This window comes from Aplidium turbinatum, chromosome 5, assembly GCF_918807975.1.
Source record: "Aplidium turbinatum chromosome 5, kaAplTurb1.1, whole genome shotgun sequence".
NCBI lineage: Eukaryota > Metazoa > Chordata > Ascidiacea > Aplousobranchia > Polyclinidae > Aplidium > Aplidium turbinatum.
Genome location: NC_137476.1, coordinates 7905213 through 8035043, shown reverse-complemented (window position 1 = coordinate 8035043; position 129831 = coordinate 7905213). Strand labels below are relative to the sequence as shown.

The window sequence follows — 129831 nt, the reverse complement described above, 5'->3', positions numbered from 1 at the left end:
TTGTTTTGTCTTTTTTGTGATTTTAAACAGGCTCTTTCAAAATGACCCAATTTTCCACATGCTCGGCAAGAAGCGTCCCGAGCAGGACATTCCATCCTTCCGCCCGGGTGCTGTTTTCCGGAGCAAAAGTAGCATTTCCTTAGTGGGATATTGGCATTTCTTGACGATGCAGCGACGGAAGATTGAAGAGTAGTTGAAAGACATCCGGATTGATTGTGCGCTTGTTCGAGTAATTCAGCCTTAGCTATAGCATCCTCAAGGGTGAGTGATTTTTCTTCTAGTAGTTTCTGCTTGATAGCTGAAGAAGAGATTCCAGTAATAAATGCATCTCGAGTTAATTCCCTTTTGAAATCTCCTGCGCTGACAGCTCGCCACTGGCAATCTCGGGCAAGTGCCTTGAGTGCTCTTGCGTACGATGTGATAGTTTCATCATGCTTCTGTTCCCTGGTGAGTAAAAGGTGACGGGCAAAAGTTTCGTTTTTCTCCTTTAAGTAGGCTTTATCGAGTACTTCCTTTGCTGCGTCGAAAGTAGAACAGTCCTCAACAAGGTCGTACACTTCAGGTGACAAATAGCAGTGCAGTAATGCTATTTTATCTACTGCTGAGAAATTCTGAGAGCTTTGGTCGCCTTCAGAGGGTTCACGGCTTGGCACAGAACGCTGAACTGCTTCAAGAAAGGCGTTAAACGTTTTCAGCCAATGTCTGTAGTGCTTAGCAGCAAGTGCGTCACTCGGGTCAAGGTCTAGCACTTTCGGTTTCAACAAACGTTCCATCACCAGATAAATAAGTTGATTAAATTGTTACGAAATAAACCAAACTAGAAACATAACTTGGCTTTAATCAACTTAAATTCGTGCTAAACAAACAAAACAAATATAAGGTTAACTAAATATATCTACGGTAGACATAGTTCTGCACAATTCTATTCTCCTCGTTCTGCCAGTACAACTGCAAGATGAATCAGTGGCAAGGCTAGAGTACAGAACTAGAAAGCGTACAATTACCTAGGGCACACATGATTATATAAGCGAGTAAACAAGGTGAACTACAGGCAAGCAATCATTACATGTAGTGACAGTTTAAGTGGTGTAGGCGTTGCACCCCCTCGTTTTCGGTAGCCGCGGGCTAATTTTACAGGAATACACTGTTTGAAAAGAAGTTCAAGTGTGTGTTTCTTCGGTCATTATATACAGACGAACGGATTCGGGAACTTTATGTTAAAATTTTCCCAAGAAGAGATTATGGTTTACCGCTGTGACCATAAAAAATAAAAGACGATTCTCTGTCTAGTGTTTGGCACAGAAGCACTTAGAAGCAAAAAATAAAAGACGATTCTCTGTCTAGTGTTTGGCACAGAAGCACTTAGAAGCAAAAAATAAAAGACGAAGTTTGTAGTTGGTAGGCTAAGAAGCACTTAGAAGCAAAGAAATAATAAAAGAAGATCTTATTGGTTGGTAGTCTAAAGAAGCAAAGAAAATTAAAGACATTTCTTCTCGGTAGGCAACTGAAGAACTTTAAGCTAAAAAGTAAAGACATTTCTTCTCAGTTTGGTACAGAAGAAAAATAACTTTGACATTTATTGGCAAGAAAGAAGATTAAAGGCAATCCATCTGTGCTTGAAGATTCAAGTGGAAGAATCCAAGCAAGTTTTGTGGACGTTTGGACTTCACATACTCGTACAGCTACGGTATCGTGCATTTAAATTCTTTTTTGTATTTTTACGGTCTTTGCAGTTAAGTTTTTTATAACTACTGTAATTTTGTGTGTTTGTGTAACTTAATTTTTTAATTGTTAAATTTAGCCCTAACATTTAATACGGTATGTCTACACTCGGTGGTGACAGGGACTCTACCGCCGTCGACTCGACTGAGTTTAAGCCTGATGATGTTCTTTGCGGTCGGGCAGGCCATTCTGGGGAGGGACCCATTAACGATGAGGCTAAGTCAGTTCGAGAGGCCCGGCATCTTAGACGGGATATTTTGACTCAAATTGGGAAACTTTCTGTGGCCCTAGGTTCTTTGAGTGATAAGCAGGAACTGTTAATTTTTCGATCTAACTTATCTACTTTAGAAGAGGAATTACGGCATTTCCATGCTCTCTTGAGTAAAATTTTTAACTCTGCAATCTTAGCAGAACTTCGTGATAGGGTAGATCCCGAATTTAACTCGTTAAAAAATAACTTCGAACAAAAAGAAAGTGAGTTCTCAGATAGGTTGGATGCTGACATACACCCTGAGGATAGCGCCTCAAATGTAAGCACTAGGATGTCTGAGAGCTCGTCACGGATAGTGGCACAAATTAACCTACAGCTAAGACGAGAGGAGCTCCAGATACAAGCCGAAGCCGAAGCGAGAGCTGCTGAGGCTGCCGTGAGAGCTGAGGCCATACGAACTGAGGCTGCCGCGAGAGCTGAAGCCATACGAGCTGAGGCTGCCGCGAGAGCTGAGGCCGAAGCGAGAGCTGCTGAGGCCGCCGCGAGAGCTGAGGCCGTACGAACTGAGGCTGCCGCGAAAGCCGAAGTGAGAGCTGCTGAGTTCGCACTCAAAGACGCTCAGTTGAGGGCTGAACAACGTAAGGAAGTGGCATTAGCTGAATATCGATCAGAGGTGGGCTCCCGGCATAGCTCTAAGAAGGGATCTTCTAGGCATTCCAGAAGTGAACATCAATCACAGTTTAATTTACATAACCTTTTCCAGACGCCTGTTCAATCTGTAAGTGGACCAGTACAATCCACATCTTTTCAAGCTGTTTCAGGAGGTCTCAGGGCCGCGGCTAAGGGTCTTCCGAAGGCTGTAGAGCCAAGGTCTGCAAATTACAACCGAAGTCCTCCCCCAGAGCGTACAGGTCACGGGGCCGCCATTAGCAGTAATGCTTTGCCCCCTTCAAAGTTTTCTGCGCCGCTAGTTGCTGATCGCCCAGCTACACGTAATTTGGGTGGTTGTGAGAGGCGTATCGTGTCTCCTGATTTTAACGTGTTTGAAGATCGTGATCGGGCTGTACATGTGACTGAGCCCACTCAGCCCCTTAAGGGATATAGCTTGTCTTCTCCCGCTAAATCGAGTTCTCAACAGCAGGATTGCTTTTTTGAATACCAAAATAGTAGGACGTTCTTCGATAAGGCGGCCTTGATTGGTTACGATGGTAATAATATGCCATTTGTCTTCTTTAAAAATCGTGTTACGGACTTGATGGCAGCTTCGCCCTTTAAGGGAACTCGTTTGACTTTGTTGCAAGCAGCTTGTGTTAGAACAGCTGCACAAACGATTGCTAATTTGGTTTCCGACACTCCTGGCTTGTCAGAGGAAGACAGGATAGAAATGTCGTTATAGCTCGCTTGTCCCAACGTTTTGGAGTTCGTGGAGGTCTTTTCGCAGAACCAGAAATTAGAAAGTATCGCTATGGTAGCAAATTGACTTCTATCTCTTCCAGTGATTTGAAAGAGTTTAAAGATGAATTGTCGCAGTGTTTGCTTTACGCGAAAGCTTATGGTCAGCGTGATAAATTAGAAAGACGTTTTGTTTTGGATTTGGCTAAGCGACTCCCGTTTGACGCTAAGCAGCGTTATCTTGACTTTTTAGGTGATCAGTATGGTAGCACTGAGGAACCTACTTTTCAGAGTTTGTTTGATTTTGTAGTACGGGAGGAAACGCGCAAGTCGACTGATTTTAGCATCATGCTAATGGGCGATTCTGGTGAGTCGCAGCATTTTAAAAAGTTTGGCAAAGGAAAATTGCCTTCATGTCCGGTTAGGCAGACGTCCGTAAAACCCCATGATAATGTCATGTCAGGAAGTTCGCAGTACTCGACTGCTGTTGGCGCACCGCGCGGTGGTGAGGCTAGACGAAAAGACCTGCCGGCATGTATTTGTTGTTCGTCACGTGGTCAAGTTGAATATCATTTTTTGTCTAATTGTAAAGAATTTTTGCGCTTGACACCTAAAGGTCGGAGAGATGTCATTGTGAAAGCTGGAAAATGCTTGAACTGTTTGCGCCAGCATATGGTTAGAGACTGTAATCATGCAAATAACTGTCGTAAGTGTGGACCTACCAACGATAGGAAACACTTTTTTCTTCTGCATGATTTTTATGTGACGTCACGTGATTCTCTGGATTCGGTCGGTAAAGATGAGGCTGGTGCCAGAGTTCCTGTGCGTAATGTTAAGATTGGAAATGTTAAAGCAGCCTTTAACCGCGTTACTGCTGCTCGTGTTTTGAATCCAATGACTGGCAAGTCGAAGTTGGTGTATTGTCAGCATGATCCTGGTTCGCAGTTGACCTTTGTTTCGAGTGACTTGGTGTGCGAACTTGGTTTTAAACCGTATGATAAAGCGTCGTTTAAAATGGATACTCTGGCTGGTCAAAAACCTACTTGTGCTGATCTTGTTAAACTCAACATCCAATCGTTAGAGACAGATGAACTGTTTTGTGTTATAACTTCGGTGGTTAACCCAGCTTGGGCTGACGATGTTAAAACTTTACCTCATAAACAATGTTTAAGTGGTTTCCGTCGTTTTCATGACGTGAATATGTTTCATTTGAATGATTGTAGTACTGTAGATGTACTGATTGGCAATGACAACGCTTATTTGATGTGGACAAAAGAAGAGCGTGTTGGTGACAATCGTAGTGAACCGCATGCTTTGCTCACTCCTGTCGGTTGGTTGGCTTGTGGTGGTAAGTCACCCTTAGTTGAAAGCGTTGCTAAAGTGTGCAGAGTGCAGACGTCTTCAGAGTCGGATGTCATCTCTGGCTTTCAGCGTAAAATTGAGTCTCGTGATATGGAAATAGCAGACCTGAATAAAGTCATTCAGGATTTGACTTTGCAAAATGAAACCTGTGAATTGTCTCGCAATGATATTTTGGCTAGAGAACTTGTCGAACCGAATATTGAGTTGAAAGATGGTCGATTTGAGATACCTGTTCCGTTGAAGGAAGATATTGATCTACCTAACAATTTTGTGTTGGCGTCAGATAGAGCTGCTGCTTTAAGAAAGAAAGCTTTAAAACAACCTGAACTTCGTGATTTCCTTACTGACACCATGAAAGATCTTAAATCTAATGGCTATATTGAGCGCGCTGGTGAAGCAGGAAATGTCAAGGGATTTGAATGGTATTTACCATACTTTGTGACGTCACAATTAAAAAAGCGCATTGTTTACGATGGCAAGTCTGAATTTCGAGGAACTTGTGTTAATGATGTAATGTTTTCGTGTCCTGACTTGTTAAACCCTCTAGCAGATGTCTTGGCTAGATTTCGGCTTGAAAGATTTGGTTTCGTGGCCGATATGACCAAATACTTTTTTCACATTTTGGACTCTTCAATACGTAAGCCCAATTTTATTGAACTGCTTACGTACACAGGCAGTGCCGTTCGGATCGTGAACGAACGCCCTTTGGTACCTTTGAGTGACGACCCTAGGGATTTTACTGTCATCATCCCTGCCTCACTTTTGACCCCATACTTAGACCCATACTGTGCTGTTGGGCAACCACATGATCGTGACCAATTAAGAAGGGATTATCGGTTCAATTTGTCACTTTCTCAGCAGTTTTGGAGTAAATGGATCGATTTTTACTTGCCAGGTCTTCAGGGCCGGAAAAAATGGCTAAAAATGGCCGAGAATCTGGAGCCTGCTCGACTTGTAGTGGTAGGTTCTCTCCAAGACATTGGTAAACGTGGGAAGTATCAACTTGGGAGGGTGCATGAGGTAGTTCCACAAATTAGGAAAGGGAAGCCTGTGGTTCGTAGAGCCAAAGTTGCCGTCTGCAACTATGATGAGAGTACGGGGAAAGTGAAAGTAGACTACGTGTTGAGGGATATTTCGTGCCTCGCCCCCGTAAAGAACACCTAGTGTTAGGGTTTGAGCCTGGTTTTGTCTGCGGTGGCCGACCCTTGTCTGAGCCCAGAACAGTCGGTTATTATCGCAACAATTGTATATAGCGTCATTTTAGCGTGTACCTATGGTACCAATTTCATGTATCGTCGTGTTTATTCTTATTGCTGTTCATTCTTTGCATGCCCTTTGTATTTGCGTATTAACTTAAACGTGAGTGATTCAAACAATTTGTGTATCGTGTGTTTTATTCATTGGCTCACGATTGTCCTTCAATTCTTTTTTAGTTATGCCATGTTAGACTGTCATAACTAGGAGCCGCTATGTTACGGCCAATCTCTGTACAAATCAAACGTCATATAAAACCGTTCAAGTCTACTGAATATTACGTCATGGAAGTTGCTAGAAAATGTGCCAAAATTGCACCAGCGTTCATAAGAATTGTGTCAAACCTGTTTGGGCCTGTTTGGGCCTGTTTAAACAGGAAATATTACATCAGCTTTAAACACCTGTTGGAATGACTTCATAATTGTCTTTCATTATTGCGTCACAGTACTGCATACGTGAATTTGAGATATTGCTATCTATTCTGGTCATTCGTAAAATGATTGTTTGAAAGTTGGCCGCACATTTAACTGTTGGCTTAGTGCTTGCTAGCTGGACAAAGGTTCCGTCTTTTATCCAAGTAATCTGTTGTGTAGTGACAGTTTAAGTGGTGTAGGCGTTGCACCCCCTCGTTTTCGGTAGCCGCGGGCTAATTTTACAGGAATACACTGTTTGAAAAGAAGTTCAAGTGTGTGTTTCTTCGATCATTATATACAGACGAACGGATTCGGGAACTTTATGTTAAAATTTTCCCAAGAAGAGATTATGGTTTACCGCTGTGACCACTAGTGGAAAAACACTAGGAGTGGCACCACTGGGCACAAGCACAAATGGAAAATCTCGAAAGTTATCAAAACTTAACAGAAAACAGCAACCAGTGTTGCCAGATTCCAGTTTGCTTACTACACTATTTCAACCTTCAAATTACACCACTTCACCTACCAACCAGGGATATCGAAAGAAGGGGATACGAAGGCTTATATTACGTCTGACAATAGAAGGGCTTTTGTTTATCGTAAATAAACTGCGTTTATTGTAAAATGACAATTGGCACCGATAGTAGTTTAATAGATCTTGTTATGATAACTTGCATTGCGCTATTAGCATCAGGCCTGGATATTCACAGCGTGCTCATGGTGGCATGTTAATACAACCACCAATATAGTTGCTTTACATCTAGCCTACTGCAAAGGCTTTGTTAAAAAACAGCTTACATGTAACTTTTCAACTGTCTTTCCAAACAGGTATTCTTTAAATATGCTCCACGTAACATTTGCTAACTGTCTTCTGTAGCTTAGGCCTACTGCATCAGCTGCACTGCAAAACTTTCAACGATTTAAAAAAACACATGTTTAAAGCACTACAAACTACCGCCCTGGTAATGTCATGAGAATAAGGCAATCGCTGCGAGCCTTCATATCCCCTTCTCTAGATATCCCTGCTACCAACGCACTAATTTTTCTACTAAAAATACAGAAATGTTACAAAAGTATTAGAAATAACAAAAATTTACATAGCGAAAAACAAAAATCATGTAGCTTGATCTTGAAGCTTCTTGTTGACGAAGTCACGCGCAAACCAACTGAGCTATCGGGGCGGACTGCTCAGTGCTCATGGTGTAGCATATACAATTAGCCGATAAACGTAGTTCAGCAATAAACAAAACCCTCAGAACTCAGCAGACAAGCAAGACTCAAAGCAGCCGGTCAATAGGTCAGCAAAGATTACGAATAAGGATTACGGACAAGCTTGCAGATTAAGAATACGGATTAAGATTACGGACAAACATTTTTATAAATGCAACACAACAATAAATATACATCATTACAACTAAGTAGCAAAAATTTTTAAAAATACACCAAATTACACCAATTCTGTGATGGTGTAAAAGAAGATTTTTTCAACACCAAGCCGTTTTAAATTACACCATTTTTTTCAAAATTGGTGTCGTAGAACACCATCTGGCAACGCTGACAACAACACTGAGTAGTGATGCAAGCCGCGCCGCGCCGCGCCGCGTACGCGGCCGCTTTTGACTTTTTCGCCGCGTGCCGCGCCGCGCCGCGTGGAAGGTTGAAATGACAAAGCCGCGCCGCGCCGCTTGCCGCGTAAACTTTCAAGAAATTAATTTTTCGTAAACGTAAACTTTCAAGAAATTAAACTTTCGTAAACGTAAACTTTCAACTTTTCAAGAATCAGCTATGAAACTTCAAATTTAAATTGGAAACACGGATCAGTTATTTTTCCCTTCGGAAACCCTAAGATGGAAAGCTATGCAAATGCAAATTGCAAATGGCTTGCAGTTGACAGGGTTTTAGGGCTTGCTTGTCAGGGAAGCTGTACGAATGTTTTTGGTTAGTAGCCTAGCTGATAAGCTCAGTTACCAGGCTATAGGCCTAGCGCAACTACCGCATTATTTACTATATCAGTTAGCCCAGTGAGTTCAGGCTATAAGTTTTACTCTTGTGTGTGTAGTTCATATAGCCACTGGCATTATAATTGCATTATTGCTTACAAAAAGTGTTCAAAAGTCCTGATACTGGATCCAGGAACATTCTATTTGTCTTAGTTTGTATTATGTCTTAGAACTTAGATGCATTGCTGATAAGAGAATATGATCTGGTTAGCCTGGCCAATTAGTGCACAACTGTATTGGTACTAGGTTACCAGTTATATGCCATGGATGCTTTTTCCTACAATTGACTTTCTAAACAATAACTCGTTAAAATATTTTTTTTTAATTTTGTAATTTGCGGTGTGCGGTGCGGTGCAGTGTCAAAGTTCCAGATAAATTGCGGTGTGCGGTGCGGTGCGCGGATAGATGAGTCAGTTGCGGTGCGGTGTGCGGATAAAAATTTTGGGTTCGCTGCATCTCTAACACTGAGTTCACTTCAAGCTGAATCAACTTCACAAAAGTTAAAACTCGAACATAGTCATAGATTTAACAATGACGAGAACAAGCAAAAGAATGTGTGTAGTTTACAAAGACGAGAGAGTAGAAAGAGAGATCAACATTTAAAAAAACTGGTATTTTTTATTTTCTCTTTTTTGTAAACCACACTCACTTTTTCATTGCTTCTTATGCTTTTCTTTGTGAAATCTAGAACAATGCTCAAGTTCTAACCTTACCAAAAACTTGCTCCAGCAACTGCAGCCTACCAGCTGCAGTCTCAAACCATTATCAACTTCCTTATTTGGCCAAATTGTGGCAGATTGTTCGGTGTTTAGATTGGCAAGATACGAAATTTGAGCTTGAAGCTTAGCAACCCAGATTTCAAACTAGAGTAACAATAAAGAGACAAATTTCTGAATACTAGCCTAAAACCAATCTAATACCTGGTTGTCGATGGAATAATTTATAAGCAATATCCATCAGTGGAAACTTTATTTCGTCGATCTCAAAAGCCGAGCTTGAATCAACAACTCAGCATCAGTGACTCAACAAAGCTTCTAGAACAGTATTTCTTAAGACCTGTTTCATCACCACCCAAAACTCACTTGTGATTAGCTAAAATGGCTTGCTCGATCCACTTGCAATCTCGTTTCGCACTTCGTAGGCTACAGAAAATAATTTAGACAATCTTGGCTACCGATAACCGGCCCTGTATGCAAAACTGTATAGGCTACAAGTATGCAAAACTACCAGGAATAACCTATCAAAGCTTTGTCAGTCCGAGATTAAAGATTCAAAAATAAACCAAAATGATACGGTAATGCTAACGCATATAGGCCAACGTAACGCACTGAGGGACTTCGCTGTATTCAGCTATAATTGTTTGCAAACGAAATTATGAAACGTCACATGCAACAGCATACAACAATCAATATTTGACTCATGTATAGGCCTAGTAGCCTACCGTGTGTGTTAACATAAGTTTATTTCGCTTCAAATTTCGAGTAAACTTCAGAACGCGCGCGGTTCAACGGTGGAAACAGCCAAATGGAGCTGATGCTGAATGTAGCTTCTGCTGGCGCTTCGTGCGTCGTTTCTACGTTTTCTAACGTCACCTAATTTTCCTTCCTGACAGACACATGGTCAAAATGATGATGGAATTCATCCACAACAGGAGTTTATCTTAACCACCGAAAACGAAAAAAATTATTAGACTACAGTGCCTCAAAAACGGTGCTCCACAGGGATCAGTCTTTACTCTTAGCACCCCTCCTTTTCAATGTCTATATAGCCTATGAACGATCGACCTACAGCCAAGACATCATGACTATATCAGGATACCTCCAGCAATAGAAACTGAAGCTCAGCGAAAGTAAAACAGTGACGGCAGCCTTCCATCTCAGCAACAGGGAGGCAAAAGGTGACCTGAAAGTGACCATCAACATCAATGGCAAGGTTCTGTCGTCTTGTCCAGAGCCTATAAACATACCTCGATGTAACACTCGACAGGCCACTCACATATACCCAGGGTTGGAAGTAACGACTAGTTGTCACTATTCGATAGCGTTATTCGTTGCTTTCTGAATATCGAATGCTTATACCAGTGCCGGTCTTAGGGTATTTCAGGCCCTGTGTGGAATGTGCTTTGCGGGCCCCAATGACAATGATCCAATTCAGTAGCGTAGCTAAGTATTTTGAAAGGGGAGGAGAGGTTTGACGGCTGGCGGGCAAAGCCTGACGGCGTGTTCGCCGAAAGCGACACCCAGCGGTGTGGGGTCTGGGGAGCCTCCCCCAGAAATTTTTGAAAAATTACTTTGAATTTGGTGCATTCTGAGCGCATGTTCAACAAAAATTTGGGTATGAATATTAACTGTAAAATGGTGCTGTCCGGTGGCATAGCAAAAGGATAAGATCATGTTTTCTCTGGCATTTTTCGGAAATAAAGCTGAGTCTTCATGTTTTCTTGTTGCTAATTCCTAAAGCCGCAATTGACTTCAAGGATAACAGTACTTGCTTGTGAATCGAATTGAATTTTTTCCATTGAAAATGACAAAAATTACTGCATTTCCTGAGTAAATAGACCTTTTGCACATTCAAAATCACCAGAGCGTGACGTTTGAGTTACGCGGAGTCTGAGGGTTGAGAATCGCTGGTTTACTACGGTTTATGAAGGCGTTTCTTGTTATTGCAAGCAAGTGTGAGGTAGGTGGCAGGTGAAAGTAAATTTTTTGTTTTTATGAATTGTTGTAGATTATCGGCACACTTCAATTCTTGTTCGTTTTAATCGGTTATAGGCGAATTCTTCGTAAACAATTCTTCGTAAAGCAATTCTTCGTAAGCAATTCTTCGTAAAACAATTGTTCGTAAACAGTTGTTGGTGAAATGAAATCCGTAAAAGAATTTTTCGTAAAGCATTTCTTCGTATACCGTACATCAAATCTCCATTGCATGCACGAATAAATGCTTTGGGAGAATTGTTTTACAAAGAATTAACTTTACGAAGAATTGTTTTACGAAAAATTGCTTACGAAGAATTGCTTTACGAAGAACTGTTTACGAAGAAAACGTCGGACACCGTTTTAATCATAGTGTTGGCTAACAGACTAGGAAAGGCAATTTAGGACGCCATTGTGAAGCGTGTGCATTTTGACCGGGAATTATGGACCACGATAGTGGCACCTTGTCTTGCAACATTTTATTTTCATTCTGCATAACATAATATGCAACGAACCAACCACATTTTATTGATGATACCAAGCATAGTCATTGGTATTTTCCTGTCGAAGATGTGAAATTAACTAATTTTTTTATGGTCCTCTCTACATGAATGCGATGGCGTGCAATACTTCGTTTATTCAACACTTTGTCCTCACTCATTTGAGGCCTTCTACCTAGGAACGATGAGATATTCACATGTAGACCAATACAATGTAGGCTAAGTCTTTTTCTATAAGAAACCCTTTATCGGCCATAACAGCATCATGAAGTGCAGTTCATTAGCAGCTATTTTCTGCTTCAAAAGGTGAAAAAATCCACTCCTCTGATATATTTCTTTGTCACTCACATTACCAGTGTACAACTGAAATACAAACATATTACCCCCATTTGGATCAACTCCCACTAATGACTAATGCCTTTGCAGTGTTTGTACTTTTATAGTTCGAGTACGTTTGCGACTGACGGTGAAGTGAGGACAGTATTTCGAGACGTAGGCCTACTTCAGTGCAGTCGATGATGATCATGGTGCTTGGGTAGTCCTTTTTGAAGTCTGGCTTCATGGTTGCTATGATAATGATTGATTGATTGAATTTTTATCCTCGGACTGGGAAAGCTTCTTGCAGAGCTTAATCCTGGCAGTTTTGCATACTTGTAGAGGCTTTGAATCACTGACGCAGGCCCGGTCACCGAGATTGACAGAGTGAAGTTTCCATATTGTTGAAGTCTTGTTGCCGGGGAACTATTCCATCCATTAGATGCCGCTGAATGGAGAGCAGTCCTTAACGTGCGTTGCTCAAGCGCATACCCCGAGAGTCGAACCAGCGCCGCTTGATCTTGAAGCTTCTTCGTTCCAGAAGTGACGCGCTAACCAATTGAGCTATCAGGGCGGCCTTCACGTCACGATGAGGGAATATGTTCAAACTAATCAACCTTAAATACATGAGGTGCATTCATGAATGAAAAATACGGTGTACAGTCAGGGCCGGATTTAGACCATGAGAGGCCCAAGGCTATTCCATTTGTGAGGCCCCTCTCTATTTTTGAGCTCAGAATTTCTTTCTAAACAACATCACATGTCATTGCTTCATGTTAAAAATATGAGTGCATTAAACTCTTCGTTCTTTTCATTTTCCACATTCATGGGTGCAATTTTTATTTAAAAGAATAAAAATTTAGTTAAGGCAGTTTTGCTTTTAATTTTAATTTCTTTGATCAAACAACCGTTACAATAATTGTAAAGTTTATTTACGAGGACATAAGAAATAGTTACAGCCATCAAATAGAGTAAGACTAAGCTACCAATTTTTTTTTCTAGTTTTCGTCAAAGCAAAACCATGCAAAAGTTTATCAAAATTTATCTGTTTAAGTTTGTCACTCTCAATCAGGGGCTCCGGACACTTCCTGAGAGTGGGGGGGTAATTTAAGCAAGGGCGGGAGCAATGTTTTGACATCGGCAGGAGTCTTATTAAATTATCGCATCACATACTTCTGGGAGGTCGCCCCCAGACCCTCCTTCTTATCACTGAAAGCTTCAGTTTCTAAAATAGCGTCTAAGGCGGCATGTTTCGCGCCGAAGGCGCAAAATTTTTGCCATACAACACGATCTAAAATCGAAAAATTATTTCAACGAATCTGAAATCGCGAGCAAAAGCTTTATAACATTTGCCACATTTTTTGAGGTTTTTAGATAATTTTGACTGGACTGGACGTACGCAAAAATTCCTCTGTATTCTTCCTTGGCTCAAGTCCTCCAATTTCGCACTTCAGACGCTAAATGGTTACATTTAAAAGTTCAAAAGCGTTAAGGTCAAAGCTTTCTATAGTTTAATTTTCAATTGCATGAATACAACACGATAACCTGTGCCATAACATCCGCAGTGAACGAAAAAGTTTCAGCATCTAGGGTCTACTCTAGGCCTACATTCAATTCAGAAAAAAATAAAATAAAAGCTAACATGCATTAACTTTTACAACAACCGAAAATATAAAGACATTGAAACAGTGCAACTGTAGTGGGTTTCGTTCGTGAGTGGTAAAAGCGAAATTAAACAGTTTGTAGCAGTGAGAACTATGACGTCACACATAGCGCATTGTGATGCGAAGATTTTTGATAGGATTCGTAGTTTGGCGTTGCCTTGCGAGTCGGCGTTTCCAAGCAAAAACCTCAAAAGTTGTGCAACAAAATAAAAACATGAAAATGAAACACAAAAGTAAAAAATATATTAAAAGTGAAAATTTTATCTCTACATTAGTGGGGGGTAATTTTGCATTAGTTACCCCCCACTCCGATTGGTGGGGTGGTAATCACCCCCTCGGCCCCCCTCTAACGTAGCCCATGCTCTCAATCCACAGAATGCTCAGCGCGGACAACCTTTCTTGAGACATTGTCGATCTCAGTTTATTTTTGATGCTTTTGAGCCTTGAGAGTGACAAACTTAAACAGTGACCATTAAGCGTAGAAACAGTCTTAATATTGCTTCCACATTAGGAAAGGCAGTGTTAATTTTTTCCTTGCACATAATTTCATAAAGGTCTCCATGAGACAAGGAAATAGATTGCTCTTCTGTATGGTAAGCCCTTGGTTTTGTGTTCGTCTCACGTACAAATGAAAATGTGGAAGTTCATCAGTAAGTTTCGGGTCAACATCTTCCGAATACGGGATATGCTTCCTTTACAGTTCTACTCCTCGTACAATTTCTATCTTAATTGCTTTCAGATTAGCAAAAAAATAGGAACATTTCTGCAATGTCACTGTACACATTAGCTCTTCTTAAATTGGCTTCAAGTGCGTCGAGCATAGGGATAAAGGAATTTATTTTAAACCTTTCCTTTGAAGAGAGTTCTCTTAAAGCGTCAGGTGCATTTCTTGTGCGTCAGGTGCATCTCTAGTGACAGCTCTGTAGTTAATATTCGGCAAGGTTGCTTTTGCTTGCTGATCAAACTCGTCAAACTCATCTCTAATTTCGATTAGAAAGTCTGTCAAACCAGATGTGTATAGAATTTTTTACTCTGAAAAGCTTGATATAGGCTATATATATACTTTAGGTAGGGTTTAAACTTGTCAAGTTTTTAAAAGAATTTCAAAATTCGAAACCGAATTTCGAGGCCCCTGGACGTTGAGGCCCTAGGTTTCAGCCTGCCTAGCCTATTGGTAAATCCGGCCCTGTGTACAGTACAGTACGAATGCAGAACTAATACCAAACCTTGTACTTTAAGTCTGTATAAAACAAACCCAGGCGAAGCTTCAACACCAGCAAAAATTCAATCTTCTACCGCTAATCTATGTAGATGCAGTGCTCCTGTAGCATTTTGAGGTATTTCGAAAGTAGCCTCGTCATTAAGTTCTGCATCAATATTTTGATTTGCATGCTTAGCTTTTAAAGCTGTATAATACAAGAAATTCTTCCTATCTTTGCCTGGCAAGATCGCTTCCAATACAGCAAAGAACTGGTCAAAGGTTTACACTTCTGTAGCCTAAGTTTACAACTTAAAAGAGTTTTATTTTCCGGCAAATTATACTGAAACACTGATACACGCCTGTAAAGACCACAAAACAACATCTCAAGCAAACGTTTAACAATTTATTCGCCTGCAAACTACGCCACTAACCCTATCGCACAGCATTGTGAACAGCGGCTAGTCGTTCACGACTCCAACGTCACGTTCTGTTGGTGTGTTATGCAAAAGGTCTATTGCGGGCCCCCTAACTTGCGGGCCCTGTGCGATCGCACGGTTTGCACACCCCAAAGACCGGCACTGCTTGTACCCATTCCTTTTAAAAATAAATATCGAATGTGCGTTATTCACTGCTTTTTTATGCAAGCAACGAAATCATTATTCGCTTTTCACTAATCGATATTTAGGAGAACTGCTGAATCATTTTTTGTTGTTCACTTACTTTGTCGTCAAAACGAATTTACGAGATTTGGTTTTCGGATTACTATCCGACCTAGTCCCCTTCCGGTTTTCGAACTTTAAAGGATTAAGGAAAATTTTTCGGCAACACAGTTCAGAAAAACCATGCCAGTGAGAGCCGTTAACAGTGTTGCAAACCTTGCAGTTTTCCCGCAAGTTTGGGATTGTTTTTTTTCGAGTTTTGGTACCTTTTTTTGAGTTTGCGGGTTGCTTGATTTTGGGCTTTTTTTGGCCAGTAAATTTTTAGTAATTGCTATTCGTTGCTTTTTTTAAGTATCGATAGCGGAAAGTCATTGCTTTTTTGGGCACTATCGAATAGTGAAATAGTCATTGCTTTTTGACCCACGACTTCCAACCCTGCATATAGGCTACAGTCACTATCCCCACCACTATCGTGTTCGGGATGGCGCTGTAGCCTACTAACTATAGCTCTGCATGGGCAGATTGCTACTAACTGTGCCGCTACACTGAACCTTTTTAAGCAAACTCAAAGTGAAAGGAATAGCCTAGTCTTCACACATTGGTTTCACATACGGTATGTGACATCGGAAAAGGCAAAAGCATTATTTTTTTCTGATGCCACAACTTCACTTTCTCGTTCAGTTCAGTTTATTGTTTTGCTGGCGATAAACAAACAAAGAGTAGCCTACATACAAATTGAGCAGTGGCGTAGCCAAAGAGGAGGTTTTGGGGGTTACAACCCCCCCATTTGGCACGCGTGTGACGTAACGATATTGAGAATGATGCTTTCAGTCTAAAAAAATTGCCTAATTTTAAACCAAATTGCATTAAAAGAGCAAGTTTTGCCAATACCAAACATCTCATCCAGGAATTAGCAACAAGAAAACATAGAGACTTAGCTTTATTTTCGAAAAATGCCGAAGAAAACATGCTCTTATCCTTTGCTATGCCACCAGACACCACCATTTTACAGGAATATTCGTAACCACATTTTTGTTGAAAATGCTCTCAGAATGCACCAAATTCAAAGTAATTTTTCAAAAATTTCTTGGGGAGGCCACCCAGACCCACCGCCGCTGGGTCCTCAAAACCCCCCCCTTTCAAAATTCCTTGGCTATGCTCCTGAAATTGAGTGTCTATCAGCACAACAGGATGGCAACGAAAGACCTATAAGGTCATCTATGTCAGCTGCCACCCTAGTTCTCTATCCACCATCGTTCTCTAGGCTACATGTTCGTGCTAGAAACGAAAAATAAAATTGAAAAAAAAAGCGTGACAAAAAGTAATGCAAAGGAATTTATTCTCACACGAGTCAGTTCAATCAAAAATAGCTAAAAATCGATTTCGATCAGCTGGTAGCTAGATCATCTTCAGTAAAGCTTATTCAAATAAAATAAATAAATTTCTATTTGAATATGCTTAACTGAAGATGATCTAGCTACTAGCTGATCGAAATCGATTTTTAGCTATTTATGATTGAAATGACTCGTGTGAGAATAAATTCCTTTGCATTACAAAACATGCAACCGAGTCGTTCATATCAAGCATTTTTGTGGGTTTGACACCTGTCAGAAGATATTTCATTTTCTTGACAAAAAGTAAGATTCTTTTCCGACCGGCAAAAAATGCGCAGACCGGAGGTTGGGAACCACTGCAAAATTTAACAGTATAATTTAAAGACTCCAAGCGGCCACATTTTGAATGTGCAAGTCACGTGATGTTAGGGTTAGCTTAGTCAATTTTCGCGAGGCATGATGTATTGATGTTACATGTTACTTTGTTTGATCATTGATGTATGTTTCACACTTCGCAAGTTAATGTGAAATTGCATTACGTCACACTTGCTGTGGTCTACTAAATTCGTTAGGCTACCTGTGTTTATGGATGAGTTACAGTTTTATTGGAAATACTGTGAGTTTGTTACAAAATTGTTTGAAACTTACAATGTTGTTATCCAAACAAGTTTTGATTTCAAAATATTGTGCAATTGTTACAAAATGTTAAAGAGTAAGTTAAATCTTTGTTGAATGTACACAATTAAGATTGGTTCTGTTTTTTCAGGCTAAGCCATGCCAAGAGAGGCAGAATTAGAGCATGGTATAAAAGTAGAGATGTAAGTACCGATACATTGGTATCAGTGATATCAGCCATTTTTTGAGTATCGGTATCGGCAAAATTTGGCCGATACTAAACATGTAAAAAAAAGGCATTTGCTGCAGATTTTTTACAGAAGCAAAGATATAGATTTTTTAAAGTTGTACGGTAACTAACGTCACATTGATGTAGAAAAATGGCAGTGACTATTTGACCGGCTCCGGTCTTTTAATCTGAAACACTACCGTGGTACCATATTTCGTGGTACCATATGTCATGACGTCACTATATAGGCACTTTTTTTCTTTTTCTCTTTTAAAGCAAAAGACGAGAAGTGCGAATATAAGTTCTAAATTCGACAACTTTATTCAACTGGGTCTGTAGCGCGTACAATATTTCACGGGCTTGTGCTCCAGAAGGAATGAGTTTGATACTACCTGGAAGCGTTCGTTTTTTTTAAACTAACTGTTGACCCGAAGTGACTCAATTGTTAGGCTGCTGCATTTTTATGGATGCAACCTAATTTGTACCATGAACAATTCGGGGTGCAACCTAGTTTGTACCCTGAACACTTCGGAACCTCAGTTCGTACCCTGAAAAGATCGAGAGAAAAAATTAAAAAAGCCGAAGTCGCTGATCGCAGTTTAATGGCACAAAGCCGAAGTCGCTGATCGGAGTTTCCACAAACAAACTCGAGGGTTAGGGTTAACGGAAAACGCGGTTAGCGGAAACTGCGGAAAAAATATTTGCAGAAACTGCGATCAGCGAGAGTTAGAGAGCATAGATTACTCGATGGTTAGAATTAGGGTTAGGGTAAGCCGAAACTGCAGTTAGCAAAAACTGCGAAAAAATGTTTGCGGAAACTGCGATCAGCGAGGGTTAGGGTTAGAGCATAGATTGCTTTATAGTTAGGGTTAGGGTAAAGGTTAGCGGAAACTGCGGAAAAATGTTTGGCGGAAACTTCGATCAGCGAGGGTTACAGTTAGAGCATAGATTACTTTATGGTTAGAGTTAGGGTAAAGGTTAGCGCAAACTGCGGTTAGCGGAAACTACGGATAAATGTTTGCGGAAACTGCGATCAGCGTGGGTTAGGGTTAGAGCATAGATTAGTCTATGGTTAGAGTTAGGGTTAGCGGAAACTGCGATCAGCGACTTCCGCTTTTTTTAATTTTTTCTCTCGATCTTTTCAGGGTACGAAGTGAGGGTCCGAACTGTTCAGGGTACGAACTAGGTTGCATCCAACAATTCGTACCGTCAGTTCGTACCTTGAAAAAAAAAAAAAATAGCCGAAGTCGCTGATCGCAGTTTCCGCAAACAAACAAAAACTCTTACAGGGGTCGACCTTAACTTTTTTTCGCACTGGCCAACCGGACCAGTGGCTCACCATTTGCACTGGTCCGCACGAGATCGCACTGGTCCGTCCCGTTTGCAATCATATGCCTGATCGCGTTTTTTTCTTATTTTGTGGGTCTTGCTTCGAGTCTACTCCCTCTTCGCACCTGGCTTCGGAACTGTTCTACCTGTAGTAGGCGTCAACCACCGCAACATTTTCTTCGTTCAGTAAAGCAAAATTTTGTAATAAAGAGAACTTTATTGAACAGAACGCGAATTCTTTAAGCAATCTTGCATAAACCTTGAGTACGGTATTCTTATTCAATAGTACCGTACCTAATTCAATAATAACAGTCAACAACAGTGGCGTAGCCAAAGGGGGTTTAGGGGGTTACAACCCCCCCCCCCTTTGGCACGCCTGTGACGTCACGATATTGAGAATGATGCTTTCAGTCTAAAAAAAATTGCCTAATTTTAAACCAAATTGCATTAAAAGAGCGAGTTTTGCCAATACCAAACATCTCAGCCAGGAATTAGCAACAAGAAAACATAGAGACTTAGCTTTATTTTCGAAAAATGCCAAAGAAAACATGATCTTATCCTTTTGCTATGCTACCGGACAGCATCATTTTACAGGAATATTCGTACCCACATTTTTGTTAAAAATGCTCTGAGAATGCACCAAATTCAAAGTAATTTTTCAAAAATTTCTGGGGGAGGCTCCCCAGACCCCCACCACTGGGTGGTCAAAACCCCCCCTTTCAAAATTCCTTGGCTACGCTACTGGTCAACAATCATTATTAATTTAACCTATTTATTAAGTTAATTTGATGCCTCATCAGTCATCACTCACATGCTCTCTAAACTCTAGCACAATCTTAACATTTTTATGCATCAAATCTCTTGAGAGTACTGTACTAGGCTACCAGAGCTCACGTGTTGTTGCGATTCCCCTTTTTCTTTCGATTTAACATCGTCACGTGATGTTGCGATTGCTTTTTTCTATTGATTTAACACGTGATGTTGCTGCTTTTTACTTACGGTTTAACACGCACGGATCACGTGTTTTTAATACAATGATATTTTCGCACTGGACAGTCGGACCAGTGCGAAACGATTCGTACTGGTCCGCGGGGAACTCACACTAGACATTGGCCAGAGGACCAGCGCTAAGATCGAACCCTGTCTTAGGATCATTACCAGAAATTTTAAAATGTTTGCGGAAATTCCGATCAGCCCTAAGCCCTTTTAAACTGTTTGTGGAAACTCCGATTAACCCTAACTCTTTTAAAATGTTTGCGGAAACTGCGATCAGCGACTTTGGCAAACTCTTAGGATCATTACTGGAAATTTTAAAATGTTTGCGGAAAAACGGAAACTGCAATCAGCAATGTTGCATTTTTTTCTCTCGACCTTTTTAGATTGTGTGTTTGCGAAAACCTTAACCCTTTTAAAATGTTTGCGGAAACTCCGATCTTCCCTAACCCTTTTAAAACGTTTGCGGAAACTGCGATCAGCGACTTCGGCAAACTCTTAGGATCATTACCGGAAATTTTAAAATGTTTGCAGAAACTGCGGAAATATGGAAACTGCGATCAGCGATGTTCTATTTTTTTTTTTCTCGATCTTTTTAGTTTGTTTGTTTGCGGATACTGATACCTAACCGATACTCCCATACCCTAACCCTTTTAAAATGTTTGCGAAAACTGCGATCAGCGACTTCGGTTTTTATTAATTTTTTCTCTCGATCTTTTCAAGGTACGAACTGACGGTACGAATTGTTCATGGTACGAATTAGGTTGCACCCCATTTTTATGATCAATTTTTAATTTGAGTATAGCCTACAGCCCAATTTTATATGTCTTTTCAAATATGAGTAATACCGTTTACAAATCAGTAAAAAAGCAACCAGATTTGGTAACTACAAATATTTCATTAGTAGAGCTTTTGCCGCCGTAAATGCATCTTCATCAGTACTCTTATTCAAATAGGAAAAAAATAATATATATTATATACAAGTAAATGAGTAATAAAGTTAGAGTTCTTTTTAATTTGCTGGAATTTGAAAATTTTTCCGGGTACCGGTACGGTAAGTTTCCGTTCACCATAAGAGGATGTGACCGTGTTTGCCGAACGACGCATCACATTTTTGCGATATATCGAATTTTCGATATGATATCTTTTAATTTCAATATTGTTCGATATTTTAACTTTTACAGCCCTAACTCGTAGCTGCAAACCCCTACAAAAACGTTGCCGAGGCCAAACGGCAAAAGTTGAAATTGTCTTTGCAATTGCTGTGAACGTTCATTACGAAAAAAAATTGTACCATAACATGTAAAACCAGAAGCGAAACATATACTAGAGTAGTCTATCCCGACCGCACTGTTTGATTTTTTGTGATGTGATAATACCAAAAGTAGCGATAAAGCGAGCAATGCGATACGCATGCTGTTACGGTAATTCACGTTGAATAACTCACGGGGAGGAAAAGTAAATTAATTTTGGGTTAATTCAACGTTTGAGTCAGCACAAATCGATTTAATTGTTCCTGCGGTTTATAATGCGTAACAACAATGCCCAATAAGAAATTTACGTTTGTTTTACATTAATTCGACATCCAGCGACGTTGAATTATCATAAAATAACGTTATATTGCTCAACCAAGTACCGGTAACAAATTAATAGCTCCCTGCGAGAAGATTGCCTCGATTTACGTATGCACTGACATAATTTCGGCACAATTGGGATACTGCGAGCAACACAAAGTCTGTTTGATGAAGAACTAGATGTCAGAATCGGAATCATCAGATGCTGTATCGGGGGATGAGGTTGTCGTGTCATCACTGGAATCGGACACCTCAAGAGGCTCATCGCTTGGCTGTAAATCTACACTGTTTTTGCCGTTCGCAATGAAGCGTCCACGTTTTGCCGCTTTTGTGTTTTGATACCCATTCACACGCCTCTTTCGCATAGCTCCATCAGGGTGTTGGCTAAGGAGCAAATCTATGGCTGTGGCATAACGACTGTGAGGAATGTCTAACCCTAACCTTACAAGCACTCGTGTAGCCTCTGCATTTTTATTGCCAACGCTAATGCGCCATTCATGCATATGCGTCGGCAGTTGCCGACACTAATTTCGAAGACTGAGAAACTCTTTTCTTAATTAGAACAAAAATATCGAAATATCAAGTATTTTTTCAAATATCGTATCATTTTGTTTTTTCAATATCGCTCAACACTATCATGACTCATGACCGAGCAAATATTGTTTCAGATTAAAAGACCTGAGCCGGTCAAATAGCCACTGCCATTAATAAACGATTGATTGATAGAAATAAGGTGGGGAATTAAAAAGTACTCGTTATGTATGAAACCGAATAAATATTTCTATTTAAAAAAAAACTAAAAAAACAAATCTTGAATCAGGCTGGAGTTGCGAGACCCATTGAAGGAAAACCTCATGAGTCATGACGGGAGAATGCCCCTCTTCTGGCTGAGCATTTCTTCATTTCCTGAATAGGAGCTTGAAAGCTTGATTATTGTAAAAATACATTTAACATCAATATACTGGACTTGTTTAAATTGTAGGCAATCATACCATAGATAGAAACAGATGCAATTTAATTTTGTAATTTTTTTAGTTTTTTTTTGTGTAATTTTGACATTTTTTACGGGGGCGCCACTTGAGTAAGCTACATAAGTAGAATTACTTTTGTTACTTTACACCTCTGGTCATGGCTAAGTGGAAAATTTGGGACATTTCTTACTGAAATACAGTCTTTAAAACTCGTGTTTTTTTCCGGCAGCCATCGTGGCCTAATGAGAGCTCCTTCTCGGCGGCCAAATCTGCGTGCTTGGAGGCCAAAATACAATAACGATAGCACAAGTAAATAGCATTAAACTTGCGACAATGTTAAAATGATCACTTAGCGTTGTTGAAGTCTGGGCGACGTCCTGCAATAGAATTGTTGTGCCACGCATTAAATGCTTTATCGGGATTGTATTCCGGTGTTGCGGGACCATTTAACGACCCTAAATTGTTTTAACTGCTCGCAGCTCGGTAAATTGTTTCAACTGCATACCGCCTTTCATAAAACCTGACCATTTATTCCGTTATGATGTCACCATTGAGGGTGTGAAGTCACTAACCCACAGCGTTCTCAACTATGAAGACACGTGTTTTACCCACGGATGTCAACTAACCTAGTTCTCCTTTTTAACAACGATTCAATATCTGACAACATTGAATCGATATAAAAATGGCAATATTGCAAGCCGATGTAAATTAGCACTTCGGATTAACACTTTGTTAAAATATACATCGGGAATTGCAAACAAGACTTACAGCGCTAGTGATCGCAGCTGGATATATTCAATACAACAGTAGTGACAAGATTGGACTAATTAGCCATTTAAGAACTCACCGTTAGCTTTTATTTTATCGCGAAGGCCATCATCCTTGAAGAAACGAGGGATAGCCATCATCATCAGTGACTATGATGCGGTGACCTCATTCTGCGTCACTCTTTGATATTACATATTTTCGACATTTAATCCACGATCATTCTATTGTGAAATTAAATAATTGGCTAGAAGAAGCCGGCAGCCAAACTTGGCGGACGGAGGAGGTAGCACAGGCGGTCATTCAAGCACTACTTAGCGGCCAAGGCCGCCGGCTGCTTTAAGGCTTGGAAATAGTGCGTTTCACTATCATATTGATTTTTCAAATTTTAGGGGGGCCAAGGCCCCCCCTCCTGCCAACGCCCTTGAATACATGCACTGTATTACTAAATAATATCAAACTCTCATAGTCCACAATTCACTAGTGAAATGCAGGCCTCGAAATTCCGGCGGCCATGGCGGACATGACCTCCGGAATGACCTCGAATGTCTGCCGAAGCCGACTCATTGGTCGGTCATAAATGACCGCCGCAAAATTCTTGACAAAAATAGAGCTAATGCAGCAAAAATATATTTTAAATTTGAATTGTTACAATTGTTTGTTTAACGCGAACAAATACGGAGCTGAAACAATAATAGTACAGGCAATTGCTTTAAAGATCACATTAGAGTGGCGTAGTTAACAAGCTGATAAGCAAAAGTAGCCATTTTTACATCATTTCAACGCCTTGCAATGTTGCCTTGAAATAAAGTTGTCTGAACTTTTCAGCAGGATATTTATTCTAATTTTAACAATGAGGATTATTGCGTAACATTGATCGTTTGTTAAAAAGAAACGTCACAGAGAAGCAAGTCTCAACTGGGTTCCGCACGTGCTTAGGCGAATGTGGCGACCTTATTCACGCTGATACTGATAGATTTGATAGAAATAGAATTTCTGCACGGAAGGGAGCATGTTAGACTAACACTATTGTGTTAGTTAGTTAATACTAACACTATTGAGGGCTAACACTATTGAGTCACTGATGCGCATTTGTCGGGACGGTCCTGAGCTGGAGATTTACGACCCCGCGCCGGCAGTAATCGCTTGGCACCTGGGTTTTTTTTTTTGCTGAGACTTTCGGTCATTTGTCCGAAATGGCTTGAAAAAATTCGGTCATTTTTTATTTATTTCGGTCATTTTTAGTCATTTTTGGTCATATTTTTTTTTTTTTACATTTTTTGGTCATTTTCACATTTTCTGGTCACATTTTTTCGGACATTTTAACCGAATTGACTATATTTTTTTCGGACATTTTGCTAAAAAATCGGTCAATGACCGATAAATGACCGAAAAAAAAAACCCAGCTTGGCACAACGATTCTATAACGCGAAAACCACGGAATAAGTGATCGTAGTTGCTTTTGTAATAAGGAAATTTGGATTGTTGTTTTCAATTGTGTTTATTGCGTCGTTACACGACTGTCATTAACGCACTGATTTATTTGCAAGCAATCTGCTCCAGTATACTTCAGGGTCGTTTAATTAAGCCATCAACTATTGCAGAGTTATTCTGTTGTAGAAAATCTTTTTGTACAAACACGACTACACAATACTGTAGTGTGATTTTGTGCAAAATCTACATGCAAAAAATATGTCCGGTTGAGATATTAAATGTCCGCTGAAAGGGCCAGTCCGGTAGGACATGCTTGACCGCCGGAAAAAAATACAAATTTTGAGGCCTGAAATGTATATTCTAAATATACAAAATATTACAAAAAAATCAAGTGTCCTACCGATATTAGAGACTGGTGGTCATGCAAGTAACATATCCTCCGATCGCTGTATCAATCTTTTTCAGTTTTTTGTCACTCATGTCATCATTGCTATCCTTGATTTTCTTTTCCTCCAAGCATTTCTTAACATTCCAATCAGTCTTTCATTTGGCATTTGGTTATTTTTGAAACTTTGCCATATTCCTCCGTCACCCAATGAAATACAAGGAGAACATTTACTGGTGATATCAGAGAAAGCTTTGAGGGGTCTAGCTGACCATACAAGTTTTCTTGTATCAACAGCTGGCACTGATATGTCTTTAATTTGATTTAAAGTGAGTGGTGGTTTTGTTGAATGGCAAGAGATGGCAACATTTTTAGGAGAAAGCCAAAGAACCGAATAGCAAATAAAGCAAGATTTCGCATATTTATCAATATCAGCATCTCATGCTCGCATTAAATCTCTTGCCAGAAGCACTAAGGCTGGTCCTTTAACCGCATGGGCCATGGGGTCTTTTAAAAATGGAACAAAACACTGGAGTGTAGACATCCGAAATGGCCCGTTTCGGTGAGTCCGATTCGGTGAGTCCGATCCCTATATTCGGTGATTTTTTTCAATTTTTTTTTTTATATTATTGAGTACCATAGCCTAATTATCATTGCCGTTTTAGGGTTAGGGGTTAGAAGTTAGGGTTAGAGGTTAGGAACTCACCGAATAGTAGCAGACCCGTAGACATCAACAATAAATTGGGAAATTTGGTTCAGAACATCATGTTGCGAGGAATTCAACTGAAATGGACAAAATGATAAAATGCGCAAATACCCATTTGCAGTTGTTAGCCATCTTGCATGTCCCACTGTCTCCTGCTTGTAAAATAAATATTTTTGTAAAGAACTTGTAACTTGTCTGAATGTGTTGCAAGTCAATGCTAGTAAAACTGCTTGATCATCTCGAATTGATTTCTTGCAAGCAGGTTTAGTGGACTCAGCATCCAAAAAGTCAGATAAAATCTGTTGACTTTTTGTAGTTGGTTTTAAATTAGGAGTGGTCAAATTATTGGCTAGAAGATGATGTTTTGAAATCTTCAAAATAAAGTTAAAAACCAATCCATGCTGCAATAACTTCGGTGATGTTGTATCGCCATCAAGAGCTTTAATAACATCTCCCAAAACCAATTCGACTATGTGAAATAAGCATTCCAATAACAGCACATCTTGCTCATACTCTTTATTAACATGCTGTGAAATTCTTGCACAAATTCCACACCTGTGTAAAGAGATGTTGTATCTGTCATAACACATAGAATTTTCTTGAAAAAGCTGGGTTGGATCAACTCCTTTATTGCCAAAAAGAAGCTTCCCTGGTAATGCTTTCATTTCTTCTAACAGTTGCGTCTGGTAGATCGCAAGCAGGTTTTTATGCGCCTGAATGCACTAAACGATCGCTCCACCTCGCAGGTGGTGGAAAGCAACGATAATCTTCCACCTCCCTGATCGTGCTAACGCCTTTTGGCAGTGGCACACTTTCGTTTCGTTCAGGCGTTTGGTCACTTTCATGCTGGCTAAAATCCTGACAAGACGCAACAAAAAATGACTCAATGGAGGGCTGCAATTTTGAACGTTTTTTCGGTGGCATCTTTAAGCTGAATAAAACTAGAATGTCAGTGAAAACTTTTACTGGACGACTTTTCGTAATTTTTTCTATGATGTAACAAGCAACTCTTATGTCAGACCAATAAATTCCCGCATCACAGTTTGTCACGCATTGACACGCAATATTACTGCATACAGTAGATAACAAAGTAGAAATTAAAGCATGAAGTAGATGACACTACACTCCAACTGAAATCGGAAAATAATTCAAAATGCAAAATCTTGAGTAATTGAAACAGGTTGCTTTTATTATTGGGAATACGCAGGGGTGTAGCTTTCCTCGAATAGAATCATGTAATTTACGTGTAAATTTGCAGAACGTTAAAACTGCTACTTTACTAAGTGCACTTTTTAAATAAAACTCAAAAAGTTTCAAACATTGCATTTTTTTTAAAATGAAATTTGAAAATAGATATTCATTTAGGGGCCTAGGGGGTGGAGCTATCAATCATCGAGATAATTTTATTTCCAAGTATTTTATAGCTGTCATAATTTATAGCGATATTATGAGCAGTTTAAAATTTTTCAAAAAAAGATTTTTGAGGAAGGCAATGGAAAGATCGTATTTTATTGATTAATAAATCCCATTGTAAACCTAACAAATGTAACAATGACTTATGACAAGTAACAAATAAACGATCGCAACAACAACAAGAAAAAAACTCGTAGCCACGTGTTGCGTAATCTTCACGTAGCTTGCTTGATGTTACGCGAGTATCATGCTTGTGACAAAAACAATCATTTTCTTCGCCATACTGTATTGGTTCACCTCTGGCTTTACGTTGACTTGAAGCGAAAACCAATGATCAAAAAAAAGGTTTAAACGTCTGTTCAAATTACATTTATTTGCAGTAAGTAATGTAATCTAAACGGGGTGGCTGCCACCCCACCACAGCGGTTATGGGGTGGTGTGGCCACCTTGTAACCCCGTAAGTCGGCGCCAGTGCAAGTACCCACTAGGTTTGTTACTGATCTACTTTAAGCTATAAAACATCTATTTTTGTTAGTTGCAGTGTTCAGGCTATTCAGTAAATTTATAGGAACATGCTCACGGTTTCCATGCTGTGTTGTCTCGTTGTACTCAACTTTTGCAATGAATTTCAATTCTTATTAAATTATCTTCAATTTGGATTTGGACCAGGGTGACAAGATTGTTGCTATTAAAGCAAAGGGTATGGGAATTTTTAATTTTTGCAGTGATTTGCTTTTTTGCAAAGGTCAAAATATTTCTGGTGGTCATGGTTTCATCAACCCAGATTATCAAATTGTACAAATATATACCTTATAAATACAGTATAATCAATTTGTGTGATTGCTCTTATGGGAAGTAAACGTATGGAGTTGTAACACTTTATAAACAGCATCTTTTCAGTCATAGTTTAGCAATTTTTTTGATGTCGTGCTCAAAAGCATAGACAGTTTAATTACAAGCCTCTCATTTTAACTCGTTTTGTTTTGCTACCATCATGACAAACATTAGTGCAGTCAATGTTTTATAAGTAAAAAAACTTATCCAATGCACTTGAAAGCAGCATATTTATGTTCTCAAAAAATTTGCTAATCATACAAATTTGAAATCCTTTTGTAAGAGTCCATGAGTTTTGTAAATTGTGTAAATTGCTATGGTTACTGAGAAATCAACACTCATATTTTTGTGGTAGTATGTTTATACATGTTTCAAGTTCAAATTCATGCATCTTCTGAGTAACTACAACCACTGCTTCAAGAAAAACAATCTAAAAATTAACAAATTCTCTGCAACATTGACAATTCAAGGTTGCGTTGTCTTCTAGTCTTATGTTGGCTCCCGAAATCCGACATTGCATTATATTTAAATGTTTCTATCATTTTCAGAAAGTTCATTGAATAATTTTCTTTGGCATCATCTCTCTGAAGTGGAAAGGTACAACTATGTGCTTTATGGAAAATATTCCCGTGTTTTGTCATTTTATACTGGTATATTATTAAAATGTCACTCAACTACTGTAGCTAGTTGAGTTCGTATTTTTGTAGAATTATATTACATTGCATAGAATGAAACATCGTTTAGAGTGGCGTCTGCAGTCTGCACTTTTGTGGTTTATTATTATGGTACATTATCATTATCATGAACTGTGAAAGAACTAGTAATTTGTAGTAGTAGTTTATTCGCTCAATGATTGCTTTATAAAGAAGCATCAGTTTAAATCAGTGTCTTTTCATTTTTTAATGAGGTTTTATTACAATTGTTAGTTTGATTGAAATGACTTATAGTGATGTTTGTTATAATATTTCACTCCAAAAAGACTATACTGCTTTAACAGCAGTTTAGAACTTCATTTTAGGTAGTATATACTTCTCAATCCCCAGTTTTGCTACAGCAAACGTCTACTTCCAAGCCAGAAGTAACTAAGACTTCTACCAATAAATGCTAGATAGCATATAACTAATATGTCTACTTCTACAAGTGTAGAGGATGTAACGTATGTCTGTGCCCTAAGCATTATCATTATGCAATTCAGAGCGACAGTTGATGGGTTACGAAGAACTGGGTAAATGCAAGCTACTGTTACTTATACAATTTAATGTATGAAAAAGATGTTTTGTGTTATGTTTTAACGTTGTGTAAATTGCAGAAGTGCTAAATGAAAGAGTTTCATTTGATGGCCTCTTCTTGAACTATTTCAAGGTATACAAGATTATCCAACTACAATATAACCCTTGTGATGGTGAAAGTAAATGTATATACTGTGAGAAATTAAGCACTCTATCAGTTTCATCTTGATTATAAAAATAAAAGTTTTACTTATTTCATCTAAGTAAACAAAGATAACAGAATAAATTAATAAAATTAAACAAAATTAAAAACCAACCGTTAGCTTGTTGCTCATCATTTGAATACTTCTGTAATGACTACATTGTTTGGTTAGACAGATACAGTACATATATACAAAATTTAGTTTTGTAGTAATAAAGGTTGAACAAATGTTTATGTATTATTTTTCATATGGTTTAGCAAACAGTAATCACAAATGTTTTGTGTTTGTGACTAGGATATAGATGGCACGAAGAACCACTATGCCTTGGTCAGTATATTTCTTCTCTTTCCGGGCGTGTCGTAAGTTGTAACTAACTCCTGTTTATTTCTTGTTCAATTTTTTAACTTATGAAAATTTTTCCTGCCAGTAAGGTGTAGAATTAGTGTAGTCAGTTAGCGATTTTTTTAAGCTGATTTTGATATCTGAAGATCATCTTGCTCATCAATATTTCTCTTTGAACTAGAACGTGTGTGGCCATCGGAATAGTCAAAATGGCTGACGATCTTGATGTTGAAGCTATGCTGGAAGCCCCATTTCAAACTGAGTCTAAACACCCTGAAGACCGAAGCAAAAGTGAAAAGAAATCTTCTCGAAGAAGAAGTCGAAGTCGTAGCAAAGGAAGACGTCATAGAAGGTCAAGATCTCGCAGTCGCGACAAGAGACGCCATAGAGACCGCAGACGAAGCCGTTCCGGTTCACGCAGCAGACGTCGTCGAAGATCACGAAGTCCGAAGAACATTCGTCGTGAACCACGAAAGCCTAAAACTCCCACCCCTCCCCCAAAACCTCGATCACCAAGTCCTCCAGATCGCGATGCGCGCACTGTGTTTTGCATGCAGCTGGCTCAGAGGATTCGGTCTCGCGATCTTGAGGAGTTCTTTTCTGCTGTTGGAAAAGTGAGAGAAGTGAAACTGATTCAAGACAAGCATTCCAAAAGGTCAAAGGGCATTGCTTATGTTGAATTCAAAGACCTAGAATCTATACCTTTGGCATTGGGCTTGGCTGGACAAAGGCTCCTTGGTGTGCCTATTGTTGTGCAGCCAACGCAGTCTGAAAAGAACAAAATTGCAGCTGCCCAAATGACTTTGCAGAGAGCGGCTCAAGGGTCTACGAAGCTCTACGTCGGTTCATTACATGAAAACATCACTGAAGATATGTTGAAAGGTATCTTCTCTCCCTTCGGTAGAGTGGAACAAGTTCAGATTATAAAAGATGCCGACACTGGTGTTTCGAAAGGGTATGCGTTTATTACGTTCAATGAAGCTGAGAGCGCTAAAAAGGCGCTTGACCAACTCAATGGGTTTGAAATTGCTGGAAAATCGATTAAACTGAACACTGTCGGGCCTGGTGGTGAGTTTGGGATGCTTTCAGGCTTTCCAGCTGCCCCATCTTTCCTGGATAATGAAGCGGTTGAAAGAGCAGGAATAGATCTTGGCTCAACAGGGCGACTACAGCTGATGGCAAAGCTGGCTGAAGGGACTGGCCTGGAAGTGCCAACTGCTGCCCAACAAGCTCTTGCTTTGGGTCAGTCGATGGGCCTTGGCCTTCCACAAAGTGCCTCCTCTGCCAGTGCAACTTCATCACCTCCAATTGCCACCACATGTTTCCAACTGTCAAACATGTTTGATCCCGCAAACGAAACTGGGTCGGCTTGGGATGTAGAAATTCGAGATGACGTCATCGAAGAATGCCAGCGTCACGGCAAAGTTCTGCACGTCTATGTTGATAAGCAATCGCAAGGAAACGTGTATGTTAAGTGTGACAGCCTTGGTGGGGCCGCTAATTCTGTTGCAGCATTGCATGGTCGCTACTTTGCTGGTAACATGATTACTGCGGCGTACGTTCCTGTTGTAAATTATCATTCGTTATTTCCTGATGCCGTCTACGCAACACAAGCGTTGAAACCCAGCAATCGTTAATCTCTACTTTCAAAAAGACTCACTGATCGCGAAATTTCACTGAACAGTTTAAAATGACATTCTTGAGAGATATCAATTCCCTTGTCGGGTGGTTGCTTATAGTCAACTTTTGCATATTGCATAAGCTTTGTTTTGTACATCCACAAGCGTTGCTTTGTCGTTGATGCCTGGCCGTTCACAAACTGCCCACTCTGTGCGTGAGGTTGCTGCTTTGGCGAAGCCAAATTTTGATGCGTCACTCTGTTTCAATCGTTTTGTTTTTTTAGTTGAAGTTATTTTTTTCCTAATTCATTGGAATCAGACGCGGCCAATTACGTTTTGTGTGTTTGCAATCTTGTTAATGGCCCAGAAATGCTCTGGGGCTCAGAAAATAAAATGCAAGGGCAGGGCTAATAAATATCCCTTTTGATCGTGAATGGGTTAAGGGGGTGTTCAAACAGCACCAAATTATTATTAGACATCATTTGTCGCCCACTGTGTATGTGATTTGTGAATTGATAATAGTGTGCCCAATCCAGGTAGTTACATTTTATTAGCCCCCCCTTGTGTTTTGGTCAAACTTTACCACGTTAGGTTTTAGTAGCTTGTGACTGCCCTTAAATGTTATGTTGGCAATGTGAGTGTCACATTTTCGTTGAAGAAGTCGTGTGATGGTTACAAACTATGTGGACCGTAGCGCTTGATCACTGCATTGTAAATAATTTTTATTTAAACTAAACACATTTTCACCTACATCAGTAAATATTAAAAAACTTTTAAACCACTTATTTGCGTCAGTTGACATGCAGTGTCGTTAAATTCACCATTTTTCTTTACTCCCTATATTTCTTAGTAAATTTTGGCTTTTGTCATGAAATTTTTGTGACGTCTGTTGTCTAAGATAACTTAATTTCTAATACTGTTATACTGGTGATATCATTGATGAAATTGGGCCATGTCATGTTCTGGCTATGTGTACCTTGCGTGAAACCTGACAGACATTTTGTAAAATTCAGTGAAATCTGGAACGTATTTACTTTCGATTTCAATTTATGTGTTGATGTTAAGCAGCAACCGAATAGTTTTCCATTATTTACAGCTATGTTTCATTGGAAAAGTCGTTAAATGGCCTCCGAAACTATCGCGCCGATACGCCATGTTTGATCGCCGACTTCCACAAGCCAACTTATCTTCACTCTTGGTATTTCAAACGATTTTTCTTCGAGATGCTTGGGCGCCCGAAAAATAAAAATTTAGAGGCCTGTCGTGATCAAGCTTCTGAAGATAGAAAACTAAAGTTCACATGAACATTTGTGATTTTGATACCGAGCTAAAATTAAAAAAACATTTAATTTTGTGAAAATGTTTCATAAGATATTTTGTTGAGGTTCTTTTTGTTTCTGGCTGTTTTGTTCGCATGCCGCAAAATAGGAACAAGCTGTTAATCTTGCTAAACTACCATAAATCGTAGTCTACAATTTGCCTACGTGTAGTCTATGTTGAAATAATATAGTTCTGTAAAAACAAGCCTTTATCAGATGTCAATTTCATGTGGCACTTTTTTAAGGGGGCTTCATTTTCTGATGGCGTAATCAGCCCACAGTGCCTTCCTCTTAGAAACTACAGTAGCCTGCATGTCGGTCATTTGTGACAAATAGGCAGAGGTGGGTACCCGCTACTTTTAAAGTAGCTAACCGCTACTCGGACCAAGGTAGCGCGCGCTACCGCTACTTTTGTCTAAAATAACACTAGAAAACACTCTTAAGTCCCCAGTGACGCAAAAATGACCTTGAAAACGAATGTTATCATTCGTTTACGCTGTCATTTTAACGTCGTTATAGAAAACACACAAATTACCAGGAATAACATATCGAGGCTTTTTCAGTCCGAGAATGAAGATTCAAAAACCAAACCAATGATTTTGAAGTACGGTGAAACAAATTTTTATAAGAAATCTTCGGCACAGTAACAATTAGAGACTTTAAGTATTAAGTAACAATACACAGAAACAGATTTAATGCCTGAGAAAAAAGATAAAATTTCATCATCAAAATTAAATTCTGACAGACCAATATAACGTCCTCGTTTTATCGCTTCTACCTTTTTCTAAACCTCTACTTTGGCACATTGTTTTTTTTGGTTGTGATGGTCAGAAACAAAACTGAACTATTTTTTACTTTACCGAAGACATTCGAGAATTATGACGTCATATTTTAAGTCCGCAACTTGGTGAGGGTGAGGTAATCGTCCGCAGAGTAGGGTGAAAGAAATGGTATTAACTAAACCAAGGAAACCGACTAAATCGTAGTCGTTGTTAGAGCAGGAAATTACTCATCTTGCAAAAAAAAATTGGCGTTTTATCATCACTAGGGTGGAGTGAAATTTTTTTTTCTGTCATATTAATGAAGAGGGCTGGTAAAAGGGTGTCCTAAGGTCTAATATTGACTTTAAAATTATTTTTTTACGTGGCACCCATAATCAAGCGTGCCACCCAGCCCCATGGGTCACGCAAAGGTCAAAATCCACGAAAACAGCGTAACTTTTTTTTATAATGCTCCTAGAAAGCTGGGAGTAGGCTTAAAAGTTGCAGAACAGCTATGTTTCTATAATTATGCTATAAAGAACATTTTGTTCTAAATGCATCTATTGGGCAGATATTCCCAAAAAAACGTTTTTTTTATTATTTTCGGGGTCAAATCTAGATGAAATTGCATTTATTTGATGCTTAGATACATTTTTTTACTACAGTTTGTTCAATTATTTTGGGTGTTATGGAGTCTCCACATTTGGACAGATGTGAACCTTGGCTGTTTTAATTGTCTAGATGTTTCGGCCCTAGGCTTGCGAGATGTTTCGGCCCTACAAGACATCGGCTACTTTGGTAGAAAGTGCAAGATTGAGAGTGGCAAAACACCGCAACCGAAAACAAGTTTTATTCGAAGTCGGCAAGGACCGAAACATCTTGGGCAGTGACTCGTAATGGTTTTGTTTCTGGCTTCCTGTCAAGCTGTTGCGGGCGATTTCAAGTGTAATTTACCTTGGAATTAACTTTAATAAGCGGGTGTGCCTGTTAACTGTGGGCTTGTGTAACCCCATAAAGCTGCTTTTCTTCTATGCAAGACAATCCTGCCCAGTGTACGATAGGCTACAATATTGTTGTATGAAAAACGATCGTGTTATTTTATTATTTCATACCCATTCCAGTGCAAGAAAGGTAACCTAGCTTGGAACCACGTCAAAAGAATTTTGCATGACCCACTGTAGGTTAAAAGTTTTTTTTTGAGTCACTAATATTTTTCTGTAAGAAACATAGTGGATGTTGCCAGGGAGGTCCTAATAGGTAAAGTAAGCCAATGTGACAAAATGGGGGATGACAAGCCAGTTTATTAGCTTGAGCAAAAAGTGACGCTTAGATGGTAAGATAGAAATCAATAGCTGGGTTAGTAAAGTTGACAACCATGCAGACTCTTGTAGCGTAAAGCGTGTGTAGGCTATTGATTTACAATAAACATGTCAAGCATGGCCTACTTGGGTGACACACATGCAAATTGCAAAATAAACTAGACTACGATACGTTCAAAAAAATAGCTAGCTAGGTCTAAGTCAAAAATATTTATTTCCGAAAGCTTGAAGTTTATAGCCTACGGTACTGTGATTCACAGATGTATTCAAATGCAATGCTTATTAATAACTTTTTTAATGCATCCTTTTATTAGTCTGTTTCATAATACAGTAATCGTTTGGCACTGGTTTGCAGATCTAAGTTACATTTGTCTACTGTTCAACAGTAAATGCTCGTAACCTACTCAGGGCCTCTGAGAGAAGTTTTCACTAAGGGTACGAGGAGTCATTCCGGGCCCCTTCGTCGGCAAAACACGTGATGTTTGCTTAGGCGTATTGCACACCATACAACATTTTACTGCAGAATTAGTAAAGACATGAGACATCTGTGCGAAATAATAGTATCAGGCTGCAATAAAACTATTATTTAATATGCACAATAATATTGAATATGAAGGATAAATATGTCACTTACCTCATATGATATAGGCCTACCCTGCCCTGCTGCCAGATAAGATAAGACTGAGCATCATAAAATACAAGTATATAAGAACAGAGAATAGGATTGGCCTATTCTAAATTAAATTGGAACAACAAGTCAAGCTCTCTACCAAGGCTCAAACATAACATCTGGTTAAAGCACAATCAAATTAATCATCTGACCAATAACCTTTCTTCATTAACTTTTGCATTCACCACATGCTTAGCAGAGGTGAATGAAGTCACTTTTTTTACTTCGGCTCCGCTCCTGCTCCAAAAGTTTTGACTCCGGCTCCTGCTACAACTCCTAAATTCATTTTGTAGTGAAATAAGCGTGAAACTACCGGTACCTTTTTCAAATAGTTTTTAAAAAACACAAAAAAGCCCGAAAACACCCGGGCTTTTTGAAAAAAAATCTGGTGGGTTAGGCAATCTCAACCCTGCTTTTGCTACACTATGCCCCCCGGACATGAGAACAACCTTTTATGATTTAATTTAGGGTGCTTTTGACAGAACATTTTTAATGTAAAGCATTAAATTACCACTTTGGGCCCCTAATTTGCGCGCAATGCACTTAGTTACCTTTCCGGGCCCTCTCCCCCCCAGGACTAAAGAATAACAACTTTTATGCTTGAATTTAGTCGTTTAGGATGGTTTTAAGTTAACCAAACATTTTTGCTCGTAAACTATAAAATCACTATTCCGGGCCCCCCAACAATCACAGGCCTGGGCCCTCAAGGGTACGCCGCACCCTCCGTACCCCCCTCTCATAGGCCCTGAACCTACTACAAAAAGTGCTCAATGCCAAGAAAGCGAATTACATCAAATACAATTACTATTCTCTAAAGAAAAACAAAGAATTTGTTTCCCATCAAATAGATGATAAATGGAGTCTGATTAACAACATCAGGCTCAGAAAATTGAGATACTTCGGACATATTGCAAGAAGCAACGCGTTGGAAAATTCAATGTTGACTGGGATGGTGCAAGGCAAACGAACAAAAGGACGACAAAAAATGAAATATTTGAAAGCTACTTGGCAAACAATCAACAATCTATTAGGTAAATCCCAGTCTAAGACTAACCATGGCATCAAAATAAATGATAGTACAGTCATTGACAGATTAACTATTGCAAATCACTTCAATGATCACTTTTCCTGTGCTGCCCATTCCCTTACAAAAAAAAATTCCCAAATCAAATACAATATTTTCAACATATCTCGATTCTCCATGCTCTGAGACAATTTATATTTATCAAACTACTTTGAATGAAATTAAAAATATTATTCATGCTATGCCAGCAAAAACTAGCAGTGGCATCGATGAAATACCATCCATAGTTGTAAAGTCAACCCCAAACAATATACTGCATGCTTTAACTCATATATTTAACTTATCCTTAACGAGTGGAAAATTCATAAATACATTTAAGTTGGGGAAGGTGATACCTATCTTTAAAAAGGGTAGCTGCAAAGATTCAAACAACTACAGACCAGTCAGCCTACTACCTGTGTTTTCAAAGATATTAGAAAGAATCATGTACAACAGATTATACTCGTTTTTAATTAGACATAAATTTTTCTATAACAATCAATTCGGTTTCAGAAAAAATCATTCCACAAGCCATGCTGCTTCAATGCTAATAGAAAGTATCACCAGTATACTAAACGACAACCATCTTGCATTAGGAATCTTTCTTGATTTATCTAAAGCATTTGACACCATCGACCATAAAATATTCCTAGCTAAATTATATCATTTCGGAATAAGAGGCGTGGCCTATGATTGGTTCATGAGTTACCTGAGTAATAGAAAACAAAGAGTTGTTTTCAATGGCACACTATCTTCTAACATTAACAACATATCTTTGGGTGTCCCACAAGGGTCTATCTTAGGCCCTCTTCTATTCCTGATTTATGTAAATGACTTTCCTAACTGCCTTCAACACGGAACTGCAATTATGTTTGCAGATGACACCACCATTATATATAAAAATAAAACCGTTTCTGCTGTATATGATATTGCAAATCAAGAGCTTGTATGCATAGATCAATGGCTATCAACAAATCGATTGTCTCTAAATGTCACCAAAACCAAACATATATTATTTTCAAGTCAAGGAAGCAAGACACTATCAAGCCACCCACCCTTAAATATTCGAAAAAACAACATAGAACAAGTTGCCTCAATAAAGTTTCTGGGAATAATTGTAAACGAGCATTTGTCATGGAAATCTCATATGGAAATCTTGCTTCAAAAAATAAGATCAACACTTTGCGTGACAAAAAAAATTAAGCCTTTCCTAAACAAACAAGCACTTCTCTCCATTTACCATTCTCTAGTTGAGAGTCAGATATTATATTGTATCTCAACATGGTGTCATGAAAACAAAACTACATTGCAAAAGCTACAACATACATGCAATAACTTTCTTCGTACTGTATTTAACATTGACCGCAGAGAAAGCGTAAAAGGTGCAATGGAACTCAACAATTTAAAATCAATTAACCACATGAAAACTACAGAGATTGCAACTTTCATGTTTAAATATTCAAAAAGGCTACTTCCCACAACATTCAATGATATAATTATGTGTAAACAATCAAGTAGCCTAACAACAAGAAGTAATTCTCCTTATATTCCGATATATTGTAGAATTAACACTTGCAAACAATCAATACGGTACATGGGGCCAACAGTTTGGAACAAGCTTCCCCCTACTATAAGAAATGAATGCAAAACTGTAAAAGGCTTTAAATTAAAAATGAACAAGCTAAATCTTTCTTAAAATGATCCTATCTAAGTATTACATGCACCAAACATACTAATATTATTTTTTTTGCCCAGAAATGATAGGCCAATGTGTGTAGATTCATTAGCAAAATAGTATGGTTGTAAGTACTCCTACTGGCCTTCTGGTTCTTGTGTTTTTTGTCCACAGAAGTTCTACAGAGTCTTCAGAAGTTTCTCCATCCTCTTCGACCAATCGCCATCTTTCGGTGAAGCGGTGGCCATGTGCTCCAACCAGTTGTTTTTTATATCAATATCTTGGACTGGATCGTCATGCTATTGTCTGATTATTTATCTATTTTTCTAACATGCCAAATTGGATTTCTTTATCACTTTTGTTATGGTTTAACGTGTAAAACATATACACGGTAACCCAAATTTATCATATTACTGTGACATGCCACTACTACTTCCCAGCTAGCGATGCCTGTCGTTTTTGCATTAATTCAACGTTTGCTAACGTTGGATCAGTGTGGAAGTGACGAGTTTAGCTGACTGGGGTTTAAAATTATCGCTTTATCAACGCAACTTTTATCAAAGCACGCTTGATATCTTCAAGACATAACTTCCCTGGGTATAATTGAATTTCCGAAAGATGATGATGTTGTTTTTGCTAGTTTGTTTTATTTGTTTTCGTCATTGTTTTCAGTGTCGTCAAGTTATAGCCTATCTATTTTATGAGTCGTGCAAGGCCTATGGTGCGTTGCGCTTGAAATGGCTTTGCCCGTGGTAGGATTTCTTTGTGGGGTTTTCTTTGCCTGCCTTGCTCTTCTTGCTATGAGCTAAACGCATCAAGACGTGTTCCCCTTAAGACCATCAGCACTCTTGATAACGCACCATGGCCGATCTTCATAGCAACTGTCCATACAAATCTTAAATATATCAGCTAAAGCTATGTGGGCTAATAAAGCTATAGCCTAAATTTATTTGTTTTTTTTTGTTTATTAACATTTTCTTTTTTTTATTTTCTTATATCTTAAATTTTTCTGAAGGTGTTGCGACCGTGCCAAAATTTTTTTTTCAACTCAATAACTTACTTCGGTCACAAGCACGTTTTTAACGTTCGCGTTTTGTCGCTTCTACCTTTTTCTCGACCTTTGCTATGTTGACGTGTATTGTTTTGATATGATGGTCAGAAATAAAAACAACTGAACTGAACTGAACTGATTTTGACAATATCAAGCAAATTACCGCAAAAAAAGCATGCTGGAAGTACTAATAAAAACAAAAGACAGAACAAATTGGAGGCAGTTCGTATGGGAGATCACAGCTGATCTAACATGATCAATCTGTTTGAAAAGATTCTCTAAAAACCTCTACAAACTGTTTCACCTTTATGTGGGATCACTGAAGGTCATGAAAAATATGCAAAAATAATAAATCGGTAATATACGGTAGTCTACTTGAAAAGGTATTAAACATTACAACCTTAAATCTGCCTACAAAAAAAAAACTCAGAGTTATTGAAGCACCACAACCAGCGTTTTTCGCACAAGACTCCGATAAAAAACGTGAACTGATGTTAAATACGAAAAGAGTTAAACATGAAAAATTGATGCAATGTTTGGCTGATAGGCCTATAGGTTTAAATGGAAAAGACCTGCGACTGATAGCTAATCTATATTGAACGCAAAAGGCATTTATTCAAATGGAAGATGGTTTATCTGGTGCAATGGACATAAAACATGGAGTTCACCAGGGATGTATACTATCTCCATGTCTATTCAACCTGTATACTGAAATGATTTTCAGACAGATTGATGGAATGGAGGGTATCAGCATAGGAGGTATGAACATACCAACCTACGATATGCAGACGATACTGTTTTATTGGCGGAATCAGCAGAAGCTCTCCAAACAATAATAGAAAAAGTGAACAATATTGGAAAGGAATATAACATGAAAATCAACACAAATAAGACGAAAACGATGATTATTACAAGAAAAGAAAATGTACCAAGTTTAAATATTTCTATTGACGGAATGCTGGTCGAGCAAGTCAAAAGCTTTACCTATCTGGGACACACAATAACTGAAAATGGCAGATGCGATACGGGAATATTGAGACGAATAGAAATAGCAAGAAACAACTTCGTAAAAATGAAAAAGACATTAACAACACGCAAAATTAACATCAACACTCGAAAACAAATTGCGAAATGCTATACATGGACTACGTTACTCTACAATGCAGAAACATGGGCACTGTCATCACAGATGGTTAAACGACTTGAGGCATTTGAAATGTGGATTTATAAAAGAATGCTTAAAATTTCATGGAAGGATAAAATCACACACAAAGATATACACACTAATCACACACTATCCAGAATACAAACCAAGAATATCAGTTTTATAAACCTCGCTTCGCTCGTTTTGCTAATTACTTCAAAGCGTTAACAACGGCGAAGTGTTTTCTCTTCTGTTTTTTATCGAAAGTCTTTATAGTCTTTTATCGAATACCATGCAGTGACGATCGGTGAGGGAAAGCAAGGAAAGCAGTGCTTACCTGAGCGAAAACTATGCAAAATATAATGACTGAATTCTAGGTTTAACTTCTTACTATTTTTATCAAGTCTATTTTAACTTGAAAATTACTGTGTTCGTGACTAGAATTACTCGTAACGCTTGTGAGTAGTCTAAGTCCTCACCAAACCGCATTTCTTGCCTATAAATGCCAATTAACGCAAACGCTTTTGTCAGAAACCATCACTGAAGCTCCAGGGAAATCAACTTTCAAAATTGCTTACCCTACATTGAAAAACGCCTTCGTTTTATCCAATCCTCAATCGTTTTGCAAAACGACACCAGCTGCTTAGCCAATCAGATGTGTTATCTGGTGTTATGGTTAAAGTTGCTTTCCCAGTGACGTCAATGCGTATCTCATAGCGGCTGCTTTTGGTTTCAGGCAAGACGGACTATATAGAGGCCATGACAACGTACAATGGGATTGTTAAAACTGGGGGCAGATAGTGACATCATAGTGCCATTGTCTTCAATTGAACGTTAGTATTTATAACACTGAAACGAAAGCTAAATTGCGATGGATCAGCCATGATAACACTGAGATATTTAAAACAAGTGGTAACATCACTAGCAAAAAGCATCTAAAAAAAAACAACAATGCACCAGCTACTCGTAGCCTAGACTCGCTTAGTTAAAAGATTAATTGTTAATGTGTAAAAAGTAAGGCATCATTCACTAAGCCTTGTAAACAAGTCAATATCGAGACAAGGCTGATACGCATCATCTTTAGTATATAATTTGACTAATATGCTAATCCGACTTATAGTAACTTAGTGTTAATGAGAACACTCAAGAAAAAAATTCATGAATATCCAAAAAAGCTCATAAACTAATTAACGTTAACTAGTCTATGATAATTAATTCCCAAGCTTGAGAATTGTAAGTCTTGTAAGTGTTCTAGTAGGCAACTGGGCAACTTGAAATCCCGTCTCAGTTGGTTGTATGAGCTTCTGGTCTGGACAAAAAAAAATATTCGAAGGACCTAACGATTGTTTCCACGGTGTAGGCTATTTCTTTTCTATAGCTGGCATAAAATTCATAGATTTCATCTGTTGCAAAAGAATGCTTTGTTGATGAGATAATTCCATATAATGCAAGAATCTCACAGCTTCTTGAATTTTTGACCATCTGGAACATTTATTTGCTGATAGAGACGTTATAGAGCATTTTATTCCAGAATGAAATGCTTCAAAGCTCAGATTGTCATCAATTCTTAACACAAACTTGGGTATGCCGGAATCTTGCATAAATTCCTTGCATTCAAAAATGAGCGTCTGATGAGCCTGAAATAGGCTACAACAACATCATCACCTGCTAAAAAAAGGAAATTGGACACTAAAAGCATTAGCCAGGAGATTTTCAAAGCTCACAATAATGTCACTTTTGTCAAACTTGGTAATTCATCAACAGGCTGATTGCGAGTTCCACTTAACGCCCTTTGAGTACTTCTGGAAGAAATGGTGGTGAAGGAACTAAATTCAAAGGGACACAGGTAAACACAGATGGTGGATACAAAGGTCTTACTTTTCCATACTTGATAGTGGTAGGATAGTTTTCTGGCCAATGGCGTTCACAAACGACGGTGTACTTTGAATCGGAAATATTATCCCTTGGGATAGAGGCAAGCCATCTATCACGTTCCGGTTGGCATTTACTTTAGGCAGTCTAAACACTGCAACTTTATTTTCTTTACTATAATTTCCATTGCAATTAAAGACACAGCACTTCTTAACCATATTTACAAGAGTACTAATATATCACAAACAATGCTTCACAACAACGTAAAACAAATCAAATACAAGATTGAATCAAATATAGACGTATTAGGACGTTAAATAGCCTATCCATCAAGGCTGTTCGAAACAAACATATTTCGAAATACGGGTAGGCTACTTACGGTGCATCCTGACTCATTACTAGTAAGGTAACCGAGTTGCTCAAGGGTAGACCCTCCGCCCTAATAGCTCAAATGACAACCAGCAATTCAATTAAGCTATGCTGTTTCGCATCAAATCATCCATGAACGTAAAAACAATCATTGTATTACAACCGGAAAAGCAGCTTATCATGCAATAGCACTGGGGATTGGAAAACTTTTTGACTGATGATTTTAATTTGTTTATTGCAAAAATTTCCGAAATATGGTTTAAGGGGAAGCAAAGAAAAGTATAATTTGCTTCAAATCAAAATGAAATGATGAAAAAAAAACACTCCGGAAAAGGCAAAAGTAAATTATTCGTTTTCTATCTAACAGAAACTGACAGGCCTATTTGAGATTCTCAAACTAGTAGCCTAGTCTAGTAGTTTTCTATGGCAGTTTCATACACTCAGCTGGTGATCTCAACAACTGCTGACTTGTAGGACACTCTCTCATTCATGTAGGCGTCAGACGTGTTGGGTCAAATTTAGTCCGGCAGCTTATTGGGCCTACGTTCTGAGATTCTCCAGTTTTTCACTATAGGCACAACCAAATGAAGAAATTGCTTGGATTTCAAAACGATTGAAAAAAACATATTTTGAAATACCAAAACAAATCAAAGTAGGCTATTTCTGTTTCCAATATCGATCTATTTCATCCTGATGCTGATATAGGACACCGATAAATCGCATTCCTACCAAGTTTAGAGTTCTAACTTAAGTAGGCTACTGTACCGGTATTCATTAAAGTAAGATAATTCCTGAACTAAACGCACTGCAAACCCTGAACTAAACGCACTGCAAAATGGAAGCATCTGTAGAGAAATTTCATTGAAGACAATGGCACTATGACGTCACTGTCTGCCCCCAGTTTTAACAATCCCATTGTACGTTGTCATGGCCTCTATGTAGTCCGTCTTGGTTTCAGGCGAAAGGAATACAGCCTCTACGCATGAGTGATTTTCGGGCTTGTAACTATAGGCTACTGAGTACGCTGAAAATAAAGCTGGTTCTCTTACCAAAAAAAACATAGATTCTACAATAAGACATGCAATTCCAAAGGGTACATTAACCAACCAGTACTGAAACAGCACAAGTGTTTTTCAAATTCTTTGGGTCAATAGACTGACATCACAAGTTCAGAGCAAACATACTAGTGTTCTTCAAGAATGGACTAGCTTAATTTATAGGCTAATTATTTGCTCTTTACTAGTGCACCAGTCCAATGCATGTCGTAAATGCTTACAGATGACATTGACAATAAGTTTTTGTGCTCAGTCTAAAAAAGCAGCCAACATTCTAGACTAGTCCCAGTTTGATTGATTGATTGAATCTTTATCCTCGGACTGGGAAAGTCCGAAGATTTTGTTTTGGAAATGCTCTCAGAGCGCACCAAATTGGAAGTGTTTTTTAAAATTTTCTGGGGGAGGCCCCCCAGACCCCCCGCTGGAAGTGTTGCCTTCGGCAACACGCCTTCGGGCTTCGCCCGACGGTTACGCCCCTCGTGTCTACTACCTTGCTGCACCATATTTCCAAGTTGCTTTCCCAATGGTTTAAGCCACCGAACGTCACTGCCATATAGCCTATACTCGAGTATAGGTCGAGATGTTCGCAAGTGATTTTCCCTTTGACAAAACAATGCGTTCTGCTGAATCACAGTGGAAAAATCTCGTTGAAAATAGCCTGTCTAATTTAGCTGGTTTACTTAATAATCCCATGGATAGTTACGTGATTATTCCAGCAGTGTAAGTTACTCTACGATCTACTTTGAAATTTCCATACCGTATGTCAATGCCAATACCTAGAATCCTAGATGAACCATCGAATCTTAGTGTCGGGAATAAGCTGTTCGACTTATACACGGGAGAAGGAAATATCATCGATTTTCAGCTCAAAAGTTAGGGTTTGACTTCTACACTAGATCGACCTATACTCGAGTAGCCTATATACGGTAGTGCAGGAGTGTAGGCTATATAGATGAGTGTATGTTGGTGAATGATGAGTGTATGAGATGTATAAATTTTTACAATACATCAACACAGTGCTTATTGAAGCAAAACACAAATGACAGTTTAGAAATTTAAATGATTTTTTTTCTTCAAGCTGTATTCACGTAATTGTTCGTTGTGTCGTAGTTTCAACTCGATAAAGTTTGCTAAAATCGTTTTCATGTTTGAAGTCACAAAAAATCTAACGGACGTTGGTAACTTGTGAAATGAGAATAAACATTCAACCTCGCATTTGCTTTTTTGCTACCACCTGTTTTGACTTTGAAGTTGCTCCTCACGCGCGGGAAGATAAACAGTGTGTGACTTTGAGCGTGCGTGCCGTGCGCATCTCAGTAGTAATTTACGTGCCAGAGAAAGCCATGTGATCAGCTGCTGTTTTAGCGGGCAAGAGCAACGTAGGCTTTTTCGCTTTCGGCATTCTTTAAGTCAGTTTAAATCAGTGGTTCTTAAACTTTTTTGTATGTTTTACCCTTTTAACAAAGATGCTTATCATACTTACCCCTAATATGTAAAATGGCGCTCATTGATTAAAAAGCAAAAAAAAAAAAATTTGCCTACATCAGTTATATTTAATGCGACAGATGCGCTTGCTTTTTGGAAACGAGTTGTTCAATGTTTGGTAAAGTAGTGCACAATGAATATCAGATTCAACATTAAGTTGGTTTCTTGCTTTAGATTTGATAGTAAGCAATGCAGAGAAGCCGCATTCGCATAGGTAAGTTGAAGAAAATGGAACCAGAAGATTCAGAGCTTGAATGCCTATCCTTGGATAGTAATGTTGCATTTTAAGCCAAAACTTCTCTAGGTTGCAAGAGTGAAACTCATCTTTTGCAAAAGGATCGTTTGTTAATTCTATAAATTCTTCTTGGATTATTGCTTCAGGAACTTGGGTTGCTTCAGCAAAAAACATTATTTTTTGCTCGTTGCTTTTTCTGTTCTGTTAACTGATGTGGATTTTGATTGGTAGCTCATTTACCCCCAGGGGCAAATTTACCCCAATTCAAGAAATGCTGGTTAAATGATCTAAATCTCTTGATCGCGAAGTATTTTATCTTTGAAACACCACTTGTAATAGCCATTTTTGTTGCCCCTCAACCATAAATTTATGGGGGGCATCGGCCCCCCGGAAGTCGGCGCGTATGAGTCAAACGTTTCACTAAGCTTTTTTCGTTAGATTTGTATTTGCGTGTCATGTGAGCAAAAGTGATGAAGAGCAAGTAGGTTCATTGTCTTCAGTCTCACTCATAGAATTTTCGGTTTTCTTACTGAATCGGCCATTTTGGTCATTGACGTCATCAGACGATGTGACGTTGCACAAAAAAGCGCAACTACTTTTGGGAAGAAGGAAAAGGGTGAAAAATCGCGGAATAAGTGATGAAGTGGAATGGATATGATATAGATTTTAAAACGTTCATAGTGCCTTCACCAAATGTGCTGCAGTTTTCTCATTTCTGATCAGATTTTAACAATTTTACTATCGCTGGAAAGCAGGATACTGCATCTACCCGATTATTGGTTGCAAGTTCAGGTTCCCTAGGCCTTTTCTTACTGTAATACCAAAACTTAGCCTACCGTACTCCTAATCTAATTTTGTAACCAACCTTGCCTTATCAATATTACTCAGAGATCAAAGCCAGTCATTGTGAGGTAAGACTTGTACTAAATTGCGTTGATTAGTGTAGGAGTAGGTACTGGTACTCCTATCCATTCTTAGCGAAGAATTCACCTTTGTTACGCTGTTAGCTAAGGGAACCTCTCAAGTACATGTAGGTCATGTCAAAAAAGTCACATCTTCTAATTGGCAGTAAAATTACGTTTCGCTGGAGTCTGAAATCAAAAATTAAATCAATTCTCATTGGCTTATTACATCACTCTCAGAAACCATTTTTTCAAGACAACTTTTCACTTTCATTTTACCACGCTGAAGAGATCGAAAGATCGAAACACTGGCCGCTGTCCGTAGTTATCTTTTAATAATGTCTTTTTAGACATTATTTTTAAACAAATAAAAAAAGAGTCAAAAGTCATGTAAATTTCACTCTGTGTGGAGCTACATGTACTTCAGAGGTTAACTGTTATTTCTTTATTCACTTATCCTACTTGTGTTTACTTTTAGCATGAATAAGTTTATTAGTGAAAGTGACGCTGAAGAAAAACGCAAAAAACGACAAGAAGAATGGGAACGTGTACGGAAACCTGAAGATCCAAAAGGTAAGATATCTTTTATTTTGTTAGCAAACATCAAGAAAAGTATAATGTTGTGTGAGATTATGTTGCTAGAAGGCCATTTGGATCAGAAATGGATTACATTTTGGTTATATGAGACTATTAATATAGGTAGGTAATTAGGTATAGTCCATGCGTGTATTTGCGACCATTTTTTTCAAGGACCTCAGAAAATTGGGCATCACTAAAAAGCAGAAATGCAGAAACTTCCCTGGCTTAAAATGGCGCATTGTCTGCAGAAGCAAAGAATTAATGCTGATGTATTAAAGGCTGAAATCCGATGTAGCCACTGTAAAAAAGGGAAAAATTCGGTCTTGGCATCTATATTGTACAACAATATCCGCCCCGATAGCTCAATTGGTTAGCGCGTCACTTCTGGAACGAAGAAGCTTCAAGATCAAGCGGCGCTGGTTCGACTCTCGGGGTGTGCGCTTGAGCAACGCACGTTAAGAACTGCTCTCCATTCAGCGGCATCTAATGGATGGAATAGTTCCCCGGCAACAAGACTTCAACAATCGGAAACTTCACTCTGTCAATCTCGGTGACCGGGCCTGCGTCAGTGATTCAAAGCCTCTACAAGTATGCGAAACTGCCAGGATTAAGCTCTGCAAGAAGCTTTCCCAGTCCGAGGATAAAGATTCAATCAATCAATCAACACAGCAATGAAATCATGTAAAAATAACTATAAACTGTTTTATGGCTTTATAGATTCATTTAGGCCAGGGGTGACGAACCTTTTTGCTGTCGCGGGCCACTTTGTCAATTACACATGAGTTATCGGGCCACACAACTTTTTAATCGTCAAAATTCCATGACGTCATAGATTGGAATCGATCAAAATTGGTGAATAGTGTTTTCACACCTTTACCTTATAGCTTTCCTATTTTCTAACTTTAAACCCTGAAAGTTAGTGTTTAGGGCAGTGGTTGCCAACATTTTTTATCCGGTGGACCCTTTTAGTCGATATTCAAATCTAAATCCCCTATAAATTTAGTTTGTTAAAAACTCGTTTACATTAATATTTTAATCTAAGTTTTGGAAGATAAACTAAATTTTCACTAGTAATAAGCTTTTTAGCTGGCAATATTCCTTTTCAAACTAAAATACTTTAATTAAAGAAGAACGTAGCTGAAAAGTATTTTATTCAAAGAATGGGCAATAGGCATTCAAAATTCTAAGAGTCAATGCATTTAACAGTCTGTGTGAATCTTGTGATTTTTTTTTTCGATAACTCATGAACGTCGTAGAAGAGTATTGGAAAGAGCACAACGATTATCATTCTACACGTCTAATCTGTTTCTTTGTTTTGTTTTCATTTGCAAGAGTTGAAACACCTGATTCGCATAGATAAGTTAAACGGAAGGATACTTCGAGTAGCTTTCTTTGCCACTTTGGGATAGGAATTAGACATCAATGGCCAAAATCCTGTGATTGATATCTTTCCTGAATAAGTCTCTTGCGCAAGAATCCGTTTTGAGTTCTAAAAATTCATCCTGCAATTTATCGGGAAGTTTTTCCATCAACAATGTGAATGAATTTTGTATTAAATCAACCTCATCGTCATAAATTTCAGGAAAATATCGAATGAATTCCAGTTCTAATTCTAATCCTGTGAGATGTTGCAAAATCAATTCTTTTTCCAACTCTGAAAGAACTTGTTCTTTGCCATCAACAACCAGCACCAATGATAATTCTTTAAATATGGGAACATGTTTAATTGTTCATTCTAACTTTTCTCTTTCAACTATTATCAAGCTTGCTGGTGAAAGCTTCCAAAAGCATTTTTAAGTGCTGAACGGTACTGGTATCTACTCCTGGAAGGGCCACCCAAACCAGGCTGGTCGAAATGTAGAGGCCAGACAAAACGTACTCCCCTCGAGAAGAAAACAGCAGAGCCTTCTAGTACCTTAAAACAATCTCCAAATGACGATGACATAAATCAATCACTCTCTTCCAACCTTCCTTGAACCATCATGGAAGCAGTAGCCTACAGTTTGTAAATTCCCATTGTATCAATATGTCAATGGCTCATCGATACAGATAACCCATGTTGATGAGCAATCTGCTTTAAACAGAGATGGCAATTGAATATATATATACCGTATATTGGCGTTTTTTCCTTGCATTTGTAGATTTAGTTTATTCAATGGACCAAACATATCAACCAAATAAGCAAAGAATCTAATCCATCTGTCATCATTCAGCAATGAAACAAATTTCAATTTTATTTAAAGGTCAAAAAATAATTTAAGCTCGTCTATGAGCTCAAACACTCGTTTGGTTACGTTTCCTCTTAAAAGCCATCTAGTATTTGCGTGAAACAGAAGTAGGCCTACTTGATGGATTGCACCCATGTCAGATTGTCAGTGCACAGTTGCTTAAATAATCGGGAGTTAATCTAATAATAATTTCCTCTTTAACGCTCTAATCTAAGCCAACTTACTAGGCTTAAAAGGTTTACAATCCTAAAACCAAATTCCCCCTGAAAATTGCCAAATTCCCCCCTAGTGGGGAATTCTCCCCCGATTGGGAACCACTGGACTTTAGGGCAAGAAAATAGCAAAGGAAAGGTGTACCACTGAAGGCATAAAACAGCTTTGAGATGTCTTTTGTCTTTAATGCATGAGCGAATGTCAAATTGTTTGCGGGCCGCACAAAATTCTTTGACGGGCCGCATGCGGGCCGCAGGTTCGTCACCTCTGATTTAGGCAATACTTTTCTATAGTTGTGCAATGTGCATTGTAGGCATAACCAGGATTTTATTTTCAAGACAATTCTTCATATTTTCTGATTGATTTTTTGCTTTGGTAAATTATCTTAAAGTGCCTGTTACTCCACTCGGTTTCATTGCTATATGTTGCACAATATGGCATGGACGCCAAGATTGGATTTCTACCTTTTTTACATCAGCAATAATTCTTTACTTCTGCGGACAATGTGCCCATTTACCCTGGAAAATTTCTGCTTGTTAGTAATGCCCCTGAAAATCGTATTATAATAATTTATTTGCATCAGACAAAGCTGTCCATATCCAAAACAAAACAACAAAATAATACACAAACTGCAAATGCACAAATAACGAACAACAACAACGAAATAACATCAAAAAATAACAAAATAATACACAATTATTATATTTGTTAACTTTAGTTAGGCTATATGAATATACTTTTCTTTTATTAGAGAGCTATTTTCTTACTCGCGTGTAATAATTTAGCGGTATTGTTGTGTGTATCAAAATTATAATAGCACATTTTGTGATTGCTCTTTTAATTCCACATTGTGTCCAAACAGGCAAACACCATTCTGGCAGAATAATTTCCGCCTAATAAAATGAACCGTAAAAAATAGTTGGTTAATAATGTGATGACAGTAACAACACGGTGACCCTGATAAAAGCACTTTTTGTTGAAATACTTATTTTAATGCCGCTTGAAAGTCAGGATGTCATTTGTTACTTTCAGAAACGATGGAGTTTTTCTAAAAACGTAATTGAGAACCAGAAAACAAGTCACATAGTTAACATGAAAAGATAAAACTTGTAACACAAGTTGTGTTAATTTTTTTTCCTTTAAATTGTTTTCAATTGCAAAATATTTGCAAATTTGTGAAGTTGAAGCAATTACATTGATGATCACAAATACAGTAATTATGCAGAAAGATCACTCTTAGCTGTTTTTATGCTGATATATGTATATGTTAAGTAGCCCACATCCCCTTCTAAGTGTGTTGTAGAATGTATTTTATAGGCTATTAATAATCCCAGACAATATTCTGATGCAAGAACTTTGTTGCAGTCTTAGAGTTTTGTTGTCTAGGCACATGCTGTTTAATTACATTGATATTGGCTCAGTGGTTGTGTTGTTTTTGCATGCTTTTGTAACAAGCCTTTTGTTATTTTGAATGCAGAAGCACCTGAGGAAGTTTATGATCCACGATCTTTGTATGAACGCTTGCAAGAACAAAAAGATAAAAAACAGTCTGAGTTTGAAGAAGCCCACAAATTCAGTATGCTATTTTTGAGTGTTGACATATATGACTACTAATAGTAATCTTTTCACGGTCTATCTACTACTATTTGGAGAATCCAATTCGGAGACAGCCTTTTTCGGACATTTCTAAAATCTCACAGCGCATCTGTATATTCAAAGGAATTAGCTTATAATAGTCTCGGCAAAAAAATAAAACATTTGTAAAATGGCGTTTCATCATTAGCAATAACAATAGTGGTTGATCAAATGAAGTCTCAGCGAAAATGTATCAACTAAAGTTGCTAGATATCGCTATATAGCTATACCTGCAAAATATCAGCTAATTTACATTTACCTCACTGAAACTTTCTCATTTGCATGGGTATGGGAAGGTAAACACAAAAACTGCCTACCCAAATAATCCCCACAAATTCTTTAAATAAACTGAAGCCGTCGCTGGATTTAAGAAAAAGTTTTTAGTTCAGTCGTGTGTTAATTGTTTTGAAAGTGTGTAGCCTTACAGCAATTCACATGTATTTTCGTCAAGTTTGAAGTCACTCATCATCACCATAGTTTGAAAAAACTGCTTTTTCCTTTTAGAAAATCAATTTCGTGGAGTGGATAAGGATGAGGTAAATTTTTTGGATGAAGTGGCAAAGCAATCCTCACAACTGGAACGGAAGAAAAATGATGAGATAAAGAAAGAATTAGCGGAATTTAAAATATCCTTTGATCGTTCTGACATAAAACTATCATAACAAAACTGTCGCTTTGATATACGATATATGACAAACAAAGTAATGTGAATAAAGTTATAAGAACTGTTATGTAGTTTTTTTTAATAAATTACAATTTGTTCCCTTCAAAGTAGTTCCCCTCCGATTCAATGCCCATTTGCATTCAACCCTGCCATCCCCGGAAACATTTAGCAAATTCATTCTCTTTAAGGTCATTCTGCTCCCCCATCACTGAGATCTTGATTTGTTCTGGAGATAACAAACGAGTTTTTTTGAGAAAAAATTTCAGTCTGACAAAAAGCAAAAAGTCGCACGGTTCCATATCTGGGAAATATGAAGGGCAGGAGAGATATATTCAGGCTACAACTTGTTTTGAACAAGAACTGCCTCACACTGATGGTGTTGTGGGCGAGTGCACTGTCATGGCTCAGAAGCCATGAGTTGTCACTCCATATTGCCTGCTGCGTCGAGCTCGGCGATGAAGGTGAATGAGAACCTGTAGAAAATTAGTAGAAATGTGAATTCACTACTTCACCCTGAGGCACTAATTCATGATGAACCGACTCTTATGGTCCGAAAAATTGGATCAACATGACCTTGCTCTTTAATTTTCACGTGCCTAGATTCCTAGAATCGTATTGGAAAACATATGTATTAATTTGTATTATACCACATATAGTAACTTAACTTATTAAATTTTGAAAGTTTTTTCTTAATGTTATTCTACAAAGCTGTGGCAGAGCGTAATCTTGGTGAACAAGTTAACCCAGAACTGAAGAAAGTACCCAAAACACAAAGCACTGTTTTTGGCAAACGGAAAACGAACCAGTCAGATTTGATAAAAGTGGCAGTTAAAAGAAAAAGGTAAGCTGTAAAGTTTCGATAGAAATAAAAAATTTTCAGAAGAAAAAAAATTGTAAACTTTTTTGTATAACAAATATATTTTGTATAACAAACTATAACAAATATTCCTGGTTCCAGTCATTCTTGCAGTTCGTTTCATATGTTTCTGTCTGCAACTGTATTTAAAATTTTCTTGGTTGTGGCATGAAGTTGATCTTTGACTGAAGCTATCGAAAAAGTGAAATGCTACTTTTTACGTGCACGTTCCCAATAATGTTGCCACAAAAAGCAGTGTGCATAATTTTTATTTCCTTATGACTTGGCCAAAGTATTTTTTTATGATGTGCTTTTTTATCATATAGGTGAGAATTCTGGTTTGATTTATCTTGACCAGCACATCTTCATTAGTTTTTGCCTGATAGAGGAAATTCGCTGGAAAAAGAGTCATGTCTCCGACCTTCTAAATTAAATTTGAAAACAGTGTTGCGTCTTTTACTGCACTTTGGCCTGTTCTGCTTCTGTGGTTAGAACTCATACAAATATGGTATAACACGCCTACCCAGACAGTAAATCAGTCGTTTTTTAGATTACATTACGTCTCCAGACGTTGAATCAATGTAAAAAAACGACTAATTTTCTGTCTGGGTGTCTTCAGGCGATTGTAAAGCGAGAATAAATCTTTGTACTATTAGTGTGTGACACTTACACTTAGCTACTACTAGAAAATAGTTTCTGCCATTTTGAAACAACAGTCCACTACATCGTTTGATGAGTTTTAGCAACTCTAATAGTGCATTTGTTTATTCTCACAACGAATCATGTTTTAAAATTAAATTATCATAAGGCAATAGTTGATGCAGGCCACACAAACATCAGTAATGGTACAAGAAGTTGCAATTAAAAAATGTATAACATTGCTCCATGATGGAACAATGTTATACATTTTTTAATTGTAACTTCTTGTACCATTACTGATGTTTGTGTGAATGTTCGTCAGGACTAGTATCTTTTCTGGCAATACTTCAGCGTACATCTGATGAATGCGAAATTCAAAGCAGAAAGAAAGTAACAGTGAAATCAACGAAGAAATAAAACAACTTGTGTGTTTCTACTTTTGCTTTCGTATACATCAGGCCAACGCTGCAAGCATTGTTACAAAAAATTGAAGTTATTTTAAAATAAACTGTTTCTTTCTTTTTTTTCAGAAACTCCACATCAGATACAAGTATTACTTCTGACAACAATAACAAAGGTGGATATGTTTGTACAGTTACTTAATCTTTACTTTTTGTAATAGTGCGTGCATAAATAACTAAGTATACTGTATGCAGTCACATTTAAGCGACTTTATAACACCAAAACCATCATACCACCAAGTATGGTTGTAAGTGATATAATCAAGACCTGGCTCCGATAAATTTTCTTTAAATTTGCCACTTTGATTTGGTCATAGCACTTTATTCCATTAGGCTACAATTTGAGCATCATATTACATCCTTACAGCTTGCACAGAGGCAGCTTTGATGTGTTGTACTGTACTGTGATAGATATTTTATTATTTTTATAGATGAAGCAGACATGAAAACATCAACAGAGCGACTTGAAAACAAAATTGCAAATGTTCACTCGAATACCGAACTGGCTAGTAGTGATAGGGTGGTTTACCCTTCAGCTAGGAAGTGCGTGGGGGTGCTCCCTGGAATCGGAAGCTACAGTGATGATAGTGAGTCCAGCTCAGTGGATATAGACTCCGATAGCGAGGAGTCCGAAGAGCTTCCTTAGCTCACAGGAGGAGCACTTCACTCTTGGAAATATTCTTATCAACATGGGCGGTGGTTGGAGGAAACTTTTAAGCCATGGAGGAACAGAAGATTTTCGAGTTCGGACATAAATTTCAGTGTTGCTAATTCAATATTTGGTCATCAATCGTATGCAGAACAAGGGATATAAGAATATTTAGTGCTTGTTATCAGGACGACATTTATTTGTTGTAGCAAATGGACCTGTGGCATCGAACCCACTCTAAGTCTAAGTGTTTTTTGTTTTTATTGAAAAATATAAGATATTATTGTACTTGTTTGTACACTGTACACTTAGCTACTAGGTTACAACCATAGCGACCTGTCTATGCAGTCCATAATAACATGTAAGCTTTAAAATTGACTGAAGGCTGATCTGCTCTTCTTGATAGCAGTCAGAGTACACTTGCTAAATATGGTCGTATTGTGGGTTTAGACAAATTTCGTGTAACCGTTAGCATACAATTATAAAACTGATTATTAAGCTATTGGCAATTCTGCTAGAAATGAAAAACATCTGGTAACACTGATAGCATGGAACGATTTGTCGTTTTTAGTGACCCCAGTGGTTTTGCAATTTAGCTACCAAATGGACGTTATGGACATATTCAAGAATGGTAAGAAAAGCTTTGCTTTGCCTATGATAAATCTTTTTTCTGTTGTGTTGCAGTAGGCCACGCGGAATGTTAAAATCTACGTTTGTGACAAAAATGTTGAAAACTTGATGGAGATAATTGCTTTAATAAATAAAATCACTTCATACTGTTACTTTCAGGTTGGTTAAAGATTGGACAGGGTTTTTTGTTTTGCTGTATTTCACGGATGGCAAGGCACATCCTCAGCTGGTTTTGTTTTGAATCTTTGTCCTCGAACTGACAAAGCCTTGATAGGTTATTCCTGGTAGTTTCGCATACTTGTTGTAGAGGCTCTTGACGCAACGGCCCTTATTTTGCATACTTGTAGAGGCTTGACAAGTTCCATTGCCAGGACATAAAAACCCTTGCAGCTTATCTCCAGAACTGGCGACTAAAACTCAGCGAAATCAAAACTGTGGCAACAGCTTTCCACCTCCACAATAGGAAAGCTGATCGTGAGCTAGATGTTTAGAACAATGAAAAACCTCTGTACTGCCTAGAACCAAGGTATCCTGGGGTGACACTAGACAGATCGCTCGCATACCTACCGTCACCATTTGGTGTCACTGCGCACGAAACTGACATCCCGCGCTACTCAAGCGCCTGGCAGGCTTCAGCTGGGGGCGAGGGCTGACACTTTGCGTATAGCAGCTTTGCCCTTGTCCACAACATCGACACTGCGCACAGTGACCGGATGCCTGCGTCCTACAACATTAAACAATCTCTCCATTCTCGCTATCATCCAACCTGCTGAGCTTCGTCGCGAAGAAGGCACTGGAGCCTAACCATCTTCTCCACCACAAGATCTCTGCTCCTCCAAACGAGCACCCCGTCGACTGAAATCAAGACACCCATTTGTGCCAGCCGCTCAACTTCTGATCAACGAAGATGATGAATAAGACATCTCTGCGGCTACTTGTGCGGACCACAAATGGAAGTCAAGCACCAGCAGACTCCATTAGTTCATCTTGACGCCGACACACGCCCCATCGGCCGACACTACAAAGACAGGCATGGGTGCGCCTCAGCCGTCGAGCTGTTCCGCTCAACTATGCACCAATGGAGAATGGCCTCTTCCTCATCATGTGCGTGTGGTGCCGAGAAACAGACTGCAGACCACATCATCAATGACTGTAACCTTACCATCTTCAAGCCACTTAACGGAGTGGAAGGTCTGCGCTTCATGGGTAATGAAACCAAAGACTGGATGATCTCTAATAGCCTTCCAGTGTTGTCCGGGAACATCGCGAATCTGGGGTGTTAAAAGGATAGACCCTTGGTCCCAGAGGCTCACACGACGACGATGATGAGGGCTGGTTACCGAGATTGGCAGTGTTCCGTGCCGGAGAATTATTCCATCCATTTGGTGCCGCTGGATGGAGAGCAATCCTGAAAATGTGTTGCTCAAGAGTCGAATCAGCGTCACTTGATCTTAAGTCGGGCTCGTTACCATTGAGCTAACGTAGCCTACAATTCAATTTATTTTTCACTCGTCTTTTGAGCAAACTAGCGAAATGGCGTCCGCAAGCAAGGGAAGCAAGAAAGCTGTCAAGAAAACTGCACCTGCCGACAAGCAGAAGAAGAGGCGCGCAAAGCGAAAGGAAAGTTTCAGCATCTACATCTATAAGGTGCTCAAGCAAGTCCACCCGGACACCGGAATCTCCAGCAAGGCGATGAGCATCATGAATTCTTTCGTGAATGACATCTTCGAGCGCATCGCCTCTGAAGCGTCCCGTCTGGCTCACTACAACAAGAGAGCGACCATCAGCAGTCGCGAAATCCAGACTGCCGTTCGATTGCTGTTGCCCGGCGAACTGGCGAAGCACGCCGTGTCCGAAGGTAGCCTATACCAAAGCAGTCACGAAGTAGGCTACACCAGCTTTAAGTAAACGACGACCTGCATTTCAAACAACAAGACATACGGGTCTTCCAAGACGTAGCCTACGGGTTCCACAATCCGCTATCATCCGCATCCGCTTCCTGTCATTTTTTTTTTTTATCTCAGTCCACGTTTTTTCTGATACACCAAGAGAAAAGTTCTGTAGTCGGCCGATAACTCCAACATCCGAAAATATATGTTTTTTAAACATGTCGTTAAATTTGATCATTTTGGATCTTCTTCTTCATCGTGTGTCACACGCAGGCCTGGATTAACCATTGTGCTAGGGTGTGCTAAAGCACAGGGGCCCCGCAGACAGAAGGCCCCACTTTTCCTAAAAATGAAATAAATAAAATAACAAATTTTTGCTGAAAAAAATTTTTCTTTCAGCATAGAGTGTGATAAACTGCCTTCTAAGCGTAGAGTGTGATAAACTGCGACTTCCCAATTTTGATGCTATCCTTACAGACTTTGCAGCAAAGAAAGCCAGAAAAAAGTCGTTCGACTGAATTTCATGTTAGTTTTCTAAATCCTATTGGTAGTTAGTAGTGAATGAAAGAGCAGTTTAGAATAGAAATTCAGAATAATCTTTCATTGCAATTTGCAGTGTAGTGTGCAGTACTAACAGTGGTCCCTTGCTACAATGTTTTCCCTTGCACGGTTTCGTTGATTTAATGTGTGTGATTTTGCATCCATTATAACGTAAACATTGTTGACTTAATTTGCACATGCTTATTTAATCATCGATCACGTGCTATTTCAAAGTTATCTAACTTATCTAAGCAAGGCTCGTTTTCCTTTGCAAGTGAAACCAGCTTACTTTCATTACGCTCCACGTAAGCTGGTAAGGGCCCCCATAAAATTCATTAGCACAGGGGCCCCATTTGACCTTAATCCGGGCCTGGTCACACGGCCGTAGCCCAGAGCATTAAGCAGGCTTTTGCTCTATCGTTGCTCTATTGTAATCTTTTTGGATTAGGCAGCAACTCAGTTGGTTATGCTCTTGATTCATGAACGAGAAAACGCCATGTTCAAGCAACGCTGGTTCAACCTTTCGGAAAATGCGTGCAATGTTCGCGTAGGCTACAACTTAAATTCGGAAAAACTCAAAAATATGCTTGGTGCTTGCAATAAAAGGCAAAAAAGTTTGACAAATATTTACCGAACGTAGGCTACAGAGATCAAAAACAAGTAAAGAACTAAAAATGAAATAATACGCATCATAGCCTATAGTTTCAACGGGATGGATGGATGTAGCCTATAGTCCGAATTGTTTTTCTCCAACCGCTAGCCACTGCGAGAAATAATGCCGCTTCTAAAATCAACATGACGGTTCCTGCTTTTTGATTTGATGGTCAGAAAAGCTGAGAACACTATACTGCAAGCCCGCAACCAGGGGGGGGCATTGGGGGCATTTGCCCCCCCCAAAATTTTTTGAAAATTTTTTAAGCGTTCTATGCAGTATGAAATGTACTATGAATAGACACAGCCATACTGTAGAGTGTAGACATAGGCGTAGCCAGGGGGGCGAAAGGGGCCATGCCCCTCCCAAGTTTCAAACTTTGGATTCCGAAGTTGAGCCCTTTGTTGAAAATATAATACAGTTTGTAGAAATTTAAAACGTTTTCCAAGACATCTGGCTATTAACACCCCCAAGGACATGTTTTAGACACACAGAAAGACACCAATAAATTTTGCAAATCGAAATTCGCGCAAAATTTACGCGACTTACGTTTCTTTTAACTAATTTGTAGAAGCAATTTCAGAATGGCTTACTTTGTTGAGTTTTTGTGTAGCTGAGTTTTTGGTGTTCTCTAATTTTAGCCGCAGTTCAGTTTTTGCCCGTTCGTATGTAAGAGCTACCTTTAAAAAGTTAATAGCTGTTTATCTGCAAGTAAATTTCATACAAATATTACCCTAAAAGTGTTTCCAGAAAGTGCTATAATCCATTATTTGAGTGTAATTTTTCAAAAATTTTTCGGGGGAGCAAGCCCTCGGACCCCCTAGAATACGCGTGCCTCTGGCACGCTCTAAGATACGTCACTGCACATCAGATGGCGATGGCTTACATAAAATTGTCGTTCTCTTCAATTCATCAAATATTTGCCCCCCCCCAAATTTTTTTTTCTGGCTACGCCACTGAGTGTAGACTATCGAAACCGAAAGTAGGCTACGCTGGTTGGAAGCCATGCTAACGATTTTGTTCGATAAATTAGGCTGGCATCCTCATTATACTCAAATCCTCATCGTACTCAAATTCCAAGCGCGGAATTAGTGTTAAACGAACTTGCCAAATCAAGTAGAAAGTTAGACATTATGCTCTAAATTAAAATGTCCTTTTGCGTTTGCAAAGTCAACTTCTTTGGGCCTACAAACATAAAAACTTGTTGAGCCAACAAAATGTTTCAGGATTGTAATTTGTAATTACCATGTTGAGTTTAGGCTACTCATATGTATCTGTTTGTTTATGTTGAGGTAAATATATGTTATTAATTCCTAATTTATGACTCCAGTCCTGCCAATGCAGTTCGTAGCCTACAGATGTTGTATTTTATTTGTAATCGACTGAACACATTACTGTATTATCGTAATTTTCTTCCTTGGGTAGTCATAGCTAAATGAGAAAAGGTTACAAAGGCTAGTTTCCTTTAATGCTGTAGGCCTACTAAACAAAAACGCGATTGACATAAGTTATGACCACTGAACCGTAACATGGTAGTGCCACACACTCTTGTCCCTTATCAATGGGCGTGGACATTAACATAAAAATGTCACAATGCATCATTTCAATGTATGTTCTTTGATAAAAATTAAATGCCCCCCCCCGAAAATATTTGCTGGTTGCGGGCCTGCACTATAGTAGGCTATAGCTTGCGCACTCCCACGCAGCCTGAAAAAGTCAATAACCGAGGAACAACGTGACCGGTAGCCTAAGTCTCGGTTAGGCTAAAATGACATCATGCTCAAGCAGAAGTGAAATTTTAGGCCACATGAAACCTTACTTAGCCTACAACGAAAGATAGCATAATTTGTTTAAGTGTCGAAGTTGTTTACTTCTGAAGTGTCGAAGTTGTTTACTTCTGAAGTGTCAGATTAGCATAAATAAGTTAGGTCACTCTTGTAATAAACTTTTTGTTCTCTGGATCCGTTTAAACATTGTGATTCTTTCCCTTGTAAATAGAAGTAGCTTAGCCTACTCCGCAGTTCGAAAAGACGTCTTGTTGCATTACCTCGGATAAGTGTCATAAATGCTGGAAACCTAGAATGAAAGTAGACTAGACTAATCGTGACACAACAGTGCACATCTGCATAATCCTAATTAATGTTCTTCCAAATTGTATAGCCTAACTTATTTTGTCTTAACTCTTGTTTAATTTAAGAATCAAAAAACTTCACTCTGTCGATTTCGGTAACCGTATGGAAATGATTTTTCACCAACCCCTGGAAAGATTTCAGTTACCGTACTTAAAATTACTTTGGGCCTTGGTTTGAAAGAATAGCCACTCCTTGGATTTCCCTCTTTATCAAGACTAACTAGCCTACTATCTATGTAGGCATTGTAGGCTATTCCATGACTTATGCTACGAAAAGTAAACCACTATCATCTTTTGCAGCTAGTTACTGTAAGCGTATTTTGTTCCAAGCCAGCTATAAAAATAATATATGATGGAAACAATTTTTATCGCCTCACGCCGAAAGTTGTTTATCTCAAATCGTACGTCACGTCCGATTTACGTTCTTTACGCACTTGACGTCACAGTCACGTGACACATTTCATGTTGTTTACGACAAAATTATTTGGTAGGATCGCGGTCAGTCTGAAAAGTTCGTGACATTCTTTCACCTTTAGTCCTACGAACTCATGACTCATAGTAGTAGTCGACAAGGCCAATTTTCTTGGAGTAGCTTTTGATTAAGATAGTTTAGCATGCTTAAAGTAGACTAAGCCTTCGGAAGTGTGAAAATAGTTTCAAAAGAAAGTATATTTGGTTTCATGTCAAAGCCAATTCAAATTTTCTACTGAAACAGTGCAAGTTATGCACAAAATGACTGTCACAGAGCAGTCTACAAAGTTTATGAAAAGGAACTAAGTTTGTGAAAACTTTGCTCCGTCAGTGTAAGTAGCGTATCGTAACAATTTAGTCACATAGTGCACTTCATAACACAGACTTGATTTGTGAAGAACTTACTTGATTGTTATGTGAGAACAGGATATGTTCAGAATCTTAACACAGTAGCCTATTATATAAAGGCACATGACTCCTGACAATGTGAGATTGTGGCTTAGACAATCAGACAATGCAGCACATCCTCACCAACTAGCACTAGCCCCTTAGTCTTTCCTGTGATGACAATGATCTAAAAAACATTACAGACAATGCTCTTATCGGGCTTCAACACTGGTGTGACAAGCTTTGAATGAATATGAACGCAAATTAGTTAACATAGTACCGGTACATTTTCACAAATTTGCTAGGCTTTAGGGCTAGACATTGCTTAATAAATTTAGGCTTCCATCAACATTTTGTGGAAGCTCTTTTTTGAACAAGAATTTTTTCAGTCAGAAGAAGCAATTCAGTCAATACTATAGATCAGGGGTCACCAACCTTTTTTGCATGCGAGCAGAGATGGGCAAGATCACCAGTATTGGTGATCTTGAAGATCAAGATCACCAAGAATAGGTGATCTTGAAGATCAAGATCACCAAACTAAGTGATCTTGAAGATCAAGATCGTGATCTTGAAGATCAAGATCACTTTCAAGATCACTTTTTGTGTACTTGAAAAAAAATGAAGTTTTTGGTCAATGATGTTGCAAAAAATAGTTACTATACTGTATATTAGCAACCCGGGTAAAGGTATATAGTTGGTATTGCTTACTTTTAACTACTCGATCGCTGGCCTAAGAATTGTAATGAGTTAGTGACTGTTGCTATTAGGCCTATCAATTGTTGACGTAGTTTGCGTAGAATCGCAACGTCACCCCAAGGCCGAGGTTAATTACAATAGTAGCCTACTGAAAAAGCAATTAGTTTTATGCTTTTTATTTATAATAAATAAATAATAATATAAAGTTTAACTGCATCATTTTTTACCAAATTTTTGTCTGGTTTATGTTGGAGTTTTTATTCATGTTACTAAGTTGTTTTAACTTTCACTGTGTTATGTCAATGTTTATTGCACCATTTACCCATCTGGCAACCTTGATACTGTTGTCTGCTATCAAAAAAGTTCCAGAGGTTTGTGGTCAAACAAACCGCTTCATACTCAGACCGTAAACAAGTCTTGGTCTGGTTGATTTGCTGCAATAAACCACTTTACATGACCAAAGTCAGCTAGAGTCCAGATTTTTTAACACCGCCATTCTACACTTTTGAAACATCTAAAATTGGGTCAAAGAAAGCAAACATTTCTTTAAAATTCACACATGGAAATTGTGAACAAAGTTAAATCATTTTTTATTATACGTCAACATAAAGTACACGGAAGTTGACTTATTTATTATGACCAACACCGAAAACTTTTTCAATTTTGAAATGGCAACACTGACCAGATTAGATGGAGATTTTAAATCGTCTTTTGTTCGACACATACCAGATTAGCAGTGGCTTAATGTTAGTAGTCGCCACTAACTACTTTGTACAGTACAAGTTTTAAAAAAATGCCTCTATCTAGGAAGTAAACTTTAATTTTAAAGTGATCTTGATCTTATTGTTCTTCAAAATCAAGATCACACAAAAAAAAGTGATCGTAGATCAAGATCAAGATCACCAAAAAAAAAGTGATCTTCAAGATCAAGATCACGCCCATCTCTGCATGCGAGCCACTTTGGCGCTAAGGAGAGCTGTGGCGGGCGGCACTAATAAAATTTTAGGTAGGTTGACTCTTATGCTAAAAAAGAACGCATTTTGTACCCAGTATCCAGGATAACATGATGTTAATATTTATCTTAGAATAAAAGCAACAAAATTAGTCGAACAGCGCTACTGCAAGGCCAAGCTCCTTTAACAACACTTTTGACTTTTTTAACAATTTTGTATTAAAAATGTAAATGCTATAGCCACCTAACCTAGTCGTTAATAGTGTAAAATGTTTTGTGTACGATCGATCATTTCCCTAAACTAGGCTAGAAAATAAATAAACCAACACAAAATTTGACTGAGTGAGCTATAACAATCTGTTGGGGTCCCACGAATTACCCATAAGCCCCATAAGTACCCATAAGTACCCATAAGCACCATAAGTCGCGTCGAATTACCCATAAGTCACGTCGAATTACCCATAAGCCCCATAAGTCGCGTCGAATTACCCATAAGCCCCATAAGTAGCGTCGAATTACCCATAAGCCCCATAAGTCGCGTCGAATTACCCATAAGCCCCATAAGTCGCGTCGAATTACCCATAAGCCCCGTAAGTCGCGTCGAATTACCCATAAGCCCCATAAGTCGCGTCGAATTACCCATAGGCACCATAAGTAGCATTGAATTACCTAGAAGTAACGTCGAATTACCCATAAGCCTGTATAGTGTAGAGTGTAGTCTATAGCCGTCTAGAAGCCTAGTAGTCGGCTGCATAGCCGAGTGGTGAGGAGCACGGGCTGGGCGTTCCAAAATATAGTTCGACACCGCTCAAGAGCAGGACACTTGAAGGCATGCCTAAAGGTGGACACAAAGATTGGCTTCGTTGCCTTCCCGTCCGCTTATGTGTAATCTGCAGTTTGCTGCAGCAGATGGAGTGTTTTGTCCGATAAAACACCTTAACATTGGGCAATTTTCCCTATGAACCAGGTGACTGCAGCATAGCAATCGTTCTCGCACTCAGCCAGAGACTTAATTCTTGCTTTGAACTTGATAATTAAAGAAAAAAAGAATAATGGCAAGGGTGGGAATCAAACCCGTGTCACCAAATTCAATAGCCTTTGCCTTAACCACTCAGCCACGCAAGCGCTCGTGAAATCTTCGCTTAATTTGTTTATATGGGTAATGTTTCGAGAACGCTCACAATATTATCAGTTTAGTTTGTTTTTATTTCTGACCATCACAACGAAAAAACAATACACGACAAACTTAACACAGATCTATAAAAGGTAGAAGCGACAAAACGCGGACGTTATAACGTGCACGATACCAAAGCCTGCAGATTACATATACGCTGACATGAGGCGTAAGTAATTCCACGTTGCTTATGGGTAATTCGACGCGACTTACGGGGCATTTGGGTAATTCGACGCGACTTATGGAGCTTATGGGTAATTCGACGCGACTTATGGGGCTTATGGGTAATTCGACTCGCGTCGAATTACCCATAAGTCGCGTCGAATTACCCATAAGCAACGTGGAATTACTTACGCCTTCATGTCAGCCATTGGCGTAATTTTTTTTTTAAATTTGACGAAATTAGGGGTGCTCTAAGTTATCTTATGAAAATTGTCAATATAGGTTAATCAATTGAAAACCTAACCGATGGAAAATGTTAAAACAAATGACTCAATCTAATAGTAAATTCAACCATGTTTAGCCTACGTCATGAAACGTCGAATCAACATAAAAGAAGATAACTTTGTCGCATGTGTAATCGAATAGACTGCAGCGGTATGTCAAACGATCACATAGAAATGAAAACAAGTATTACATGCGAGGCGAAAGTGATCTTACATTGAATATTAAAATATATTCGACTTTAATTTGTTCATGTCTGCCTTATCATTCGGCTTGCTATAAATTAATCACATCCAAATTTGTTTCTGCGGGTCGTTGTCTTGGAAACAAACTCCGTGACAAGTTCTTCCATGTTTAATTTCTCCGCCAATTCGCGATGACTACCTATAACGGCCAAATTGTTCAGTCGTTGTTGAGTTTGAGTGCTGCGAAGGTAGGTCTTCAAGCGTCGTAATAACGAAAAGGAACGTTCGGCTTCACAGGAAGAAGTCGGCATAACAATGTAAGTTACCAAAGCTGCATATATATTTGGCATTATATCTACCATTGACGGCTGTGCAATGAATTTTTGACGTAGCGTATTCACTGTCACAACATCACTGTCACGTTTGCAACAAGCGAACCACTGTTTGTGTTCTCGCAGCAAATCCTTGCGTTCCCAGTCACCATCATAAAACTTGCTTACTTTCGTAACATCGGCTTCTTTCATTGTGGGATTCTCTAGCAGCTCTCGTAGCAAGTATGCCATTCGGTATGATGAAGAAGGGAAACGGCTAACGATTGCATCTGACGCCGTTTGCAGAATGTTTTTGTAGACGTTTGAGTAGAAAACAGCAATTTCGTCTTCTGAAACGGTGAAGTTCTTGCGTGACTGCCGGGGAATTTTGGGGAGATCTAACCTCAAGTCACAAGCATATAATTTGCATTCTTCGTAAAATGATGTAGCATTATCTGCAGAAGAGCTATCGGCAGTCAGAGTCTCTACAAGCGATTCCATCCAACCGCTAACATCACCAGCTACTACGTTCCTACCTTGACAAGATTTGTGAACTGGGTGAATAGTTTGGAAGAGATGTTGTAGCGAGCGAAGTCCAAAGTAGTTGCCAAATCTTTCCAAGCTTTGCAAGTGGCCAACAGCTCGACCGCGAATGCTCCCAGACTGTGACATGTCATTCCTAATTTCTTCTAAAAACTCCAGAATAGAGAGATATTGGCTCAAAAAGCAGTTCAAGGCGTCCAATCTTAACACCCATCTTGTATCGCTGAGTGGTTTGATTTGACTCATCTTGCTTATATTAGGAAAGGAGTTTGTCGCCAATATTCCCTTGAAAATACTCCAACGTTTTGGTGAATCTCGTATAAAATTTATAACTGCGTTTAGGAGTGTCATCGCTTGACTGGCAATGATGTTGTTATGACAGGCATCCCGTACAGCTAAATTTAATTGATGGCCACTACAGTGAAAATACAAGGCCTTATGATTTTTATCGGCAATGCGTTTTTGAAGACCGGTTACCTTCCCTGCCATATTGCTCCCTCCGTCGTACCCTTGTCCTCTCAATTGATTGAAGTTGAGGTTATACCGCAAAAGAACATCATTGATGATTCTATAGAGTGATTCCGCATCTGTTTTCGGTGTTTCGTAAAAACCCATGAAAACTTCATCACTTTCTAAAGAGCTTGTGCAGTAACGGAAACATATACTTAATTGTTCTTTGTTGGAAATGTCCGATGTTTCATCGGCTATAATGGAAAATACGTACTTATCAATATTGTAAAACTTATTGACTCCCAGAGATTGACTTCGGATGTTGAAGATCACTTGACGGATAATTTTGTCCCCGATCATTTTAATTATTTCGTTTTGAATTTTTGGTGAAAGGTATTTATCACAAGCATCTGATGATAGGTAAGACATTACTTCATTGTTATAAATCCCAAGGAGTTTCAGGAGATTCCAGATGTTGGATGAAATCTTTTCATCGCCATGTCCCCGTAAAGGTGTACATGATTTTCCACAGAAAAGAATAGCACTGAAAATAGCTGATAATGCAACCCTGTTTATGCGTTGCTCTTCTTGGGTGCGACTGCAAATTCGTGCACGGTTGTGTGAATCACTGAGGCTGATCTGTACAAAACAATAATATTTAATAGTAGCCTACAGTTAATTTTCAAGCTTATTTTTTTTATATGTTGCGCTGATATTTATCTTGACGAGGCCTCTCCGCATATTGATTACAAAACTTCATCACTTGATCGTCTTTTAACTGTAGGCTATTAATATGCCTGGTGGGCCGCCAGGCTACTACCACAATACCGTACCACATTGCTACTACCACAATACCACTCTACCACCACCACCAGTGGTGGCAATTATCACTTATGCAAACTTACGTTTAGAACATTTGTAGATTGTTGATGTAAATCTGAATTTTTGTGCTTCTCTAAAGAGGAGGTTCCTTTGCGAAAAGTTTTCCATGCTGAACGTCTCAATATCCATGGCGTTGATGTGCCGACATTGACACGTTTATTCGTAGTGGCCCAGTAACAGAAGGAACAGTAGCAGCTTCCATCATCGTTTAGTCTCAACCAGTTATATTGAGAAAACCATTCTTTTTGCGCGGATTGATCTCCATTGTCGTTTCTTGGCATAACTGCCGGAAAATTTGTGAGAGGAGAAATACAGTAGAACTCGGTTAATCCGGATTCGATTTGACCGGCGATTCCATCCGGATTAGGCGAAGATCCGGATTAACCGATGACGGTTCTATCAATCCTGACTCATTTGTACTTCCAGTTTCATCCGGATTAGGCGAAGATCCGGATTAACCGAATCCGGATTAACTGAGTTCTACTTGTATCGGGCAAACTATGCGTATCTACATCCGTTTGATTTTCGCAACTGTCAGCTGATGAACCTGGGTTACTACTTGTACTTGCTGCTTCGTTAGCGCTTGGGCGAGGCCGCTTGGGCGCAAAAAAACCTGCAATGCTTGTCTGATTTGTTTTTTTCATCTCAATAACACTTGGTATCTGAAATACAATCTCTGATTCTTGATGCAACTGATTTGGATTACAACTAGCTTGAAATGAGATTTTATTCGACTCTGACTCCTTTATTGTTGAACTTTCTTTCATTAACTATCTGTTGCGTCACAAATGAACCCCTGTCGCTTCGCCGTTACGTATTGCATCGACGGGAAACCAATCAATTTTCCAGCCAGAGCCAGACAAATTGTTTTCTTTCGAACGCACTTCTTGACGCAGTGCGCGTGTTTGTGCTTAATTGTTACGCAATAGTACAATCATGTCTGCCTTTGATATGTGTGTGGCGCTGTGTGCCACCCACAAATGTAAAACACTGAAAATATTGCGCTTTGGTGAAACGACTTTCAAGAAAGAAAAAAAAACGTTATTTAGCAATGCAAATTTCCATTTGAATCGGTGTATTTTGTATGCAAACCAGGGCCCAGGGGTGCTCTCGCATTTATGTTGTTACCTCAGATTTTCATTTTGGGGTGCTCAAGCACCCTTTGCACCCCTGAAATGACGCCTATGATGTCAGCGTATATGTAATCTGCAAGTCGCTGTTGTGACTTGCGATCGTGTCACTTAAACTGATTGTCCTGCTTTGGTATCATGCACGTTATAACGTCCGCGTTTTGTCGCTTCTACCTTTTATAGACCTATGAACCAGGTGACTGCAGCATAGCAATCGTTCTCGCACTCAGCTAGAGACTTAATTCTTGCTTTGAACTTGATAATTAAAGAAAAAAAGAATAATGGCAAGGGTGGGAATCAAACCCGTGTCACCAAATTCAATAGCCTTTGCCTTAACCACTCAGCCACGCAAGTGCTCGTGAAATCTTCGCTTAATTTGGTTTATATGGGTAATGTTTCGAGAACGTTCACAATATTATCAGTTTAGTTTGTTTTTATTTCTGACCATCACACCGAAAAAACAATATACGACAAACTTAGCAGAGATCTATAAAAGGTAGAAGCGACAAAACGCGGACGTTATAACGTGCATGATACCAAAGCAGGACAATCAGTTTAAGTGACACGATCGCAAGTCGCAACAGCGACTTGCAGATTACATATACGCTGACATGAAGGCGTAAGTAATTCCACGTTGCTTATGGGTAATTCGACGCGACTTATGGGTAATTCGACGCGAGTCGAATTACCCATAAGTCCCATAAGTCGCGTCGAATTACCCTTAAGCCCCATAAGTCGCGTCGAATTACCCAAATGCCCCATAAGTCGCGTCGAATTACCCATAAGCAACGTGGAATTACTTACGCCTCATGTCAGCGTATATGTAATCTGCAGGCTTTGGTATCGTGCACGTTATAACGTCCGCGTTTTGTCGCTTCTACCTTTTATAGATCTGTGCTAAGTTCGTCGTGTATTGTTTTTTCGTTGTGATGGTCAGAAATAAAAACAAACTAAACTGATAATATTGTGAGCGTTCTCGAAACATTACCCATATAAACAAATTAAGCGAAGATTTCACGAGCGCTTGCATGGCTGAGTGGTTAAGGCAAAGGCTATTGAATTTGGTGACACGGGTTTGATTCCCACCCTTGCCATTATTCTTTTTTTTCTTTAATTATCAAGTTTAAAGCAAGAATTAAGTCTCTGGCTGAGTGCGAAAACGATTGCTATGCTGCAGTCACCTGGTTCATAGGGAAATTGTCCAATGTTAAGGTGTTTTATCGGACAAAACACTCCATCTGCTGCAGCAAACTGCAGATTACACATAAGCGGACGGGAAGGCAACGAAGCCAATCTTTGTGTCCACCTTTAGGCATGCCTTCAAGTGTCCTGCTCTTGAGCGGTGTCGAACTATATTTTGGAACGCCCAGCCCGTGCTCCTCACCACTCGGCTATGCAGCCGACTACTAGGCTTCTAGACGGCTATAGACTACACTCTACACTATACAGGCTTATGGGTAATTCGACGTTACTTCTAGGTAATTCAATGCTACTTATGGTGCCTATGGGTAATTCGACGCGACTTATGGGGCTTATGGGTAATTCGACGCGACTTACGGGGCTTATGGGTAATTCGACGCGACTTATGGGGCTTATGGGTAATTCGACGCGACTTATGGGGCGTATGGGTAATTCGACGCGACTTATGGGTAATTCGACGCGACTTATGGGGCTTATGGGTACTTATGGTGCTTATGGGTACTTATGGGTAATTCGTGGGACCGATCTGTTGTGCGGTGAAGATTGCCTGCATTTTCATTCAGCAAATGTCAAATTCCAACACAATTGAAAATGTATAAGTTTATCACTCACAATTGTAAAAGCATTGATGACAGTCCTTATTGAGAAAACCTAGAATGAATAAAATAATAATGATTTTAGTTGGTGTTCAAACTATTCATTGTGATAACATAAAGTAGAATTAAAAGTTCGGCACACACAACTGAAACCAGTAAAAAGAAAAAATGTGGAAAATTCCCTGGTGTAAAATGGCAGATTGTCTGCTGAGGTGAAGAATTAATGCCAATGTTGAAAAAGCAGAAATCCGATGTTGCCATTGTAGAAATAATGGAAATCCGGTCTTGCCGTCTATATTGTTAAACAATGCAATGGTGTCATGTTGAAAAAAATTGAACATTGTTTTATGTTTTCATAGATTCATTTAGGCTATACTTTTCTATAGTTGTGAATCACAGAAAGAACCAGGATTTTATTTTCAAGACAACAAAAACTGCACCGTCCTTCATATTTTCTGGTTGATTTTTTTTGCTTTGATAAATTATCTTGAATTGCCTGTAGTTACTCCACTCGGCTTCATTCCAACAACTGCTTTGTATGGGAATAAAAATCTGCAACTGACCAAATAGGATCGTTAAATATTGTTAAACCAAATAAGACCAAATCCTGGCAATAACATATCATAATAGCACAGATACTGTAATGTGTTTTGCATTCTCATTTGATCAGCGATCAAGTTCTCAGCTACTTTTTAGATAAGGATGAAAGACCTGTTCAGCTGCCAGCTGTAACTAACCTAAAGTGGAATTATGTCAACTATTAATGTAGTTTTCCTGCTTGATTAAGCAATTTTCTTATCAGTTACAAAAACTGATGCTATGACAGATGGAAATTAAACTTTTTTACTTGAAGGTTAAGTGTAAGCAACTTAATGATGTCATCGGCGTGAAAAAGCTTACGAAAAATTAAATTTTATAATTGCAAGAAAAGCTGATGTCAAAGAAAACCTGATTTCATTTTTGGATTCAGCCCCCTCAAATTATCCCAAAACAGTTTTAGAAGTGATATCAACTCAAAAGTAGCCTAGCTTTTTTGCAGAGTGTTGTTAATGTATTATTTATATATTTCCAGCTGTATGAATGGCTTTAGTCTAGAAATGACATTTACATTGTGGTGATATTACCCTTTAAAGCATGATTTATTGTTTTCGACTGCGTTGGGTGTTTCTTCCAAGTGTTATTGTGGTATTACTGATGTATAGTGATGCAAAGCCACAGAAAAATTCTTTTGACAAAAACTTAAATTCTCTCAAAAACAGCAAACTAATCACACCGTTCAGTCGACATAGAACTCGCTCCCGTAGAACAGTTGATGAGCCACCAACATATGAAGACTATGGTATTGACGAAGATGTAGACAGTGATTATACTGTCTTTGATACCAAGGCCATGTATATTGGTCCAGGTAATAAGACATTTTCTGTTCATACTGTATATATCATATATGATATATTTTTTCATGACTGTAATTACCACTTACCAGTGTTCAAAAAAGTTTGTTGATTAACAAAAGGACCATGTATTGTAGGTAGTTTATTTCGTTTTTCCATATGTATAGATTTGTGTATGTAGGATTGTAGGTTTACAGTAAAAGCTTTATAAAGCAAAAAGTATGTTATGGTTTAAGTGGATAATGAATTGGTAAATGCTTGCAGTTATATGATAAAGTATCCCCTTACTTTTACTAGTTTTGCTTCCACTGAAAATAAACATTTAAAGCCTAAAAAGATTTATTTATGATATTTTTAAAGAGATATTTACATCAAAAATAATTATTAATATTACTTTCTAAAACCTCTACAGCCTGTTTCACTTTAAAAGAGAAAACATCAGAAAGTCCTGAAAAATAAGCAAAAACAATAAATCGGTACTACCTGAAAAGATATTAAACATTGTAACCTTAATTTAATCTGCAAAAAAACCCACAGAAATACAAAGGACTACCTCCATCTAATGCCACAAAAGCTTCAATTAAGATGTCCAAATGGAGACCAACCAGATTTAGTAACAACATTTGTGACATCACAGAGAATTCTAACATTTTCTATGACATCACAAAAGTTGTCATCCACATGACTATGGAACTGTGTTCCAAAAGCTAGTGCAATTCGATATTGCCACAACGAACTCGCAGCATCAGGCTGAAACAGATCGTTAGAATCTACACTGTGAAGTAAGCAACGATCATGCTGCTAAAAGCGAAACTCATTCAATTGCATAAGGGTATAATGTTAAATATCTTTTCAGGTATTACCGATTTATTGTTTTTGCACATTTTTCAGAATCTTCTGGCAATCCCTCATTCAGGGTGAAACAGGCTGTAGAGGTTTTAGAAAGTAATTTTAATTATATTTGATGATGTAATTTACCCTGCTTGGCTTTTTTGCTTGGCATTGAGCAGTTTTGTCGTATTAATAGTATTTATTGGTTAGAGATATCTACATGTATTAAAATTTAACATGTTATGTATACATTATATATATATCTATTGTTTTTTACATTAATAGAGTTTATTGCAGAAGGACATTACTCAGCTAATGTTCCAAGACAGCCCACTGTAGAAAATTCTGGGTTTGGTAAAGATATATAAATTATGCTGTGGTGGCATTCTTTAAGGTTTCTTAGTCTCTTTCAACTTTTTAAGTTGTATTGTGCCGTATTCTTATAATGCTCTCTTCTTTCTTTGGATTGCTTGAGGTGCTACTGAGGTGAACAATTTTGTGTGTTGATATTCAAGCTGGGCTGCAAATCTATGATACTTGGTTTATTTTTGTAAACAGAGTTGCCATTGTTTGATTAAATATTTTTTAATATTTGACTTTTGTCTTTTGCACAATTGGTACTGATATTATAAAACATCAATTAATAGCGCTTGCATTTTTTTGGTATGATGTCTAAAATACATAAATAATCTTGGACTTTTAAATAACTTAGTTATGTCCTGCGACAATCGTTTATGTTACGATAAGAATTTTTATATAAAAGGTTAAAGGTTATAGTTTTTTGTTAGTTATGAAAATAACTTTAAACTTTTACTAGTTGCTTTGACAATATCATCAGCTTTTGATAAGTTTGCTAAAAGTTATCCAGTATGGTATCGATATACTGTTCTTTTAGTGAGAAAAATTTTCTATTGTATACAGGCCTTAAAACTCGTATTTTTTTCCGGCAGCCATCGTGGCCTCCCGAGAGCTTCTCGGCGGCCAAGTCTGCGTGCTTGGAGGCCAAAGTACAAAAAACGATAGCACAAGTAAATAGAATTAAACTTGCAACAATGTTAAAATGATCACTTAGTGTTGTTGAAGTCTGGGCGACGTCCTGCTATAGAATCCTATCCAGACAACAAAATTCGTCATTTTTACCCTGATTTAACGACTGCAAACGTAGAAGTAGAATCAATGTAAAAATGACGGATTTTGTTGTCTGGGTAGTTCTCCTTTTTAGCAACGACTCAATGTACGACAACATTGAATCTACATAAACACGGCAATATTGCCAGCCTATGTAAATTAGCACTTCAGATTAATACTTTGTTAAAATAAACGTCGGGAATTACAAACAAGAGTTATAGCTGATGATCGCAGCTGGATATTTTCCATACAATAGCAAATGTTTCTGCACAATACAACAGTGGTGATTATGACGCTGTTGTGATTATGCGCTGACCTAATTCTGCGTCACTCTTTGATACTAGGTATTTTCGACAGTTAATCCATGATCATTCTATTGCAAAATTAAATAATTAGTCAGAAGAAACCGGCGGCCAAATTGGCCGACTGAGGAGGTAGCATTGCCGATCATTCAAGCACTTACTTAGCGGTCATGGCCGCGATGGCTGCCGGCTGCTTTAAGGCTTGATATATATCACAGGCCTCTATGCTCTTTTATTTTTTCCGCAACCAAGCATGGCCGACTAAAGCTTCTTCCTGGTGACCAAATTGTTGCAGTGGCAACCAGAATAAAAAGCTCGTTAATAAGTCGTGTTTTTAAAAATTTGTTAATTGATATTGTTTTTTTGCATTCATTTCTTAGGTAGGAGCAATGCAAAAAAGGCCCTGAAAAATATAAGCAGTTATTTTGAAATGCACTGCTTCCCAAGTAGATGTACAGCTAGTCTTTGAGTTTTTATAGGTCGACCCTCAGACTTTTTGCAAAATTATTATCAGCATCATTTCACATCGGCATATGAGAGACTTTGCTTTGTTTTGAAAAAAGATTGCGAGTAAAGATAAAAATTTTTCACCCATGAACTCAATTGGAGAAAAAAGTTTGACATACAAACTTAATTGGAGAAATATATCAACGGAGTGGAGAAATATTTGCTTGTGGAAGCCTGTGATCAAATATAGTCTTCCTGCGAGGTAGTTTCAGACGGAATGGCCCGTTTTGGCTAGTCCGATTCGGCTAGTCCGATTCGGCTAGTCCAATTCGGCTAGTCCGATTCGGCTAGTTCCCTATTCGGCTACAGTTTTGAATTGTATTTTGTATTTAATTCCACAATACCGTTTCTTTTGCATTCCGACAGCGAAAAATAAATTGAAATGAAATTTAGCGCAAAATGTTTGAACTATTCAATTGAAATGTTTGCTCACATAAAATCGACATGTATCCTACGTCACCGTCTGTATGCAAACCAAAACTAAAATCGGAAATTTCAATAGCACAGTTTGAATTTTTACATAAAAAAATCATAACAGAGAGATGTATGTCCGTTTCTTCTGTTTATAGAGAGTTTTATATTTTATTCCACAATATCGTTTCTTTTGCCTTCTTGCATTTTATCCAGTGTTTACCTTTGAGTGCATAGGCGCCGACTTTTCAAAAAACCTTGGGGGGCGAGAAAGGTGATGACGTCATAACCATAACGCTATTTTACTCAATTAAAATAGTCCTTGATTAAGCTTAGTGTCTTGCTTATATTGACACCTAGGTCGCAAACTGAATTTATTGGAACCGTTGCTTGAAACGATTAGTTTTACGCATGCAGTACACCTAGTCGAAAAAAATTGATATTGTTAGCTCATAATTGGAACAGTTGGAAAACAAGCCGATTCATTTCCTTTTCATGCAAGTGAATAACAACGACCAAGACAGAGAAGTTATCGAAATAAAACACAAAAAATTATGATCTAAGCAGAGTAGAAACACGCTATCAGTTTTATTTGTTTCGTTTCGCTCGTTTTGCTAATTACTTACCTTCAAAGCGTAAACAACGGCGAAGTGTTTTCTCTTCTGTTTTTTTTATCGAATGTCTTTATATCAAATACTGTATATACTTGAGTATAGGTCGAGATGTTCGCAAGTGATTTTCACCTCAAAAAGACAGGTTCAACTTATACACAGGACAAACTCGGCAGTTTTCAAAATGAACACATTTTTGCTGCGGCAAAATCATTGCCGACGTAGATTACGGAGTGTGTAATGGCGTCGGCCGAACTAAAAGTTTTGAATACGTTTATTTGTAGTGATTCAAACTTAATTTTCAAATTTAATGATTTCTTATCAATTCTAAACTTTATGCACTTGTTGAGCAATATGCAAAGCTCTCGAGACAAAACAGCGGAAAGAGCTGTTTTAAGAGATCAATTTTTTAATTTTTACGTGTAGGTCTGTAGGATATAATTGTTCTTATTACGTAACATTCCATGATCGTTGAAGTTGATGTAAAACCTTAACGGCCGCATAAAACAATGATGTCAGGTTAGTTAGGTGATAATAGCGGTAAGAGACGTCGCTAATGCAAGCAATATCTGTGACCAAGACCATTAAACCTTTTCTTTTATCGGTTTTCAATTTAATTCTCACACATTGCGAACAAAACAATGTGTTCTGTTGAATCATAATTGATCTCACAGCGGGAACACCTCCTTGAAAATAGCGCGCCTAATTTAGCTGATTTACTTAATATTGCAGTGAATAGTTACGTGCCTATTCCAGCAGTGTAAGTTACTCTACCAGCTACTTTGAAATTTCCATAAATGATACCGTATGAGAAAGCCCCCTCGGCCCCCCCCGGAAGTCGGCGCGTATGTTTGAGTGTCTTCCCAGACGGCAAAATCCATCATTTTTACATTAATTCAACATCTGCAGATGTTGAGTCAATCTAAAAATGATGAATTTTGTTGTCTGGGTTCGTTCGAAATAAGTGTTTTACATCAAAACAACATTTTTCATGATTAACAATAGAGGTTAACGAGATAAAGTCTCAGCGCAAACGTGTCAACGAAAAAAAGACAGTTGCCAAATAACGTTTGACATAAAAGATGAAGTTAAACCTAAGTGGCAGTTTAGAATAAACCTGGGTTTCGGCGTTACATGACCTGGAAGTTTAGTTTTGGTCTCAATCTCATCATCATGATTCGGAGTAAGATCTTTGTTAGCAGGGCTAGAAAAAATATTTAGCTTCCCGGGAATCTGTTTTTTTTAGCGAAAAAATTTCCTGCGGCTTGCAATCACGATAATGATGTCATAATTACACCCTTTACACGTTTTCCGGGAAAAAGCTTCACGCAAAAAATATATTATAGACGGCCATCTGTAGCTTCATAGTTCCAATATAGAGTCTTGATATCGTATTTTATTTGTAAGTAGGTACTGTGCACTGTTTGTGCCTTATGTGCCCACTTTGATCGGAATAAATTGTAACAACCATAGGCTTAATAAATTAGACGCTGCATGTTATGTGAAATTAGACGCCGCAACCAGTCCACTACACGAAGAATAACGAAACGCATTAATTAATTTGACAACAAAATCAAAATTACGACGCTGCAACAGCTGTTTTTGTAAATCAAAGAAATTTTTGCCCATGTGAAATTACTACAAATTCACTACCGGGACATAAAAGATAGTGACGATTTTTTGTTGTTTGGTCTATCTACCACAGCAGACACTTTGTACATTTTCGAGCAAACGTCATTAGTACTAAATGCCATGGTTTTCCTTTGAAATGTAGATTAAGAGCCTGCTTTACGATGCTGTTACACCTGCTTATGTGTGGCCCATTCCAGTGAATGAGCAGCTCGTCGCTAATGTCTTTATTATTATTTTTATTTGTGGATGTTTTTGTACCTCCGCAAACATTTCGAATTTTTTCAATTACATTTCCCATGCTTTTGCGATGCTTTCCGGCAGACTACTGCAATATATTTGTACAATTTTGCTAAGAACATGGTCAGCTCTGAGGTACAAGTTGGAGGTCGTAAATAAACAGTGATACGAATCAGTGTCGGAACTGCAATGTGTCAGCAAATTACCATGACTGGGAATGTTAATGTTATGCAAATTACAATGACAGTGAATGAAAGACGTTAGTAACGTGATTCTTACAGTAAAAATTTCCCTTGAACCGGCAAATTTCCCAGGAATCTCATTCCCAGATTTCCTATTTTTTCCAGGCCTGTTTGTTAGATGATTCACAAGGCTAATTGTTCTGTGGAGTGAGCATTCTGTTGCTACGGTTTTCTTTGGTAAAGTTATGAATATGGAACGTACCATATCACTAGGGATGTTTTCGGTGTCATAAATATGATTTAAGATCTCAGTAGTTAGGTCTAAACCCCACTCATCTAAAGCTTCTATAATTATAACTATTAAAGAAACAATATTGTGGAAAATAACAAAATTTTCTAAATAAACAGAAGTCGTCATTGGATGTAGAATTTTGTAATAGTTGAGGATTCTAACATATTCTAAGTTTGCATGCAGAAGGCGACGCAGGATACATGTCAATTTTATCTGAGCAAACATTAATAGTTCAAAAATAAATTTAATTCGTTTTTTAGTTTAAGATCACAGTGGTTAGGTCTAACCCCACTCATCTAAAGCTTCGATAATTTCACCTATAAAAGAAACGATATTGTGGAATAAAATACAACATTCTCTAAATAAACAGAAGGCGTCGTTGGATTTGGAATTTTGTAATAGTTGAGGATTCTAATATATTCTAAGTTTGCATACAGACGGTGACGTAGGATACATGTCGATTTTATGTGAGCAAACATTTCAATTTAATACTTCAACCATTTTGCGCTAAAATTCATTTCAATTTATTTTTTGCTGTCGGAATGCAAAAGAAACGATATTGTGGAATAAAATACAAAATACAATTCAAAACTGTAACTGAATAGGGAACTAGCCGAATCGGACTAGCCGAATAGTAGCAGACCCAGTTTCAGAGGCCATGGCCTTAGAGGCCTGTATCAGTTGTAAACGTTGTCTTTTCAAATGTTTGATAGTTTCTGCTTGTGTACATAGAACAAACTGTTTTCAAATTTCTACATTAATTTATTTTTCTATTGCATTTTGGTGTCCTTTTATATTTTCAATTCTTTTATTAATTTTCTTTTCATGGTGATCTGCTTTTATCTGTGGTTTCCTGTAACTTTTCATACATCTTGAGATGCAAAGATTTTGCTTTGTCAGCATATGCTCTTTTTGCGCTATGTAGTTTAGTGGGGAAGCAAATTTTTAACCATTAAATTAATGGTTTAAATCTTTGTTGCAACATTATTACATTTTTTTATTAAACTATTGCCTACCAAAAACATGGAAGTTTGAATATTAAATTTACATTGTTTACTACCGTGTTTGATATCATCTAAGTCAGGGATGGCAAAGCACTGACCTATCCCAGATTTTCATTGTCGTGCTTGTCTTTTAAAAGTAAATATATGTCAACAATTATTTCAGCGATAAATAAATAAATATTTTAATAAACATTTATATATAATTAGGTCCTACCCTATTTCAGTTCAGTATATACATATCATCCATAATTGCAATATAACAGTCTTGACACAACCGCTAGTTACTCGTTATCACAACAAGCAATTAGATACTGGTAATTGTAACAGAATTAAGTATTGTGCTCTTGGTTGTTCTCAAATCACTCCTTTTGCATTCCTCTTGGCTGTGTAGGATTGGTGTTGTCTGGAAATAACACTGAAATAGGAGTGGACAGAAGTGGTGTGACTTTCCTGCTGCTGAAACCCATGCTGAAAATATAATCCTTACAGCATGGAACTTACTGCCAAATTTGTTTTAAGTCATGAAAAAGATTCGCTTTAGCTTTTTTACCATTGCTTGGCTCTTCATATTTGAGTGAATCCTTGTTTTCGCACATGAATTTTATATAATCGAGCACATGGAATCATCTATGAGTGCTGTATGTATGAAGCTAAAAACTACACATGACCCGCCAAGACTAGTACAGAAATAGACTTACAGAGAAGATGCAGCAGCAAGTTCGCATTAATAGTTGCATGTAATTAGATGTATCATTCATTTTTGTTTGATGAAGGATCAAAGTCTCTTGTGACCCATGCAAAAAAGGTTCCCCGATCGCCATCCCTGATTTACGTGGAATGACAGTTGAGAGCAAGCTTAGACAATTTGTTCTTGCACTATGCATTTAGTTTTTGTATTACTGTCACGATTTCTTTTTATCTCTTACCACGAAAAAGACTTAGAAAGGTTCAATGACATATTTTAATGGGTTATAACCGAAAAGCAGTCAATTAAATGTCGAATGGTTCCACTAGTGAAATGATAATCTAACTTCTTGAAGGACTTTAACGAACGGCTTCTCAAATAACTCTAATTTCGAACATAATTTATATCAGCACCAATTCTCATCTACTTGTATTCGATTTCTTCAACTCTCAATCAACAATAATTTCTGCACCAACTACCAATCCACAACTCATAACACAACTCTCATAATCAACTCGTCATAATACCACTCCAGGCCTTAAAACTCGTGTTTTTTTCCGGCAGCCATCGTGGCCTACCAAAAGCTCCTTCTCGGCAGCCAAATCTGTGTGCTTGTAGGCCAAAATACAATAATGATAGCACAAGTAAATAGCATTAAACTTGCAACAATGTTAAAATGATCACTTAGCGTTGTTGAAGTCTGGGCGACGTCCTGCAATAGAATCGTTGTACCACGCCTTTAAAGCTTTATCGGGATTGTAATCCGGTATTGCGGGACCATCTAACGACCCTAAATTGTTTTAACTGCTTGCAGCTCAGTAAATTGTTTCAACTGCATACCGCCTTTCATAAAGCCTGACCATTTATTCCGTTATGATGTCACCATTGAGGGTGTGAAGTCACTAACCCACAGCGTTCTCAACTATGAAGACACGTGTTTTACCCACGGATTTCAACTAACCTAGTTGTCCTTCTTAACAACGGTCCAATGTCCGACAACATTGAATCGATATAAAAACGACAATATTGCCAGCCGATGTAAATTAGCACTTCGGATTAACACTTCGTTAAGATAAGCATCGGGAATTGCAAACAAGATATACAGCGCTGGTGATCGCAGCTGGATATATTCTATACAACAGTAGTGACTATGATGCGCTGACCTAATTCTGCGTCACTCTTTGATACTACATATTTTTGACATTTAATCCACGATCATTCTATTGCGAAATTAAATAATTGGCTAGAAGAAACCGGCGGCCAAACTTGGCCGACGGAGGAGGTAGCACAGGCGGTCATTCAAGCACTACTTAGCGGCCATGGCCGCCGGCTGCTTTAAGGCTTGAACTCCCATAATCACATAATCAACTCAATAATAATGATTACACAAATTACACGACTATTTATAGAAGGTTGTTTCGGTCTAGTAACTTCGAGAAGGTTGCGTAATGTCACATCACTCATTGTTATGTCAAGTTGCATTAAATGTAAACAAGCAGAAGCTCAAAGAAGTTTAAAGAATGTCACGTAGTGTAGAAGATTCTTACATAATAAATATTTCGCAATTGGACATCTACTGGTAAACATCCTTGTGACATCATGACAAACGATAATTGGTGATTGAGAAAACAACAGAATGTACGAGGTTTGCATCTTACAGAATGGTCCAGAACTACGTTACATAACAAAGATTCGCAATCCAAGGTTACTTCAGGTCATAACCGATAATAACACATCGCACCAGAATTTTACAATCAAAACAACAACGCTCGTTGAAGACACAAAGCAACCCATCGCGAGGCAATACACATTGATTGTGACATACCCCCCCCCCCTTAGAATATTGTTGCAAACAATATTACAACACAATCAATACAAAACATATTACAAAAATAATTAATTACTCAATAAATCAATTCTCATAAGTCCATCGTTGCATGACCTACCAACGATAGCTTTTCTCAAAACAATAATCACGTTTACTGTGAAAGTTTCCATCGTCCTTAATATCTTCAGAACACCGGCGAGCAAGATGACCCATCTTCTTACATCGGAAACACTTCCTCTCCGGACAGTCCTTGGCCAGATGACCTTCTCTGTGACAGTTGTAGCAAGCCTTTTCATCAAAAGGGCAGCTCCTGGCTATGTGTCCAATCTCCCCACATCGGTAGCAATGGTTGTTACGGCAACGTCTGTTTTCTGAATGTCTGCCGTCAGCAACGCATTCCTTGGCGAAATGTCCGCGTCTACCGCACCGATAACAAACTCCAAATGGTCGTCGCCTGCCTCCTCTTCTCGGTTCTTCACGCTCGTAGTATCCGTTATCGTGAGATCGTCGCTGATTATCTGCAGAACAATCTCGAGCAAAGTGACCATTCTTGCCACAAGAATAACAAGTAACTTCAGAATTTCTCTCAATAACATTTCCGATTATAAGATCAACTAAAGGGTTTTGTAAACATAACGCTTTCACAGTCCCACTACAATATGGAGTTTCGATATATTATATATCTTCGCTAACGGTCCTTGGATTGAAGTGTTATTTATCGACATCACAATTCCAGTTTTTCCCGTTAACTGACTGTCTTTAACCAAATCTCTCCTCACCATTATACCCGTAGAACCAGAATCACGTAAAACTTTTACCTTTTTGTTTCCAACTTTTCCATCCACTGCTGGCAGGTAATCTTCAGCTATTATTTCTTCGTAAGCATCTTTTTTTGTCTTCTTTCCCGTTCTCTTCTCCATCTGATCATCTTCATCCGGTCTCTCCTCCTCAAGCGCTGGTTCATGAATCATTAACACACAACCGCATCGATAAACGTCCGTGTCTTTATTCTTCCCAGACTGATTGGATAGGGAAAACGACTTGTCCTTGCATTCCTTCGCTTCGTGTCCTTGCCTATTGCAACGATTGCACCACTTCCTCGATTCCTGATGATTTCTGTTAGTCTTCCTCCGGCAGTTAACAGCCTTATGACCTAAGCCATTACAATTAAAACAACGTAGTTCTCTTGGAACCGCACCTCCTTTAAAATTATTTGTTTGCTCCTCGTCATCATCGAATGACAACATCTCTTCAGTCGACAACTTCTCATCATGGGCAACTAAATACTGTTCCGCCACACTGGCTATGTCTTCTAGAGTCTTTGAACTTCTCTCCATTAAATAAACAGACAGATCTTTTGAACATGAATCTGTGAATTGTTCCTTAACTATAAGGTTTGCCAATCCATCCAATGATTGTTCGGCCCCCGAAAGTTCAAACCAGTTTAACAAAAGGTTTCTTAAACGTTCAATAAATTGACCTGGGCTTTCGTGTCGTTCAGGCTTTGCCTCACGGAATCTTTGACGGTATCCATGCTCGGTAAAATTGTATCGCTTTAACAGAGCTAACTTCAATCTGTCGTAGTTCATGGCTTCTTCTTGCGAAAGTCTTGAATATACATCAAGAGCTTGTCCCGATAATAACATGCTTAGCTGGGTAGCCCACGTCGACTTCTCCAGTTTGGCTATTGCAGCATATCTTTCAAATCTTAACAAATAACTATCCAACTCATCTTTTTCTTCAACAAATGATGGCAAATCTGGACGTCTAACTTGCGCCACAATAACATCTCGAGCATTATCGTTAGTAGAATTAGATCGCTCACCAATATCCAGCTTTTGTCTTTCTAAATCAAGTCTTAACTTTTCGAATTCATATTGCGCTCTTCTTCAGCTTCTGATTCGTACTGCCATTGTGCTCGCTTCTCTTCAGCTTCTGCTTCACGCTGTGCTCGTTTCTCTTCTGCTTCGCGTTGTGCCCGCTTCTCTTCAGCTTCAAGTTGTGCTCGCTTCTCTTCAGCTTCAAGTTGTGTTCGCTTCTTTTCAGCTTCAAGTTGTGCTCGTTTTTCTTCAGCTTCAGCTTCACGCTGTGCTCATTTTTCTTCAGCTTCAAGTTCTGCTTTCCTTATTTCACGAGCAGCTCTTCTATCTTCTCTTTCGTCAGCTTCTCGCTGAGCTTTTTGGGCCATTATCTTGTGATACTCTTCCATCACAAACTGAGACTTTTCATTGTCACTCAGCTCCATTCGTTCAGCCATGCTCCCCAAGTCTTCAATCACCTCATGTTTGACGGTATCTGCCATTTTGACAGCTTGTTGTTAATTTATTATTCTTTCAATAAATCTTTCGGTATTCTTCGTTTTTTTTATTTTTTGGTTGATCCCGGACGAGCCCCCAGAATGTCACGATTTCTTTCTATCTCTTACCACGAAAAAGACTTGGAAAGGTTCAATGACATATTTTAATAGGTTATAACCGAAAAGCAATCAATTAAATGTCGAATGGTTCCACTAGTGAAATGATAATCTAACTTCTTGAAGGACTTTAACGAACGGCTTCTCAAATAACTCTAATTTCGAACACAATTTGTATCAGCACCAATTCTCATCTACTTGTATTCGATTTCTTCAACTCTCAATCAACAATAATTTCTGCACCAACTACCAATCCACAACTCATAACACAACTCTCATAATCAACTCGTCATCATACAACTCCCATAATCACATAATCAACTCAATAATAATGATTACACAAATTACACCACTATTTATAGAAGGTTGTTTCGGTCTAGTAACTTCGAGAAGGTTACGTAATGTCACATCACTCATTGTTCTGTCAAGTTGCATTAAATGTAAACAAGCAGAAGCTCAAAGAAGTTTAAAGAATGTCACGTAGTGTAGAAGATTCTTACATAATAAATATTTCGCAATCGGATATCTACTGGTAAACATCCTTGTGACATCATGACAAACGATAATTGGTGATTGAAAAAACAACAGAATGTACGAGGTTTGCATCTTACAGAATGGTCCAGAACTACGTTACATAACAAAGATTCGCAATCCAAGGTTACTTCAGGTCATAACCGATAATAACACATCGCACCAGAATTTTACAATCAAAACAACAACGCTCGTTGAAGACACAAAGCAACCCATCGCGAGGCAATACACATTACACATTGATTGTGACAATGACGACAAGCGTATGCAATAGCATGTATGTAAACCTATTTCCAAAGTAAAAGCATTTCTACAGACGAAATGCTTGGACTGCCTATTTACTGTAGAGAAACTATATACATTATATATATATAATAATACTGGTATGCTAGTTGCCTGTATTAGCACTTCGATGATTGCATGATGTGTTTTTATTTTATCCAATTGCAAGAGCTTTCATTGAAACATTTTTGATCTTGTCTAAGCAATATATACTGAACAAAGAAATAGCATAATTTCATCAATGGGTAGATATCTTATTTTTGTGAAGGTTTATGTTTGACAAACTCAAGTAATTTTCCATTACTAGGTCTTAATCGCTTTCTCTTTTTCAGTTTGTGAGTTGATTGACGCAAGAAATAGCCCAACAAAGCTGAAAGATTTGGAAAATTGTACGATAGTCAGTGGTTTTGTCAACATCTTGTTCATGAATGAACAAGATGAATCCACACGGGATGAACCATCAATTGCTTCGTAAGACTATTAAATAAAACAGCAAGACATTGTTTTGCATGTAATGGCTGGGCATAGCCAATGCAGAATAAAATAGACATACAGTACTATAGTAATATGTTTTGTACTTTTTCCATGTAGTCTCTGTGAATTTAAAGTTGGGTGTAAAACTGTACATAATTATATATAATTCTTCCTGATCTTTAATCTTTCAAGTTTTGCTGCGTACAGTTCAGCATTCCAACACCAGGTAAGCATGTTTTTATTATGCACGTTTACATCTCTTAAGTATTTTCAATGTTTCACTGATCATTTAGGTTGAGCTTTCCTAAGCTTCGAGTGATCACCGAGTACCTGCTGATCTACAGAGTGTATGGTCTGAAGTCTTTAAAACGGCTTTTTCCAAACTTAATGATGATTGGTGGTTATGATCTCTTTCACAGCTATTCCATGATAATCTATGAAAATCCTCAACTGACAGAGGTAAGAAGTTTATGATTTTGTTAACTTTAATTCAGCAACACTTTATTTTAAGTGAATAATGAAATTGCGCTGTGCCCACTGTTTAGCTATTGATACACTTGAGTGATTTTGTGTTTCATAGATGCTGGACTGCTTTTCATCCAGTGGATTGAATGCTACAAACTTATCATTTTACAGTTAATCATGTAAGGTCGCATAGACACGTTTTTAGGCTTCCAAAAACATATTACGGTACGGTAAAAAAAGGAAACTACAAGCTGCCCGTCTCTAGACCGTTGTCATCGACAATTCGTACCAATGTGGCAGCTGGCAATTTGTAGTACCGGTATGCCATGCTTTTCTAATTATGTGCAGTTGAGCATGTTTGCTGCATTTATGCAGCTTTTTGAATAGTGTGGTCTGCTAGACTGAAGATGAACAAGTCCAACAGCGCAATTTTTTTCTGTAACACAGCTGTTAAATTTTTCTGTTAATAGTAAATCCGATTCGTTATTGACCTATACCACTTCCAACCATGTAACTTAGATATGCACCTTAATCTAAGTTTTCTGAGAAATATGTCCCGAATAAGCAAGGCCTATATCACGTTACTTCTTGGACTCTAGACTAAACAATTTCAAGTTCCAAGAAAACTAGCAGCTAGATATGGAATCTCTTAAAATATTTATCATGCAATGCAGTTTGGTACTTGTATGCAAAACGTGAGACTTTTGTTTTTCACTGTTGCTGCAACCAATTACAGTTATGCTTGAATTCTTTGACTGCCACTTTGGGTCTGCGTCTGCATTTCAGACCTGTTTTCTAAGCTCGGCTATTTTTTCAGGTGTTTTTTATTAACGTTAATGCTGAATTTTTGAAACTAATTCAAGTTAGTACTGTATTTATTGGAAATATTTGAAGGTCCATTTAGAATCATATTGTTATTCAAAAATAAACTTTTGTTTGATCATGACCATTTGTGAATCCCACTACATATTTACTATATTTCATACTTAGTTTGGTCCAAGTGCTTTGTAGTTGTTGTTTTCAAGTGCAATAATGAGTTATTGCCAGACTGCGGAGCCGTTGTAAAACTGGTCGAGCTCCAGCTCCGGAGCTGTCAAGTTTTACACCAGTGGCTCTGGAGAGTAAATAAAGACATGTGCTCAAAAGAAACACATTTTTTTAGAATTAACTGCAGACAGTGCACACCGTTTCGGCCTTTCGGCTTCCTCAGTGCAGTAGGTACACTGGTATGGCCATGGAGATATTATATACCTCCAGTCCTCCATGTGACATTTTTCCATTTGTGTTACCTAAGTTCCAAAAATGGTACCACTGCTAATCTTGCCAAAGTGCTCAAACTGCAAGTCAGTGAGCTTTGCGCAATGCATAGCAAGGTGCCTCCAGTATTCCAGTAAAGTGCTCAATCGGTGTAAGCCAAGAGCGTCTATAACTGCAGACAGTGCACACCGTTTCGGCCTTTTAGAATTAATTGACAATGGTGTTTTTTAAAACACTGCACTTCAAAACAACAACAAATATTAGAAATATGGACAGTGTGGTAACTTTGCTTATAAGTAGGCTACTGTGAATCGTGGGACGTAACATACTAACAAATCAGCTTCCTAGCCTACATAACTTCAATAAAGTGCTTTCATGTGCTATGTGTCTTGAGGGTTAAAAAGTGAGTTCCATGCTTGATCCAAGCATCCGGGGAGGAGAAGATAATATTATCATTATACTAAGCCTTCGGCACTAACGAGAGTAGGGTGACCAGTTCCTTTCTCTCGGCCCACCCAATTTATTACACCCTGGGTAGAGGTGAGCGGTGTTTTTCAACAACCAGCTTAAGCCGGGAGTCGAACCAGGATTACATGATCAGAAAACGAACGCCTTATCACTGGCTTGAGAGTACTACATAAAAACTTCACAGATATTTCGCAATAATGCGCAACTGCGCATTACTTCACACGAAATGCTCATTATTTCACTTCCAACTAGTGACATTCATCCGTATTTTTTTATTGATTCAACGTATAATACATTTAAACTACGACATAATTTGTAGGTATGATTTTGCTGATTAGTTTGCAGTTAAATCGCAAAATTAGGTTTCTACAACCATGCTTAGAATTTCGTTTCTCAAAAATGACGACCCACCTGTTCAAAGTCCTGCCATTTCATGTAAGGCTCTGTGTGCTTGCAGCAGTTGCGATCCTAGCTTTATTGCTTATATTCCTTATTTTTAAGACTTAAAATTTATTACAATTAGTCTGTAAAACGTGACCTTGTAGCCCTGAACATGGACTCTGCCAACCCAATAAATCGCGAGGTGTGAAGGGGAAGACTTCGTTCTCGACAGACAGACAGACAGGCCACACCCTCGACATGAAGATTAATTCATGGCCTGTATAATCAAAATTGGTGATGATGATCATAGGCGCCTAACTATTTTTTTGGCCGTGGGGGCGAAAGCGTGTTTCATCAGCAGCAACGTAAATTCAGCGAAATGTCACGCAGATGGATGACGTAATTATGTCGTCACACTAGGATTGCTTTTATTGCCACACTCGGAGTTATCGCTACGTTCGACCTACCGTTAATTATTATAAACAAAACTCGACCAAAACACATGCTATGCGTCTGCGTTGGCTAGCGGTTGGTGGACTGCGACTCTGCTAAGCACAACATAAAGTTTAGCAACGAACTAGATTTAATTAAAGTAACGAACGAACCAGATTTAACGAACTAGATTTATTAGCATGAAACAAGAGACGAAAAGGTTTACTAAAAGGTATTGTCTGTAAATGGAATGAAAATACTAACTTGATCATACGCTTGAAAATATACCTGTTGAAAGCAAAAACAAAAAATGCGCATATTCCCCGAGTTTGATCGGGTTTCTATGGCAACGGTCGTGTGTGCGCCATGCAGTTCGCGCGAGTCCGTTGTTGTGTTGATTATGCCACGTGTGCGCAATGCGGTTTGTACCAGCCCTTGTTACGTTGGTTAGTGGTTACCTCGGGCCGAGACTTCAAGTTCATTTTCACAGCGAGCGATTCACTGCCGCGACAATTCACTGCAGAGGTTTCGACTTTCGAAAGCGACATCGAGTCTGTTTGCAAGCGCATTAAGCTAAACGCACGCTGCGTCAACGTAGCAAATTATGTTGTTTTTGGGTGCATTCAACATCTGATGACATTGAATCGACGCAAAATGGTAGATTTTTGCTATGTCTTTGGCAGCAAAATCATTGCTGCCTAAGACGCAGACGTCTGCGTCTCCGTCTGCAGACGTTAAATCAATGTAAAAATGACAGATTTTTTTGTCTGGGGTGGGATTGTAGCATCGCTACTCGTTCTAGTGATTATTTATCGCGAAGCTGTTGCGGTTCGCATTTAAAAATGTTTTCCTGCTGCCGATCGCTAGTTCATCCATGTTTTATGTATCAATGCCGCATAAAAAGTTGCTCCCACGCAGAAATATGCGTGGGGGCCTGGCCCCCACGCCCCCACGGCTTAGGCGCCTATGATGATGATGTTAATTGCAATATACTTTTAGATTGGACTGAAGAGCCTGAAGTACATCAAGCGTGGCTCGGTCAGGATACAAAACAATGGAAGATTATGCTTCATAAACACCGTCAACTGGGGCCTACTTGGCAAAGTAAGTGCAAGCAATTCATGGTGCACTAAATCGGATTGTTATGCTCAATAACCGAAGCTCGGCAATTGTACACTTGTCAGTTTGAAGTTTCCAATTTCAAGACCGTGTTTGATCTATTAGCACATTTGTCTTCTTGAAGCTGGACTGAACGCATTTGAAATGTTTTAAATTGAAATAGACAGACGTTAGACGCTAAAATGTTCTTGAAATACCACAATGCTTCAATATGACCAATTGACCATTTTTAACTATGATGTTGTAAGCACTATCAATATCATAACTGTTGTGATTTTTTTTTATCTTGTGAATCGTAATGGCATAAATACTTTTATATTTCAAGAATGTGAATCTGATGACGTAGAGCATGCAATCCAGACAGTAAAATCTGTCATTTTTATATTGCTTACATTACTTTTAGACATTTGGAAACAATGAGGTGAAAAAAACAGTTCTGATAGACAACAAAATCAACGGTTGCATCGACCAGTGTGGGAACAAATCCGAGTCATGTGTGCTTGATATTGAGAGCGAGGTCCAGAAGCCATTTTGTTGGGGTGTTAACCTTTGTCAAAAAAGTAAGCTGATCCTGACATAATAGTTATGACCGTGGCCTACGGTTATGACCCATTTATAGGTTCTCCTTTTTTATCGTGTTTAGGCTAATTTTCTATGGTTGAAGATGTAAATTAAGTCGTTGAAAGGCAAGGAAGCCAGCCTTTATGTCCATCTTTACGCATGTTCTTGCCAACTATGCTACGCAATTAGACAACGTCTTAACATAATGTTTTAACCTGTGGCGATCCTTTTTGCGATTTAATGAAATCAAGGTACTGTAAAATGTCGTTTAACTCCTGGACCAGAGACCTTCTTGCACTGCTGTCCGAATTGAGATAGGCGTTGATTCCGCTCACCACTCAGAGTATCCATTCTCCATCAATGCATGGCAGATAATAAAATTGAAGCAACGTGTGTCAAATGGATGTCAACGCAACGTAATCCTCATATGAAAAAGGGATGTATTTGTGTTTTGATGCCGGTATTGGAGTGCGCTTTGATTCCAGGCTATAAAATTGAAAACATCATTTCTCTGCAGTGCCCGATGGCTGTGAGGCTGACAGCCATTGCGAATGTCATCCCGAATGCCTAGGAGGATGTTATGCAGCCAACAACGCGTCAGCATGTTTCGCCTGCAAGAACTTGTATCACAACCTTACATGCGTCTCCAAATGTCCACCGGACACATTTTTGGTTGGTATCCTTTTTTCTATCCCAGCGTATGAAATTTAGCAAATAGACTCTCTTCGCATTGATTTAACGTCTGTGGCCCATTGACTGCCAAGCCTATTTTCCAAAAACAGCCTCACAGGCCACAATACAAAAATCTTATGCCTGTCATTTTTTCGTTTTTGCCGTTTTGCCCAAACTAAGCATACCAAAATGTTTCTTACAGGCCACGCTTTTAAACCTCCATTGCAATTGCGCGTACTGTCTTACATATGTGGTAGACACGTGGTAGAAAAAATTGCGTCACCCATATATGGGTGACGCAAACCTGAATGAAACATAAGCTGTCATCCATATATGGGTGACGCGGCAGTCAATGTGGTAGACGAGGTCTATTTAATAGCATGCAAACAGGCAACCTTATGGAAACATTAATTCTTATTGCAATTTACAATTAAAGAACAGGTTTCTGCAGCCATGCTTAAATTTTCTTTTCTCAAAAAATAAGCACCACCCAAAAATGAGGACCCCCAACCTTTTACAAAGCTGAGTGTCCTGTGTCAGTCAGAGCTATCAGCTGGTGGTGACATTTTACCCTTTATTACCTGCAGGCTTACAAATGGAGATGTGTCGAAGCAGACTTTTGTGCTCGTTTTGCCTATGTCATGCATGAAGGAGAATGCTTGAAGTTGTGTCCACAGTATCACAAAAGGAAAGATGACAATAAAACTGGGCTTTCCATATGCGAGAGATGCAATGGCACGTGCGCAAAAGGTGAGGATAAATTTGTAATATTTGCCCAGTTTTTGCATGTAACAAATAGGAAAGAGTGACTCGTTTCTATTTTTGGCTTATCCCAGAAGTTCTCAACTTTTTCAATCTCTTCTACAGCTTGTCGAAGGTTTAAAGATAAATTTACTTTCATAAAATATTTTCAGATTCAAATGTGGGCCCTTGTAATGTGTTTTTGCCTGCTTTTGTTGAAGTAAATTTGACTTCTTGAAAGATGAAATATGCCCCGAAGGCCAAAGGGTCAGTTTACCCCATTGAGAACCTTTGGGTTAGCTGATATATACTGTAGATCAATTGTTTCTTATTCACAGTTTCCGATTGATCAGTTAAGCCATGACGCAAATCGATGCAACTTACCTGTTTTTAAGTTGTTACCGTTATCAGTGTTGCCATCAGCACATTTTTGTCAAAAGATTTTTTTGCTTGTTAGTCCATTAAGTTCCATCATTTGTCGATTTTTCACTGAACACATAGTTCTGAGTCTCTTGTTGGAAGATGTCTACCGTGAAACCAGTGATAATATCGAAAGTGTTTTATTGTAATTCACCCAATCGCGAGTGAGCATTGTTGGAATAATTTCGGAGCACTGAATGACATGAAACAAGCTTTTACGTCAAATTGTTTACCGGTACAAGAGAGATACGAATGTCTTTTGCATCAATGCATGATGACATACTAGAAATTTTAAATGCCTGTTTGCTTCTCCAGAAATAGTTGCAACGTTCATCGGATGAAAGTAAATACAGAAACATACGGGTTGTTTTATTTGCTTTACTGACGTTTCGCGCATCATGACAGTGCACATCCTCAGAGCAAATAATGACAAAAAATGTTTTATTCTACCCCAGTTTGCTCGCCCGATTCTCCTTATATAGTCGACAACGTCCATCGCCTTCACAGGATCCACGGATGTACAACCATCATAGCCCAGCTGGTCATAACAGTCTCATCAGGTAGGTCGACATGAAAACGTCGATTTTTCTTTTACCACCAGTTGAAAATTGACGGAATACTTAAATATTTCCTAGGGATTGTAGATCATAGGGATGCGAAACTTTATCCGCTTTTGGCTTATCCGCAACACTAAAAGGGTTACGTTTTTTTGTAATTTACAAAATCTTTTACTTTTTATGGGTTATATAAGAAGAGTGAAGTTGGTTTTAAAGTAATTTAAGGTTTTTAGTTGAAAGCAAGCCAGCAGTAAAGCGTAAAAAAAATGTCAAATTGGCAATTGACCCTTCTAATGTTGAAGGAACAACGGAGTTACGCGTCCCGTAATGTACCGTCTCTAATATTTCCCTCTCAATCACGAAACAACAGCCGTATTTCGGCTGCATAGCCGAGTGGTGAGAGCCCTGGAACGGCACTTGAAAGGGCGCCGGTTCAACACGCTCAAGAGCATGCGGCTGTGTCTTTGGCAGGACGCTTAAAGGCATGCTTGAAGGTGGACACGAAGATTGGCTTCCTTGCCTTCCCGTCTGCTTAATCTATATCTTTAACCACAGGGCGTAAGCCTGGATACGAAGCAACAGTCATGTTGTGGGTGCAATCAAGGTGTGCGAAAGGTCGCTTAACACGTTTTACAAATCATAAAATGCGACTTTTTACCTGTATCGATCCTGTGGAGTGCATTCCGTTAGAAGTAATGCATCAATACAGAGACGTCCAGACTCGTAGTGATGTGTGGGTTAACAGTGTAAAACATAATAAGCGGCTGCCTCAATTTTCTCTCTATTTTATGACTTTGTTATGGTGTTGTTTGGACACGGCTATATATATTTTGTATCTTGAAAAATTCTACATTTGGAAATATGTCTATTAAAGTTTCTATTTTTGTAATTTTATTTCATTCTCAAATCGCTGAAAAGGGATTTTTATCAGCCTAAAAAGGAATCAACATTATATTCATTGGTAGAGAAATAAAACATAGTAACTTTAGCGGGTTTAGCATACTTTATTTCACACAAAATATAACATAATTAAAATAAAATAAACTCAAACGTTTTCGACACGTACGTGTGTCCTCATCAGGAATTAAATCTGCAATACATAAAATGAAAAATCGTAAGATAAATTTGACTATGCACTGTAACTGTAACGACACTCTTTTCATTTTATGTATGATTTTTCATTTTATGTATTGCAGATTTAATTCCTGATGAGGACACACGTACGTGTCGAAAACGTTTGAGTTTATTTTATTTTAATTATGTTATATTTTGTGTGAAATAAAGTATGCTAAACCCGCTAAAGTTACTATGTTTTATTTCTCTATGGTTCAACAAAGCAAACTCTCTACCAAAGCTTTAATATTAATTGGTGTTGTACACAATCTACAGTATATTCCTCTATCAATCATCCTCGACATTCCTTAATGCGCATTATATGATGCATTAAAAATCAGTCGTTTTTTTTCATTGATTCAACATCTACATTCTACAATATAAAAGATTGTGCTAGCCATACAATATTATACAGTAGAACTCGTCTCAAGTGACACCCCGAGGGGACTCCGAAAAAGTGTCACTATGGCGAAATCTTACTGGTATAACCAATAACCATATCTACTAGGGCGGGTCACGAAATCACTTTTTTTTTATATCCACCTGCCTCATACGGATTTTGATAGATAGACACCTACAATTGTTGTATACAAAATTTCAGCTCATTTGAACAATGGTTTGAGATGAGGAAATCGCGTTTAAAAATTGCAAAATTGGGTAAAAATGCGAAATTTTAGATTATGTTCAATCTATATTTTTCAAGTGAAATTTATTTGCTATGGCCTTATACTTATTTTTTAGACAGGTATGGACTTGCTGAAGTAAGTTAGAGCTGCAGAGATTGCATTTTATTGTTTATTGTAGTAGTATTAAACATTGGATTTTTTCCGAAAATTGCAAAAAACGCAAAATTTTGAATTATGTTCAATCTATATTTTTCAAGCGAAATGCGTTTGCTGTGGTCTTATACTTATTTTATAAGACAGTTATAGAATTACTGAAGATAGTTGTAGCTGCAGAGATTACATTTTATTATTTATTGCAGTAGTATTAACATTGAATTTTTGTCGAAAATCTACTGCTATGATCGTAGAACAACACTATTCACTAATCTTAATTTTGTATTTATCAGATTTATTAATATCTAATTATTAAGTAATTCCACATGAAATAATACCTACAAAACTGTATGAACGGAAATGCCGAGAACTCCAAGAAGTACAAGATATAAAGTTTGTCATATTGTCGGACCATCTAAACCACTTCCACTGGCTGAACTGCCTACACTAAGAGATGTTCTTAATTACTTAAATCTTTTGAAAGAGAGATGTGTCGGGAATTTTAATGAGATAAAGGAAATTGAAAATATCATTCAACCCATTAAGAATATGTTTATCAAGGCTAGTTCCAACATACCTCTCAAGGATGATAAATCCATTCGGAATAAATTGGTACGTCACATTAAAGATTATAGCAGTTTGAAGAGAAAAAGTCTAACCGCAAAGAAGGAGAAATTGTTTATGGAACGATTAGATAGAATTGTAGATATCATCAAATGTAATTGTCCGATTTGGCTTTGTAGTGATTATGGTTGCGATGGTTGCAAATACAAGGCTCACACAAGATGCAAATGTGCAACAAATGCTAAACTCCAATTAGTAGACTTTCATTTTGTTATGGATCAAAGACTAAGAAATTCTGATAGACCTAGCAGCTATCCGATACAGAATATTCACCGTGCTTAAACATCACATCTACAAAAAAAATTATTCTAAAGCTGTGGAAGGATTACGTCAATCAACGCAGGCATATAATAACGAGGCTATTGATAGTTTTTCAGACTCATCAAGTTTGGCATCAGTTGTGAATTCAGAATCAGAATATGAAGCAGATTTTCCAACAACATCACAGAGTGAAGAAAAAAAGAGATTTGGCATTTTGAATCGCGCCACAGCAGCCATTTGTACTGCGCTCCTTGTTGATTTGGGCGTGGTCCAATAACTGATGATGCTGGGCTTCCACTTCCAGAATTACCTGGCGATGTTGTTAAAGATTTATCATGCGACCAAAAATATTTATACAAGATCACACACACCATTACAACGGGACAAATTTCACCACATATAATTAAATAAAAAATTGGGCCACTAAATCATGCTCGCTGGCTTACACTTGCATCCAGGGTTTGTCGTTTGTATATAAGTCAACACAATTTGAATGAAAAATCTAGCGAGAATCTTCTACACTTAGTTAACTTCATTGTAACAAATTATGCTCCATTGTGGTTTAGGATCAAATGTCAGCCACTCTACAAAGATGCTCTGTGCCATTTTTGAATCATTGCAAAGAGTTAAACTGCTTCCAGAAAAAATTCAAAACATTGTAAAACCTTATATGCAAAGAAATGCATGCAGTGCCAATAGCGAAAACCTCCTTCTGCCAATGATCGCTGACAATGACCCAATAATACGAGGAAAAGCGGTCTATACTATAAGAAAGATACGTGGTCAAAATAGATTTGGAGATGACAGTGTGAGACAGTTCAATGTACCAACACTCAATTTTAAAGCGGAGGATTATACCGAAATGATAAACTGGGAAAATCCAACGAAACCAGTTTTAACAACGGAGCTTGGATCATTTCAGTTGGAAAAAATCAGAAAGGTTCCATTACTGTTTGGTAAAATTGCGAATCACACCCAGTCAATTGAAAGGGCTCCACTTGACACTCCAAAGTTTACTGTTTTTGACATTTTCGGCAAGAATTCAATTTTTAATACTGCCGCAATAAATAATAAAATGCAGTCTCCTGCAGCTATAACTATCTGTAGTGAGTCCATAAATAATAATTTAAAGTCATGCTTTACTTGAAAAGTATAGATTGAAGGCAATCCAAAAGTTCGCATTTTTACTCAATTTTGCGATTTTAGGCAAAAATTTAATTTTTAATACTACTACAATAAATATTAGAATGCAATCTCTGCAGCTCCAACTTACTTCAGTAAGTCCATACCTGTCTAAAAAATAAGTATAAGGCCACAGCAAACGAATTTCACTGGAAAAATATAGATTGAAAATAATCTAAAATTTCGCATTTTTACCCAATTTTGCGATTTTCGGCAAAAATTAAACGCGATTTCCTCATCCCAAACCATTGTTCAAATAAGCTGAAATTTTGTATACAACAATTTTAGGTGTCTATCTATCAAAATCCGTATGAGGCAGGTGGATATCAAAAAAAAGTGATTTCGTGACCCGCCCTAATATCTACTGTAGTTGGGCCCTTTATTTTGACCATCGTTTATCTCAGCCGACATCGCGGATCAATTAGAGGTATCCCTTGGTGAGCTCCAGCAAGTTGATTCATTGGTTGTCCGGAGATCGAGATACCTCACTTCTTTGTCCTTCTTAAAGAGCTTGCGCGTTATCACTGGCCGAACAGAAACCCTGTTCAACCTCGAGTGAGTAGATTTTGAATAGATTGTGAGTAGATTTTCGGTGTTGCCACTCCAACACAAGCACCGGGCTTGCAAAATTTGCTCATTTTGCGTTGATTCAACGTGTGCAGACCTTGCTCTGTTCGCCGACATTGACTAAGGGCTGAAAGTTGAAGCTTGGCGGTGCAAAGCTTTTTAACAACTGAGGCAGTTTAATTTATATGGTTTCTACAAACAATCTCCGGTTTGAGTTTTTTAATTTAATTTTAACAATTTTCCACATCGCTAAGAGCAACACACTTACTTATAGAACAGCACCATTTAAAGGCATTCGTATTTTCCATTTTGTGATCCTGCTATTACTATCCTTGCATGCATTTGACCATCTTATTTACTTGGGTCGCTATGCACAACAGAAACAACGAGGGGTACAGCATCTACATTCTGGACAACGTTCGTTTGCGAGATTTGTGGAATATTGAAGCTGAAAATGGGAAACCAGGCCTGACAATCGACAACGGGAAAGCTTTCTTCCACTTCAATCCATACCTGTGTATGGACAAGATCGAGAAGTTTGCCAACATCACGGCTGCCGTGGAAGATTCAAACGATATTTCCCAAACAACGAATGGAGACAGAATCACATGTTAGTATTGTCTGATGTGCTGTAATTCTTATAAAGATTACAGTCTGTGTGTTTTGTTGGCACACCTCACTGCTCACTATTAAGGCGTTTCTTTCTGTTGCCAACATTTGTTTTTACACCTTCATAATGCTCTACCGAGCCGGTATTGAATCGGAGCTCCTTCAAGAAAGCAGTTCAACCGATGGTTTAAGTTTCAATTTGGACCAACATAATTACAGTCGATTGAATTAGTTTTTCTTACTTAAATAAAGCAGACGACGTGTGGTAATATATTTGCATTTTATTTTTGTAGTTTTTGTACATTGAAGCTGTCTTCGTATTTCAAGTAATTTTTTTCCAGTTTTTGAAGCTTTTTAAGTCAAATGTGAAAAGCGGTAGCTCTATTTTCTTGTGTTTTGAGGTCTAATAAAGCTGTATGTACTGCTACCAGGTGATATGAACCTTATAGAAAATGTCACCATAAAAGATGGGATCGATACCAATAACAGAGCTTATGCTCTTCTGTCGTGGAAGACTCCCATCATCAAGGACTACAGGACTCTTATAGGATTCCATGTACACTTTAAAAAATCGTAAGTTTAACACTTTTGTGTTTTGGCATTTCAGCTGATAAAATCTGTATGTTTTGCATTCTCTTACTTGACTAACGGTGTCTTTCCTTCCCGTGCTTTCTCATCGAAGTCAGCAGGTGGAGGGAGTCTTTTACTCCCTTAATTGTTTATAATCCCCTCTTGAATTGCAGACACATTTTCCAGCTTGTTCAGAGTAGTTGTGATATTTTTTCAATATATGCCATTGAACTAGTCCTGACGTCAAATCGTCAACAGCGGCAAAATGGCCGCGGCAAATCGTTTGGTGTCAAACCAGTTGCGTCTAAATTTTTGTAAGTTTACATACGGTTTGCTTTGTAATGATAAAAATCCAATCATATGCTTTTTGAAGCTCGAAGTACGCCACATCCCTGGCCACTAGTTCAGTGGCTTTTTGCATTTATTTAACGTCTGCCGACATTGAATCAATGTAAAAAAAAGATTAATTTGCGAGCTGGGGCAATAAATATTGTTTGTAGTTGAACTGTTTTTGTCGAAAACTTTCAGAGAATTTGAAAATGCAACACGTTTTGATGAAGACGCTTCTGGGGCTAGCAGGTATGACAGATCAAAATTTTCACTTTGGATGACTTTGAAATGGAAGCTGATGTTTTTATTTTGACTTTGACAGTCAATTGAGTTGTTTTAAGCGGAAAACAAAATGATTTTCCAAAACCGCCGCTTTTCCAATAAACACCAGCAGCTGATATATTTCTGCTATGCAAACAATGTTCGATCTGTAACCTGCAAGTTACCTAAACTCTCCTCCACGAATGTTTAGTCTTAAAACTTATATTTATGTTGCTTGTTTAATGTTGGAAAGAGTTTTCTGGTATTTCTCTCCTTTTTTGTCAACTTTTACTGCATCATTCATTGAATTGACCTAATTGTTGGAAGGTTATCATTGAGGGAATAAATAATCTTGCGCAAGAATCAATATTTTTTTCTTTTCCCAGCTGGTCTATCCATGATATTGACCGGAACCCGGAGCAAGATGAGTCATCCTACAGCGATACCTTGATTCATGACCTAACCCCGTACACGAAGTACGCTCTTTACATTGTTACTTACACCACAGCTGCCGCGAGACATGGAGCCCGGTCAGAGATCTATTATTTCATCACACAACCCAGCAGTAAGTGTTTTATTTGGCGTTTAAACTCCTGATTGGTATGTGCGGTGGTTGGCATCAATCGAATATTCGAGAATACTACTCGAGGCGATTGTACATTGCTTAACTTGCTGTCAGACAATGTACAATCACATTGATTTTGTTTCAAGCCGATTCGGCATTGTTGTGTGACTTGTGTCTTCTGACATACCATCCATCCGTTGGCTTCGTCACGATATGATAACGATATTAACCTTGATAGATTCAATGTTAAAATATCAGATCTGATGTTTTGAGCAAACTGTCTGATGTTTTGACGTACATACATACATAGCCTACAGTTAAATCGCCCGCATTAGCTATTGCTCGATCAGCTGATTGCTAGTCTATAGTGACGTAGACTGTACACTGTACAGTCGCACGCTTCGCTGCTCACGCCCATACCCGTTTTGAAAGCTCTGACAAAAGCACACGCGGAATGCTGATCAGACCGCAATGGGGCAAAATTTTATTGAAAATCGTTTTATGGTAGCATGTTAAACACAAAGAACGTGGAAAATCGCCAAGTCAGGTTTTTCCTTTTGTATCCCTTTAAGGCTGGAGTTAGGCCAGTGTTCGTTCAGGTTTTCCTAATTTTTGGTTCGATTCCAGTCCAAAGTAAGCTAGTGCTTTGGTGACTAAAATGAAGAGATGTTCTATCACACACCGTCGATTTTTTTTCTTATTTTGGACTGTTAATAAAGTAAAGCTCAAAATTTTGCCGGGTTCACTTTTTTAACGTGACAAAGAAATAGATGAATACGGCTTTGCTAAACACAGTCATGGCGTAGCACGCACTATTGCATACTACCAGACACAAAATATTGGCAGAATATATGCTCAATTCCCACCGATCTTTGCTTTTGTTGCTTTTTACAGCAATTTTGATATCTAACGAAAAAAAATTGTCACTTTTACATCTTTTCGACCATTGGCGACATTCAAACAATGCAAAAACGACTTTTTGCTTGTTTAGTGTATCAATAGAATACGATAACATATTCCAGTCTTGGGAATTGTGTCGCGATTTCTTTCTCAAGAGTTGAAAGCTTGTTTTGCAAGAAAAAATAGTTTTAGCCAGATTGTTGCAAACGTTGCAAGGTTTCTTTGTGCTGCAATGTGCGTCATGACTTTGACTGCATCGTTTCCTAACCCTGTTAGCAACGGATTTGAGAGAGATTGCTGAATGGGTTGCGTTGAAGTTACATCATCTTTCTTTTTGTGGCTTTTCGAAGGCTGTTGATTGTGAAAATCGTACAAGACAAGACTTTCCTATTTGCTAAACCAACAACTGAAGTACCGTAGTTAGTATAAGAAAGATTGCTAATGAAATGAATGTGTTTTTCAATGAGATTCGATTAACTATTTCTTGAACTCTTGGCAGCGGGGGATCCATTGTATTTGGTAATACTGTAAAACTGCAGCTTTGAAACTTTGTGCAAGAGAATTTGTGATGTGCTGTGTACTGTGTAGGGCTTGTTTGGGAATAACATGAGTTTGTTTTTCTTCATCAATGTCACGACTAAACTTGATTATAATTTTTTGCTTTCGCCAGGACCAAGCTCTCCTCGCTCTGTGTCATTAGTCTCCATCAATGAAACCGCCATCAGTGTGTCCTGGTTGCCCCCACAGCATCCAAATGGGAACATAACGCACTACATCGTGAGCTGGAAGAAAGAGGAGGATGACCACTCTGTCGTCAATTCTGTCGACACTTGCGCCCCTTTCGCTCGTAAGTTCTTTTGGTTAAGGTTTTACTGAGGTTTCATGATAGAAGGATCTGATCACCATTCTGTTGTTAGTGACCCTTTACCCAACACTGCACAATATAAACCTAAGCTATTTCATTTCTAAGGTTTAGTATCAACGTATACAAGTCAATTTTTCGGTCAGCTTCAGAGAAACGTGTTCTTAAGAGTGTCTTAATAGCTGAAGATGCTATTTCTGCATTTCACTTCTATGAAACCTTTTGTTTACAATCTACAAAACTACAATGTGATTGAAAGTGTTTTTGGACAATTTTCCAGGGAGAGTCGAACACTTTGAAGATGTCGACAGCATCAGCATCAACCAATCAAAACCAGTGCCGAAACCACCTACACCGTCCATACCTGTTACTAACGTAAGTGATCATGTTGCTTGTTGATATTGCTGATAGTTTTTTTTTATGCATGGCTTTGAATGTAGAAGTCCAAATAGATCCCACTGGCTTAATTTTACCGGGCAATGTGGAAAAGGTGTTGAGGTCCTTCGAATGCACTGATTGGGTTCACTTAGCAAGTTTTCCATATTGTGTGTTACGATTTGCCACCTCGACATTAAAACATACGCCAGGCCAACGAACATTTGTGTGACAGCATTCCTTCATTGTCTTGTATGTGAAAGAAACATACATCAATGTAATCTTCATATGCCCCAAACGGTGGGCCATCTCCGTGTGTGCCCTCAGATTACTACCCACCGCAGCAAGTAGTTTCTTTCGATGCACAGCTGTTGCAGAAGATTGTGCCAGTTTGTGCACCATCAATAAAATTGAGAATACTCGAAGACGACCATCCCTTGTTGTAGCTTTGCTCCGGATCAATCTTTCATACTTAAACAAGATTGATCTGGCAAAGAGAATCTACTTTGTTTGCTGTTTCTTCCAGTTGTCTTATTCATCACTTTCAAACTTTCCACAAAAGGTTGCATTCAACGTAGGTGGCTTAAAATCACATTGCAACACGGTTTTTCACTGCTTTATTTGGGCGCCTTGTTTCATCAATCTCTTCATGAAAGCCTTGTTGTTTTGTTTCTTTTTGGAATTAGAAATCGGTCTACTTACAGTGTTCGCAAGATTGAAACGTTTAAAGTCAAGATATTTACCTGTGATTGACAGCTCGTTGTTGCAGACTTATAAGTGCCCTACTGACTTGCAAAAGAATGGGTGCACTGCACAGCGCACACGCAATAGCTCATTGGTTTTAGAAACAATTGATCAGTTGTCGTCATTACGGCATACGTACTACATCCTAGGCAGCTGGGTCATTCCAAATCAAAACAGCCAATATGAAGATATCTTGTATATGGTACCTCTCAGATTTTACTGAAAAGTTGTCATAGTATACCTTGGCTTGGGCTACCAAACGCAAGAATCCTAAGTTTTAGATCAATATCTCAAACGGTTTTCCCATGGCGGCCATTTGAATTTCGGGCGCTACCCTAGTTTTTGTCTTGGGGGGTAGCGAATAGCAATTTCAGCCATTTTCAGAGCCCCATAACTTTTATTGTAATTGTGGTAGAAGACTAAAAATTGCTGTGCTAGTTCATTATAAACTATACTACGCAATTCAATAGCAACAAACAACATCTCTTGATGCATAAGTGTTAGGTGGGTCATCAAAGTCCTGTTTTTTGCCCCGTATAAGTGTTTTTTCAATTTTCAAGTGCTTCTACCACCCAAACCAATCAAAATATTTCTCTAAAACCTAATTATTTGTAATGTTTGGAAACTTTTCTACTGCCAACTTGAATTTGGGAGTTTTGGTGCCATTAACAGAGATCTTATGGGGGTCTGAAAATCCTATCAAGCAGAAATGGCCCTTTTTTACCCCTATGTTTAGAGCCCCAAATGACCGCGTGGGCATTTTATGATCATGCTAAAATTTATACCAGACAAACACATACATTTATTCTTTCATTTTATGAAATAAAATCTTTGAGTATCAAACTCCTTCACTATAAATTTTATGTCTTTAGTCACAAAGATGGATCATGCATTCCCTTTCATTTGTGCTGCAGACCAAGTGTTGCAATAACTACTTGTAATTTTCTTGAATTGGAATAGCTTGGATGAGTAATTTAGCATTTTGATGTGACTCACACACACAAACAGGAATGCATACCTGAACTGTTCACTGGTAGACACCACTTTGGCCAAAGTTCACAAAACTTGGAGAAACCAATTTGTTCATTTGTGTGGTGCTTAAAAGCTACATGCAATTCCCTTAGGTTGACGAGAAGAAGCCTCTTTTGCATTTGTACCTTTTCTCCATTCACTTTTACAGATACAAAATCTTTTTCGTATCTGTACAAAATACTCCTAAATGGACCCATCTACAGGAACCTAAGCATTGTTCACTGCTTGGTGAGAGTGGTGTACCTACAACCGCACAATTGGAATATTGATTTGAGCTAAGCATTTTACATAATGCAGAATTATAGTGCAAACGGAAAACAATTTATTTTTTTGAAAACGAATAGATCATTTTCCTACGATTTTATCTTTACATCATAGCTTATTGATTGCAGGTGGGTACTTTTTCATGGGTGAAAAGAGATAAAAGCATAATTTTGAGCATAAATTAATGGTCAACAATGTCAGCATTCCAATGTTTATGATCACTAAGCATAGAACCTACTTATTTTCACTGTTTTCATGATAAATCATTGTTAAATTTTTTCTGACCTACGTTAAGGACTTGAGATTATTTGCCAAAATGACCAAAATGTTACATTTTAAAGACATAAAATTTATAGTGAAGGAGTTTGATACTCAAAGATTTTATTTCACGAAATGAAAGAATAAATGTAAGTGTTTGTCTGGTATAAATTTCAGCATGACCATAAAATGCCCACGCGGTCATTTGGGGCTCTAAACATAGGGGTAAAAAAGGGCCATTTCTGCTTGATAGGGTTTTCAGACCCCCATAAGATCTCTGTTAATGGCACCACAACTCCCAAATTCAAGTTGGCAGAAGAAAAGTTTCCAAATATTACAAATAACTACCGTAGGTTTTAGAGAAATATTTTGATTGGTTTGAGTGGTAGAAGCATTTGAAAATTGAAAAAAACACTTATACGAGGCAAAAAAAAACAGGATTTTGATAACCCACCTAACACTTATGCATCAAGAGATGTTGTTTTTTCTTATTAAATTGTGTAGTATAGTTTATAATGAACTAGCATGTGCAGCAATTTTTAGTCTTCTACCACAATTACAATAAAAGTTATGGGGCTCTGAAAATGGCTGAAATTGCTATTTGCTACCCCTCCAAGTCAAAAACTAGGGTAGCGCCCGAAATTCAAATGGCCGCCATGGGAAAACCGTTTGAGATATTGATCTAAAACTTAGGATTCTTTCGTTTGGTAGCCTAAGGTATAGTATGACGACTTTTCAGCAAAATCTGAGAGGTGCCATATACAGTACATGGGCGGCTGAGTTGATATGGGATGACCCAGCTGGGATTTATCTCAAAACAAAAACTGAAGAAAAGTAGCCTAATTGTGATTGCACTGTTGTCCAGGTGGGATGCTGCTCATGTGATGGAAAGAAACCTCAGAAAACGGAAAGTGAATTCATCGAATCTCAAAATTTTGGAGATTTCCTCATTGACAACCTAATAACTGAGTAGGTTTTATCACATGTTTTCCTGTTTTTTTCTACAACGCCAAATTACAAAAAGTTGCGATAACTGCTGCGAAATCACAATACAAAAGCGAAAACTTTTGTCAGCTGACGTCTTTAGACGTTGAAGCGATGTAAAAACAGGTATATCGCTATTTGATTTTTAGTGTAAATGTGATGTTGAAGAAGTCCCTTTGTTCATGGAGAAATCATTTTGGTTTTAAGCTGTGGAAGCCGGTGTGAACAAATTCTCTTTAATTTCTAGTGGTATGGATGAGGATATGTTGTATCACATGGAGTTTGATGATGAAACAAGGAACAGGAGGAAGCGTAGCCTCCACCACCAACTGAGGTAAAGTGTCCGGACTCCGCAAGGGAGTGCGCGATGCTGACTGGTCGGCTGAGATGCTTTGTGCAAGATTTAGCTTTCATGCAGATGATGCTATTCGTTAGAAACTTGTATTCATGATTTTTCACAGGCGACAATTCAATCAATTTTTACATTGATTCAACGTCTGCAGACTTTGAATTAATGTAAAGAACTGTTTCAATCTAACCAACTGTAGTTCAAGCTGTGTTCTCTGCACTTGAGCAGTGCTCATGAAAAGAGACTCCTTCTTCACCATTTAAGCACTTGCTAACAGTAACACTCCGTCTGCAATATCATGCTGTCGCCAAAGAACACGTTGCCATTTGATGGAAATCCTATCGTCGTAATTTTAACATGATGAATACTTAAAAACTGGAGAAAAAGCTGAATAAGGATTACACGAACGATATAATCTGAACTTTAAAGAATTCGCTTCAATACTGTGTTACTATGAAGATTTTTCATATTCAGGCTGTTTTGGAATGATGTTACTAACTTTTGATCAGGTACAGACGGTCCTTAAACGGCAACTCATCATTGACTAAAGCATCCAACAGCACCCATCAAATCGTGTCAGCTACTGGCCAGCCAGTCTCTACAGGTAGGTGGCTGTGTATACGAGTGTGATGCTTGCGCTGAATTAACCTACAGATACTGAAGCGAATGAGATTTGCATGAAACGATGTTTGGCGCCCCTTTCATCACCATACGGTAACCAGATCTCATTATTTCTATCATTCCTACATCAAATTTGGATTGAAAGGAAAGGGTTGAAATTGTGACCTACGGTGATATTTCTGGTAATCAGGCAATGGAAAATCCTGATCATCAAAATTCTAAGTATGTCATTAAGTGTTTTGCTAAGACACAGCCGCGTGGTCTGGGTCGGTGTCGAACCGACGTATTTTCGAGCAGGCGTTCTCATTATTCGGTCTTATTGAAAGCAGAAGAGTCATCGCTGTCTCGACCAGCATCTTTGTGGCAACTCAACAGGTTGGAAATCGGCAGATAGCCCATTAGCACGGGATACAAGACGCTGTTCACAGTGATGCTCATAGTAGCTGAGAGCTTGTGAAAACTATCTGCTTGTCTCGATGACGCTGATCGAGATCTTCACTGGACGACTATTCAGAAGTTCTTACAGCATTGGGCTCTGAGATCTCCATTTATAGATTCTAAATTATGTGGCCGATAGTTTTGTAAGATGCACGATCTTCAGTTGTGTTCTTAAAAGGTTATTTTCCATTTTGGTGACGTTGTTGAATAGAATATGCCAGTTTTGTTTGTGATTGGTTCGTTTGTGCATTGATATCTCTTACACCTCCACAGCACAACCGCCCACTCCCGTTCCGGAAACAATGAACGAAACGAAAGTGATTGGCTTGACAACAATAATTGCCAAGTAACTACGTAAATTTTATCGTTGTATTAACGTTCTGTACCCGGATTCGGCACAACGCAATCTGATTGGCCGACCTAAAAGCGGTCATATTCTACTTCTAACTAGAGGAATTGCAGTCGTTTTCGCTTGCAATTAAATCAAATTCAATTGAACTATTTTCCCTCCTAATTATATTTTTCTTATTCGAATGCTTTGCATATATTCTAATTTTGAAGACTCATCTTCAGCAAAGATAGAACAACGGCAGAGTTGATAAAAGTTGATGGCATTCAACCAAAAGGAACACGTTTGTCTAATTCGGCTACAATTGAAAAGGACTTAACATATCATCGCAATTCAGTATAATTAAATATTGGCATGACTATTTATAGTTATTCAGCTAGAAAAATTGGTCTTTTTATATTGATTCAACTTCCGCAGACTTTGGTTTGCACTGTTATTCATTATTTTGTCCTTGCACTTTCTATAGAAAATCTAGTATCTCGTGAGTAATAATAGCTCATAGAGGACAGTTTGTCTATGGAAAATCTCCTCATTGCGTTGATCGTTGAGGTTTTTGTTCACAGGAGAACAGGTCAACTTATTTCGCTTCCACTACAATGCTGTTGACCTTAACTGTGTGTTTTCTGTTTGCAGCCTGACCCATTTCGCCGAGTATTTCTTCAAAGTGTCCGCCTGCAACCACGCCCACGAAAAAGTCGAGTGTGGCGTTGTCTCCATAGCAACTCACAGGACGAAGAAGAAGAAAGATGCCGATGCCATCTCGTCAAAAGTGCGTTACAGGAGGGTGGGACAGGTGGGTTTGACTTTGAGTATTTAAAAACACGCGTTTTGTATACCAAGCCTGATACATATGAACTTGGAATGAGTTTTACCACGCTCTAAGAGACGTGCAACATGCGACCCGCGGCACTCGTTTATGTAGCCTGCTTTTATTAAAGCAAAACATGATAAATCGAGTCTTGGCTAATTGCAGGCATGTTCTTGTTCTTGGCGTAGTGCACGTATGGGTATTTTGAATCAAATTGTTGTTAAGGGTAGACTAGTCTATTACTGTATAAAAAATCTACCTATTGCTCAGTCAGAAAATCATCCTTTGCATTGATTCAACGTCGAGGTAGCAGCCTGTTACCTCAGCAAGAAACTGTCACCTCGAATGCTTATTCTGTCAAGATATCTGAAAGTAGTTTCTATATACGTATAATCAACATAACGTTCAATCAGCGTTAAATCAGCGTTAAATCGTGTAGTTTTTTGCACTCCTAACTCATGGCAGAGCTGAAAGATTACCGGAAGGCTGTCATTTAATCAATGTGAATTGTGAATTTATAGCATAATTAGTAAGCTTATTTTCAAAGCCGCACCCAGCACTTAAAAAAGTTAGTCCTTTTTCTTCAGACGTTGAATCAATGTAAAAAGGATTGATTTTTTACTGGCTGGATCATTATTTAATGTCCTTATATGTTGCCCAGGACAAGTACTACTTATACTGGGAGCCGCCAGTCAACCCAAACAGCTTCATAAAGTTTTACATGATTCATTTCACAAAGAAATCCGGGCTGGTACGTTATCATCTCCATTAAAACTTGCTATGATTGTCAGGTATAATAATATCATCTCTTTAGAGTTTAGACAACTCCAAAGCGCTATCGTTTGATCGCTCTAGACATGGACTTCTAAATAGTAGCATCTGGACTGGAAACTCAGTGGACAACATGAGGCCAAACAGTTGGCCAACAGTGGGCCAACAGGGTTAGTTACTTGGCTGTTGGCCAACTGTTGTACCAACTGTTTGGCCTCATGTTGCCCACTCAGTTTCCAGTCCAGATGCTACTACAGTATTTAGAAGTCCATGCTCTAGAGCAAAAATTATTTTCCAATCCAGAAAAAGTTAGCATTGCAGTATCACTTTTGTTAGTTGTATGTATACGGTAGAAGGAACGATTACATCTATTTAGAAAGTTTCTAAAGTTTTCATCAGATTTATTAATATCGGACTGGGCTGCGAAGCTCGTGCAATGTGGATCAGAAGAACTGGTCATTGCCTGTCAAGTTTTGCAGTCCTCTTTATGCCGTAATAACCTTTGTTGTCATTGGTTGGTTGATTGTTTGAATCTTTATTCTCGAGCTGTGAAAGCCTTCGATAGCTTCCTGGCAGTTTCACATACTTGCAGAGGCTTTGAACCACTGGCGCAGGACCGAGATTACCGAGAACGCAGAACCGGTTACCGATTGGCAGGGTGAAGTTTCCTATAGTTGAAAATACTGTTGTCTGTGCATTATTCCATTCACCAGGTGCCGGTTGATAGAGAGCACTCCTTACACTGCGTTGCTAAAGCACACACCCCGAGAGCCGAACCAGCGTTGCTAGGATTCTATGTGCACAAAGTCGAGCGGATATATAGAATGGAATTGTATATAGGTGTTTGCGAAAGCTGATCATGATCACGAAATGATAATCACGAAATTTCATGAGTAATCATATTCACGAAGATGTTCCAAGTATGGATGGAAGAGTGCAACATTCAATAATATCGAGGATAAGGGCTGGTTGGAAAAAATTCAAGGAAGTGTCGAGGGTTCTGTGTGGAAGAGTGTTTTTTCAGAAAATTAAAGGCATTGTTTATAAAACATGTGCAATGTGTTACGGAGCTGAAGGATTGAGGATTGAAGATACAGGATGAAAACAACAGAAATAAGAATGCTTCAAACGATGTGTGGAAAAACGAGGGGTAAAATTAGAAATAAAAGTACGGTATTTAAGAGATGACAAAAGTAGAAAGCATCAGTGAGTTTCTTACAAGCCACCGTTTGTGATGGTATGGGCATGTGGAACGTACGTCTGATGACAAAGCGCCAGTGATGGCAATTAAGATTTCTGTCCCGGGAAAGAAAATTGGAAGATAAAAAAGAGATGGTAGGGTTGGGGGAGACGACATCAGGACAAGGAACCTGGACAGAAGCAACTGCAACAACAGAGAAGCATGGTAAAAAGGCTGCCAAAACTGGCGGACCTCTGCTAGCGGGCACAAACACCAGGAGTCATCTAAAGATGGGACAAACGGATGATGATGATAATCAAATCATGAATGATCTGATTACGAAGTTTCATGAATAGGTTGCTTGATGGTGGATACGAAAATTGACATCCTTCCAGTTCAATATTGATCTATATCTTCAACCAAAGAGCATCAGCTTGACTTTCATAAAAAAACTTGAATTTGATGATTAATCAAATATTCAACGTAAAATCACTGACAAAAAAAAGCTTGTAAATAATCTGACGGCTTTTTAAGAATCTTGTTTTTGTTTATAGGAAACCACAAAATGTTGTCCTGCTTTGGAGTTCAACCGTAATCACAGTTGCCTTGTGAGTGATCCGGCAGATGGCCCGTACAATACGCTAGCACCTGGTACATACGATGTATATGTGCAGCCTGTATCACTGGCCATGACGGGGCCAAGATCTGACCCCGCCACCATAGTGATAGAACAAACTTCCGCCTTCGCAAACAAGACACTGACTCTTGTATTTGTGATCATCTTCGTGGTGCTTGTTATCGTTGCCATTGTGGGGGGATTCTTTCTCAGGCAAAGGTGAGATAGAAGATTATTTACAATCAGTTTACTACTTGCATACACCAGGGCTGTGGAATCGGGCGAAAATTATACGAATCCGACTTCTCGATTTACAACTGGCTACCCTACTTCAGTGTTGTCAAATTTAAAAAAAAAAATTTCTGATCGAAATTGACGGTGGCTTTTCTAAAAACTGCTGATGAAGTTTTTGAAAGAGAAGAGAAGAAGAAAAAATATTTTGAAGATTGCAAACAAAAATTTTATTGTTTATCATTTTGTATCAAGCCGGAGTCGGCCTTTTTTAACGACTCGACTCCGGACATTCCAAAATCTCTCCTCCACACCTCCGAATCCACAGCTTTGTTATTTACTGGCTCATAAACATGGCGTGAAATGTTCTGAATATTCTACTTTTTTTTTTTCACGTTACAATCTCTTTTAGCGATTGAGTTGTGAAGAAATCTACACCCATCAACCAAAAATCCGTCTTTTTTAAATTGATTGATGATTTAACTCCATCGGTTTAATTGAGATAACCACTCATAGACCGTTCTTCTGCAGGTTCCGAGCTCTCAAGAAGCCACCAATTTACGCTTCGGTCAATCCGGAATATTCCAGTATCGGCGTGTACGTGCCGGATGAGTACGAGATCTCCCCGGATGACATCAAGCTCCTCAGGGAAATCGGACAAGGACATTTTGGAAAAGTATGTTTTCTAATCTCAGTTTATTCCAAAAACAAATGTTAACCAAAACAAAAATTTGACAGTTTTAAACTTTTATGAACCGAAACTGCTAATTTGTTTGAATCAAGACCAAGTTGTGGTTTAATTAAAGGACCCAGCCTGTAAAATTGGTCACTTTCGCATTGATTCAACCATGGCCACCTGGATATGCGGCCTGATTTGTCACATTTTGCAGATTTTGATTACAGCTACTGCTAGTGCTTGACTGACATTTTCTGAAATGTTTTTACTTTTTGCGGTTTCCTAATGACAAAAAACTTTTTTGTTGCCTTGGGGAAGCAATAGCAAATGAGAAAAAGTAAGTTGAAAAACGCAAAATCAGACTGTTATTGAAAATTAACAGTCTGATTAAAATTTACAAAATCAAATTTTCTTTGTTTTTCAACATGTGAGGATGTTAAAACCTATTGAGTCATCTGGGGAAAAGAATAAAGAAAGCGTAAAAATCTAATTAAAAAAATTTTTTATTTAAACGTTCGCCCAAAGTTAGAAAAACCTGGAAATTTCTGCAAAATGTGACAAATCAGGCCGTATCTTTAGGTGGCCATGATTCAACTTAGTTTGTCTTAAATTAAAGTACGAGTGCAAAACTATTCTTTTACAAGTTTGCACCAAAGCCAAGTTTGTCTCAACATTGTGGCTTCGTCATTGATTACGTCACCTTTCAACGTGTCCTCCATCCTAGGTTTACGAGGGGGTTGCAAAGAAGGTCATCTATGGGGAATCTGAAACTCAGGTTGCCGTCAAGACTCTTCACGAAAATAATACGATATCCAAAAGGTAACAACAAAATAATATTGTGGACACTGTGCAAAGACGATTTCCATTTTCACAGAAATTGAATGTTGGTTGAAGCTTTTTAAAAGCGTTCTTATAAGTTTAGTCTGTTTGATTAGTTGGAAGTGGATGTCCAGAGTAAAAAAAAATTCGGAATACTTTCGCTATTGCTACCACTGAGATAAGCATTTTTGGAGGCTTATTCCTGTTTGATCCTATATTTGTAAGTGTGGAGTGTTCTCGCCTGCAAGTTATTCTATCCAATAGGTGCCATCCAATGCAGGGCTATCATTAAAATGGGCTTTTCAAACGCACACCCCGAGAGTCGAACTAATATTGCTTGATCTTGTCGTTTACGTTGGCTTGGCTTTCCATTTGCTTTTTGGTGCTAAGTTTGTTTGATCTATTTTCATGGAAGAATGGAATTCCTGAAGGAAGCAAGTGTGATGAAAGCTTTCAATTCTCATCATGTGGTTCGACTCCTTGGCGTCGTGTCAACCGTCAACATCCCTATGGTCATCATGGAGTTCATGGAGCACGGAGACCTGAAGACATACCTGAGATCAACAAGATCTGATGCGGAGGCAAGAGGGCACTAACGTGTCAAGACGTCATTCTGACGTTGTTTTTATGTTTTAAATCAGGGGTGACAAACCTTTTTGCGGTCGCGGGCCACTTTGTCAATTACACATGAGTTATCGGGCCACACAACTTTTTAATCGTGACGTCACAGATTGGAATCGACCAAAACTACAAGGTGAAGTTGGTGAATAGCGTTTTCACAACTTTACCTTATAGTTTTCCTATTTTCTAACTTCAAACCCTGAAAGTTAGTGTTTCGGGCAAGAAAATAGCAAAGGAAAGGTGTACCAGTGAAGGTATAAAACAGCTTTGAGATGTCTTTTGTCTTTAATGCATGAGCGATTATCAAATTGTTTTGCGGGCCGCACAAAATTCTTTGACGGGCCGCATGCGGCCCGCGTGTTCGTCACCTCTGTTTTAAATGATCTCTTATTTTCAATCTTTTTATCAAATACGATAACAAATTTTAAAATACATTTTTCTTCTTGCGTGAGTAGTGAGTTGTAGTCACATAAGGCGGTTTATTACTTAAAGCTCGCTACTGATGGGATGGTAATCGACTAATCGTGTCACTTTGGTAACCTCACTACAGAAAAAGAGTTATTTTCGACAGCAGCTGTATTGAGTTCGCTTAAGGCACAACTGATATCGTTAAAGAATTTGCGTTTTAATTCTATTCGTGTCTTGAAACGATGAGTTTTACGTCACAGAATCGCACCGGGGATCCCCCTACGCTCCAACAGAAGCTGCAGATGTGCGGTGAGATAGCGGACGGGATGGCCTATCTTGCCGCTAATAAGTTCGTTCACAGAGACTTGGCCGCGCGGAATTGTCTCGTTAATCAGGACATGACGGTCAAGATCGGGGACTTCGGTCTCACGCGAGACGTTTATGAAACTGATTATTACAGAATAGAAAGACGAGGTGAGTTTCAGTTTCACGAATTGCGCCTCTGTATATTTGTGATCGTGGCTAGAGTACGTGATGAATTCATGTGATTGTGGCCTACGTCCATGATACTCACGTGATTTGTGCATGATCATTAGTTATCTTGGCTGGCGTCCGTGATACATTCACGTGATTTGTGCATGATCATTAGTTATCGTGGATAGCGTCCGTGATGCATTCATGTGATTTGTGCATGATTATTTCATCCGTCCCACTGAAAGTGTTCAAACTACGTACTACAGCATATCAAGATGAAATGAAGATAGAGTAAATAGCTATATAATGTTTTTCGGCAGCCGATTGTAGCAAGAATTGGTGCGATACTGACGAGGAGAAATAGCAAGCTATTGGAGAAAATAGCAAGCGTTATCTTGTCTTTGTACTTTTCTTCACACCAAACTCATGAAATCTGCTGATTCGTCTTCAGGCATACTTCCTGTCCGTTGGATGGCGCCAGAGTCGCTTAAAGACGGAGTGTTCGACTCGCGTAGTGACGTGTGGTCGTACGGCGTCGTTCTGTGGGAGATTGCCACACTGGCAGAGCAGCCGTACCAAGGCCAGCAGCACGACCAAGTCACCAGATTCGTCATAGACGGAGGCTACATGGAACAACCCAAAGAATGTCCGAGCAAATTGTGAGTACATGTTTTAGTCCAGTGGTATGACAAAAATACGAGACCCTGCTGGGGTATGCATATTGCATACACATAAAACCAACATATTAATGGCTTAATGATTGTTTTAGTTTACTAGTAATTACAACGTATAGGAACAAGGAAAAAGTTCATGGGTGTATTTGCCAACGCCAGTCGGTAATTTCATCATTAGCTGCTGATTTCATTCAAATTTTGTAACGCTTCCTTTTACAGATACGATCTGATGCTGGTCTGCTGGCACTATAGCCCCAGCATGAGGCCAACATTTATGGAGATTGTTTCATCGCTGACTCCTGATCTCAATGACAAGTTCAAGCAAGTGTCATACTTCAACGAACCCAAAGAGTAAGTAATCGCTTTCTAGCCTTGACGTTAACCCGTTGTGTCAAATTCTGCTCTTTGTCCCCGCTGGTGGTGGCTGATGGGGGGATTCTGTCCTTGCAGCGATTGTATTCGCTGCTGTCCATATCATCTTGTCGTTCACTGTAGATCAATTAGATCAACCCTATAACACTTTTTTCAACAGTTCGTTGACACTCGAGTGGTTGCAACATTGTGAGCAGATTTGACCAAGAAACCTAAAATAAAGAAAAACTGGGGAACCCAACAGAGATTTTACCCGAAACAGATTTTACGAGACGATAACTGTTGGGCACGATTAGACTTGTCAATAAAACTAGGCTTTTATTGTCTTGTTATGAATCACAAGCAACATAATAGATTGATTTCTGGAGATACGAAATTTTGTGATGCGAAGCATCTTTAAAATATTGAACTTACAAATTAATCATATATTTTGATGCTCTATCAGTATTGTGTAAGAGTTGTGAGTTGATCGATTGCTGTAAAATCTTAAAATCCTTCTACCAACCACTTTTCCATCAATGATCTTCTTTGTTTTCCTCCAGGAACGAGGAAGTTGCAGAGGAAGATCCATTCCTCGCTGGTGACTCTCTCCAGTCAACCGAGTGTGTCGCATTTGAAGGGAATGGTCTTTTGCATCCAGAAAAAGGAACCAGCAATGGAAAGAACAATTATCTTCATCTAAATGGAAGAGGATATCTCGGAGATCACGGAGACAGACCAGAGACTCTATCAGAAAGAGCTGGCTCCAACAAATCTCTTCCTCATTCTGTAAACACCGCTGACACGACTTGCTGACACAAGCTGACGGACAGCTCGTGTTGAGTTGAGAATTTTCCATTTTATCTTACTGACCTTTTTCTAAACCAATTTTCAAGCCAGAAAACCGGTTTTAGCCAGTTCCTACAAGTCAACCAACTCTACTGTGACACATCGAATCTCTGCTTTTCGGCCAAAAAGGCGTTATAGATCGACGATGTGTGAACGCCTGTTTTAGATCTCCGGGTGTTCTGAATACACAGTAGAACGTACGTAGCTGTGTACCACTTCCAGCAAGTGCAACTTTTGAGGTTTCATTGTTTTTGAACTGATCTTGTTGCACCCGTAGAGCCGGAACTTGGATTAAAAAGTTACCTGAAAACCACTTTTTTCTCTTTAACGTGTTTTTGTATCACTGCGACCTTCCCACAGTCAACAATTTTTCCCCAAGTGTAGGGCAGTTTTACGTCTTGAAATGTTGTTTCAACGCAAATTTATCCAACAACCGTCTCTCCAGTGAAGAAACCTCAACTGTTTGAAATGGTCAATCCGATGTCGCTTTAATGCTTTCTTTGTCTCCTTTCCCACCCCAGAAAATTAATCACACATTTACATTGATTCAACGTCTACAGACGTCAAGTAAAAAGGTGATCAATGTAAAAGTGATTGATGTACTGTCTGGGATCACTGAATCGCCAACGTCAAATCAATGTAAACAAAATGCTGATTCCTTTAACATACATTCTTGTCACTAACCTTAAAAAACACAGTCACATCATGCGATTGGTATTATTTGGTAACGCACCAATCAGAAGGCTGGAAGGGCGTGACGACCTTGTTTGGTTCCTTCAACATGAGGAGTGACGTAGCTAGTATGGACATTGGGAAGGGCATTATCATCATGACCTGATACTTTATATTGAAATCGTTGCATTTGCGTTGTTTGCATACTCAAAAATCTTGTTGTGGTAGAGCGTCCAGTCAGCAAACCATTTCTGTTTTACATTGATTCAACATCTGCAGACGTTGATTGAAAAAGAATGGTTTCCTGACTGTTTTATCCTCTGTATCAATATTTACACGGAAAATACTGATTATGCTGCAAATTTTTATTGTTGTATTGAAGCGTAAAGTGACGTTTAAAAGACGTGTTATGGGCCAACCGTATGTTACCCACCGCGAGTCTTTAGCTCCAACTCAAAAATTATCTCTGGAAAATTTATTTAGCCCTCTGGGATGAATGAAGTGCTTCTGTTGTATCCATCATGAAATTGTCTGGTTGCTTGCCTTGGTGCCGGTTCTGACGCAATACCCACACACTTCATACCACACGAACGCACTGTTAGGAAAATATCACAATTCTTTCGACTCTACATTCCTGGTGCTAGAAAGTTTGTGCACATGAAGCTTAACGTTTTCGAAATCAGAAGTGCTTTCCCAGTTAAACTCGTCGTTTTACATTGTTTTAACATCGACCTTGAAACAATGTGAAGATGGAAATTTTTGCTAGTTAGATAAATATTTTCATTTGTCCCCCCCCCCCCCCCATGAAACCAGCTGCATTTGCTCCACGGAATGTCTCTCCTCATAAATGTTCTTGTTTATCTTTTAAATTTGTTCGGTACGTTACAACAACGTCTAATTGGGTATTGCTTTTAAAACATTTCTACACCATTTTACGTTTTTGTTGATAAAACTTATTATTTTCATGAATATTTAACATCGCCAGACGTGTAATTTACGTAGCAATAACTGGGCCTTCAAGCGCTCAGTCAAAATGTGTGATTTTACAACACTGACTAAAAGGAAGTCCAGTGGTAAACTTGATCTCCAAGTGTTTACTTTTTTACACGTTGAATCAACGCATAACCAATTAACCATTCTTTCTGAGCTCAATTTACCTTAACGAAAGCAAAAGTTTGTTCGTGCCGTTGTGTTTATTATTCAAGACAATTGAACACAATTTGGCCAAATCAAAACTTCCTTGATTCTGCTGCGATGCTCTTCAAATTACCTCCACAACAGTTTTTTTTTCATCATTGGTCATTTCATCAACGCTCGGTGGCTTCAGAAAGAAAATAGTGCTATTGAACGTCTTTGCACGTTAAATTTGCGTAGAGAATGGTGTTGTAGCATTAGATGTTTATTCTCTTACCGGTACGATTCAATATTTGGTGTTTGAACGATGTGGTACAGAAATTTGTGATGTCATGTAAATATCAATCCTTGAATCATCCAATGTTGACGTCTCTATTGATAAACTTCCTGGTACTATAATGTGAAACTTTTGCCAATACCCAGGCAGCCAAATCCGTTATTTTTACATTGAATTACAATATCATGTAAAAATGACAGATTTTGCTGTCTGGAAGTAATTTGAAAATGATCCAGTATTGAAATTGAGCTAATGTTGACTGGGTACTTTCAAATTGGTGTCTTTATTTTACCACATGCAACAAGTGCGGAGCGAATTTTATTTTTTATTTTCATGGATTATCCGAAACGTCTTTTTTATGTATCCAAATAGAAAATCTCTCTTGATTTAGAAAACGGTAAGTCATCAACTTAGCAAAATCTTCACTGTCCCGAAGCTAAAAAAGACGACGCGGGCCTTGTATAACCATGGACTTCTAAATAGTAGCACCTGGACTGGACACGCAGTGACCAACATGAGGCCAAACAGTTGGTACAACGGTTGACCAACAGTGGGCCAACAGCCAAGTAACTAACCCTGTTGGCCCACTGTTGTACCAACTGTTTGGCCACATGTTGGCCACTGCGTGTCCAGTCCAGGTGCTACTATTTAGAAGTGCATGGTATAACATACTGTTTCAATGCATACTATACCTCTGTTATCGTCTACCTGATGTGTATAAACGTTATTTTAGCTAAAAATAACGTTTGAAAGTCTGCACTTGCCTTTACTTTGCTTGTGGAGTTATATGAAGTTAAAGCTCATTTCTGGGCAGATGAAAGTATTAACTTGATATCACATCCAGCAAAATTGGTCCTTTTTCGTCGATTCAACGTCTTCAGATGTTGGATTAAAGTCAAAGGACTGATTTTGCCAGCTAGGATATCTCACGTATGCGAATATCTCAACCAGTTAAATAGGTCCCTTTTAACATCGATTTGGTGTCAGTAGACGTTGAATTAATATAAAGAGGACGAATTTTCTGGTTGTTATCCGTCATCTCATTTGATCAAGTGATCATCTCTTTAATTACGTTATTTCTACGTTCCCAGACGTTGCTTAATCGTTAACATGCGTCACGTTTAGGCGTCTAGTGATTATGCAAATTATTTATTGAATCTATTCGCCGTGCGAATGTTGGTTGGGGTTCCTGTGTAAATAAACTCTCGACAGGCTTCACAATACCTCCAGCATTGATACCGGTACAGGAACCAATGATAGGTTGTTGAAAGTTGTAAACTTTTTGAAAACCGTTCGGTTGGTTTGAACATTTATCGTAGGCTGAAAAAGCCTTGTGAAGGTAGGACGCCCCTGCAACTTCTAAAAAGTTTTTTAGAGATACCAAGACTTTCTGGGTATCAAAATGATATTACAAAAAATCTGATAAAGCTAATTTAGGTGAAAAGGAACACTTGGTGGCGCAAACACCAACTTTTTAAACATTCCCATCTCCGTAACCACACAGCATAATGGAACAAAATATATACTACATATTCACCGCATGCTGTATTGAAATTTTCATTAGAATGACAACCAATGAAAGAATGCTTCTTTTTTCTTTACTTACAATTTTTCGAATAAAGCGACTTGCAAAAACCTACATATTTCACAATATAATTCACAATTTGCAAAATTCGGAGTTCACTACAGTATATTTGCAGACAAATAATAAACTTGTAACAATCTTAAGTCAAACTAACAAGAAATAATCGAGATAACTCCGAACCCCAAAATTTGAGAAAAAAAATCATTTTTTAAAAAGCGTTGCTAGGGAATTCTTGGGTGGTTAGTGGGTAGCCTACCTGTTTTCAAACATAAATTTCACTCAAAACTTTCAATCTGGAATTTTACACACTTAGTTCTAAGCGCAAATCTTCGAAAATCTTCTAAACTAAAAATTTGAAAACGTTTGATTTTTTGTGGGGCTGTCCTACCTGAAAGGTTATTCTTGGCGGTTTCGCATACTTGCAGATGCTTTAAACCACTAACACGGAGACAAATGAAGTCGATTGCTGGTCGCTGGTCAGCCATGATTCATACATTGATCTCGAGAGTGAAACTGTCACTTTTCCTTCATAAGCTCAAGGAAGCGGTCTACAGTTGGTTTTCAGGTATAGATACGAGTGAAACCGAGCTACTTAACTGAAATATTAGGTGAAGTATTTCTATTGCAGTTACTTTTATCAAACCTTGGAGAAACTGACATAGGTTTGTTGTCATGAAAAGGCCACCATACAATTGCTCTATCATCACTAAGTGAACAGAACGAACAGTATTTATTATTAAACAAAAAGAACTATGAAACGCACTAAGCTATAAAATGAACAAAAACGGCCCAGCATCAAGATTTATCCGCTGGTGAGATCGCCAGGCATCCATGTCCCTGGCTGCTGATTCTGCGTCCACAGCTGCATCCAGGACTTCTTGTGGGTGTTAAGAGCCATCTGCAACAAGATGAGCTAAATGTGGCTGCTCATATCACAAAACGTCATTGTCTTGAACGGCCATGAGACAAACAATGTGTTTGTTGTAAGCCTATTAATGCAGTATGTGATGTTGGAACAGTCGTTAGTTTGCAGATGTCGAATCAATGTAAAAAACAACTGATTTGTTGTCTGGTTACAGACATGGGTGGAAAACAGTGCACAACAAGATAACACCAAATTAATACTGTAGTGGTAATGAATGACCGTTTAAGTAAAGATCTAGCCAACTTTGGGACCGTTCAAATATTACGTAACGCTATCGAGGGGGAGAGGGGTTATGAAAAGCGTTAGGGAACGTTCAAATATTACGTAACGCCTTCGAGGGGGAGGGGGGGGTATGCAAAGCGTTACGTTAGCGTCACATCAGGGGGGAGGGGGTTCAAGCAAAACGTTACGTAACGCTTTCGAGTACGGAATTGTAGTTTTTTGTGCTGAATTCGTAGTGAAAAAGCGTTACATGGGGGAGGGGGGGATTGAAAAAAGCGTTACGTTGGCGTTACATGGGGGAGGGGGGGTCAAAAATTCGGAAATAAAGCGTTACGTAATATTTGAACGTTCTCTTACGTTAGCGTCACATCGGGGGGAGGGGGTTCAAGCAAAACGTTACGTAACGCTTACGAGTAGGCTACGGTAGTTTATTTGTGCTGGCTGGTATCGTCGTTTGGATACTAAATTCGGCAGCCGTGGCCGAGTGGTTAGCGCGTTGGGCTCGCAGTCGAGAGCCTACATGTTCGACTCCAGCCACCCGCGCTTGCTGTTGTTTCTCTGGGCAAGAAACTTTACGATAATTGCCTCTACCCAGTGATCGATTTCGAGTAATGGGTAGTACCAAATTTAAGTCATAAGTAGAGTGGACAACCGGAAACAGACATTGCAGTCGGCTGCAGCGTGGGTCAGGTGTACGTCGGAAGGCGTACACCGATGCATAGCGCTCAAGTCCGCTTTCCCGCAATGCAGGATAAAGATAAACAAACAAACAAAATTAAGCTGAATTCATATCCAACAGCACCTATTCAGCACCAACAAAATCTCTATCAAGTATTAACTACGGTACTGTAATTCCAGTAATTCCATACAGGTTCTAAGTGCTCAAAACCTCGCATTGCGAAATTGCAAGGCAACATTCTGACAGCACAAAGCTTGCTTTGATGTGAGTGAACAACATTAGGGTTGCCAGATGGCCTTTTTTTAGGCTAAATTCCAAAAATCTGGCCTTTTTAAATTGCAGTTGGGTTAAAAAAATTGATGCAAATAAGGCCAGAAAATCTGGCCTTATTTGGCACTTTTTATGGCTGCAAATTTTGACCGGTTTAGAAAGTATTATTTTAAGTAAATTTCAAATAAAAGTATCACTTATCATCACTTAAAGCAGTGGTTTTCAACCTTTTTGGTGGAACGGAACCCAATGAAACATTCCAAAAGATCGAGGAACCCCTGTTCAATAATTTAATTACCTTATGCAAAAAACATCATTTGATCAATAAAATTAAATTAAAATACTCATGTTCAGATTTATTTATGTACAATAAAAATACAAACTGTAAAAAACCTGATAGTCTACTGGCAAAACAAAATGATCTCTAACACGTTCACTGCAATTTGACCCACCGGTGTACAAACGAACTGTCTGAAAGAACTCCTAGAAGCGAAGAAAACATGTCGACAAAATTTGGCGGGAAAGCAGAAAGGTAATCACACCACAAGAAAACAACGAAAATTCGGGATCGCAGCGAACGTGTTAAAGTGTAGGAAATTTATTAATAGTGGCAAACCTAATCAATATTTGATTATATTTAAACAATATGCATATAATTAGAGATGTACCGATATATCGGTATCGGCATCGGTATCGGTGATATCGGCCATTTTTTGAGTATCGGTATCGGCATCGGTATCGGCAAAATTTGGCCGATACTGTGGCCGATACTAAACATGTAAAATAAAAGGCGTTTGCTGCGGATTTTGTGCAGAACCAAAGATATAGATTTTTTAAAGTAGTAGCTAACGTTACATTGAAGTAGAAAAATAACAACCTGTTCAAATTTTTGATAAGTCACACTCCCATGACTTCTTGCGCGCACCTTTTAGCATTGGTTGCTTGCAGTGATGCTTTCACTTAAACAAAACGTTTTGTTTCAGCAGTTTTGCGTTGTTCGATTCTTAAGTTGTGAAGGAGACTCTATTTCTCCAATATTGATCATTTGGCTTGGCTGTTTTTGGTGGGCTGGTTCTGTCAGTTTGTGATTTGGTTTCCGCCTTTCGTTGTGGTGGACTCACCAGGCTTGAACAATGTCGTGGCGGAGTGGGTGGGCGTGGGCTCGGGGTGGGGGCGGTGGGACTGCGAATCCTCACTGAACTAATCAATAAGTGATCTTGTTTCGCCTGGGATGGCGGCCTCATTGTGGGAGGGAGTGTCCTTCCCGGCTGTCGGCACGGGGCTGGGCGCTCACTGGTTCGACCGGCTGTTGCGATCCGCTGGCCATAACGGTGTAGCTTCCACGCTAGCCATTTAGACCATCTAATCAACTATTATATTTCTCGGCAGCCGTTTTGTAGCAAGTATTGACATCGACAAGAATTGAAATGGCTAGTGTGGAAGCTGCATCGTTGTGGTTGGCGGGTCGCGGCAGCTCGCTGTGCTGGTGAGTGCTCAGCCTTGTGCTGGTGGCCGGGGGGACCCTCCTTTCTTCGCAATGAGGTTGTCATCTTGGGCGCAACGGGACCATTTTTAGTGAGGATTCGTGGTCCCATTGCTTTCTTTTTGGGCCTACTTCTTCTGCCGTGACATTGTTTGGGTGAGTTTGTTGTTGGCTAAGGGTGGAAGTTGGATCGCCGACTGGTGGAGCCAAGTTGCACGGGTTTTTTGAGCATTTGGCAGGGTGGGAGCGATGCAGAATTGTGCATTTTTGCTACCTGGGTTGTCTTGGCCTGGCAAAAGCTTTTCAACCAAACGACAAACGCCCTTAGGACTTAGGTTACACATTACTTGTCGAATAGTTTTTGTACGACTACACAAATCACTTGGTTTACATTTTACATCTCATTATCAATTATGATAGCACATTTGGAGAGTTTGCGCAAACACTTTATTAATTTTTCAGAAACCCCAGGTATGATGTAATGTTTCTTCCCTTATACCCCAATCCTCAATTACGGTGGCCTTTCATTACTAAAACCTACTATTATGACACAACAATGCGGTTGAGATTGGATTCTTGAAACTTTAATAAATTATGCCAGTTGAAAGCTTTGTTTAATAGTTTTATGCAAATAAGGTAAAACTTAGCATTTGATATAATTCCTTGCAAGTACCAAAATTGCTTTTTTTTGTAACACCAAAGTATCGGCTAAAATATCGGTGTCAGTATCGGTATCGGCCTAAAAAAGTGATATCGGTATCGAGATCGGTATCGGCCAAAATATTGGTATCGGTACATCTCTACATATAATAATATAATAGACTCTCGGATTTGAATGTAAACTTGCGAAACCCCTAGACTTACTGGCGGAACCCTGGTTGAAAACCACTGACTTAAAGCCTGAACTATATCCGTTTTAATTACTAAGTAGTCACATAGAGAGTAGAGAATGTGTTAGCTGTGGACAGGGTGGTTCTATTGAGTTGAACCGGGTGGGCTACTAAACGTTTTCAGTAGGTACGGTACATAACGTTTTAATTCCAAAAAAGAATATAGCATAAAATAAATTTCATGTCTCAAACGTAAGCGTTAGGTGCATACAAACCAAGATATTTTATCAGCACGTGTTTCCACGTCATTATTTTGATATAAACTGGCAAAACGGGCTTTGTAATGAAAAAGCGTCACGTGGGGGAGGGGGGGTTGACAAAAACGCTACGTTGGCGTCACATGGGGGAGGGGGGTCAAAAATTCGGAAAAACAGCGTTACGTAATATTTAAACGCTCCCTTTCTGGGTGAAATGCTTTTCCAAATCACTAGTAAGGACACTAGTTCGGACACACAATAAGGCAAAACTCGTTACAAAGATCATAGCGGTAAAAGAAACAAAGTAGACCAAGAATGATTTGGAAATCAAACATCACTAAATGGACAAAATTAAGTGCATTGTATCCCTCAATACGATGAAGGAACATATGATGATGAGTAAGGTCACAAAGTTGAAGGTGTGAAACATTCCCTATTGCCCTTGTTTGAATGTATAAGGCCTATGTGTGTAAAGTAGATCATCAGTATTCTATTCACCAAGTTCCGCTGAATGAAAAACTCTGCACTCAGTAAGTTGCACGCACCGAGAGTCGAATCACCGTCGCGTGATTTTGCCGTTTGTCGAATCTGTCTGGGATAAACTACCGGCCTGGAGCCCTGGATCTTGTACCATGATTGCACGCGCGGAAAAATCAAACACCAAGAGAAGATGAAATAAGCCTCTACATTCTACAAGTATGCGAAACTTCCAAAGGTGCTTTCTCAGTTTGAGGACAGAGATTTAAAAAAAGCTTTAAAAGTTACTTTAAAGCCGGCATTTTTTGTGTTTGCGATCTCAACAAATAGGTGGGACAAGTGGCCTAATTTAGCAAAAAAATAAAAAATTTGACAGAAAAGCCAGTGAGTTCAGCAGTTGAGTGTATGAAGCAAGGGTAGGGACAAACGTCTTGCTTCTGCCATTGCGGTTACGGAATAAAAACCACCAACTTAATTGCATACACAGACTGTCCAACCAACCTGTGCTATCTCCACTTTTCTTTCCCAACTTCTAACAGTCTTCTGCAGGTCACACAGGTCGGCCTTCTTCTGCACATACTCCTGAACATTTGGGACCTTGTAGTCCGCCAACCTCTTCCGGAGTTGGATGTTTTTCCTCTCGGCAATCACTCGTTCCTGCAATCGAGCAACACGTTACCAAAGTTGTCCTCTTCTAATCGTTTCGACGTCGCCAGACCTTGAAACGATGCAAAGAGGACAGCTTTAGCCTACTGAGCCAGTCGGTGAAAAAACGAAATTTCAGCAGTCGCAAATTTCGCACTCGGGTCTCTTTAAGATTAAATTGATAACGTCCATGAAATTTTTTTCTAAAGGTATATATTTATCTTTTTAATTTTAAGTTATCTTCTTGTGAATTTAAACTGTGAAACTGACTTCATCTCTCTAGTCTTGGAGCAAAGTTGTGTTGAAATTTGGTTTGACACCAGAGCTGGTCGAAACAACTTTATTGATATTTTTTTTAAATGGAAATTAATTTAAAACAAAACTGGTCATTTTAAACAAACGAAGTGATTTTGTGTGGTAAGGAAAAATGTCTGATCTCAACGCTTGCCAGTGGGACTCTAATTACTCCACAACAGGAGTTTTCAAAGTTTTTCAGTTATGTACCACCAAGCTATGAAACAATCAGCCCGAATTCCCAATAAGCTGACATCAAATATTACAACCATATATTGAATAACTCGAAAAAATGATTGCGCAAAGGAAATTAACATATGATTATAAAAGTTAACTGACTTTATACAGCAGAATCACGGATATAACCAGCACGTCATAACAGTATTGATTTTAGCAGCATATGCTGAATTCTGTGCCTGTTTGTTGCAAATTATAAGTTCCCCAATCTACAAGTGGCACACGCGCACGTCATCTTCCCATTACGTATTCCTGGAAACTCCTGTGTGGGCTTTTGAACTCACAATGAAATAAATTCACTTTTCTCCAAATAAATTCACTCAGAATTCACTTTCTCCCGAAACAAAACGTGTTGGTTTTCAACTTCTCTATTCCACGCAGCACTTAGATCTAAGACAGCAAAATCTGTCATTTTTACATTGATTCGACGTCTGCAGACATCGAATCAATGTAAAAATGACAGATTTTGTTATCTGGGTATAGTGGGTTACCTCTTCAACTACGAGTGTCTCCTCATCGAACCTAGTGAACATGTCGTTTCGTGAATAGATTTCGTTGTTCAGCCTGTCAGCCTCTGAAGTCAGAGTGTTGAGTTTTTTCTGTAAATAAATTCATGACAACGCTGTCCGAGGGTGTTTCTCTGTTTCTGGTTAACCGGATTACACAGTATAACCAAATTTTGTGTATCATGATGCTATTTAGACTATGAAGTTATTTTTCATTAGGGTTGCAACTATCCAGATTAAGCTAATTTCACTCATTTCCACTTTCATAAAATTGACCTTGAAAAAATATCGCCAGCCATGCTTTGAAATTAATATCTTTTTTGTGCTAACTCTGAACAAAACACACCTGAATCTGTTTGGCCTACTTCAATTGCGTAACATGCTAACCTTGAAAAGGTTAAGTATTTGTAGGGTGTTTCCAGCCATCAATTTCAGACGTAAAAGCTCCTGATTCTTTTCGTCGATCTTTTCCAAGTATTGCTTGTTCTCAATCTTTAACTGGTTGAAGTCAACTTCGTGTAGAACTTCACCCATTTCTTCTTTCTAAGGAAAGATGAACACTCTTCTTTGAGCACATTTTTCTAAATTCTGATTTGCTGATTTTTAGAAAAAAAAATGTTAAAATTACTTTAGCAGTTCATTTACGTCAAAGTATCCAGTATCCACTGTCAGATAGAGATTATTCCAAACATATTGAAAATTGTTAAGAATGCCCGACTCCGTACATAAATGAATGAACACCCGAAGCAACGGCAAGAACAAGCAGCGCTAGTTCGACTCCGGTAGTGTGCGCTTGAGCAACACATTCAAGTAAATGAATATTTTAATGATCAATGTTAAGGTTGAAACAAAAACGGTTTAAAGAGGCAAAACATTCCGTATCGAGCAAGTTTTAATGAAACCGCCGCATGCTGGTTCACAGCAAAACTAACAACTCGAAATGCACCAGCAGCCCTATAATGGCAATTGGCAACACCTTCACCTGTTTCAATTGAAGTTGTAGTTTCTTCTTCTGCACCTTCAGTGTTGAGTTCTTCAATCGCATCTTCTCGATCAGTGCGTCCTGCAAGATACTGACGCATGTTACAAAGACATGTGAAAAAACATTCTTGGAAATCTTGATATCGGACTAAAATAATTAAAAAAGTCCTGACATCTGCGCCAAAAATGAAACCTCTGGCAACACTAATAATTCTGTGATAACGTAAAGAAGGTGCAATTATTGCGATTCTAAGTCACGTGCTGCATATACCCAGCAGGAAAATCAGTAAATTTTTACATTGATTTAACGTCGACAAACGTAGAATCAATGTAAATATGAACTGAGTGGCCGGTTGGGTTGTAACGAGGACAAAAAAGAATCAACAGACTTGGATTCGATCTGTAACATTATAGATGAAATCATTCATTTTTTGAAACGAAAAGCGAATATGAGTTTAGTTTCTGCACTTTGGGTTCTGCAGTCATTAATTAAGTTTGACCAGTTCTAACAAACTTACCCTCAAGCGGAGTTTGTCTTCAAAATAACGGGCCACCTTCTCAGCGATCACTTTCTCGGTGCGTGGGTTGACGGCTCCCTTGCAGATATCCCGATCGAACTCGTACATCGCTTTCTTGATCTCAGTGACGCGAACCTCTGCTTCTTCAAGGGAAGCCTGCGGTCACATGCATTATCGTGTTTTTATATTGCATTCTAACGTTATTCACATATATAAGATCAATAGGGATCGCTGTAGGTTTTTTCTTTGTGTTGAAGAATCGCGGGACAACACTGGAGAGATTGCTCACGTTTTGCTGTCAGGTGGTGTCACCAGTAGCGTGGCAGGGCCAGGGGGGTAGTTTTGGGCCCGGGAACTTGCAGAAAATACCTCGTATTTTTTGATATAGTGCTCTTTTCTAAAAAGTGTTTTGATTTGGGGCCCGAAGTATCCTCTCAACTGCCCTAAGTGTCATTGCGTAACAAGCTGCCATATCGCGTTACATTACCGGACGCTTGACAGGCTTCCAGCTGAGGATTTGGGGCTAACATATGGCGGGAAGTAGGTCACAATCCCTTAGCGTTTGTCTAATCTTCACAAGAGTACTGTGCATCTGTTTGGTGCCGCAGTGCTCACTGCCACAACACCGTCACTGCCATCAACAGCGCATGATGACAGGATGTCTGGACAGCTTTCCTGTCCTTGCACTTGCAGACATTCAAGTAACTGAGTTTCATCGTAAACAACTCTGTCCCTCAGTTGTCGGGCACTAGGCCAAACCACCTTCTTCACATCTAAGACTATGCTTCTCTAAACGAACACTTCTGTAGGCTAAAATATAGTCAACCATTTGTGAAATCACCAAGCCATCGAAACAAGACTCAGCGACAAACTGGGCGGTTCACAAATAGAAAACAAAGAAAAACTACAAACAACCACGCTCTGTTCCTTCATCTCTGACAACATCATCAATCGTCACGGAATGCCTGTGCAAGTTTGGACAGGAGAGGACAGCTTAAAATGTTACACACAGCGAGTGGAGCATTATTCGACCATCAATTGGAGTAGAAAGTCTGCGTGTCTTCGATGATCAAATCAAAGATTGGCTGCTCTCCATTAACATCTCAGTAAATTCGAGGAAAAATGAACACACAGTTGTCACAATTCATGGGCAGTGATGAAAGGCAGATCAGTGTTCTAGAAACGTTGCATCCTAAGAGTAAGATCATACGAGCATTCGAAGGCAATGGCAACTTACCAGTCCAGACCGATAGCTCAGTTGGTTAAGCATCTGACTTCATGAACGAAGAAACCGCAAGACCAAGCGGTGTTGGTTCGAATCTCGAGGTGTGCGCTTGAGCAACGCATTTCAAGGACAGCTCTCCATTCAGCTGTAGTTGCTGGATGGAATAATTAACAGACAACACTTCTTCAACAATCGGATACGTCACTTTGCCAATCTCGGTAACCGGCCGTGCGTCAAAGCCTCTATAAGTATGCAAAACTGCTAAAGCTCTGAAAGAAACTCTCAGTCCGAAGATAAAGGTTCCCACAATCAATCAAACCTTGTAGTTGTCAAGAACTCGCTCCGATTCCTCTTTTAATTTTTCAATCTCCTCTCGGAGCTCCTCCAGCTCTCGTTGGGCGATGTCACATTTTTGCTCCGAAGTCAACCACATCAGTTCATCGCTTCCGCTATTTCTTGACCTTGATGGCTTTCTCCGGTTTCTCAGGTGCATCTTAAAGTACGTTTATGATACAAAAATCACCTGATGATATGAATGCTTTCTACACAGTGTTGCCAGTTATTACTGAAAGGACGGATCCTAATTGATGCTTTAATGTTTAGCTTAAACTGCTAAAGTAAAAATCAAGTTTAAAAAATAGCAAACAAAAAGAATAGTAAAAGATCCTACAGTTGCATAAACTACCGCAGACCCAGACAACAAAATCCGTCATTTTCACAATCAATGTAAAAATTTGTATAATTTTGCTACCTGGGTAGTTCAATGTTTTAAATGTAAACATTAATCGATTGAACTATCATATTGAATTATTTTAGTAATACAGTTATATGTCTTATTGTATAGCGATGATAAATTACCTCCTGTGACTGCAAAAGCGGAGCAAGCAAGGTTGGCTGGGCAGCGTTATCTTTGGGCTCCACTCTTCGGAAGAACTTTTCAAACATCTCTGTTTCCGTACGAAGAACATCATTGGCGCGCCTGAGAAATGACACAGATACCTTGTAAAGTTTCACTGTTAAAAACACAACTGGATCATTCAAGAACCAAAAGAATAAGAAGGTTCCATGTTGTTCCATTTTGGTTGATTTGAATCTTTATCCTCGGATTGAGCAAACCTCTCATAGGTTATTCCTTGTAGTTTCGCATGCTTGTAGAGACTTTGAACCACTGAAGCAGGCCCGGTCACTGAGATTGGCAGAGTGAAGTTTCCTCTTGTTATTGAAGTGTCGCTGTTGAAGTGTCGCTGTCGCTGTTGAAGTGTCTGTCTGTGAGTTATTCCATTGACTAGGTACCGCTGAATGGAAAGCAGTTTTTAAATGAGTTGCTGATGCGTTGCTCAAGCACACTCCAAGAGACTAACTGATTGAGCTAATCAGGAGGACATATTTTGCAATATTGTGTTTGGTCACCAAATATTCAAAGAATTCCTCCAGCTCACATTAAAAAATATACTGTGGCATCACAGTTTTTTTGAAGCAAACGTTGTGAGAGAGAATAAGCAATACAAAAGGAATGCCTAATATAATTTGCTAACACTCTTGTTTTTAATTTAGTGAATTTACTCCTCACACCAACCATGCAATGTTCAGTGTTCATTAAATCCTTTGGTTGGATCAGCAGTGAAGAGTACAGGTATCTAATCAAATGCTATATGAAATTAGGCTTATCCAAGTCAAAATAAAAGTGCATCTAATATAATATATTTTAAGTGATAGAGCAATAAATTATGACAATATTTGCCTGATAAGTCAATGTAAATGCTCATAAGGGTCTGAATCTTAAACACATGTAGTATACAAATAAGGACAAATAGTTTGAATTTCATGGAGCTAACAAAATGTAAGAAATTTCATTATGACTCACATGGTCTCATCAACCAACTTGAACAGTTCGGCATCAGACATATCAGAGATGGATTCATCTTGGTGGTCTGTGCCGGTTGTTGCAGATAAAACACTTTCAGAATCAGTCATCTTTTACTGGTACAAAAATGTTTTGTTTACAAAATAAACATTAATTTTTTTTAATTCTATTAACCCTGCTAGCATATCACATTCATATGTACCGGTAGTTAAAATATAACTAAAGAATATTTCTAGGTAACTTCTACACAATACTCACAAACTTGCTGACATCAATTGTACATATCACATACATTTGTATCAACAGCATATACTTCCAAAAAAAAAATTGAAAAATTGATAATAAAATTAAAAGAAAAATTGTTATTTGTTTAGCCACAGTGCAAGAATAGCCTATGGCAAATACTGTACACAATGACTTAATCTTGGCCAATGCCACATTTTTGCCTCACAAAACCAGATAAATAATTGCAACACTTTGATTCCTCATTACCAGTAAGGTTTGTTATTCTCTGTTCACTCAGGTGGAGTAACAATAAAAAACCTGTACAGAGCATAACCAACTGAAGATTTGTCCCATGATGACAAGTTTACCCAATAAGATTGCTTCATGTAAACATGACACAGCTCACTTAACTGAACACTGTTCTTGGTATACAACCAGAACAGCAATCAAAAACAGACAGAATAGTCTGTCACTCTATGGTCTAATATCGTCAAATGTATACTGAAAGAATACTATTGTTAAAGTTACGATTGATAAAGCCAAGTGTTTACAGACTTTGAATGGTCTATGTATATATTTCAAAATTCTTTTGACTTACTGCAATGAAAGTTACTCAAATATATATAGGTTGATTAGGGTGCGGCTGATGCCCCGACCTGAAGCAAAACACCCTAACTTTTTTTTATAGGTGACACTTGGTACAAAAACAATATTTATGAAGTTTAAGA

General features: G+C 38.6%; 6 protein-coding genes across 7 annotated transcripts; 4 read left to right on the top strand and 2 right to left on the bottom strand.

Annotated features, from left to right (window-relative positions):
• Positions 1 to 27724: 27724 nt before the first annotated feature.
• On the top strand, positions 27725 to 32809 carry LOC145770180 (RNA-binding protein 39-like). Of its 2 annotated transcripts, none has more exons than XM_082581766.1 (5): positions 27725 to 27834; positions 28517 to 28565; positions 29278 to 29330; positions 29695 to 29727; positions 29924 to 32809. In XM_082581766.1, the coding sequence occupies exon 5, from the start codon at positions 29952 to 29954 to the stop codon at positions 31377 to 31379; it is 1428 nt and encodes a 475-aa protein (XP_082437892.1). In that variant the 5' UTR covers positions 27725 to 27834; positions 28517 to 28565; positions 29278 to 29330; positions 29695 to 29727; positions 29924 to 29951; the 3' UTR covers positions 31380 to 32809. The 2 variants fall into 2 exon arrangements, with proteins under 2 accessions (XP_082437892.1, XP_082437893.1); XM_082581767.1 differs by having other exon boundaries at positions 29695 to 29759.
• Positions 32810 to 46055: 13246 nt separating this feature from the next.
• Positions 46056 to 54979, top strand: LOC145770534 (PSME3-interacting protein-like). Its single transcript, XM_082582207.1, has 7 exons — positions 46056 to 46290; positions 46760 to 46854; positions 50779 to 50877; positions 51441 to 51563; positions 52306 to 52441; positions 53626 to 53672; positions 53988 to 54979. Exons 2-7 carry the CDS (start codon positions 46761 to 46763, stop codon positions 54200 to 54202), a joined length of 714 nt encoding a protein of 237 aa, XP_082438333.1. The 5' UTR covers positions 46056 to 46290; position 46760; the 3' UTR covers positions 54203 to 54979.
• Positions 54980 to 56365: 1386 nt separating this feature from the next.
• Positions 56366 to 57747, top strand: LOC145770901 (histone H2B.1-like). Its single transcript, XM_082582644.1, has 2 exons — positions 56366 to 56693; positions 57713 to 57747. Exons 1-2 carry the CDS (start codon positions 56369 to 56371, stop codon positions 57745 to 57747), a joined length of 360 nt encoding a protein of 119 aa, XP_082438770.1. The 5' UTR covers positions 56366 to 56368.
• A 2212-nt stretch (positions 57748 to 59959) lies between these two features.
• On the bottom strand, positions 59960 to 66823 carry LOC145770900 (zinc finger MYM-type protein 1-like). The gene is made up of 3 exons (XM_082582643.1): positions 66566 to 66823; positions 64950 to 66299; positions 59960 to 59992 (listed from the first exon to the last, which is right to left on the bottom strand). Exons 1-3 carry the CDS (start codon positions 66821 to 66823, stop codon positions 59960 to 59962), a joined length of 1641 nt encoding a protein of 546 aa, XP_082438769.1.
• A 3847-nt stretch (positions 66824 to 70670) lies between these two features.
• On the top strand, positions 70671 to 117097 carry LOC145770006 (insulin receptor-like). The gene is made up of 29 exons (XM_082581584.1): positions 70671 to 70873; positions 84068 to 84206; positions 84503 to 84668; positions 88212 to 88316; positions 88735 to 88891; positions 89410 to 89564; positions 90152 to 90314; positions 91181 to 91285; positions 95646 to 95796; positions 96189 to 96418; positions 96849 to 96990; positions 97516 to 97566; positions 97965 to 98143; positions 99714 to 99890; positions 100186 to 100280; positions 103444 to 103547; positions 103810 to 103896; positions 104421 to 104515; positions 105244 to 105316; positions 105953 to 106112; positions 106789 to 106878; positions 108633 to 108913; positions 109457 to 109601; positions 110326 to 110420; positions 110836 to 111001; positions 111710 to 111923; positions 112375 to 112582; positions 112817 to 112948; positions 113512 to 117097. The coding sequence occupies exons 1-29, from the start codon at positions 70858 to 70860 to the stop codon at positions 113762 to 113764; spliced, it is 4134 nt and encodes a 1377-aa protein (XP_082437710.1). The 5' UTR covers positions 70671 to 70857; the 3' UTR covers positions 113765 to 117097.
• Positions 117098 to 118180: 1083 nt separating this feature from the next.
• LOC145770408 (cilia- and flagella-associated protein 263-like) lies at positions 118181 to 129052 on the bottom strand. The gene is made up of 9 exons (XM_082582048.1): positions 128879 to 129052; positions 127873 to 127993; positions 127334 to 127507; positions 125790 to 125945; positions 125273 to 125353; positions 124678 to 124833; positions 124276 to 124383; positions 123110 to 123265; positions 118181 to 118363 (listed from the first exon to the last, which is right to left on the bottom strand). The coding sequence occupies exons 1-9, from the start codon at positions 128986 to 128988 to the stop codon at positions 118268 to 118270; spliced, it is 1158 nt and encodes a 385-aa protein (XP_082438174.1). The 5' UTR covers positions 128989 to 129052; the 3' UTR covers positions 118181 to 118267.
• Positions 129053 to 129831: the final 779 nt, after the last annotated feature.

Excerpts from the sequence above, each read along its gene's own strand:
- LOC145770180 (XM_082581766.1), top strand. The coding sequence starts at position 29,952 with ATGGCTGACGATCTTGATGTTGAAGCTATGCTGGAAGCCCCATTTCAA.
- LOC145770534 (XM_082582207.1), top strand. The coding sequence starts at position 46,761 with ATGAATAAGTTTATTAGTGAAAGTGACGCTGAAGAAAAACGCAAAAAA. Across the intron at positions 46,855-50,778 it reads GAAACCTGAAGATCCAAAAG|AAGCACCTGAGGAAGTTTAT; the intron begins GTAAGATATCTT and ends TTTTGAATGCAG. Across the intron at positions 50,878-51,440 it reads TGAAGAAGCCCACAAATTCA|AAAATCAATTTCGTGGAGTG; the intron begins GTATGCTATTTT and ends TTTTCCTTTTAG.
- LOC145770901 (XM_082582644.1), top strand. The coding sequence starts at position 56,369 with ATGGCGTCCGCAAGCAAGGGAAGCAAGAAAGCTGTCAAGAAAACTGCA. Across the intron at positions 56,694-57,712 it reads GAAGCACGCCGTGTCCGAAG|GCAGCAACTCAGTTGGTTAT; the intron begins GTAGCCTATACC and ends TTTTTGGATTAG.
- LOC145770900 (XM_082582643.1), bottom strand. The coding sequence starts at position 66,823 with ATGCCAAGAAACGACAATGGAGATCAATCCGCGCAAAAAGAATGGTTT. Across the intron at positions 66,300-66,565 it reads AATCTACAAATGTTCTAAAC|ATCAGCCTCAGTGATTCACA; the intron begins GTAAGTTTGCAT and ends TGTTTTGTACAG. Across the intron at positions 59,993-64,949 it reads AAACGGCGTCAGATGCAATC|GTTTCCAGCATTTATGACAC; the intron begins GTTAGCCGTTTC and ends CTTTCATTCTAG.
- LOC145770006 (XM_082581584.1), top strand. Across the intron at positions 96,419-96,848 it reads GAATGGAGACAGAATCACAT|GTGATATGAACCTTATAGAA; the intron begins GTTAGTATTGTC and ends TACTGCTACCAG. Across the intron at positions 106,879-108,632 it reads TCACAAAGAAATCCGGGCTG|GAAACCACAAAATGTTGTCC; the intron begins GTACGTTATCAT and ends TTTTGTTTATAG.
- LOC145770408 (XM_082582048.1), bottom strand. The coding sequence starts at position 128,988 with ATGACTGATTCTGAAAGTGTTTTATCTGCAACAACCGGCACAGACCAC. Across the intron at positions 127,508-127,872 it reads CGCTTTTGCAGTCACAGGAG|ATGCACCTGAGAAACCGGAG; the intron begins GTAATTTATCAT and ends ACGTACTTTAAG. Across the intron at positions 125,354-125,789 it reads AAGACAAACTCCGCTTGAGG|GACGCACTGATCGAGAAGAT; the intron begins GTAAGTTTGTTA and ends AGTATCTTGCAG.